At 38.6% G+C, this 122117-nt stretch overlaps 4 protein-coding genes across 5 annotated transcripts; 2 read left to right on the forward strand and 2 right to left on the reverse strand.

Moving 5' to 3' along the window:
* Nucleotides 1–547: 547 nt before the first annotated feature.
* Nucleotides 548–33112, reverse strand: tprn (taperin). The gene is given in 8 exon segments (XM_042509261.1): nt 548–4082; nt 5450–5574; nt 7929–8130; nt 31017–31467; nt 31469–31522; nt 31524–32976; nt 32979–33093; nt 33095–33112. Coding segments are annotated over 8 exon segments (2481 nt in total). The 3' UTR covers nt 548–4019.
* A 1570-nt stretch (nt 33113–34682) lies between these two features.
* On the reverse strand, nt 34683–38880 carry tmem203 (transmembrane protein 203). The gene is made up of 2 exons (XM_042509367.1): nt 38792–38880; nt 34683–37389 (listed from the first exon to the last, which is right to left on the reverse strand). Exon 2 carries the CDS (start codon nt 37140–37142, stop codon nt 36726–36728), a length of 417 nt encoding a protein of 138 aa, XP_042365301.1. The 5' UTR covers nt 37143–37389; nt 38792–38880; the 3' UTR covers nt 34683–36725.
* Nucleotides 38881–39160: 280 nt separating this feature from the next.
* On the forward strand, nt 39161–46611 carry alad (aminolevulinate dehydratase). Its single transcript, XM_042509223.1, has 12 exons — nt 39161–39231; nt 40748–40873; nt 41002–41052; nt 42353–42449; nt 42827–42962; nt 43074–43157; nt 43253–43341; nt 44637–44692; nt 44783–44870; nt 44955–45041; nt 45165–45294; nt 46025–46611. The coding sequence occupies exons 2-12, from the start codon at nt 40755–40757 to the stop codon at nt 46081–46083; spliced, it is 996 nt and encodes a 331-aa protein (XP_042365157.1). The 5' UTR covers nt 39161–39231; nt 40748–40754; the 3' UTR covers nt 46084–46611.
* A 2889-nt stretch (nt 46612–49500) lies between these two features.
* Nucleotides 49501–120798, forward strand: LOC121959522 (atrial natriuretic peptide receptor 2). 2 transcript variants are annotated; one of them, XM_042508868.1, is made up of 22 exons: nt 49501–50372; nt 65138–65319; nt 69286–69399; nt 69823–69958; nt 71831–71925; nt 75466–75601; nt 76955–77039; nt 86851–86971; nt 88523–88597; nt 90684–90761; nt 93860–93964; nt 96604–96675; nt 98367–98526; nt 98630–98794; nt 102418–102586; nt 109718–109864; nt 110817–110940; nt 113573–113641; nt 114039–114213; nt 117661–117759; nt 119137–119228; nt 120207–120798. In XM_042508868.1, the coding sequence occupies exons 1-22, from the start codon at nt 49676–49678 to the stop codon at nt 120267–120269; spliced, it is 3159 nt and encodes a 1052-aa protein (XP_042364802.1). In that variant the 5' UTR covers nt 49501–49675; the 3' UTR covers nt 120270–120798. The 2 variants fall into 2 exon arrangements, with proteins under 2 accessions (XP_042364802.1, XP_042364803.1); XM_042508869.1 differs by having other exon boundaries at nt 98639–98794.
* The last annotated feature ends 1319 nt before the right edge of the window (nt 120799–122117 follow it).

A 122117-nucleotide genomic window follows, 5' to 3' on the forward strand; every position in this document is an offset into this window, starting at 1 on the left:
TAATGAGGATTCCCGCAATTCACTCTGCCTTTTTGGTCCTTCAGTTCATAAAGACAGAGAGCTTCAGATTCCCACAAAGAGTGGACGTCCTTTTTGGGGGTTTTGGACGTTGAAGGCAGTGGTTACCACAGATGGATCCACAGGTGTGTCATGTGACTGTTAGCCACGGCTTTACAAAAGGTCCAAGTGAGGCTTCTGGAGGCCAAATTCAAGAGCCAAACTGTTTTTTTTGGGGGGGGACTTTTAGGTCCTTTTAGAAATTTTGTGCACTTTTTCTGACTGTTTTTCCTACAGTTTAAAAAAAATCATTGGCTTCTTTTCATTTCATCATGGTATGAAAATGCAGTTCAGGATGTTGCATTTTTTTTTTATATACCAATTTCAATGAATACTACACAAATTTGCAATTTTGTCGAGCCTGAACAAATCTGACCTACTTCTTTAATCACAGCAGTTCTCCTCACAGTGTCACCAAACTCACTTCCTTAAGTCCGGTTGTTATGACGCAAACGTGTCTGGCACAAACGCCTCAAAGCACAAAGTGCCAACAAAAGTTACCGATCAACACCAGGCAAGGCCATCCCCTAATGCTCTGCACGAAAGCAAACAAATCGTCTACAAACAATTTTATATCGCAAAACAGCCCCAGAGAACGGCTTAAATGCGTTGACAACAGACAAGACAAGTCATGACAGAAGCTGCTGAATCCAGATCTATTACGCGTGCATCATTAATGCAATCAAAAATTACAATCTTGGAACAACACAATTTCATTTTCACTGTAATGAGTTTCCTTAGTTTTTTTTTTTTAAATTTTCACACAAAAAGGCAACAATTTTTGCTTTTTTTTCCACTTGCTCTAATTTCATGCAGAAAAGCGCCTGCATTGCCATTTTCCTTTTAGAAAAGCTGCCATGTTATCAGGCATTTAAGGCCTCAACAATCCACCTCCAAAAAGAGCCACGAAATCCTGGAGGGACTCGTGAGTTGTGTAATCCGTCATAGTGAACAACAAGTCTGCACTGATTCTGGCCGGCTGCATTACCGTTACCCTACATCCTGATACTGTATGATGAAGCAGTTTAAGTGCAGATTCATTTTTTTAAAGTCTGCACTGCCAGTTATACAGCTGCATATAAAACAACAACACTGACTACAATGTGTCTAAAGCGCTGGGTACAGAGTCAGGAACTCCTCTTCAGATTCATGATCATGTTTATCTTCTTTTTTTTAAATGAGATGTTTTAAATTAAAATTTTGCCAATTCTTGACTGAGAAATTTCAATATCAAGATTTCGCCTTAAGTCACCCGCCTACAATGCAGTCCTGAGTTTTCTCCCCAAATGGATTCACACCCTGACCCATGCAACCCTAACGACCCACATGATGGCCACGTGGGTCAACGACTCACATGTGACCCTAATGATCCTAACGACCTTCACACACAGAGCCCACGTTTGACCTCAACGACTCAAGCAAGTCCAATCGCCCACGATACAGCACCGAGAATTACCACGACCCGGATGACTGAGTCCTCACCAACTTAACAATAATAGGACTTTACACAAATCAAACGTTTTAGTAAGCATCATTTCAGAGGACCAATCTGATCTCAAAATGACGGTGCACCACCTCAGAGCGTCACTGTTCATATCAGGACATTCAGATGAGGAAATTCAGAATAAAAGCCCATAAAATGTGACATATGAGCTGTGTTCCTTCTAAATTCAGATTAGATGCAGAGTTTCATACCATGTGAAACTGACTGGAAACCAGTCGACACCTGGAATGGTTGAAAAAACGAATAAAACCACAGTAGCACAGTTTGAAAAACAGCAATAAAACATGTGTGTGGCTCATCAGGTTAACTGGCCAATAAAAACAAACAAAAAAAGAGTTTTAGAGGTTTTTTGAGATGATTTCTGACCAAAGGTGAAGCCTTGGACCTGTGTGGAAAACTACACCTGGGTTCGTGGTCACAGCGACAAGGCCGACAATCGTAAGACTTTTGATGCAAGGCTGTGGCAAACCGAGTACAAAAAGCGGACATGGCATTCATCGGCAGTGCATTCATCATGTACACTTGAAGAGTTTTATTTCAAAAATGCTATTCAGTCATTTTGATTAAAAAAAATCAATTGTTGTGGTCTAAAAAGTGTTATTCAGCCAACCAAGGGCTAAAAAGTTCTTCCACGTCTCCTGTATCTGACATACAATCAATGTTTGGATAACAACAGATGTCAATATTGTTTCGAAACAAAACTCTTCAACTTCGTGTTCTTTTAAGAGCACATATCCTGTCGCCTCCTCTGTTCCTTCTCATGAGGTGCAAAACAAAGCTAAAAGCAAGACAGTGCAAAGACATTAAACATCCAAGACTCCAGACGAAACTCCTAAATTCATAAGACAAAGACGAAACGTCTCCTAACAGCAACCTGGACTGAACAAATCAGATCGGAGAACTTAAAGAAATGACAGTCAGAAAGAAACCTCATGAAAATATGGTGGAAACTGTACAACAATACTGGCCGAAGGGTCGTGTAAAGAATGAATGTGAGGCCGTTACAGCAACACTTTAATCACTTGGCATTATGAGTTTTAAAAAAAATCATCTGGTGCATTCTTGTTTATAAAACTTAATTAAAAAAATTACATATTCTTTCACACACACAATCTTGCATTCGCTCTCACAAACACGCCATATTATGAGTGATCATAACCGTCGTTGCCTTCATTACTCCGATGGACCGGCTTCTTTTTCTGTGGAATGTGAAAGTACATGAGGTCCGAGTGGAGAAAAAAGAAAAAGAAACGTCCGGCAGGGTGTTTGCACCCCACAGGAGCAAATTTGTCTTTACAAAAATGTGTTTTTTTTGTACATGAGCAGGTCTCAGACATGCAAACTTCAACTTTAAGCAGGAATAAATACACGAGAAGCCAGAAAAAAACAGCTTTTCATAAACGTGACACAGATTGATAGAGAATATACAGAAACATTCTACAGTATGATGGTTTTTGTTTGTCACCAGCAATACGGACGTACAGACATTATTGGCCAAGGTCACTTTTTTCAAGCGTGTGATCAGAAAATCTTGCTGCTGACTGACAGAAATCTCCCCTGGGGTGCATATTTTTTTCTCCCACAATGAAGGGAAGAGTGTTGAAGTTTGCTCTCTGTTAAGACTCTTCTAAACGCCCAGCAGCTTCGATACAGCATAGTTTGCCAGGAAACGTACAAAAACTAAAAGGCATACAGAAGCTTTACAGTAAAACAACCAACCGAGCTGTTGGCCGAAATCAAAACATGCAGGTACAAAAACAATCAAAATAAAAGACAAAAAACTACAATTGTGGCACCCTTTAACCATTTTTTTGTGTTTGAGTGTGCCAGCGATTTACACAAGCAGACGCGTCCTCCACGTCCTACGTTTCCATGCTATAACACTGAACTCTGTCACCGTGGCTTTACCTACACGTGGGCACTGGCGGCTTCCTGTTCTTTTTTTTTAAGGAGTTTGGTCACTCGCTTTCAGCTCCTTCTCCCCAAAAACCTGAAGCAAATGTTGTTGGAAGCAGAGGATCACAGGAGGGACGTAAAGCCAGAGGACTTCTCCCAGAGTGTGGGGAGAAAGGCAGACGCCTTGATAGATTTTGATTTGATTCGGTCTGATTTTTTTGTTTGTGGAGGCTGACAGATCAACTGTCCAGGATTATGGGAGAAAGACAGTCCAGCTGCTTTTGATTCAGGTCAAGAAGAAGGTAGGAATCGTACACCGGCCAACCTGGCAAACAAAGCTGATCTGATATGAACGTGGCGTGTGGTGGCTCCGTGGCAGGAAATCAGCCAAAAAACAAACAAAATACTATGTTTCCCGTGTGATTCGGGAAGATGTGCTTAGAGACGACTGGAGTGTAGAGCTGGAGGCAGTCGGGCCCGGGTGTGACGGACGTCGCTGGGCTCCGGCTGCAGGCTGGTCCCACAGGTGTGATGCTACTGTACAGCTGATTGGTCCGAGTGATCAGAAGTAGAGAGCGGGCTCGCTGCTGTAGTCGGACAGGGAGGAGCTGTCTGCCGGTGTGAGCTGAGGAGGAAAGACAAAGTTGTGCTTCAAAGTCCTGTTTTTGCATGGTAATTTTATTTCATTTCATATTTTTTGCAATATATTAAGGCTCTGTATCCTGTATTCTTGTGATTTAAAGGGTAACTTTGGTATTTTCCAACCTGGACCCTATTTTCCCATGCTTTTGTGTTGAATAGGAACAAAAATTTTTAAAAAATTGGTCCGGTATTAAGGAGACTGCTCCAGCGACAAAACGGGCGGCAATGTAACCACTCAGAGCATTTGTGCACTGTCACTTTACGAAACTGAAATTGCTTGTTTTTGCCACTGACAGGCTCAGATTGTTATTCTAAGTATCTGACAGTTTATAGAAGGGAAGCCTACAGAGAGAGACTCTTTTCTTAAAGAATAAGACTGTTTTTTGTTCAACCAGAAACAGCCCCAAAATCATCTTCATCAAACCCACCAGATTCAATTTAAAAAAACAGTAATTTTAGGGTGTACAGATCCAGCATATTTTTACATCTAATTGGGTGAATTAAGGGTTTATTCAAACCAAAGCAGAGCTGGTGATTGTTGGAGTAGTGGAAAGATGAACCAGGATGGTTTTTGTGAGTTTTATTTTGCTTCTGTAAACTTTGAATGAAGTGTGTTTTATGATAATAAAATTGCTGTTTATTTAAAGGAGTCTGGTGGGTTTGGTGATAGAAATTTCAGGGCTGTTTTTGCCTAAACAGAAATGATGTTACTCTTTAACAAAAAAATCCTCTCTAATGCTGTCAAACAATAACGGTCTGTAACTATGGAATAAAGGAGTGATAAGTAATGAGAAATATTTTGTATTCTGTGTTGTTCTATGATACCTATCAGTTCACTGCCTATTCATTTTATTTCTTATATTCATTTATAATATGTAGTTTCTAATATGAAAGCTTCCCATGTTTTAGGTGCTTAAAAAAACTTTAGTTAATGTGAGATAAGAAAAACTTGTGAAAGAGCTAAACTCTATAATGGATATCTGACGCATTGCAATTTCCTTTTACTTGTTTTGAGTTTGCAAAATCCTATGTGAACCCATTTGCATTAATACAGTAACTATGTACTACAAATGATCTTTTTCCAAAAATAAAAATGTAGATTATAAATAAATAATTAAATAAGAATAATAACAATCTGAGCCTGACAGTGGCAAAAACAAAAAGCTCCAGGTTTAAAAATACAGAAGTAACCCCTCAACTGTTTATCCCTTGACGTGTTTGACGAGTCTGTGTTTTGCATCTCCTGTATACTCTAAGCATGGGATGCTGTGTCTTGTTTCCACCTGAACGACACTGATTTGAAACTATATGAACGCAAAGCATTGGATGAATAGAGAAGTTGTATCTCACCATAACTTCCTCTGTCATCTGGTTCTGTTGGGAAGTGGTGTCCTCCTGGTAAATGCTGTCATCGTGTTTGTGCTCTTGCCAGGCGCTGAAGTCCACAGAGTGTTTGGGAATGTAGCTGGAAAGGTCTGCAGGCGATAAAAACACGTGTTACTAAAATCTTAATACTTTTGCAACCGCAGCTTTTGCCCTAGAAGGTTGAAATTTGGCATGGAGGTTGTGTGTGTGAGTGGATAAACATGTGGATGCCAGAGTGTATCAGACCCTTAATTTTTGTAAGATCTTTTTAAGATAATGTTTGATTTAATACCGTTTTTCAGACAAAGCAGCCTTTTTTATTCAAGCACTGTCGGTAAGTATAAAGGTACGTAGCATGTGCATAGTTTGTGCAGAGATATATGGTTATTACAGTGTGTTCGGTTGAGCTACATTTTACCATCAAGTAAATGTGATCATAAAGTAAAAAGACAGTACAGGGTTCACTAGTAGGTTTGAAGATTTGTAAAATCAGAAATGTGGACTTACACAAAGAGTTTGACTCATTTTGGCAAAAAGAAATTAAAAGATGGATAAATAAAACTAGATAAAATGTTTGTGGCAATGGAAACCTCACACATTCACAATTAAGACTATTTAAATTACTTCTAAGGTCTAATATTTATAAAATTGAGACATTTTAAGATTTTTAAAGACCTCGAGATACCCTGGATGCATGCGCAGTCACATGCTATAATGACTTTGCACTTGTTTCTTTATGTGTTGTTACACTATGAAACCTTCACTTTATTTTTATTTTGGTACACCAATGTGTTTGTACCTTATATGTGTTAATTAAAATCACTTATAAGATACTTCTTTTAAAAAATATTATTTTTAAGTGGCTTGGTGACGTCAAAATGGAAACAGAGACTGCAGAGTCCATCACATTTTGTTAAATGCGGTTCACAATTTGTCCAGTAGAGGTCTCTGTCATCATACTCAATGCTGTCTGTTACATTTGCACCATGCACGACGGCCGAAATGTTGATACACAGTAATAAAGAAGCAATGACCCGAAAAAATCTTGTTTAGCTTTAATCAATAATTTCTCTCCTTTAAATTCTTCCTGTCTCCATTTTAGATGCTTCATTTATTTTATGACATCTAATTCTCACACTATAAATTCTCTTCTAGGCTATTTTTTTGGTCACATTATGTTTTAAGTCCTTTTACATCTGATGCATAGCATTTAAAAAGACATAATACAGGCCTTTCATATTTATTCTAATGCCAATTTGCTGTATATCAGTTTTTAGTGGGGGAAATAGCAATTTTATTTGCATTTGTGATGGTTGTCCAACACAAAGCGGAAAAGAGGAACCATGGCTTAACTCTGAAGCTGAATTAAAGGGGTAAAACTGACTAGAAATATAATAATACAGTCAGACAGCTCTCCTCTGTTATGCCTGTTTCCTTCTGCCAAGAGTGCGTCCTCATATCTACTGTCAAACGCTTTAGGAGTGGTGTCATTTACACCGAAATTAAAACAGTTTCCACTGCCTCACTAATCTTTTTATTTTGGCTATCATCTTGGGAAGTGCTGCACCGCAGACCAAGATCTTCACTTAAAATACAGACCGACAAAACCACTGAAGGCAGTTCAATTCTTATTTCCATAAACTTTTTGTAAACACAGCATGTGCATCACTGTTCTTGTCAAAATTGATAAGGTTTTGCTGCAAATCTCTTCTTTAAACACACTTTTTCAACATGAAGTTATGGCTTTTGATGCTGCTCTCCATTAACATTTGGTTCTTGTATATTTATTCTCACAGCTGCATAATATTGACCTCTTTTTAGTGTGTTGTTTTTCTCACTTACTAATGCTTCTGATTTGATTCCTAATTATTTCTTTTTATCAAATGTGCCCCAGAAAGACCTCTTTTTAACTCTGCTTTTACATAAGTGCTACAGAAATACACTTAATTAAACAATTTGTTTTTATTTTAATCCCAAAAAGAAATCTTATGGGTATCCAAAATGGAAATGGTTCATCCTCTGAAGAGCATGAAAGCAATTCTGCCAGTAAATTTAGATTTTTCTGGTATTAAAAGTAAAAAAATTGACATAATGGCTGCCTCAGTTTAGAGAGTCACCAACCAAGAACATTAGTAAGGGATTAACCCTCTGAAGACCACGAACATCAAAAGTGCCATGAAAGAGACACTGGGACAATAGATTTCAAGATAACTTTTTGTGAACTCGAGTGTTGGACAAGTAGACATTTTGTTTTTGATTTTTGCCCCAGAGGAAAAGTCAAAGGTCAACATACTCATGAGGGATCACCCTTTGGAGACCATGAATATCTGCAGGAAATATCACAGCAACATGGAGAATTACCTGTTTTTCTCAACCAAAGTGTAGGTCATATACTAGATATTTTAATGCTGCTGTAGGAGTCAAAACTGAACATTTAACAAGCGTGTTCACCCGAGAAACTCACCATTGCTGTTGTTCGTGTGTGTCGGCGAGCTGCTGAAACTGGGTCGAGGGATGTGGATGCGTCCCACCATGCTTGGCTGTTCGTCCGCCACCTTCCCGTCTCGTTTCTCCTCCTCGTCCTCCTCCCCGCTGTCCCAGACGCTGCTCTCCGACGGATACTCATACGTACTGTGGAGACTCGTCTCGTTGAATGAGATCTTGAGCTGCAAAAGATACAGAAAAAATACAATGAGTGATTATTATCCAGGACATTTTGATTTATTGTTGTTTTGCTGTCCTGATATAGTGTTTTTCCTAATGAATTAATAAAATGATAACAGATAAAAACAACAACAAATGCAAGTAGTACCGATGGGTAAATGAATGATTCAATTTGTGTCATAGACACATAGTGACAGTGATTTCCCCTGCCTCCGTATTTTAATTTCCACATCACTGGCACCATGATAAAGAAAAGAAAACCAGTCGTCGGCCAAACTAAACTTGGGATGGAGCCTGTTCAGGATTTGGAGCCAGTACTTGATTTTTTTTATTTTAAATGTAGCTGGCAGGAAAATAAGAGAAACAGACAATGAGATACTGTTTTTCCTCACAGGAACTATTGTTTTTACAATATTCATTTCAACCCTAAAGGCCGCTGTTCTCACATCAGCCACTTAAGTCAGTCAACACAGGGCCGGCTCAAGCATTTTTGGGGCCCCTGTTCAAAATTTGAACCCCCCACACCCCACTTCACAAATATACAAGGTAAACTGAAAAATATGCCCTAAAATCCCCAAACTTGGTATAGTGACCAAGGATCACTGTGACAATATTAACAATATTCAGCATTTTTAAAATTATGGGAATCATACTTTTTAAATCCAATGGCCTGTAAAATAAAGTAATTGAAAAATGTACTACTGAGGCTCTAATGCCACCACTTGTCTCTGTTTGCACTCTCGACATTGTAGCTTCATATAATGTCCCTTCCACAGCACTATTTCATTCACGTGTCCTGAATCACAGCCTATCAACACCGCAGACTGGAGCTGCTCCGCGATCAGCGAGTGGAGCTTTGTGCTGAATTTAAGGCAGCAGATATTACTGAAGTTGTTCAAACATCACAATCCAATACGAGGATTTTTGCAAAAACAGACCACTGTTTCTGACAGCAATGTTTTGCCATTAGTCTAATATTACGTACTACTACTACTACTAATAATAATAATAATAATAACTTGAATTTCTATAGTGCCTTTCCTGAGACTTAAAGATGCTTTACATAGTAAACAAGTAACTAAAAGTTGCATGTTTGCCAAAGTGCATGAGGTTGAAGGCCATGGTGAACAGGTGGGGTTTCAGGAGTTTATTAAACATTTGATGTAGCGCTGAAAATGTCAGTAGAGAGAGCTTTCCACAGGGTGGGGACTGTGATACTTTAAGTTCTCACTAGATGTAACAGTTGTACGAGTATGAGACCTGCAAAGAGAGGAAGAGGGAGTGAAATGGTGCCTGGACACAGGCAACAGATGTGAGGAGTTTATCATAGTTTTTAAACTATAAACACAGTCGGTTACTGACAACAGACACATTTTATACACCAGATGTATATATCACAGACCTGCCAATACACATTCAACCGTGGTGGACTAGTTCATAAAAGCCAGCCATCACTGTCACTGTTCTGCAGTCTGCAGTGTAGTTCATACACTTCACCGGTAAACGAGATAATTATACAGTAACACAATGCTTCATGAAAGTTTTTGTATGGTGTCAAAACCTCAGTGCATACTCTCCCCCTCTGTGGACAGATATACTAAAGAAAAAATGCAGTATGTGAGTATTATACATACCAGCACCATAAAAGGCAGGATGCAATACATGCAAAAAAAAGTGGAAGAGCAATGTCTCTTTTTATAATATTACCTAGTTCTCTGTTGCACCATTTATTAAATATATGCTTAAAAGGCATTTTAAGAAATTTTGTGGTGGAGTTTGTGTTATTCCAGCTTTTCCCAAAGCTCTCCTAAAATACCAGTGGTCCCTCGCTACTCTAACACAGCTGATTCAAATGATCAACTCCTTATGAACTCCTGAAGCTGCAAGATAACAAGCGGATCATTTACTTCAGCTGTGTTACAGCTGAGAGACCTAAAATATGCAGGACTAGTGTTACTCAAGGAGACACTAAAATGTTCATCATCAAAATACTGGAATTTCTAACTTTGATGCAATACCTTGAAAAACACGATACTTGATGCTATTTTCAATACGATGGGGAAAATTGACATTTAGTGTATAAAATGTAATTATTTTTAAAGATTATTTTTGTTTGTTATTGCCTTTATGTACATGGACTGCGTGCTTTTCCAGGTGAATCCTAAAATCTGTCATTGTGCCCCTATAGTGCATCCCACAATTCCCCGTCATCTCCATGTTCGGGTGTTTTAGATCACTATGATAAAAAACACAGTATCCGTCTCTAAAAGTGTACTTGATATGTGTCATTCTTAATGACAAAAAAACAAACGTAAAGGTAGAGAAGCCAAACTTTACAGGAAAGCTTTAAAAGTATCAGATAGCATCACATTTCCAAGCACAGCTTATCACACACGAGACTGACATCACTCCGTCCTGTCCGCATTTTATGAGCTCAGTAAACATTTACAGGTGACTTCCTTATTGCTCTGTCATTAAACCATCTATACCGAACATCATCACGTGTCGCAGCCTTTTGCTCACAGTGCAGCCTCAACACCAGCGTCCTCATCACTTATTCAACATGGCTTTTAATGTGGATTCTTGGAGAGCCAGGTGCAGTTTGTTTAGGCGCGTCTTTACTGTACGTTATGTGTCCTCTAAGTGGGACAGGTGGCAGCCTCGCAGGAGCCTGGTTCCTGTGATTGATCGTCTCAGAGCGTCGCTGTAAGACATGTCTGTTTGGCAATGCTTCAGTGGTCTGCAAACATGGATCCGTGGGGTGAGACGGGGCCCTCGCACTTTGCTGCACCGTGTAATCCAACATGAATGGCAACTCTGCCACAGCAGACTTGAGTGGTTTTATCTGTCAGTGAGCACACCGACTGGCGTTTATTCTCAAAGGAGACATCTCGTCTCTTTAGAGGAGGAATGTGACAAGTTGTCTGAGAAGTTATTGATAATATTTTCAAGACGTCATTTAAGTTGTTACATTCGAAGTGAATGAAAACTTTTGAGCAATCAGCGTCTGTCAGTTTTTACAAACACGGATCCCTTTCTCCTGTTTCGTTTTTGTTTTTTAAAAACTTTTCTCATGCACCTTTGGAATTACTAAAAGATCATGAATGGTTTCTTTCTTTGTTTTTTTTTTATTAGTGAGTGCAAAAGGGCAGCACTAAAATAATACAAAAACAGGGTATTGATTGGCAACGCATAGAGGGGTAGATGGAGACAGAAATTTAGACAAGACGGGACGAGACAGAACAAAATAGGACAAACAAACAAACAAACAAATTTAAATAAAATTAAAATAAATGAAAAATAAACAGAGGAGACAGTGGACAGAGGAGACATCTGTCCACTGGCCACGGGGGTACTAGAGGTCAGGCAGATTGAAGAGAAGGCACCATAAATGGTTTCTAATAAGTTAGCATTAATGTATTTGGCCACACGTGCAAGTTGCAAACTCAGAAAAAGATGATGACAACTGAATCGCACACATATAACAGCATGTTTGTCCATGTCTTCCCCACGTGCGTCAGCTGACAGCTCTTTATGTATTGTACCTGGCTCCATCTACTCTGCGAGCTATGATCTAAATCTGCCCTAATCTCCATCACAAGGCCGCGAGCCAGCAACGTCACCTCCAACTCAAGACCAGTCAGGGTTCATACTCAACCTTTTAAAATGTCATGCTTGTTTCAAATTCTCCATGACTCTTTAATGGTCTATCTGTGAGTGTAGTGACGTCTGCGATGGTGGAGAAATCTGGTTTTTTGCAACATAATACGTGTGTTAGTGAGACTGCACGTCAAGAAGTTGCAAGTGCATGAGGATGTGCAATTTTTCTTTCCAAATATCCTGGACATTTAACACATTAACTCACTTTTACAGAGATCATAGAGTTCTTCTAAAGTCCTCAAAGTACAGATACTGTTTAAGCCTCATCAATGGTGTAGCTATTGACACAATAATTACCTATAAATAAAATAATTTTCTGGTATCTATGCGGAGTAGACAAACATGTAGGAAGCAGGTCTACAGACGAGAGGCATCTACAGATTTAGGATGAGAGAGTAGAAAAATAAAGACAACAGTCGTAGTTTCTGGAGGTGGATCACTAGATTCAAAATGAGAATTTATGGATTGATGTTAGCAGTTTTTTTGCGCAGTGGGAATGAGGCTCGAGTGTTCTTTAGTCTGTCCATAGACGACTGGATGAGGACCTAGACAATGAGGACAAAGACCCACAGATTCAGGACAGGGCTCTATGTGATGCCGCCTTTAATCAATCACTGATTTCTCTCTTTAAACTGGTTGGAACATTTGGGGATTCATGACAAGATAAGGTTTGAAATATTCAAAAATTTCCTCCTCGCTTATCTCCCCTGGACCTTCCTAATCAAGTTTTGATGATTTAATAGTTGCTGATATCTGATTAGGGACGATAAAAAAAATACAGAAAATTATTACATCAATTAAGATAATGTTATCAGAACTGTTTTGCTTTCACATCCATCTTCCGTCTTTTTTGTCATGTCAGGATTGTAAAAACTTGCCCATCACATCACCAGAACAGAGCGTCCATCCATGGAGGACCTTTACTCCCGGCGATGCAGGAAGAAGGCCAGCAGGATTATCAGAGACCCCCGGCCTCAAACTGTTCTGCCTGCTGCCGAGTGGCATCACGTCCTGCACCAGCGAGCTCAGGGACAGCTTCAAACCACAGAGCAGGACTGCTGAACTCATCGATTTATCACTGTCGCTTTACCGTTATATACGTTTACTTACTGATTTAACATCTGTGTACATCTTTGTATATTTCTTACTTCTCATGATGCATATATGTTTACTACACCTCTGTTTGCATTGCAGTTTATTCATTTTGCAATTACTGTCTAAGACAAATTTATTTTATGTTTTCACTACTACATGTTATTTTCTTTTCATACATATTGAATCAGTTTTTTTGAAGGGAGCCTAAAAATGGAGGTATGAGTACCCTTAGGGGAACTTTAAAGTACTGAAGGGAGTACATGAGATAAATGTTGATTTAAAAATATCAAATATGCATAATTTCTAGAATAATTATACTATTGTAAGTTTAATAGAATGTAAAAGTTTGATAAACCAATATTCAATATATTCAATATTCCTATTTTCAATTAAATCATTAACTGACGTAAACTGTTAACTGTCACGACAAACACAAACACATTTGATCAAAGTGACAGCAAAGCTAGTTTCCATGTTGAATGACAGATGAAGATCAAGAGAATGGATTTGTGGATGAAAAGTAGCAACAATACAGCGTAAATCACTGAGATAATGGTGAAAAGAAAGCCAAAAAATACTGCCAGTATCAGGAAGAATATGTTTTAATGGGACGAAAACTGGGATAAATAACTCATTTCATTGCACCCTGTTATATTGTCTTTTTTCTTTCTTTATACCAAAAACGTTATGTACTTGTCAGGGGTTAATTGGATGAAATAATATTCCACAAGGGGATATATTATTAAAAAAAAATTGATCTAAAAATGTAATTGCCAATGACTGTTTGTCTAATTGTTTTGCATATGACAATAAATAAGTTCAAACTTGGGGAGGCAGTGTGGAGCGGTACGAGGCTGCGAACCCTGTGAACTTAACTTTCAACCTTTCAACCAATTACTCACTAATATAACCTACTGATAAGTACTTTAAAGGGATAGTTGGCATCTTTTGGAGAAGTACCACCCTTCAACTTTCTATACTGACCAACTCTACAATACAACTAATAAAACACTTCTGCTTCACGCTGACATTCATGTAAGTCTTCTTCAAAACAGCACCATCCTTTCTCTTTTTTCCTCCTAACAGCCAGATGAGGTTTCCACATTAGTATTCAGCTACAGTAACAGCACAATCCACAGAGCAAATCAAACACTGTGTATAGATATTGACATGATGTTACCATCTCTAACAGGGCCCCTCACTCCCAAGCGTCGTCTATTTTTAGCCCCAAAACCTTTTTCTTTTTTTTTTTTTTTAGTTCCCGTGTTAAATCTTACACCATGAAAAGTGTTTCCTTCCTAAACTGGCGTCCTGTCTTAGAGGAAGTCTCTGGATGCCACAAGCGAGTCTATCAATAAATCAGGCTAGCCGCTGGGCTCGCTTCCTCTTTCACTGTCTTTCACTTTTCTTTTTGTCTGCTCTACCAGCACTCTTCTCACATGAGACTCCTGTTAGATGAGACTCCTCTGCAACGCCTCCGTCTGCGTCCTCTCTCTGACTTTAGCTGCAGCACTGATCCAACTTAGAGGAAAATAAAGAGGAATAGAAAATTGGGGGTAACCCAAGAGTGATTTTTTACATATCCCAGCCTGCTGCTGCTTGCGTCTGAGCTTCAGTCGTGCGCCTCTTTCATCTCTGCGATAAAAGCCTGCATCATGGAGGCAGAAGTGATTTGTCTTCTGTCCTCAGGCTGTGGGACGGGCCAATGGGGGCCCGACTCAGTCCTGCTGTCCTTCTCATTCACCACGGGGTGCTCAGACAGGACGCTGCGCCGCTGACAGAAGACCAACAACTGACTAATTATGTTGCTTTTGTTTTTTATTTATCAAAGTCTGACTGTGAAGCGCAGCGTGTGAAAGCATATGTTTGTAAGAAGCTGATGCTTCGTGTCAACTTGCACTCAGATGAAATGTTTGTTTGTATTTATCTAGGAAATGCAACTTGATTTGAAAACAGCACAGAGAAATCCCTGTCAGGAGTTGTCATCAAAGATATACTAAACAGGATTTTCCTAAAAAACAATGCATGGACCCTCTTAATCACCACTTATGACCCAACTAAGAGTGTGTGGCAGTGAATATATCTGCAGAGACTCTGCTCTCTGCTTGTATTTTCTTCCTAGTTTGCTATGTTTGGGACGTTTGGAGGCATGTAGCTTGGAGTCGACCGTGTTGCATTGATTTGGGTGTTCCATTGCCTAACCCTCAGTAAAGAAAATCTTGTGACCGTGATTAGATAAAGAAATTTATGAAGAAAATCTAAGAAATCTTGACTGTAAATACTCCCCTTAATCTAAGGTACTTTTCCTTAATTTACAGCCTCCAAATCTGAAGCTGAGAGCAAAAGAGTTCATTTAAGATCACATGCAAACTTAGTTAATGACCAGAATTTTAAAAAGATACAAGCATTGTATTGGTGCATGGGTTAAATTTACTTCTCCAATGTAATTTAATGTAATTTATATCTATAATAATTTCAATATTGTACATAAATCACATAAAACACAAGTTTAAAGTATAAGGAAGAATGCAGGAATGGGAGGGAAGATTTCAAAACAAAATGAGAGAAAAAGAAAAAAAATCTTGCGACAGTTAAACTGTTCAGGAAGCTACTAGAATCATTTCTGCTCTCTGGTAGATATTTTTGCTTGCTCTAAAAAAAAGAAGTTTTGAAGCTGAATACAAAATGAAAAGGACTTGTAAAATCTGTGTTTGTCTGCAGGAGCTGCAGCAGCAGCTTCAACCAGACTGAGAGAAAACACCGAGCTGAGTAAATAACATCTATCCCACAGGTTCCCTTTAACCAAAGTTTCATCAGCTCTGGTTTGTCTTGTTTGTATGTTGTGAATGAGGTGCAAAACGACATGGGGAGGACAGACAAAAGAAGAAGTGAGGGCGAGAGGAAGAAGAAGAGAGTCGGCAGATGAGATTATGGCTTCATGAATGTGCCTCTGCCAATAGGCGACATGGGAGCGGTGCCAGGAAATTTTTCCAGGCCACCCAGCATGGCGTGTCCTCGTTTGGTGAAAAGTGGTTCCTACTGAATGGACGCACACACGGATACACACACAGAGGGCGAACTCCCTGGCAGCGATGATGGGGTTGGACTCCAAAGCTGCTGAGTTACAGTGGAGCTGCGACACAATGGCTCTTGCTACCAGCTGAGGGAGCAGCGTTTAGTACATGATGTAAGTCTGACTGGGTGTGCATCTTTTCAAAATGTGTTGCTATATTTATCTCAGTGGGGTCAGGTGGAGTAGGGTGGGGTTAATCGTGTTGGTATTGGGCGTGCACCTGCTCATGTGCAGTATAAAGCATTAGATGGCTCTAGTGCATAAAAACCTACATTACATTAGAAGTTTCTGCTCAAACACAGCACCTAATAGGCAAGTTCAAGTCCACCAAAAGGACTAGCAGTGCGTACCTGTTTGGAGAAGACTGACCAGGTGATTAGAGCTAATCTCCAGCCAGGTAGATAATATTAGAACAGCACCACAATGAACCGGCTGAGGAGTTGAGCTGCTGCATTAGTGCCTGAAGAGAGGGATAATAAAGCCTACATGTTCTCAAACAAAGCCTGCCGTGTACCTCTCCACTGCGCTGGTAAATTGGGATTAACTAGTGTGAACCAGAGGACCTCATTTGTGGAGACAAAGTGGCGGGTGCATCATTAATGATCAGATGGAGAGAGAAATTCACGTCACATTTCAAAAGTCTGTTCTTTCTTTTATCCATTTATTATTTTGTCCTAAATTGCAGATATGAAGATGAACTGTTCTACAAAGCTACCGCTGAAATAACCGTAAAAGAGTATTTGGACTTGTTGAGTTATATGTGATTGCTGGCTTTCCTGCTAGAGAAAATCAGTGTCAGTTTCATCTTTGTATGTTCAAAGAGGCCCGAGATGTGTTTAGTTTAGCTTAGAATTAACACTGCATGCATGGGGAAACTGATAGAGTAGCTTTGTCAGCATCAAACATATAATAACACCAAATTATAATGAATTATTTCATCCTGAATAATAACAATGAGGGAGGTGATGGGGGAGACGTGAAGGCAGAAATCTAGAAACCTGGACATTCCTGAAACTATCTGCATGGATAGAAAACATTAGCGGTTCTTTACAAATATAAACCAGCAGGAGACAGGCTGCAGAGGAAAAAGTATTTGAGGAAAAGGTTTGCCTCTGTGACGCACCACAAAGTCCCAAAACACCATAATACATCACCACAAACAGTCCGTAAATGGTACATGATGTTTTAAGAAACTTTGAAGTTGCTGTCCATGTGTAATGATTGGGATACTTGTGCAAAGCAGCAACACCAACAGTAACTTAAATCAGCGTAAAATGTACTGTTTTGTCATTAACTAACATCACTTAAAAGTAAACCTATCGTGCTGTGAGTGTGAGGAATGACGCCTGACTGTAATGGAGCCCAATTTATTTTTAAATCACTAGCTTCTGTTGGTGTAACACAGCGATCACACCTATCAGCGCATTCTTTACTGTCATTATGAGTAATTTGCTGAGAGTTAACAGCACCCAGCTGCCAATAACACATATCTTAGCAGCCTTCAATGAGTTTACAACAGAGACAAAAAACAAAATAACTTCATGGATGGAAGGTTAAATCCTGTAACGTGCAGCTCCAACCTGAATATCAGACCTTCGGGCTATCAGCGACCCAAAATATTTTAGTGAAAGGTCAGGAGCTAAACCCACAGTACACCTACTGAACCCCCCCTGCAGCTGAAATCCATGCAGTGGATTCAGGTCACAAATGCACATGCTCTTGTGTAGGTGGAGCTTCTCATCTCATATGAGGTTAAATCACTTTTATGTGGAAAAGCATCAAGTGCTTCAACCATCACAACGCCGACATTACTGTGGAAACTGGAGTGTAGGTGGCTGCAGCGCGGTGTGGGCAGCGAGCAGAGCAAAATCTGTTTACACTGCCATGTCTCAAGACTGCGTGAGTCACTGCTGTAATAGTATGCCCTTTGTAGCCTTATGTGAGTACGAGTGTGTGTTTAAATCTCCCAGTGCTATCAGCGCTGGATTATCTGACTGATAAGAAATGGATGGAAGAGGAGACACACTCCCAAAACTTTTTTTGTATCAACAAGCCCCCAAACAGATTAAACTCATACCAGTGGAGCTCTTTTTACAACATTATGATCCATCTAAGATCATAGTTTGCTGAGAAGAATGAGCTGGCATGGACTGATATGACTGAATATGTAAAGTGATACCAGCAGGGTGGAGATCGAAACCTTTCAGCAACCCACACGCTGTCATTGTGGGAGTGTTTGATATAGAAAGCTCACTTCTGGACTATTGAATGGAAGTGTAGATAGTCGGGCGTGTCTGAAAAGCCACAATCAGGACAAAGGACAGTATAAATCCCACACTGGATCAGGATTAAAGATGTTCTCAGGGGTCTATGATCTACATTGGATCAGAGCCTCATTGTTAATTTAATGATTTTTCCATTAATTTCTTTTTTTCGTCTATTTCTTTTCCTTCTGGGTGTGAAAAGAGAATGGGTGTGCCTCACAATGCTCCTTAGTTAAACCGGTGGTGAATGGCTGTAGAGTCAGTTGGATTTCGAGCAGTGATAAGGCTATTGTTTCAGTGAACTTTGGGTCGGGGATGAGTCAATGATCAACAGTCTCATGGCATCACATGGTAAAGATGTCGCATACCAATTAAGGTGGATAGCATGAACATCTAGGAGAAAAACAGCATGCAGAAGCCCTCAAAATTTTGCAATATTAAAACATTTTTTAAGGGAGCTTTGCAGAATTTAGCCTGCAGACTACTTCTCTTTCTACATTAAATGCTGTAACATATACAAAAAAAATTACTTGGAGTTTGGTTTAAATAGTGTTGCAGTGTTATGTGAGGAATAAAGTGTACAGCCTGTTCAGTCATGCACCTTCAGAAAAACCAACTGACCCCTTAAAAAACACAGCTGTCGCTAATAACACTAATAAGGAGATTTGTCTGCCAACACCTGCTAATGACGATCCAGAACATTTCTAAATTACCGTTATGTGCTGACATTTGGGGAAATACTTGTTTGCTGCTGTAACAGGAAGATAAGAGTAAAAATGAAAGTCAATGTAAGTTCTTTAATGACCATATTTAAGGGATCCTCAAAAAGGTTTTTATTTTAGCCATGTTTATTTTGTGTTTAGTGCTAATTAGCAAATGTTAGCATACTAACACCCTACACTTAGAGGGTGAACATGGTAAACATTACCTGATAAATATCAGTATGTTAGCATTATCACTGTGAGCCTGCAGCATCAACATTTAGCCTTGGTAATCGATACATTTAAAGGCCCAGCGGCACCAAACTGACTTCAGATAAGTAGTGACAAAGGCCAACTGTTCCTTTGCCTCACGTTGCTCGTTTCTTGGCCAAAAGTTGCAATTGAACACACCGCAAATGCTGCCAACTTACATGTATCTGTGCCTGCGTGAGGAAATGACTCCACACCATCAGGCGGCAGTAGTCTGCATTTGTCACTCAAAAAGGAAAATCAGAAGACTGACAGAGCGGATTCAATATGCTAGTTAGCCAGTTAGCACATTAACCTGATGGTGACAGAACTGATGATATTTATTGTGCACTAGTGAACAACACACAAACAGTTACAAACTGTCTCTGCTCAGGAGCTTAATGGCAACTTTCTCTTCTTTTGTTCTGAGCTGGACAGCCAATCAGAGTGATTTCTTCCACCAACGCTATCCAGCATCACTCCCATTCAACAAAAACCCAACAAGGCTGGACTAGTGTCAAAGGTACGGGACACACCGCAGACACTCACTGATTGCCCAACACTGACCAAAAGTTTGATGTGTAAAGGTTTTAATATTATCAAAATGTGTCCAGTCAAAAATACCTGCATGTGATCCTTTCTGTACCCAGACGTAGAAAAAAAAAAATACTTTTATGGTTTTGCTGGCAGACAATAAATGCAAGCGTTCTTGCTCCATGCACACCTGGCAGCTACATCCCATACAGGCTGTGGTGTGTTGACGTCAAGCATGGTGTATTTAACAGAGTTCAAAGACGTCACCAAAACATTTGACAGTATGGCTATACTTTACCCCTGTGGTATCTGGTGCCATTTCATGCAACCAAATGCTTCCATCCACATTAAAAATGGTATTAAATTAAGTGGTATCAGTACCGCTTTAAGGGTACTGGACTGGTATTGGAACTGCTATCCTAATTTTTTCAACCACACCCAGCTCTAACGCTGTCTGTGCCAAAGAACGGCCTCAGATCAGCCTGGAAGAATCACTTGTCTGTTTGTAGACTCTTAGTTATTACGTGTTTATGTAAAAATTAAACAAATAAATAAATCATACAATTTCAAATGTTGATATTGGTATCAATCTCAGAAATCTCCATCAGGCTCTAAGAAAAACATCCTAGACAAAAAGATGGTACAAGTATGTGAAAGAATGAAAACAAAACACACTTTTGGAGACTTTTTAACCGATCTTGGCTTCACACGGGGCCTTATGAAAACACACGAGTCCTCCCTTAAACATCAGAGGGCTGCTTGGGTCTCCACCCACGGCAGGCCTTATTTAGGTCTGCTGATTACAGAACATGCTCACCAGGAAACCCATTCAAACATCTTTATTAGACGATTTTACGTGGGTCCACTAAAAATGCTCCTCATGACAGCACCGATTACAAAATCTACAACATCAGCACTGATGTCACAACGTGTGTGTGTGTGTGTGTGTGAGACAGAGAGTGTGTGTCCTTATCCTGGAATCCTAATGACAGGATAGAATGGCCGCGACTTGTGTTGCCCCAGCGACAGGCGCCATGGATATGTGACAAAGGGAAACGGGAGAGTAGAGGTGGAGGCAGGCAGTCAGAGAGAGGCAAACACGGCAGGAAGACAGACGGCTTTTGATCATATAAACAAGAAAACAAATTATTAAGTGCATCACTCAGTGACAGACACGAACAGAAATATTATTTAAATGCTGCACAGGCACGGACGAGGACTTGTTAACCACGAAAACAGTCAAGTACTGTAGATTACACACAGGCTCCATGGACAAAGCATTTGAATAAAATTTACATTACGCACAAAAAGCACCACATACGGCCCCAGATTCCAAACAGAGTTTTGCATTTGTGATTGAGGAGATAAGCTGCATGTATTCTTTAGTCATCAACGCAGCTGGGACAGTTTTACTAAAGATTTTATCTTTTGTTTATCAACAAAACACAACTAATTGATCCAGAAAAGGTGTATATCAGAGCAGATGGTGAAAAAAACCCACAACAGCTATTAAATGTCGTGGCTTCTACCTGCCTCCGTCACTCGCCCACTCTGTTTCCTTTTATAAACTTTCAAAAAGCCCCGTCTGTTAGCATCCTCCGCTTTTAGTCTCTTCATCTTCTTACTCATGCACTCTAAAGACACTCACACACTCTCACACACACACGCACTGAATTAAACATGACTATGATAGTGGGGCTTTGCTGGCTGAATTCTAATTACACTGACTTTGCAGGGTTTGCACATGTGCCCGAGGCCTGTGTGGGAAACCTGCAAGTGTGCATTTGTGTGGGGGTGTTTATGCAGAAATTAAGCACGGTCGTGCTTCGTGTGTGTGAGAGAGAGCGTCCACATCCTGCAGCCACAGAGCCCTCGGAAGAAATGACAAGCTTGTTACGGGGAAACCATATTTGCGCTGCCAGTGATATCAGTCTTAAAAGACAAGTGCACCTCTCTCCATATAATAACGAAAGCAAGTATAATTTTAAGTCACAAGAACATCCATGGCCCATATGAGAGGAAAGGTGGCCATGAAAAACATTTTAAGACTTCAAAAACAGAGTTTGACTGATATTTTTAAACACCAATAGATCAAATGACTGAGTGTCATGTGAAGGTGTTACTTTTACTAAACAAACTGGTCTCGCACGTTATGGTCTTTTAGCTCAGTGACTTGGTTTTTCAGCTGCAACTTTACTGATTTGGTTGTCTTTCAGCTCTCAACATTTGTTTTTAGTTGTAACATTCAGTTTACAACAACAACAACATCAACATAAAGCCCTGATACACCCACAATAAACACGCTGCCTTAAACACACACACTGCAACCCTAAACCTATCTAGACATTCGGGGTTGACCGATAGTGTTTTTTCAGGGTTGATAATTGTTTTGTTTAATTATTATCCTATTTTTCTGTGTTATCTTTTAAATGTTTGTCATTTGGTAAATGTTGAAAGTAATAAAGACTTACCTGAATGTTATGCTGGATGTGGTAGAGACAAATACAAACTTTATGGACTCTATCAAGAAGCCAGAAAAACGACTACAAATGAATGCTGGATGTGTAAATAGGCAGTTTGCTAACAGATTAGCCATAACAAGTTTATGATGTGACACTGCGTTAATGTTAAAGCCTATTCTGCTGCCCACAAGTTTGCCAGATCAAAATGTAAAATCAATGTAGCCTTAAGATGTCAAATTGTACATTAAACTGTATCCAAAACTGATTTCAGACACCATGATTGAACACAACTTTCAAACTCAGTAAATGGATCCTCTTTGCAAATTTCAGACTTCAGACTCTACGTTTTACCAGGAAGCTGATTTGTGTTTTATGCTTCTTAATTGGAGGGTGTTGTCCACATCAGATTAAACATGACGCTGCTTTGGACTTTGAGGATGTGATGTACAAGGAAACATCGCAGGTCTTGACTCAGATTTTGTTTTGATCTGCAGAGCAGCAAAAATAACTGATAATATACAGTATAATGAAGTGACAGATGAGGCTTAACTGCAGATGATCATACTCGTGGTTATTTTGTTGTCCAAAATTAGCAGAGTTTTGGTCTTCTTTCTTTAATACATTCAGTAAAGTCCTTAATATTCCTTTTAAACTGAGCCCCTTGATATCTATCTTTGGGGTACCCCCCGAACCGGTCAGTTTCTCTAAGAAACACTCAGGTGTTGTTGCATTGTTGCTTTTGCTTTCCTCATAGCCCATAGATGTGTTTTGTTACATTGGAAAAGCCCTAAACCTCCTTGCGCAACGTCCTGGATGTCTGATTTAATGTCCTTTTTATCATCAGAAAAGTTGAAATATTCCCTGCGAGGCTCATCTGCCAGTTTTTACAAAAGATGGCAGCTTAACATTTCCTATGAAAATACTCTTTTCTCTCGGGACCCCATCTGATCCTCATTGCATCTAATTTCTTAGAGTAAGCATCTTGACTATTATTTTTCCTATGGTGCTCTTCTTCCTGGTTATATTTTTAATAACCTTTTTTTGTTATTTTTGTTTTAATTACTTTCTGGGGTTTGAGGTGTGTGGGTGGGGTGTTAGGATAATGTGGTGTTTTGTTTTTCTGTTCTACCACACCACAAAGGAGGTGGGGAGGGGAAAAAAGACACTGGGATATGTATTTGTACTTTGTACTTGATATTTGTACAATTCTGATTCTTAATAAAAAATGTAAAAAATAAATAAGTAAATAAAGAGACTGTGCACATATTCAAAATAGAGGACTCTGTGTTAAGTAACCATCAGTTACTCTTAAAATAATGCCCTATCCCAGGGATATTCACCATGTTTTCTAAAAAAAAAATTAAAAAGTCAATATATTAGAGTTACAACTTAAAGACACACTACTAATCTGATGCATATCTACTGTTATTTCACCTCAGCCACAATAAAGAAAGACCAGCTCTTTGGATACTGAATGGCCAGTTAGTTTGGAAAAGGAAAAACTTTTTTTTTTTTAAAGCAAGGGGGCGGGGAGAGTCAGGAAGTGTAAGGGAGGAGAGATGGGGAATGTCTGCCGGGTGGTAAATAATTAAACACAATGGACTTTCACACCTGTAGCTCAGGCGCACAATGTAAATGAAGGAGTGTGCCCTTTCATTGGCCTTCCTGTGTTACAGAGAGCTTTTAACCAGTTAGGTTTGGGTATTTTTAACCTGCTGAATGCATGACATTTAAGCACAGGGAAAAATGTGAGAGATGAAGATGTAACCTTGACATGCATGCGCAGTGGAGGACTCAATGCCTCAAAGATATGACTTTGATTTGACTACAGTAGAGGGAGAGAGATCTGCAATTTCTCCATTAAACTTTTTTTTTAAATGCATGTCATTTGCAGCTTTTTTTTCACACGGCAGGTTTTATTCATGTCGGAGCTGCTAGCTTGTAACTTAATTGTTGCACCGATATGCATCAATAAACAGTGTCAGTATGTACTATAGTAAATACTGTTGATGCAGTGTACAGTATATTTTAAATATAGGTTGTTGTCACACTGACCAACAACCGACAAAAAAAGTGTTGTTACCAGGAAGTCATATGAATTGTCAGGTAAGTCAATGATTGGACAGGTTTGGTGACATCATCAGACACCATCAGTGCTACATGAGCCATATGAGGAAAGAAAAAAAAGCAAACAATCAAAAAAAAAAAAAAACATATGCATACATTAGGGAGGGGGGGTTGCCAAATATGTTTTTGTAATGTTCTAAAAATCTGTCTTTTTTCTTTTGTTCTTTTAAGATTTTTTATCGATTTATGTATTGGTATTATGATTATTTATTATTATTTATTTATTATAATCTTAGAAGAATGTCAATTAAAGTTGCTCTCATGTATATTTGTCTTCTTGTTTACCTGACATATTCTTGTACATGTTTGTTGAATAAAGCTATAAGAAAAATAAAATGAAATAAAATAAACCCAAAAAAGAGCTACAGGAGGAAAATTGCTGAATTCCTGTGGCTGACTTTATTGTGTGTCATAAAGAGCTCGCAAAGTAAGAAGGTGATTATGAGCCTTAATAGCTGAGACTGCAACTGGACTCACATTCTTCAGTGTCAGGGAACATGAGTGCACCCATGAGCTAAAGCATATAATGTGTTACCATGGTTACCACATTATTAGATCAGTGTTTTTACTGACCACTTAGGACAGTGGTGTTTAAATATTTTTGACTGAGGTCCTCCCGCAGACTGATCAAATGTCTGTAATTACACATTCAGTGCCAAGAGACTGTAAAAATATGTGATTAGACAGACTAGACACTAGAAGTGATGTCATAGCTTTCTCTCTTGCTAAAGCTATCCTGGATTTGTGTTTCATAAAATATCACATAAAAATATAATTAAAAAATCATAAAATGTGCGTAAAATAAAATATTTAGAAAAAGTGTGTTTCATGTGAAAATATGTGACGAGAAAAATTACACACCAAAAATCACATCAGTGGTGTAGTAACTTCCTCTTTCACTGAAGCTACAATGCCTATGTGTTTCATCACAGGATTTCACAAAAAAAACCCAAAAACGGGTCTTGCTCATTCTTTTGCTTCCCAGCTGACAAAAAGACCAGGAGTCAATGGATAAAAACACATCAAGTGAGATAACGTAATATGTGCAACTGGCTGCTTGTAGATCAGAGTAGATTTTGGTGAATATCCATGTAGGAATATGGATGTATTTTGTATAATTTTTTTACTTTACTTTTTGTTTCTTTATTTGTTTGTTTTTTAGAATTACTTGCTTGACTACTGTACTTTTTTATGGTCTCATTAGGGACACTGGAAGGGGTGAAACTTCATCTCTTTATTGTATTTAAGTGTGAGAGGACACTGGCTGTGATAGATCTTAAAGGAACAGAACTTGAGAGATTGATATATAACCAAATCCCAAATTCCATTAGACTAACAGCATCAGACTGAATATCATTTCCAGAAACAATTACACAATCCTCTTCACTAAAGCTAATTATTAACTCGACAGAATGGTCATAATTACACATAAATATGCTGCAGCAGTTTAAACAATTAGAGTGGTTCCTCTGTGTGAACACACAGAAGTTGGAAAAAGGCGGGTAAGCTCATAAAATCTCTTCCTCTCTCTCGCTCTCTCTGGATGTTGTGCTGACAAACACATGGGTCCGTCTCCCTTTTCCCATAATAACCAGTCAGAGGGAGCAGAAACTTCAAAAACAAACCACTCCACCCCCTCCGTGTCTTGTTGCCAGCTGTATCTCTCCTTGACAGAGAGTGGCGTCGTCTAGTACGAGGATTTTTTTTAAAAAAAGTCAAGAGAGACCAATCCAATCAGACTGCAGATGAAAAATCGAGTCAATTCTGGTCTGTGTACTTCACTAGAAAGCCCGAGTCGATTTTATGCAAATGTGGGAGTGATGCGGTACAAGAAGCTGCACTTGACCTACATAGCTCTTCCACAATTCCTTCCCCAATAGAGAGGAGGAGATCACAGGAAGCTGGAAGCAAGGGGACAGGCCTTATTAACCACCACTGCACAGGAATAAAGCAATGCACTGTGGGTAGAGGAAAAAAACAACAAAGCAGAGTGGTGCTTGTGGAGCGATAAGAGTACATGAGACTGAGCTGGATGTGGTCCAGCGTTCATACAAGTCTTCAGAGAGTTCAAAAATCCGAACGTGCAGCGAGACAGCGTGGATAGAGTAACATATTTTTGGAAAATCTAGAGGAAGACTTGATGATGTGCTTTGGTGAAGTTCTCAAGTACTGACGTGCATGTGGAACATTCTTCTTCAGCCAAGTTCCTCGTTAAAAATGGTTTGCTGGAAAAAGAGCGCTCAAAAAAGCCCAATCCCGACCAGAACGCTGAGCCGAGGCCATTCTCGGAGGCTGCTCTCACACAGAAGCGGCACTGAACAAAAAATTCCGCACAAATTATACAGGCCAGGCCAAGCCTCGATGCTTTTGTAATTGCCTGCGCAGCCCTGCCCAGAAAAGAAAAGAAGACAAAAAAACTGGGCCTTGATGATGACCAAGAAGAGCAGACAGACGACAAAAGGAGAAAGTGTTTGGTTTGTGAGCAACAAGGACAAAAGACAGGATGTGCTCATGGTCACAGTCTCTGGAAGCCTGCATGCACACGCAATAAAAACATATAGACCACAATCAGACTGCATGCTGCTCACACAAGTCAGCAGCCTGAATATCCGTCATTATAAAGTCATGATCTGCGGGCAAAACCCACAAAACTTTATTTTAACTTCTCGCCCTGATCCTTGAGTCTCAGTTCATACCAAAAATGCGATGCATAAGTTCAAGAAAATGTAGAGGAAATGTGGCACAAGACATCCATAAATTCTCATTTAAAGTTATGATAAATATGATGGCATTCTGGCTGGAGGTGTTACTGATTCCTGAGGTTGGGTATATTTTTAATTTTTCCATACTACTGCCACTCAAGCAGATTAAAATGTCAGTTTTAACATGGCCAAATTCAAAGGCCAAAACCAGAATGAGGTTTATATGAAACTTATTTGTAAAGTCCTTCCAACCTGCATCTCACCCTGCCCCGGTACAATACTGATTTGATTTGAATGATGTCCCCACTATATAGAAATGCAGGAATGACGTTAATTTTTAGGCCAACACAGAAGTTAACATCGTCCTGGTTCTCTTAACAAAAAGCCTATTGGATTTTTCCATTAGATTTTGGATTACTGTAGAAAATAAGCTCTGTGGTAAAGAAACGTTTGATGATTACATGTTTTGTTGAGCAAGATTATCTTCACAAATGAACACATTTATGATTTTTGAGGCCTAAATGCAATTACCAGAAGTAAAAAGCTAAGGTTACTCTGTAAAAAAACTACACCACGGTTGCATGACTTTTGTGTCACCACCACAACAAGGCTGTTAAGTCGTGTTCAGTGTGATGCGGCTCTGTGGTTTCACTTAGCCACTTGTTATAATCATCTTTTTTAGACACTTCTTCTATCTTCTGATATATTTACTATCGTAGAACGAAACATGAGTGTTGAAATGCTACTTTTAGGACTCATTGTATGCTGTCACATATGCCCTTTTTTACATGATATAGCACCGCATATCAGAGTGTGTTTACATGGACATGAATAACCTGTTTATGATTGGGGTTTTGGAGTATCCCATTTATGTGTCTGAGCATGTAAACACCATATTCTGTTTATGAGAGACACAAATATGCTCGCTGGAGAACTCTAAAAGAAACTACAACCTATACGCAGAATGTCAATAACCCTATTTCTTTGTACTCAACACCACATCCTGAATATGAATATAACCAGGTTAGCCTCATACACAGGTTATTGTGTATATGTTATCACAATAACTGTCAAAAAACTATTGCATCTTCGCACACAACTTCGTACCAGTCTCTTTTTGCCATGTGCACTAAACAGCCTTATGGCTTCATACCTGTTAAAAATAACTTCAGCCTGTCGACTGAAACAGAAATAATAGTAAACATAATTTCAACATAACCCATTACTATACATTATTCAACAAACAGAAACAGAATCTGCTGAATAAACTTAAATAATTTTAGATTGTATATAATATGTTACACCAGCGCAGACATATTTACCAAATATAAATATGTGCTTAAGTAGCTCTTGTATTTCTAACCCCCTAATGCTCAGGCAGGAGGAATGGTTGAGTTACAGACCAATAACAAAACTTTTCTCTCACTTTACTTTGAGAAATATAAACTTTTCTTTCATTTAACAAAAATCAAATGTTGTCTAAATACAAGAACTTTATCTAATGAAAAAAAACTACAAAAGTGCATAACTTCCAAGAATTATTGAAGTTCAATATCCAGTTAAGCACAGTACAAATGTGATATTCTCAATATTGCGACTGCAGACTCACTGCATTTGCTAGTCGCTGTTTCCACTTGATAAAATCTAAAGTAGCCTGAGTTTCGTGCCCCAGTTGTAAGAGGTAGTTGGATTTACTTGGAGAGCAGAGGATTACAGCAGACCAGGTCAAGGAAACAACACTGCGGGCCAACGTCTGAGAGGCTGAGACATCAGCCTAGATTGAAGAGCTGCCAAAAGTCTCAAAATATTCGGCATTAGAGGCGATGTGGAGCTTTGTAAATCACAAAGGGTTGGATTGTGATGTAACTGAATGCACAAAACATTTCCTCTTTGGCAAACGGAGTACAGTAGGCTTAAGAGGAAGGGTGAGGGATGACATACGCCTGCCTGGGCTGGACCCACATGCAGGATGCTGTGGTTATTACATGCTCCGCACCCTGAGCATCTAAACCACTATGATGCTCCTAATAATGTGTTATGGCAGGTAGAAATTCAAAACACAAGCTGAGATCTTTTGGCCGAAAATATGCTCGACACTCAGGCTGATCCGGAGCATAATCTGAAAGCAGCCTGCAGCAACTCTAAAAATTAATTAGAAACGTTCTCTGATATCTAATTAATCCCTAATACGGATGAAACAGGAGCAATTTGCAGAAAGACCTTCACCAAGCAAGTACCAGATATCTGATTAAGATAACGGTGATGCCCTAAACATAAACTTTGATATCATTTAATTATGATTCTGGCAAATTTTCAGCTTTAGGCAAAAACACAGATGAGTTCAGCTGTGAAAGAAGCAACAAATTTCTTTGTCAGAGTCTGGAACAGGTCAGAGCTGGCCCGAATTGCCGAGCCAAATCCTGAGAACTGAATACAGCCTTGATGAGATTGTTTAGTCAATAGGCTTGGAGGGCCACCTAACCCAATAATGCGCTCTGTGACAAATAACATGCCTTTGTGGGACGGCGATCCGCAGGAAAAAGGCTCCGCGTGCCGTTCCAAGTGGCTGTGTAAACACACGCTTTTAATCCACTTATGCACCGAGGCCTGAGAGCAGGTCAAGTGATGGGACGTGGAGATTTAGAGTGGCAGACACACTCATACTCGCCCACAACACATGAAAATAACTGGGGGGATTAAACCAGGAGGCGGAAATGCTGCTTGAAATTTTAAAAAGCACAGGTGACCGGAGTGCACTGGCTTGGTGAAAGAACAATAACGTGACAGATGCATGGAGATAGAAAGATAACACAAACAGAGCCTTTCCCGAGTGACATTTGGCTACTAAATTTAGATCAGAGGAAACTTTCATGATCCCCCTGGCAAGATTTGGCACATGTTATGCGTGAGATTGTAAGGACACAATAATATTCCCACTTACTGCATAGTGCAGTGTTTTAATTTTTGATGCATCCTTTTGGTGTGTTTTTGACTTATCTGTTTGGCTTTTAAATATCAGAAAATATTCAGGGCTCACACACATTTTAATAAAAAAAAAATTCAAGGAACCATAATAACTTTTTTTTCATCTAGTATACTGAGTGCTTAGTAAATTGGTTTGATTTCTTTCAAAAACATGGAAGAAAAGCAATGAGCAACTTTGCAAGCAATGTCCTGCAAATTGCACAAAATTAGTAAATGTAGAAAATGATTGAGAGGGGAAAAATGTCCAGAAAATTATATTTAAAATATTAAAACTTATATTTCAGCATAAGGCCTGCAATCAAAGTGTTGCCTTCAGGTTCAACCTGCCCCTCCCTTTTTTGCTCTTTTTATTATTAGTGTTACAATTAATATTAATTTAATTTTTATTTATTTGTTTATCTATTCATTTATCATTATTATTAGCAATATTATAGTAGTAGTAGTAGCATTTTATTATACTTTTAAGTACTTTTTTGGGTAATTTACTTTTTTTTTTAACCTTTTTTGGTCATTTTTAGGTGTTGTTTTTTTTTAATTAATTTCTTGCTCATTTGGGGGTATGTTCTTGGGTTGCTCATAGCTTTTTCTCCATTTTTAAAAGAAATCTGTTTGCTCAGGTTTCAAAGGGTTGACAAATTTTATGATTATTACTTATTCCATGACTCTTCCATGACTTTTCCAAGCCTAGAAAACATGATTGAGAAATTCCATAACTTTTCCAGGTTGTCCATGACCGTGGGAACCCTGAATATAACAAAATACCCATCACAAACTCTCACACACTAAGTGATATCTTTATACGGTGTATCATGTGCGCTACACAGTCTAAACTCCAAAGATAATCAGTTAATGAAGCAAATCCTCACATTTGAGAAGCTGAAACCAGCTTTAGAGTGCATTCTTTCTTGATAAATAAGTATTAGTTTTTAAAAAATGGTTTTGACTAATCAATTTACCAATCAAAGTCCCTGTGGATGCCCCAGTGGACACAACCTGTCAACAAAGCCACAAAGTTAGGGTCAGTTTTTGCTCTCACCTTTTTGCCCGTGGATCCCGTCTTGGAGAGGCAGGACTTTGCGAGGGACAGGTACCCACCGATGACCTCGATTTCCTCCACAGCTGGGTAGCGTTTCTTCAGCAGGGTACCCAGCTGAGCATATGGGGCCTGCGGGGGCGTTGACCCCGGTGGAGCCTCACTTGAGGTTTCCTGCTGCGGCTCAGGAGAGCCCGGCTGGCCCTCAGGCTCCGCCCTACGTTTAGGGACCACAGTGAAGGTGTTCCCCTTTCGCCTCTGCACCATGGGGCTGGGAACGGGGACACGCTGCTGAGGCTCAACCTCGATGTCATCTATGTTTGTGACTGGCAGCTGATCTGTGGGAGGTTGCTCTGGAGCTGGGGAGGGGGAAGAAGGAGCAGGAGAGTCTGAGGGAGCTGGAGAGAATGAGGGGGATGAAGGGGGTGAGGACAGAGCAGGCGGAGAGGAGGGGAGCAGGAGATGGAGACAAGGGTTCTGAGGTCGGAGGTGCAGGACTTAGGGGCAACAGGGGATGGTTCAGGCTTGGATAGCCTCACCACCTCCTTCTCCTTATTTAGTTTCTCCTCATTCCTCTTTGTTAAGGTGGGCGTAGGGGTGTGGGAGGTTGGCACTCCTGGCGTGGACACCTCTGCCACTCTGTGGGATGGGGAAGACTTGACAGGACTGGACGGGGCAGCTGGACTGCCTGTTGCAGGTGAGGCAGCACCATGTCGCTTGGGGATCACTGTGAAGGAGTTGCGGGACTGCAGGCGCAAGTTTGCCAGGGCTCGAGCTTGGGTGTCCCCATCAGGAATTCGGGTGAGGTCAGGCTTTGGGGAGGGGCGGATCTCAAAGTCCGATGAGGAGCGAGACACTTTGAATGAAATGGGGCTTGAGGGGGACTCGGCACGGACACGACGGGTCTCTGGAGAGCATGGCACCTTAGGTTTGGGTGGAACCTCTGAGAGCTCCCAGTCTCTCTCTCGGACAGGCTTGGTTTGACCCCTGTCTGGCTCGTCTCCTCCAGCAGCACCACGGCCTCCACTCTCCTCAAACCGCTGACGTAAGGCAGGCGGAGGGGTCCCGGCAGAATGCTGAGGGCTCCCCAGCTCAGAGACAGCAGGCTGTGGCTTTGGTTTGGAAGACAAGGAACCCTGGAAGACAGGCGATGATGGCTGGCTGCTGACCGACGGGCCCGGCTTGGCCTTTGGCACCAGATCTGGCTGTGGCTTGGACCAGAGTCGCGGCCTGCTGCTGGCACTACAATCCAGATCCAGCAGGTTCTCAGTACTGTGGGACTTCTTCTGCAGCTTCCCATAGTTGCTGTCAAACTTCTGCAGCATCCGGCTAACCCTGCCTTGCCCCTCACCTGTCTCATAGGATGGGGCCTCATGGTCAGGGCGGCCCAGGGTGCTCAAGTTCTCCTCACTCTTGCTTAACGTGGTGTCATAAATTACCACCTCCTTGGCTCTTATCTCAGTCACAGCACTCCCTCTCCGGTCCAGGAGGTCGTTCAGAGAGCTGTAACTACTCACACCGTTTTGCTGCCATTTGGACCCGGTTTTAACCCCTCCAGCTTCCGGGAAATAATCCGGATCCGACTCAATTATGATGATATTCTCAGCGCGGATAGTCCGTATGCCGGGTACACTGCCATACAGCTCCAGGATGTGCTGCACCGGCCGAGCGGCGTTTTCTCGGTCCTGTCGCCTCCTCCGCTCCTTCTCCAGTTTAATAAAAGGGTTCTCCTCCAAGGGGCCCAGGCTTTCTTGTAGCACCAGGCTCTCCTGTCCGTCGCCCTCCCTCGGTGTCGTCCTCTCCGCGTCCGTCGGCTCTTTGTTGTTCGCGAAGTGTTGACTGGCGGTGGTGATGGTGTAGCTCCGCCCGGACCCGCCGCTCGGTCCGCTGTCCCTCTTGGGTCCCCCGCTGCCGTTCACATTCCCCGTCAGCTCCCCGTTAACCCGCTGCGAGCCGCCGGGCTCGTCTCCGCGGCTCCTCCGGACCCGCCGCCCTTCGCCTTCCTCCTCTCCAAGATCTCGCGCTTCCAGGCCGGCATCCTCGGGCTCTCTTGCCCGGGCTCTTGGCGGAGCACTCGAACCCTCTCCTCCGCCCGACATCGCGGAGGGTTGCTGGGAGGGGATGAAGAGGGAGAGGCAGGCTCTGAGACGGTTTTGCCGCGGTCAGGTGCTGCTGTAAAACCTGAATCCGGCTCTGAGTGTACCTGCAGCACCGTTCACCGCACACACATCCCTCCCGTCTGTTTTTTCTCTCTCCTCTCCCTCTGCTCTCTGACTCCCTCTCTCTCCACACAGACCCTGAAAGCGGCCCCGCCCAACCGCAGCAGCACGAGCGACTTCGGCAGTCCCACACGCTTCGTGATTGGTCCTTAATGCGTATAGACACGCCCCTTCCCTGACCACTCCCGTTTCTATTGTTGACAGGGCAACGAAGGCCTGTCAATCAAAGTGTTGCGTTCAGGATCAACCCGCCCCTCCCTTTTTTTAATTACTATTGTTATTATTAGTAGACGTACTATATTTATTTAATCACTTAGCTTATTATTATTATTATTATTATTATTATTATTATTATTAGTAGTAGTAGTAGTAGTAGTAGTAGTAGTACTCTTTTTTATTTTTTACTGACTTACTTTTAGTTGCAAATTTTTCAGGTGATTTTCTTGTATTGCAAAAACGGGATACTCAGAAGGCAATACAACTACAGAGAGCCAATCAGTCTAACTGAACACAAGCCAGACAAAACTAGGGTAGAGTCAGGAAAATTAAAACGAGAGGACAAATAATGCAGGATGCACAGTGCAAAATGTCACAATAAAATGCTGCAAATAAAAAGACCAAAAACAACAAAAGCAATAAAACCACATATTATTATCATTGTTATTATCATCAATAAAAATAATTATACATTTTCTGTTACTATAAATGTGTTATTATGATTATAGTGATATTATTATTATTATTATTATTATTATTATTATTATTATTATTATAAGTAGTAGTAGTAGTAGTAGTAGTATTGCAGAAATCCTTTGAGAAACTTGATTATTAATTTATCTATGTAGCCTACTGAATAGTGACTTGTTAAATTATTCTTTTTTTTTTTTCTGGTCCCTTTGGTCCCTTTAACTAGTGTTGCAGTTTAACCCTACATTGTTTTTGTCCTTGTGTTAAGTAGGGGATATCCAGTGTGTCGAGTGGAGGCCCACTCCTGTTCATTCAGCAATAGCCGGTGATGCCACCTGTCGATAATCCGGTTGCAATAGTAGCCTGCTGCACATGAATCAGCACTAAGAGGGCTATTCTTGAGTACTACAAATGATTACTGTTCCTCATCAAACATTTATCACCAAACCATAATTAAGGCTGAGGTGCACAGGAGGAGAAATAATCAAAATTTACATTTGCATGATCGTCTAAGTTGATTTGATAGAAATTAAAGCACAGCTGGTGTACATAGAAAACACTGCTTCATTAATATTTCTGGGAATTTGAGTACTGACATAAAATAGGAGTTTTCCTTGTATTAAACATACACTTTTGTTTTTTGCTTTTTTGCTTTGAGGCTATTTTTTTATTATTTCATAATTTTTTCTTTTTTAAAATAATATATTTCCTTTGTTTTTTTTATTATATTATCAATTTCTTATATAATTTTTTCCGGTTTTAATCTGAAATATTGCATGGACAAGACATGAAATTCTACAGATTTACAATTTAATCAATCACTTAACATGTCTACATGCAAAAATAATGCTTATCCTGAGCAAAACCCACAGAAAAACATAGGATAGGCCTATGCACTGTGATGCATTTTATTGAAGTCTGCAAACTGATTTTCACCCTGTGCTGAATTTACTGTACAACACCAGAGTAAGCATTAACACATATTAAAATAAATAAATTAAAAAAAACAACAACAAAAAAAAACAAAAACGTGCAAACATAAATATCAGTATGGTCCTTTACATTATGGTGTACACACTATATAAAACGCCAGTAGTGCCATCTTGTGGTCCAGTAACAGACTTAGACCGACTACCACGTTTAAATATTCATTAGACACTGGATAAATGTTGATAATTTATTTACATGTATATACAGATGACAATAACAGTGCCATACAAGAACATAAATAAGATTTGGTGAATTTCTTTCCAAAAAAAAAAAAAAAAAAAAAATCAACATATACATATTACACAGAATTTCACATCCGGAATTACCTTAAAATGAGGCCTTAAATACATGCAGCACATACACAAGGTAAACTCAGATCAAATATGTTACATACTGTACAAATAAACAGCAATATTCAGGGAAGACATGTGCACACAACTGACTGCTCGCGGAAATCACATTCAGTTCTTCGGGGGGAAGGGGACTGTGTGAGCAACTCTCCCTGCAACAGGCAACAAAGTGAGACACATGACAATAAATCAAATTTTGATGGCGAGCAATGTCTTCTTTTGGAGGAGAAAGCAACAAAGCTGCAGCAACTTCTAGAACTCTGTTACCAGTGACATTTGCATGGGACATTACAGCCATTCAGTTTCACCTGTTTATAAAATTTTCATGTGTACAAGTACATTAAAACACAACTCCGGTATAGATTTTCCTCATGGCTCATTGTCTACCACTGATTGCACAATGTAAAGGCACAACATGTCCCAAATACACACATACTGCTCTGACTCTTTAACCCATAAGTATATATGTATATCATCAGTATATAAAACTTACAGCTATAATTGACCCGGCTGAAAAGGGGGTTCAAAACAACTGGGAAAAACAATGAATTCATTGATATTCATTGAATTTACTCCCATTCAGTCTTCAGAATGAACTTAAGGTTTACTACAGCAAAAGGTACCATTAAAGGGGAACTTCACACGTTTTAAAAATGTATACACATTATTTGTATGGTCCAAGACTGTCCAAAAATGTTAGTAAAAATGCAAAACTCTTCCAAATCCATAAACTACAGTTCTGAGACTCACATTTGTGATGTTATAGCGTATAAAGTCTGGAGCTGCTCCATCGACAATAAAAAGTAACAGAAGTTATGGACGCTGAAATCAGAAAGGGCAATGTTCTGAGTGTATGGGTACATTTTCTGTTTCTGAACTAATAAAACTATATTAGAATAAAGCTCATTTTGCATATAAAAAAAGAAAACAAACATTGTGGATCCAAAAAAATCAGGCTCCCATTCATTGTCAACGGAGTCGCTCCAGATTTTATACTTGGAGGACATCACAAGTTTGAGATTAACTTCAGGTTTCTGACTTTGAGGAAGAGAGGAATCATGTTCATACAAATTGACTGAACTTTCCATGGAAAACACATATTGGAATTCTTAATTTAGGTGGTGTCCCCTTTTAGGTATGTTCACGCTGCATGGCCAAAAGCATGTGATCACTATAAGAGCTTCCACTGTTCTGGGAAGAGAAATACTGCATTTATAACTTTAGCAAGTAATGACATTTTTTGATCTCTTTGAAGCTATTAGACACACAAATGTATACAAATTCTAGTGTGAATCTGGGAACATCTCTTTGAAAAAACTGTTTGGGTTTTTTAGTTGTTAAAAAAAGTAGCAAAGAGCCACAAGAAAAATGACACCATTGTTATGTTTTAAATCTCTTATGGCAGATGAAGATTGCTCTCTGTTCTTGTGTCGTCACTGAAGCACAACCTCTAACACTGCCTCTCCTCAGTTGACACGGCATGCTCGTATCATCAACAGCTGCAGCAGGATAAACAGCGGCGACACGATGAGGCCAAACCACAGGTCTCTGGCTTGCTCCTGCTCCGCCAGCTTCTGGCACAGCAGCACCTCGCACACCAGCTTCAGACTGAGCACCGTGAGCACCCAGAGGAGCCGCAGCACCGCCAGACGCTTCTCATTCTCCTGGTACAGACGGATGGACACGATGGCCGTGAAGTAGGTACTGAGGCCATCGGCAGCAAATAACGGGACGAACACCAGCCACCAGCTCAGCGTGGGGGTGAACATGTCAGCTCGCAGAGCAACCAGCATGCTGAAGATCAGCAAAGCTAGCAGGTGGAGGAAGAGTTCAAAGGTGGCGAAGCCCAGCCACTGGACCAGCTCCCTCAGGGAGAACAGCATGGCTGAGGACAGCAGGGGCTTTCACCAGGGACGGACTGACTGACGCACTAAGCAGCCCTGGTTAGGGGCCAAAGTGCTCCACAGTTAAGGTGGGAGAGGGTGGAGGTGAGAGGACACTGGTTATGCCAGGACAAGAACGGTGAGGTGCTGCAGAGATGATCCACTTGGCTACATTTTCAAATCCAGCCAGAGGAGGATGATCGGGGAGGAGACTGCAGGAAGTGCTCCCAGTCTCTGGAAACCCCTCCTGATGTTTGATAACGAAAGAAGAAAATCAGAAAAGAGGATACAGTTTGCTATGTCCAGTGGCGGACGAAGCATTCAGATACGGTGAAAATACTCTGTTCCAAGCAAAAGCATAAAAGAAATCATATAAATAAATATAAAATATATATTTTATCCTCTCCAGCTCAAGAGTACTGACAAGATCATAAAGCCAATTTTAACACTGGGGATGCCTCTGCGTTTCCATAACATTAGCATTTCTTTTTTCAAATGTCTCATACATATTAAAAATGTATTTCTACTCAGGCTCAATTCTTCAATCAAGTAAACCTATTTTATCTTTATCTTTAGTTTATCTTGTAAACCTTTAATCAATATTTTGAGAAAATAACAGTGTAATGACATCTGCAGATTTTTGCTTTTCCTTTAATTTAGTCCTGGATTTCTAGGTTGGGTGCTTCTTTACATTTTTCTTTTTTTCTGTGTTTTTCTCTCTTTTTTCTATTGTCTTTCTTTTATTTAAGAAAAAAACGTGTAGGACAGTGGTATCTGTGTTAGTTTACCAATACTCAATTCAATTAAATCCCTCATTCTAGACTCAGGGTCCACATATTTTTAAAAAAAGACAAAACATTACAAACAAGAGATACATACATAAACACAGTACACAATCATGGTATAAAAAAAGATATGATAATAATTAATAATGATTTATATCGTTGTATATATTTGCTCACGATTTGTGCAAATTAGCGTCACTTTCAATTAAATGTTTTACATAAAAGCTAGAATCACAGGACTGCTTAATATCTTTCTCCCATAGGCTGCTGAATAGCTGATGTATCTGACTTTATCTGCATGTTACCCCTTTCATTTGACACTTTTTATCTTCATACCTCTACTGGACACTTTTTAACTATTTTATTTTATATTGTTTTTAGGAACTGTGCTTGTTCCTTCTGTTTAATTTTGTATATGTTGCACCTAAGATTGCTGCTGAGAAACGCTCTTTCATTCTGCTCTGCATGTAAATGTATAGCGAGACAATAAAGCTGAATTGAAATGAAACACTAATGTAGAATAGACAGGGCCCAAATCTCACTTAACTACTTAACAGCTGACGTTAGTGAAGATTGGCAGCAATTCCAGCTATCCATACTTTCATCACATTGTCAGCTCAATTTTCAGACTACTCAACTTCAGTTACATGCAATGTGGTATTTATAAATTGAGTTAATAATGTCACGCAGTGTAATAAACGTTACATATCAAACCAAGCTACAATCACATCGATGATGCAGATTGTAGCCGATGACTACAAGCTAACCACAGTCACAGATGATACAGATAAAGCGGTTAAAACAAGCACAACGCACGTATAAGCTGTTACACAGTGAATTTTAATGTAAACACGTATTACTTACCCTTAATAACACGCAGGCGTTTTCTCCTCCATCCAACTAGATGCGAAACTGTCAGCACACAAGGCTAACAAGATGTTAGCATCATAGCTTCTTTTTTTCTCTCGTTGTCTCTGACAAATATCGCGAGAGTACACCCGGGGCGTACGGTGGCCTAAAGGACTAGCTTTTGCTAGCTTTTGTTTATAACAGTTTGCAGAGTTATAAGGTGCCGATATAATATTTGTTGGTGGTTTTATTACATATTTCGGTTTAAGTCTTTAAGCAAAATAAAGAAAAAAAGGATATACCTCGAGATATCAAAGGGTCAACGTGAACAAAACTCCCGTCAGTAGGTGGCGGTCGTGCGTCATCACGTAACGCGCGAAACGTCGGGCAAAACCGAAGAAGAAACACTGGTAGTTGACTGAAGTGTGGAGAAGTCGGACTCACACTACTCACAGGTAAGTACAGTGTCTTTAAATAGCATTTATGACGTTTGGATCCATATTTTTTGTTGTTAAATTCCACACTTAAGTCTTTAGTTGCTGTGTCTCGTGGCTATAACAGCCCACGTGCATTGCGTCGTTAGTATGACGGTATTTTCGCAGCCAAGGTTACAAATGACATGTTAAGAGCAACTTAGCCTGCCTTGGTTCAGTGGCACACGAGCAAACTGGCGGTGAAAATGCCCAAAAATTATACACACGCGCCTGTTTAAATGCAATTAAAGCGCTGTTTTGGCATTTTGTTTCAACACGCTATGTTTTTTTTTAATTAAAGCTGACTGCTCCGTGTCACAGAAATGTCTTGTCATCTTAAAGTTGCAGTTTTGAATTTACATCTGCCACTTTGCTTCATGTCCGGGCTCTCAAGTTTGATGATTAATGTTTTATGAACGCAGCAAGTAAGCACTGATATTACATGCTCCTATTATCACATCACAATTTTAATGATTTTAACATTTGAAAGAAAAGCTAATTTGCTTAATTTTTTTTAAAATATGGGGAAAATGCAATGAACAGCTGAAGAGGAAACGACCAAAAATTTAGAAAAAAAAAGCTCAAGGAAATGATCAGAAAACTTGAACAAAAGAAAAGGAAAGGAAAGAAAGAAAAAACAGTAAAACAAAAACAAACAAGGAAGTAATCTGGAAAAAAGGTGCTGAAATAATAATAATGAGTCTGTAAAATAACTTTAAATATATAATTGTAAAAACTCAGTTCACTTGTGTCCTTTGGTCAATTCAGATCTCTGATCACCAATAATTCTGTCACAGTCTGCAACTGTCTTAAATGACTTTTTTCTTTTCTTTTTTAAATCTCATTTTAAATTTAATTATTTTAGTTGTTGTACAGTTTTGCATGTAGTTTTATGTGATGTATTTTTCACGACATCATTGCAAATGAGAGCTTGCGCACAATGATCTATCGAGACTAAGTAAAGATTGAATGAAAATATATAGTTTTTTGGAGATTTTATTATTATATTATATTATATTATTATATTATTATTCTTGTGTTTTCAAATGAATGCAACCCAATTTGCTTAATATTTGTGACCGTGTATGAATGCTGCACAATCCTGGTTTTAAAGGGTTCACAAATTATTGCTCAGATTTATTATTAAGTATATTTATAATTGAAGAAATAATATTGTTCTGCTGTATAAATGTCATGGCTGCTAAAATAAAACATGTCTATGGAGGAAAACATGGTGAAAAAATGGCCAATAAAATAAAACGTTCCTGCCTAACAGAGTTTGATAACCTGCAGCCAGTTTACTCAGCAGTGAGGCAGAGCGAAGCTGCTGTTTGGAGAAGCAGCATCACGCATGCCTGATCATTTTTAAACGGTCGGTGACCGAGCTGAGATGAAGCTGAAGAGTGTGAGAGCGGTATTCACATTCAAGTCTAAACAGAACCTGACCTCTTTCCTGTGTTGCTCTCTGTGTTTTATCACAATGGTCTCTCTGTTTCAGAGCAAAGATGCAGACACCAGCGGAGTCCATCCTCCACAGCGGCTACTTCCACCCGACGCTCCGATCCTGGCAGACCTGTGCTGCTGATTTAAGACCTGACAATCTCATCTACCCCATCTTTATCACGTAAGTGAAACCTCTCCCTCAAATGTCTCCAAATTCTCCAAAGGTTTACTAAAATAAATGCACAGGAATCAGACTTCTTGAAGCTTAAATGATCTTAATCTTGTTTTTTTTGTCACTCTCTCCCACAGAGACAGTGCAGATGCAGTGGAGCCCATTGGCAGCCTGCCGGGACAGGCCAGGTAAGAGCCCATACTGTAACAACAAATCCGATCACAGCCATCCCATAACTGCAAATCATTATAAAAGCACCTGTTTTTTTTTGAGCAATTTACCAAACATGTTTCTACCTATTAGGGAAAACCCATTGCAAGAGCCACAATGTGTGAAAATTAGTTCATTCAAATATCATACAAAATTCACTGTCAGACAAGTACATGATATGTATAAAGCATTGTTAATGTACAAAAATGAACAAAGATAAAATGAATTTATGTTGATTTTCTTATATTACACTCTCTTTAATTTTGTTAACCCTTTCAGACCTAAGAAAATTGGATTAATATCTTTTAAAATCATAGGTGAAAGGCCATAAGCAACTTCATAAGAAATGACACAAAATCGAACAAATATTGTAGACAGTACATAAAAATTACATAAATTAGAAAATAAAACCAAAGAAAATTAAAGTAAAAGAGTAAAAGAACCCCCCCCCCCCAAAAAAATGGGCTAAAAAATGAAAATTCTGTAAAATAATTTTAAATTATTTTATTATTATGATTAGTATATAAATAAATTTTTATGATAGATTATACTTTTTAAAATGTTTCCCTTGCTATTTAAAAAAAAATTCTCCTCAAAATAATTTCGTGCAATTTGTTCTCACCAAGTTGCTCTTTGCTCTTTTTTTCTTATGTTTTCAGATAAAGCAAACCAATCAGCTCAGACTTTTTTTTTAAAACAATTGTTAAGGTGTTGAAGCACAAGAAAAGTGATGTTGATCCAGGTTTCAAAGGGTTAATTGACATCTTTTGCAGTGTAATTGAGCAGAGAGCTGCTTTAGGCACGGCATGTGACTAATGTCATTTAAACTTTCTTCAGTAAGCTTTTTATACTTGATAAAATTGTGACTACAGCTCATGAGTGGGGGGATTAAAGTGTTTATTTAAACAAAAATCACATGAGACTCACACATTGTCCCCCTGCAGCTGTGAAACCTTTGAGGGTGTTGTCTTCAGATAAAAGCAGTCAGGCAGGGCGGACCCAGAGCCAAACACTGGACCTGGACCAAGATAAGAGAAGAGTCCGTTAGACCTTTATTGCCTACAACTAAACCAAAATACAAAACCCCTCCTCGCATTTTGTGTCCTTCTGAGGGGCAACAAAAGTCCCACTTTGAAATGCGAAATTTTGTTGTCAGTGACGTACTTTTTCATCTTGAATAAAACTTGACGAGGTGGATCACTTTCATTGCGATTTCAGTAACTCCCTGAAAGGCCCTCGTGTGTCTTTATGTTACATTTATGTTTTTCCCGTCCGCAGGTACGGGGTGAACAAGCTAGAGGGAATGTTGTGGCCGCTTGTGGAGAACGGCTTGAAATGTGTGCTGATTTTTGGAGTCCCTGCAAAAATAGAAAAGGTGTGTAAAACTAAAAGAGGGGTAAAAAGACATGCTATAAGGGCAGTTCACCCCAAAATCAAAAAATGCTTTTTATCTCACATGCAGTGCTGTTTATTAATTTAGATTGCTTGGTGTGAGTTGTTAAATGTCGGAGATAGCCGCAGAGATGTCTGCCTTCTCTCCAATATAATGATAGGAGATAACACTTGGCTTTTTGAGCTCAAAAATGCTTATTTTTGATTGTTGGGTGAACTGTCCCTTTAAACACAGTAGACTGGAGGCTGTTATAGCACATAACAGATTTACGCCCGTGATTATGGAATGAGATGTTCAGAGTGGCAGCAAATCTGTTTCTTTACACTCGAATGCACTCTGATCTCGTCTTTTCCCGTCAGGACGACAGAGGTTCAGGTGCCGACACAGACGACACGCCGGCTGTTCTAGCAGTGAAAAAGATCAGATCTTTGTTCCCGGAGCTGCTGGTGGCGTGCGATGTCTGCCTGTGTCCCTACACGTCACATGGACACTGCGGTCAGTGTGATCCTGTTATTTCACCTTAAGGACGGCGTTAAAGGACAGAAATAATGTGCACTTATCTGGATTTTATTGCTAGTTAATTTTTTTAATTTTTTGTTCCTGCAGGTATCCTGAACGATGACGGTACTCTGAACAATGACGCCAGCTGTCTGCGTCTGGCAGAAGTGGCGCTGGCCTATGCCCGAGCTGGTAAAACTTGTTTCACGTTTTTCAACAAGTAATGACTGACAGTGTCTCGTCTTGCATCCCTATTCATGTTGTCTCTGTGATGTGTTGCTCCGCAGGCTGTCACATCATCGCTCCCTCTGATATGATGGATGGAAGAGTCCGAGCGATAAAACAAGCCCTGATATCCAATGGTCTGGGAAACAAGGTAAAGGACCGAATCTCCCTGCAGTCTGAAAAAAAGATATGTGTACTAACTAAAAAAATCAAGCATACCTCAAACAAAGTCTTACAAAAGCTCACTTTAGTCTCAATTTTTATTTTTTATAATAAACAACTCTATGTTAATTCATCTTTTTTTGTTTTTTTCTTCAAATGTATCTTTTAATTTATTCTTTTATTGTGTTTAATTCTATTATTAGCACTATTATTTTTGTGTTTACTACTAAAATTCTATCAGTTGTATTTACTGTTATTAGTATGGGTTACTATTTTTGTTTTGTAATTGTTCTTCTCTTGTTTATTTCTACTTTAATTATTTTTTCTGGCCTTAGTTTGGCATTATTGTTAGTCTCTTATTGTTATGTTACTTCTGCTAGAAACCCTTCTTCGTTCTTCTTTGCCTTGTTTGTCAAAGTACTTTGTAAACTGTTTTTGTTGTTTTTCTATATAAAGTTAAGTTAAACAAGTTAGTACTCAGGACTTTCAGACATTCCTATCTATTAAACAGTTGTATTATATATTATACACAAATAGTGTATGTAGCAACTTTGACTCAGATAGGACTATATTTGTCCTTTATTTAACCAGGTAAAAGTCCCACGGAGTTAAAAATATTTACAAAATTGTTGCAACAATAACCATAACAGACAAATACACTTATAATGTCACAAATGACTGAGCACAACATCCAGTTATACTGCAGTGCAAAAAAGACGTAATACTTTAACAGGTACAATTTTCTGAAACAGTTTCAGTGAATAATTTAGCAGGATTCATATTGACCAAGAGTGCTATTTTCATCATCTTTTAAATTTGACTTACATTCCCCCATAGTATCAGCTCCAACAAAAGTCGCCAAAATCTGATGTTTACTTAAAAGGAGTAAATAGTGCATTTGTTGGGGACTATTTCCAGCTGCACATTAATACACAGTTGGCGTGTATTGAGTGAGTATTTACAGCAGCAGGAGAGTGTCTGAGGGATTGACTCGAAATGGTAATCAAGGAAAATTTCACCCAGAGCAACAGCTTGACTCATTGATGTGTTTCTAATAGTTTTTCGACAAAAAATGGAGCTCTATGGCACAGATGAATAAGATATATCAGGCTCTGCATACACACTAAATACTTGCCAGTAGATAAATTCACTGTTGGTTTAGGTATTTTATTGGAGTTTGCAGACACTAAGAAAAGCATATTGCAATTTTATTATAAAGGATGTAATAAGATATTTTTAGAAATCAGTTTCTTAGCATTTTCATCTCTTTCTCTCCTTCTCCAGGCCTCAGTGCTGAGCTACAGTGCAAAGTTTGCCTCTTGTTATTATGGTCCTTTCAGGTAAGGAAGTGCTTCATGATCAGGTGTAAACGGTAAAAGAGCACTTTGAAGAGAGAATGGACAGAAGCTTTCTGCTTTGTTAATATACAGAGACGCTGCGCAGTCCAAACCTGCGTTTGGGGACAGACGCTGCTACCAGCTGCCTCCTGGAGCGAGAGGACTCGCCGTTCGGGCTGTGGTGAGTTGATTTGTGTGTTTACATTCGGGTAACAGATGTTATGCCGAAGCAAAGACACGATGTCTCTGTCGTTCTGTGCTGCAGGAGCGAGATGTGAGAGAGGGAGCAGATATGCTGATGGTGAAACCAGGTCTGCCGTATCTGGACATCGTGAGAGAAGTCAAGGACAAGGTGTGTAATTAAATCATTGAAGGCCAGACATATTTTGCAATATATTTTGAAATTTCACTGTGCCTTTTGGAGGAAGATTTCACTTTGAGGTAATCTTGTCTTTTTTCACGTGGGTCTCTTTAGTTCCCGACTCACCCCCTGGCGGTGTACAACGTGTCGGGGGAGTTTGCCATGATGTGGCACGGAGCGCAGGCCGGAGCGTTCGACCTGCGGGCTGCTGTGATGGAGGCCATGACCGCCTTCCGCAGAGCAGGTGAGAGGAGAGCAATTGACACCAAGATGACAAAATCAAAGACCACATCTACACTAAATTGGCTAAATTTGAAAATGTATATTTGCCCATCCTTCCACGCTGAGGTGCCGTTTTTCACACTCAAAAAGGGAAAATGGATAAATCTTGTTTTCTTTTAGATCTAGTCAGCTTAAGATCTCCATGTGTTTGAAACGAACTGGGTCATACAACACGTCGTCAGGCTGTGGCTTCAGACAAAAGAGTTTCCAGTTTTTCTTTATGGTCACACTTGAAGGTGGCGTGGAGAGCGTAATAGACAGCCTCTCCTCGAAGTCATTCATGGTGCTGCACAGTTTTTTATGTGCCAAAAGTGACCGAAGCCGTGAAGAATGAAAAAAAGCAAAGTAAAAATACCTATTTTGATACCTCCCCACACCTTACAAGTCACTGAGCGATTTGGTGGTATTTAAAGTTATATAAAAGTCCCATAGCTTGCTACACAATGTCACGGCTACATAAAATAATAAATTCAATTTAAAAATGCAGTAAACCATACAAGACATGATGAAATTAAATAATAATAAATGAGTAGTAATAAAAACAGTCCATCTTTTGTTTCTTTATTCATCTGGATTTTATGCAGTTTTTAATTGTGTGCAAACTAAACTATTTATTGAAGTGCATTAAAACATTTCAGTACAACTCTTAATTGTACCTGATAGTTATTATGTTTCCCCACTCTGTGATGCAGGTGCTGACATCATCATCACCTACTACACACCTCAGCTGCTCAGCTGGTTGAAGGAGTAAAGAGCCAAAATCTGAGGCCAAAGGACGAATGGACCTAGAGACGGACCAACAGACAGACAGACCCCTTTAAAAAGTACAAACCTGCTGTTGACTCAATCTAACACAAAGCGCTTTGGGAAACAAAATGTATTAAAGCAAGCAACCTGTTTATTCTTAGGCCTTTTTTTTTAGACTTTTTCTGTTATAAAAATTCAAATATCGGTATGCACATGTTTATCAGGTTGATTATTTTTAAAGAGTAAAGTTATTTTTTCTGTTTACACTTTTAAAGGGCTAATAGGGAACTGAAAACAGAATGTAAAAGCTGACAATCTTGTTAGTTTTTTGGCAGGAAGTGTCTCCTATGTGTCATTGGGATCAGCATTAAATGAAGTCTCTCTTTACTAATGTGATTATGGAATGTATATTTGTATGAATTTTGGCCATAAAAATGTCTCATATATATGTTACTGCTGCCTGAGCTCTTGCACTGTCATCCCTTAACAAGCTCTTATTGACCAGAGGGAATAAAATCATTCATTAGAGCTATAAGTATGTTTTCTTTTTCTTTTTTAAGTTGATGCATGTTAAATATTGTGCCAACTCTTCACTTTGTACAATGCAGACAGACTGAAATTGGCAATGCTCAAACTAAAAAAAAAAAAAAAGTAAAAATAGGTGTTTCCACAGCAGTAAATATAAACTTTGTTTTATTTATTTATTTATGTTGATGGGGTATTTTTTTCTTTATGCTGCAGATGGTTGAACTCCTTCACTCCTGGAATATTTCTGTGTCGATGACAACAAAAATGACTCATTGCCAGACTAAAGGAGTTAAAAGGTGGATGTTTTTGAAGTGTAAAGCCCTTGACTGCTGACATCCGAAAAGCTCTAATAGGATGAATCATTAACGTTGGGTAATTCAAAGTGCTGCTGTGTGGGCGAAGGCTATTACAGCTGGACAGGAAAAACAAAAACATGCTCAAGCAGCAATCAGCAGCATCCAGGCACAGAGTGCTGTTTTAATTTGGTAAAATAATGTGGGATATGTTCTTTCACAAGTATCCTTTCATATCTTTTGTTATCAAAATGACATTTCAATCATTAAGTTACAGTCAATTGAGGCTTTAAAAGGGCTGCAGGAAGAGATAAACTGACCTCTCTGAAGACATGCATGTGCACAGACTTGGTGTTGGCTGTACATTAGGGACAAAACTAGTTTTAGATGCCTGTGCACACTAATAATATTCTCTAGTAATATGTCTAAAACCATGGGAATTAAATTTTGAAATGTGTTATCTTACCTAAACTTTTTGGCTTATTACTCCAGAAAATGAGGCGATGTCTATTTACAAACCCTTGAATGATTTTAATTAGCAGTGTAGCTCTGGGAATGGCAAAGTCAGTAGGCTGGTCTAACACTTTGGAGTAGCTACCGGTTAAAAAATGTGTCATCTTTGGCAACGAATTATTATAAATAAATGAATACACTGCAAATTTGACATGTTTTCGTTGGAAAAAGTTTCAGTCTTGTGCATGCTGGCTCACTGTCACAGTGTCATGACATATAATAAAAAATAAATAAAAATAAATAATAATAAAAAATAAATAAATTAAAAACAATACCAACATAATTATTAGTATTATACTACATAATAACAATTCAGACAAAATTTATTTATTTCGCATCTTCCAGAGTGCTTCACAAAACCGAATAAAACAAGTTAAAAACATTTAAAAAAAAAAGAATACACCTGAGAGCATAAAGCATGCAACAATTAAGCAGATAAAATCATTGAAAGACAGTTGAATAGAACATGTATTAGTAACACCCGTTATTTTCCATTGCATATGATGTTTTTGTACCATGAGTGCGTGGCATCTAAGGTGAGCTAGCATTTGTGTAAAACTACGGTGGCGCGAAAACGCGTGCTTCCTTTGTACCTTCTTGGCTACTGTACAAACAACATGGCGAACTCAGGGAAGCAGATAAAGAGGACCCTCTATTAAAGACTCTTTCTAAGGTAACAACAACACAACAGTTCCTATTTTCATTTGGTTATAAGCTAATGAAGACATAGTTATAAGTACTATATACAATTTCAGTCAATAGATGCAAAAAGCTCGACTCTAAATCGCGACCTTTCATGTTTTGATAAGGATATGCTACACGAAGAAGCTAACGTTTAGCCTCCTGCCGAGATTTTGGCCAGAAAAACACACTAGCGTTTAAATCACACTTTTACTCGTTTTTAACTAACTGATAAACACTTTTGAGTCACAGCACCGAGTGAGGTGAATGTCTGACAGAGACGGATTGACGAATAATAGCAGCAACAGGAGCTAACAAAAGACCTGCTGCTAGCTTATTAGATTCACCTGTGCTTAATTAAAGCGACGGGTTTACACACTAAGAAAATGAGTTAAAAAATGTTGACTGGGGAATATGGAAATGAAAATAACTTAAAAACTAGAAACTTTATCCGAGACTTGAATGTGTAAACAGACTCCCAGTGTCAAAATCTAAAGAGTGAGGGTTTAAAACATCTTTTTGGGTGGAGGGAGCCATCATCCTCATTATTAAGGCGTAGCCAGCAGGAGGAGCAAGTCAGTCACTTTGATTGATCTGCTGCTATAAGTGTCAGTCAAATTAACCATCCAGTGTACAGCATCATCAACAAACGGCCATTTATTTACTACAGCAGCTGACATCTGCAGAGACGCACGAGATCTATTAAAAGCTGCACGTGCGTGGACCCCTAAAATAATCACTCAGCAGTGATTACGCACTGGAGACTGAAACAACTGTAGGTCTGACTAGTGAAATATCCGGCAGAGGGCGACTCAAGCCTGTTTGGAGAGTTTTATTTATACGCTGCAAAAAATAGACTTGTGAAATATTTTAACATGTAATTCAGTTTGTCGCAGTTTTCTTTATAGTCACAGTTTTCATTAATGACTCCATGGCTCCATGTACACACGTGCTCCTTATTATTACTAAAAATATTATTATTATTACGATTTGTAAGTTTATTTTTAGAAGTCAGTCATATAATGCAATGTGATAAAATAAAACAGATCTTTTATAATTTATACTCATATGATCAGATCTACACCGAAATTATTGTCTAATTTCAGCTGAAACACTATAAATAACATGTTTACTCTTAAAAAAATAATCATTTTAAAGGCAATGGTCAACTGATAAATGAGGTGGACGTTTCTTGCAGTGTGTGACGTGTGGGGGCCGAGCGGAGGGCTGCACTGATTTAAGTTGCAGTCATCTGGATGGATGTTATCACTCTCCGGGAGACTGTCAGTGTGAGGACCACGCTGCGCCGGAGGAGTCGCTTTGGGAAGTACATGAACTCCTTTTAACGTGGATTTACGCAGCGGAGACGCATGGCACCGCCGGGCTGGCGCCACAGGATGATACCTTTACCGACTTTTTTTGACATTTGAGAAAGAGAGAAGGAGCCAGAGCGCGTGGGAGACGGTTACTTATGGTGTGGTGTCAGGGTGCCACAGCCGGCCGTGTCTCCTCTCCAAGCACCGGTGCGCTCTCCGTGGCCGTACTTTCCTCTGCGGGACTTCCAAGCGGCTGGGACGCGAGATGGGCTGCGGAAGCGCGCTGGGATGCTGCCTGCTCGTTGCGCTCTCCTGTTGCCTCCTCCCCGGCTGCAGAGGTAACATAACCGTGGCGGTGATGCTCCCGGACAACCACCACAAGTACCCGTGGGCTCTGCCGCGCGTCCTCCCGGCAATCCTCATGGCGCACGAGGATCTCCATGGCAAACACGGGCTGCTCATCGGTCGCTTCATCAACATCTTGAACTACAGCACCGAGGACCCCATCGCGGGCTCGTGCGCTGAGAGCCGGGCGCAAGTTGTCGCCGTGGATGCCAAGCTTTACATCCGCCCGGACGCTTTCTTCGGACCCGGGTGCGTGTACCCGCTCGCCTCCGTGGGGCGTTTTGCATCCCACTGGAAACTCCCACTGATCACGGCAGGGGGACCCGCGTACGGCTTCGACAAACGAGAGGAATACCGGACCATCGTGCGCAGCGGGCCGTCCACCACCAAGCTGGGGGACTTCACCAACGTCCTGCACACGCACTTTAACTGGACGTCCCGGGCCGTGGTGATCTTCCATGACCTGCGGCACGACGACCGGCCGCACTACTTTCTCTCGGAGGGGATCTACCTGAACCTGAAGGAGGAGATGAACATCACGGTGGAGGCCCAGCCGTACGAGGACGACTACAAATACTACAAGGATCTTATCAGTTTCATGAAGGAGCGCGGGAGAAGTAAGTCCATGCACTTTAAACTCAGCTGATATTACTTTAATAAATGTTTAAAACCGATTGCCTTGATAAAGGTTAGTAAATATAACTAGTAGTTTTAATTTAAGTTTATTTCATACCAAATATTTAAGTTTGCTTGTATTTACTTAACTTTGTAAACTTAACTTAAAAATGAGTGCATTAACTTGTTCTCTCTAAGTGATAGCAACTTATGTTAACCAAGTTAGTCTGGCTAAACTTGATCATGACAATGACAGTTTTTCCAATGATGAACTTAGGAAATCTGTGAGTTCTGTTTTGTTAATATGTTTACGAACATACAAATATGACTGACTAGTTTGCAACCAGCAAAATACAGATAAATAGCACAGTAAACTTGGTTTACTGAAGTTGCTAAAACTTGGACAGACTGATTTGATTAAACTTGTCATTTTTAATTTGCAGTAGCTTCACAAAATTAAGTAAAATATAACTTAATGTGAAGTAAACTTCTCAATTAGATTTAAAGAAAACAGAAATTAAGACTAATCGTTATATTTACTTACTTTTCTACATTTAAATTTTTAACATTCTTTGATGGATTTCCTAACTGAGTTAGTTAACCAAGTAAGTTGGACTTAACTGAACAGTTGCATGTATTTTGCAAGTTGGCTGAAGCTTGATTGAGTATTTGAATTTGTGATAAAAAGGCATGACACATAGTACTATTGAATCTTTAGTAATGTCAAAGAAAAAGATTAAGTCTGAATATTCATTTTTTAAAATTTTTTTTTTTATAAGGCTTTTAAGTAGATATGTTTTCTGTAATTTTGTTTGTTTTGTACAAACACTGGGCTTGTCTTAAGATGCTCAGAATGGCATTTTCTTAAAATGAAAACAATCCTGCGAACTTACAATTCATTGTTGTGCTTACTTTATTTATCAAACGCAATCAGTTAGCTAAATACTACAGAGTAAAGACAACTGTGACGTTAATCTGACTAACTATGTTGACTTAACTTGCTATCACTTAAAACACTAGTTTATTTCACCTGTCATTTTTAGGTTGACCTCATTTTATAAAGTAAAAACAATGGCATTTTGAGTAACCCTAACAAAAAGATATAAAGTAAACATAATGTAAGAATAGTTATACTTACTTAATTTTTCAAGGCAATCGGTTTTCTAGATTTTTTAAAAGTAAGATCAATGTGTCACATTTTACAGTGTGCTGAAGTCAAAGGTTTGATTGAGGTATGAATGTTTAAAATCTTAGCACAGTTGTACAAATATTCAAACCTGTCGTGTTCAAAGGAACACAAAACCTGCCCAGATATCACCTCCAGAAACAACTTTTAGTGTTTCTAATCCAGATTTTACAGTTACATAGTTTCCTCTCTGCATCAGCTGGTTTTGCACCTTGTCTTTGAAGTGTGTGACTTTATCTGGAAATAGAGCAGATCACCAGCTGGTTACTATAAAGATAATGTCAGCGGATGGAGAAGGAAATTCCCTCTAACTGGAAAACTGTTTAGTAAAATTATCTCACCCCTGCAGGCAGATTTATATCTCTTCTTTGAGGAAAATGTGTTTTAAGCTGTGAGGGAAGATAAATAGCTCATAAATCTATGTCTCTTTAACTTGGAGCATCAATTTCAGGTGTTTTAGGCAAGAGATGAGCTGTGCCTTAAAGAACTGCCTTATGTTTGTCTTCCTTCTGGTGTTAAAGTCAGAAAAATGTCCCAATGTGGGAAAGATAGGCCAAAAAAGCGTTCATACTGAGGACTGGATTTTAAATATATTTATTTTACATGTTGCAGAGCTGTACAGACTATGGGTCGACCGATATTGGTTTTTCAGGGCCAATACTGATACTGATTACTATTAGTTAATGAGACCAATAACCGATATTTGGAACTGATTTGGATTTATGATAAAAATGAAAATCCTTCTCTCAATATTTAGAATTTAGAATATAACAAACTCCATCACAAAATTTAGTTTAAATGCTTTTAGCAAATGTTAAATAAAAACTGAAATGTTCAACATCATATACAGCAATCTCTCAGCAACTTTTTAAAAAATGAATTCCAGTAAATATTAAATAAATGAATAAATAAATAAATAAATAAAGCCCCCTGAGATTTTACAAAGTAAACGTTCCTCCCATGCTGACACTTTCATTGCGCTTTTTAGTTAATTAAATTTTATTGGCGATCATTAAATAAAACGCTGATATAGATAATCGGCAAAATGCCAGATATCAGCCCCAGTTCAGCCGGATTGATAATCTGTCAAACCCCTAGTACAGAGTGCAAAAAGTGCAAACATTTCAGTCCATGTTGGATTTTCCTCAGTGCAGAATTTTTGCATAATTGCACATTTTCACTGTCTGTACAGCCAGGCAACATGTAAAATAGAAGTATTTGAAATCCACACTTCAGTCTGAATCTTTTTTTTTATTATATTGTTTTAAGAAATGCTGTAATCAGAGCTCCTCTACAATGAGGTCACCCTCAAAGTGAAGTTTCACCCATGCAAACAGAGGTGGACGGGAATTGACGTAGGGAAAAGCCTTTTAATTCCAGAGTTATTACAGAGGAATGCTTAGACTGTGGGCTGTCTGCTGGTTTATTGCCTGCAGGATGACCACCACCTGCGCTCTGTAAAGACAGAGAGCGACGCAGAGCTTGTGACTGAAAGGGTGCCCTCTCAGCCTAAACATGTCTTGTGTGCGTTGCTTTGCATTCTTGCTGCTGCTGTTTATTCACTTATAACAAAAAGGAAAAGTTTATTCCAGTCTGCACAGGTTTACTCTCTAAATTCTAGTTGAGATGCCTTCCAAACATATCAGATATGTCAGGCTAAATGTGAGGGAATTGCTGAAGCAACACGATACAGAATATACGCTGTCAACAATGTAGCACGAGATGATTTTCAACCCTGAAAGCTAATTGAAGAGTAACAAAAGGAGGGGAACTAAATGGTTAATAGAATTAATTTTGAAATATTTGATCAAGTTGCAAAACAGTTATTTTGTTTTCAATGAACGGAGATCACAGCTGTGGTGTTGATGAGGCGTAAATCACACAGCAGAGTGGCTGTTAAATCACTCGTCACTGTTCTCGCTTTAAGTTTAATTAACTGGAAACATTGTGAGGCTGACTTCATCATTACTGCTGTTGTGAAAAGTTAATTGTGTGACTGAGAGGCTGGATTATGGCTCGTGCAGCTGAACATGTGTTTGAGCAGAGACAGAGATCAGCTAAGAATACCAGAGCTGATGAATTGACCAAGTGCATCATTAACTGCTGAAGCAAAGTGTAAAAAATGACAGATTCCTATTCCCAATGCCTCCCTATAGTTGTAACTATCTGCTTTAGTAATGGGTTCTTATGGTGGTTTTTCCCTCTCCAATATGGCGGCAATGTTGAAGTACAATCCAGCAGCCAGTATATCTATGGGGAAAACAGCTTTGTTCAAGGAAAAGAAAACAGCAATTGTTAATCTTGCTAATTAAAATATTGTTTTTTGTCCTTTTTTGAGCCATACAAGAACAGAAAAGTAGAAACATAGGTTTTTAGTTTGAGAGTAAGTTATGTGCTGGAAACGTTGCTGTTTTTCCAGGGGCTTTTTAACCTCCAAACATGGGTGTTTTTTGGCGTCCAATGGCTGTTTTCAGCCGTCCTGTTGTGCCCAAATGTGGGTTGTTTTTAGCTAACTGTCACTGTTGTTTCAGCAAGAATAGGAGGGTTGGGAACCAAAACTTGCTTCCAAATAAGAACCGAGTACTTAATACCAAGTAGCTGATATCTGTGATGAAAAATACATTTCAGTTCTGTTTATTGGTTCCTAAACGTGACAAAAAAAAAAAAATAATGCAAACAAAGGCTACATATATCTGCAAGGCCGTGACTTATTTGGCTACCTTCCAGGAACTTTTTTCATCTGTCAGGAGTCAGGACCTGTTAAGTCACATCAACAAAACAGCAAGCTGGAGAGCTCGAGTGCATGACGATCGCATCACAGCAGCAGTCACAGTGTGAAAGATGGCCCGTGGAAAACGCTTAAAAGTGAGGCTGTACTTTGCAAAAGAAAAGGGTGACGGCAAAGTGCAGTGCATGTGGGAAGTTCATCAGCAGCAAGTCAGGTTGCATGTGTAATCTAACAAAATTAATGCAGCATGGCATCAGTGTGAACGAACATGTTTGATGATTTGTGGTCTCTGAGCCCAAGTGTGTTTTTTAAACACTAATAAAGCCATTAGTTACCACTCAAACCTGTTTATAAAGAAAGCCTTTCTAAAAAATTGTATCTGTATTTCTAAATGCTGCTTTGAATTAGAAAATTGTTTGCAGCAATGGAACAGCTGCTTTAATCCAAAAAGTATTGCGTAAAATACATGCAAGTAAGTCTTTCCCTCAGATTTTACTAAAGTAAAGGTAAACCAGCAGTGGCGCCTACAAGAATGAAAATCCCCCAAAGAGAAGATAAGGATCAATAAAATAGTCAAATTCTGGGGATTTCCATGCTTTCAGAGCAGTCAGGGGTTATACCTGCCCCTCTTTTCTCAAGAAAACACTGTATTATCAGTTTTGTGCCTAATTTTAACTAAACGTTACCCACAGCAGTCACATCAGACACACTAATTTTAACATTTGTTTATGGTAATACGTGACAGTTTTGGAAGGAACTCACAAACAAAAGCTTCCTGCTGTCAGGAACGTCAAAACACTTGCCTGAGTTTTTTTTTTTGTTTGTTTTGTTTAGTGGGAAATTCCAAATGATGCATTTTGTCCTTAAGTTTGGAGAACATGTTGGCTCCTCTCCAGGTTCAGATAGTTCTCTGAAATACTTTACATAATATTTAAAGTTACTGTGTCTTCCAATTGTGTCATTACATGATTGATATATTTCCAAAGTTGATGTATTCCAACATGGAAAGCCAATAATTGCCACTATCAGATGAAAGTTATGTAAAAAAAAAAGTGCAATTTTGAGAAATTTGAGAAAATCTGCTCCCCTACTTTGCTTCTTTACACACAAATATGTTAATTTTGTTTTTTTCTCAAATTTGAATGCTTGTGCTCTCTAGAATTAATATTCAGAAATGCATTGCTGATCCTGATACAGGCCATTGGTGTGTTGCAAAATATGATCTTCCTAAACTCTGGGGAGCGTTTAAAGGGAATCAGGTTTGGCATCAGCTCAACATCTCAGAGCAAAGTTTGCTTCCAACCAGTAAATCTTTGAATATTGTGGTTTCTGGCACAGGGAAACAAACAAGAGTTTAAAACAATCTGTTGTTACAGTAACAACATCAACAAATAATGGAATAAACACAGTGTAAAGGTAATTAAAGGGCGGTGCGGCAATAAGGGAAAGAGGTGAAAGGTGCAAGCAGCCAAACACTCCCCTCTCCCTCCTCATTCCCGAATGAATTATGGAGCTACCGCAGTGAGCTGGAGGTCACGGAAGCTAATGGTTTTGTCAGGGCTTGTCCTGGCTCGGCATTCAGCTCACTTTTATCCCAGCAGATAACCTCCGGGCTATCAGCTCTGTAATGTCACCCGACTGCCGACTGGGTTCAAACGGCGAGCTGAGGTGGGAGAGGAAAAACCGGGGCTTTTAATGTGAACCCACACATCACTGGAGCTTTGACAGCTAACCAAGTAATTGCGTGCTATTGCAGCATTGAACACCCTTCCCACCACCTCATCTAATTCCCCAAATTCCTCATTTTAATACCTGGAAAATGCAGATGTGGAATGCACCCAAATTCACTCACTCAGATTTTCAGGAAACGTACTTGAGTGTTTTCCCATGTGTGAGACTTTCTAGTATACCTCCACTGCTTCTGACAGCTGGAAGTACTTTACATCTTAGATTCTGATTCTGCATTCAACATTAGATACGTTCATTACTAAACACCTAGACTCCTGGGGCTCCAAAAGTCTCTCCCTGCACTCTGCATGTCAATGTTTCATGGTAGTTTGATTAATTGCACATTTGTCAGGGAATGTGCACCAGTACAATATCAACTCAGGCAGGCTCTGCATTATTATGACTGTAATTTTGTGCCCTTGTCTTATTAAGGGTGCAGGCTTTTAAATCACTGCCAAAATGCTCTGGTGATGTGTTAATTTAATATGATTAAGAGTCTACAGCCATGTTAGCAGCTCTGTGAAGCTGTGCTATGGATGTATAAAGAGAAATGGATACAGAATGGGTAGCGAGGCTCCATTCATTGCGGTGAAAGTTGCTTAGTGGCGCATGAAGCCAAAAAAGTTTGGCTTTATACCGGGATCATTTGCATCGTTTGGACCATATACAGGCCATATGGTAACTTATTTTCCCCTCCAGGATTACTTGTGCTCCTATATGAAAAAATGGATCCTTCCAGGAATCCCACTTAGCCTTGCTTCCAATTGTTTCCAGTGGCCATTTGCCGTATTCCAAAAAAAATCCCCCTGCATCCCAAAAAGCATTTTCCCTTAGGCCACCATGATAAAAGGGATGTCTAAAAAAACTGTGACAGGACACCTTTAACTGCAGACATGATCAATAATGGCTCTTTATATTATAAATTTTGAAACACGACAGGTTTTATATGTAAAAGCTTCCTCAAGCCACGAAAAGTGATTCAGAAATCCGTGACGTCACCACAATGCAAAGTCTACAAGTCATGTAAACACGGAAGTTGGAAGTTTCATTTGCTTGAATAGGTGCCTTTTTGGGGTTTCAGTATCAAGATATTATACATCTATTGTGCAATAATGCTTAAAGTGATAATACTAACATGTTTACCATGTTCATCGTCTCAGTTTAAGGTGAAAGCAACATTTACGCAAAGCTTGCTTTGCTTTGTGTTTACTTAAAAACGGAGAAATTGTTGACTTTTCAGCGCAGCATCATCAGGTTTAAATGTATAAGGCATTACATGTTGTCTTCTATAAACTTTGGATATCTGCACCAAATTTCGCAACAAACCGTTAAAAACTTGTAAATGTTCTTCGTGCAAAAACAGAAATTTGGGTGGCGCTGGAGGTAAAGTTGAGGGATCAGTAGTGGATGGATTGATCCTCTGGGCACAATAAAATTTTATGGCAGTCCATCCAATGTAGAACAACAGACACTGCCACCCCTGGAACCAGGCCTCAAGAGGTCCTAAAAACAGTCAAGCCAGTAAAACCTTTGAAGGCAAGATTAAGATTGAGGACGTCTTGTTCCTAAGCCTGAAAAATGACAACAGAAAAATTGGCACAATAATGGGGATAATCATGAATGAGATTGACACAGCGAAGTCCACTTCCAGAAATAACTTTTGTATTTCTGGAATCATGGGATAGAAGGAGACACTGTTTGAGCACTCAAAACGAGGACAATTTTCTCGAAAATGACAGTAACTTTAGGTTTTACAGCGACCAGTAACTCTTTAAATTTACATATGAATAAGTGAGTGTTTTAATGAGATACACTTTAAACATGTGAATCTCTCCTTTTAAATGGATTTAATTTGGTAATGACATGGTATAAGACATAGTGCAGTGATACTCAACTTACAGCATGTGGGCCAAATCTGGCCCCTGATAAGGTGCCAGGTGGCCCCCCAAACATTTTCTAATCCACAATAAAAATAAAGTGATTGATGTTGGGAATTAAAAAGCATCAAAATAGAGCTTGTTTACTAAAAAAGTGCCAATAAAGGAGCCCCCCCCGACACACACACACACACACACACACACACACACACACACACACACACACACACACACAGAGGTCTGAGTTAAGTCCGCAATGCCCTAACTCATAGAATACCGCTGTTTTCAAAATCTCCAAAATTTCGACATTTCGGAAAGTCACTGTTGAGGTCGATACCACAATCCATTTTAGACTTGAAGTCTAAAGCGTTTTCTCATCGTGTAAGTGAGAATGCAACCTTTCGGCTGATCTGAAAATCCATCTCATTACTATCTCATTGTCTCCAGTTCTGTAAACTTTCATTTTCATAATGACACTCTGTCATCACACTCTCACAGTCTTCACTGAAACTGCTTTTACCAAAGACATAGTTCATATAAAAACTTTTCCAGGGTTTCCATGTATCCTTAAAAGTTTTGGAACCCATTCATCTAAAATTAGGGCCTTAATTGGTATTACTTTGACTTAAATTAAACTTTCGAAAGTCTTGAAAATGCTCGGATATGGGAAGTAATAGTCTTTTTTTCTGATGTTGCATTGTAAAACAAATAAATGGTAAAATTCTTTTTTTTGTTAAAAAAATTAATTTCTTTTCTTGAGCTCCAGACAGTGAAATCTCACATGCAGATTGAGAAACACAAAATTGCCCAGAAAATATGACATAAATGTCAGATATTTCCCACCTCTGTTAGTAAACCAAATAGATACTTTTATGATAATATAATATGGTCATAGTTTAAATGTGTTCCACTCTAAAAAGGGCTGTTTTTTTCACTGTACAAAGTCACGTTATACGTTATGATAAACATTTGGGCCAATTTAAAATTGCCATTCTTAGATTATAAAAATGGCATTTTAAAAACTTGGTGTCTTAAAAACTAAATAGCGTCTTAAAAACTTTTTAATCCATTTTGCCTTAATCTGCAGGAAACCTGATTTCAGAGTATATTCTGTGGATGGAGTATCATTTTGGGGTGGAGGCAGAAATCTTAGTTACAGATATCTAAAAACATGAACAGAAAAAAAATCTGTGTGGCTGCCCGACCCTTGAAGAAAAGGTTCGGAGACCCTCCTCTATCTCTGGCGCAGTGTGAGACAAAAGCAGTTTTCTGAACACTGTGAATATATTCCAGCTCCCATCACATTGCCCAGTGACACTCTGGCCTCGATGCTTTTCAGTCCACACAAGAGGGAAAATTTCGCTGTATGAGAGGAAGAATAGCTCCCAGTGAGTGATGAAAAGAGTGTCTCTTCACAATCACAATCACAATCATCCTGTTTCCTCTGAAAACACTCCCAGGATGCAACAATGGCAGACGGTTTGATTGGCTACGCGTTGTTTTCACAGATTTTGTTTTGCTAAATTTTCTCTGCAAACAAATGTTTCCAGAGGCAAAGCATTACGTCGTCTATTTCATAAGAGTTGCAAGAGCCCCACAGACAGATTAGAGCGTGAAGAAACAAAGAGCTGGAGGAAAAAGATTCGCAGAAGACAAACATGTCACAGAGTCACGTTAGAAAATCCAATCGAGGAGGCGATAAAAACACGTCGAGCGCAGTAATTGCTTTCTGTTTGTGCACTTGTATGTGATTATTTAGGGAGATCTTCTTTGTAAGTCTTTTGAGTCTAGAAGCAGTCCTTCTTCCAGCAGCTTCATTAGAGGTGTTGAATCAAGTTGGTCATCTGTGATCATTTTGTGATAGTTTGTGCGGCTGCTGTTGTGTTAAACATTAAAGAGCTTCTAAAGTTTTGTCCATGTAGAGTGTTGAAGAGGTTAAACATGGACATTATCACATTCATGAAGGAAGGACTTGTTGCAAGACTACAACGTGTTGCTGTACCAAATGACTGAGTGAAGTTTGCACACTGTGAAAACTTTATTTTGGCTGGGTTAGCACGGACGGTGCTAATTTTACATTCATTTTTCTGTGAGTGCTTCACAATTAAAGCTTGTCCTTGAAATGTTATGCACCTCTCCTCTCAAGATAACGTTCCAAGAAGCATGGTGATGGATGTTCAAAACATTAGCAATTATTTTTCTACTGCAGACATCGCACCAGCCGTCATTATTTCCAGTCGAAGGCCATGCGTGTTATGCGAGCTATAATGGAAAGGCGAGCCCCTTATACATGGAAGCGGTCATGTATGAGGGATTTCTGGGAGCTGATAGTCCACAATGTCACAGAGGAATTGTGGATTCAAAACTTCCGGATGATCCGCTCAACTTTTGAAGAGTTATGTGATGCATCTTGTAGTGTAAAGCCATAGCATTGTGTGGCTTATAAAAGCAAAAAAAAAGTGTTTAAATGGCAGTTTGTATGTATTTTATTTTAATATGGCTTTTACGAATTGCCTGAAATGAGCGTTAAAACGTTTTTGCGATAAATGGCATTTTTCTTTAAACTGACGTGTTTCCATTAGGCATATTTTATATTCGCAATTTAAATTTGCGCAATTTGAGGGTTAATGGAAACCTGCCTATAGTTTGACACGTAAGGCCACTGACCAAGCGAGTTAAGAGGAACAATGTGTTTAAAAAGTATCAAAAATGGGGAGGTAATATATATCCACAAGAATTATAACAGCGTTCAGAAACAAGTTTTAATAAGAAGAATTATTTTATCTGCACAATGTGTTTATCTTCAAAAAAAACAAGTATGGAAAGCTGAAAAACATCTCCCTTAACCACTTGTATTATCTGTTATTCAGCTCCCAGGAGTTATTTTTCTTGAGGTGAGATAATTCTATGTTTTATCACATTGTTCCTCTTGGCACAGTTTTGGACTGTCATTATCTTGAAACATGGCAGACTGCTTTGTTATCGAGGAGAAAGCACTTAGAGAGCTCACACATCTGTCATCTCTATCTGTTTTTTTGTGTTCTTTTATTTGTAGAAGATGTTTAAAACTTTTAATTTGTAGGTTCAGCATGAGAAAATCACAGCATGTACAGTATGTGCCAGTTTTTAAAAGTGCAGTAGTTCATGAGAAAATCGCAAATGTGCTATTTTGCAATGTTGAGAAATCGTTTTTAAAATCCTGGATCTTCATCAAAACCAAATGGCTTGTTCTTTGGCTCAACTGTAGAGTTCTGTCAGCAAGTTTTTGACATTTTTTACCAAATCAGACATAAAACAACCAGTACAGAAAACACTGAATCCATAGTGGTGGTAAAAATAGCACTTGATTATGTAAAATTCTTCAAACAAACAAGTGTTATGAAAATATGAATATGGGACTTAATAAGAAGCCAAATTATATAAGAAGGATATTTTCTGCGGCGTAAAGAGCCGAGCAGGAGCAGAGCTGATTACCATCCTGGAGTCTGTGAAGTGGAACAACTTGTACCAAACAATTTAATGTGCTTTTGTGTGAGGTGAAGCCTCGGCAGGTCTATATACTCTACAACTGCTACAACACAGGAGGACTTTTTCCCCCGGCAGTGTAGCGCATTTATTTTGGGAGCGATCCAGGAGACAGCAGGACTCCTTGGCATGGTGAACCATGTTGGAAGAGTTGAGAGTTGGGGTCTAAGCAGCAGCCGACTTTGGTCTAACACATGAGGAAATGTCTGCTAACTGGGAGGACTGCCTCGCAGCTGGCAGCAGCAGCCCTGACATACGCTGCGAATGGAAATAATGCTACGTTTTTTTTTATTATTCATGACTCAACAGCAGGAGGGTGTAGGTGGCAGGGTGAAGGCAGTGGGTAGACGCGCTGTCAGAGCCTGTAACAGAGGTCTTGAGTTTGATTCCTGCTGCAGCAAACTATGAAGTGTTGCAGTGTCTTTGAGCAAAAGCTGCTCATTGAGTTAAAAGTCAAAATGTCCAACTTTTTATTCAGTAGGCGTTTGGTGTTGAAACTGAATGCTTCTTTGATGCAGACTGAAAAGTGTTTGTATTACAGGGTTCCCACGGTCATGGGGAACCTGGAAAAGCAATAGAATTCTGTAGTCACATTTTCCAGGCCTGGAAAAGTCATGGAATCTGTAACGCTCTGAGCTCTTAACCATTTTTAGATTTATTTTCTAATAAAGCTTGTTTAACATCAAGCCTGAAATGCACAGTCAAGCTATAAACAGCATTGTTTTCAGGACAACCTGGACTATAAGAATACTTGTGCTGCAAGGATGTCACTTGAATTTAATAATAGTGATGGGGCATAAAGACAAAAGTAAAACAAAAGGAAAATTGAATCTCAGATTTTTACTGAAATAACACACACAGCAATACAGAGCTAATACAGAGCTCTGTAAAAAACAGTTTTCCTAAGTGTTGGGACTCAAAGTAGAAAAATAAACATCACAAGCTTTGCCGTTTACAAACTGTTTGCGTTTCATCTAAAAAAGTCCAAGTGCTTTTTTCCCTGCTTTCTGTGTCGGGTTGTGTATTGAAATAGTCACAGTATTAATCCATTGATTACGTTCCATGTAATGCAAACAAAAACACATAGTTATGAAAATACATTCAATTTCTGCCAATTTGTCCTACACTCTGGACCTTAAATGGAATAATTTGATGTTTTTGGGGCATTTGTTGAACGGGCTAACTGTGAGACATCCTCAGAACCACTGTTCACCCGCATCTTTGAATGATTTTTGTCTCCATTTTTGCTCCTTTTCCTGCCTGTGATGGATTTTTTTTTTCTTTTTTGCATATGTTGCAGAAGATCTACAAACCTTCACATCTGCGTTTGAATTAAACATTGGAAAAGTTGAACTCTATGTAGAGCAAAAGAGCAGAATTTCTCAGAAATGTCTAAAACTGATTTTTGTGATAGCAGCAAGCATATTGACCGGATCAAATATTTGGACCAAAATGTCTGGCTGGGTGTTGTATTTCTCTATCCAAGTGTTTCCCACTCCTTATTTTATGCTGTTGATTTCATGTGAAAATATGGCACTCGACTCTAGTTTTAACAGACACACAAAGAAGCAAGTATAGCCACAATATACGCTGTTAGGTCTAAATGTAAACAGCACCATGCACATAACACAAAATTAGGGTATTTTAACGAGAAGAAGTCACTGATCTCCCTTAACTTTCCTCCCAGCTCGCTGTGGATGTTTTTGGAACTCAACAGCTGAGGGTCAAAACATCAACACAGAGCAAGCTGAAGGGAAATTTGGGGATTTAGGTGAGCAGCAACAAAATCAAGGAGTGTATCTATGAGCAAAAAGGCTAGTAAAGCCCTGCCCACGTGCTACCTGCTCCTCCTACTGCTTCAGTGGGTTTCAAGCCCACCTCCTGCTCTCCAGCCTCAGTTAAATTCTGTCTTGTTTGTGCCTGTTGCAGATGGTGCACTGGCTCTGCACAGCCTTACATCTGGCATTTATTCATGAATGCTTACAGCTTGTTTTGAATGTAAATAATCAAATATGGCTGACTGTTGAAACTAAAAATAAACAGGTGGCCAAAAAAACTCAGATGTAGACAAAAATTCAGAGCAGTGTGTGAAGTCCTGTAGTGTAAATTTGGCCCTTGACTTTGCACTGAGAGCATGTGAAATTTAACACTTTAACTTAGCACACTGCAAAAAAAGATCCATCTTACCAAGCAGGGCCGGACCATTTGGCGAACAAAGTCTAATGAGAAATCAACACAAATAAACAACTTAGATTGTTAACATTAATTAATAAACAATATCACAGTATGTGCAAATTTGCACATTTTCAAACTTTTGCGCTCCTTTTTTTCATACTGCACCCTAGATGACTTTTGGCTTTTCATTTTCTCTTACTTTAATGATCTCTACATACACTCCACTCCACCATACCCATCAAGGCTTTAGCATGTTATGACTGTGATAAGTGTTGCAGATGGACAGACCCTTCTGCCTGTACTTGGTGTTCTTTACACCCGTATTTGTGTATGTTTTCTGTGAGCTTACGGACGAAACGGAGCAGTACCACCAGAGATCGTTGAGGCAGTGTAGTGTAGTTCAAGTGAGATATGACCATAGCAGACGTCGATGAATTTTAGATAATGGTGTACAACGCTGCATGAATGCTGTATGAACCTTTTGACTCTGTTTTCATAAAGAATGCATGGAAGACATGGAGTGACTTTTGCAATGTTTGAGATGAATGTATCTATTTTTGTATTTAAAAGGAGCATAATTTAGCCTCCAGGTGAACTGCATTGCAGAGACTAGAGGTGGTAATCCTGCAACAAACTAAACATGAGCATAAGATCCGTCCATTGATTTTCGTCCGCTTATCCAAGGCCGGGTTGCGGGGGCAACAGGCTAAGCAGAGCACTCCAGGCGTCCCTCTCCCCAGCAACGCCTTCTTGTAGGACGTGTCCCAGTGGGAGGCGCCCAAGAGGCATCCTGATCCGATGCCCAAACCACCCAAACCATATGATCGTTGGATCATATGGTTTGGGTGGTTTCATTAGGTCAGTTTCTTTTTATGTCAAAAATTGGGGGCACCCAGTAGCATACCTAGTAGAGTGGGCGCCCCATGTACAAAGGCAATGTCCTTGCTGCAGCGGCGACGGGTTCGATTTCTACTTTGGCCCTTTGCTGCTTGTCATCCTCTCTCTCTCCCCCTTTAACTCAAAATACTGTCCTGTCCAATAAAGCTAAAAAGACAGAAAAATAATCTTAAAAAAAAGAAAAAAGATGGCACTCTAGGCAGCCGCCTGTGTCATCTATAGTGAGTACCACCACTGTTTTTAAGCAATTTCTGTCGTTAAATAAGACCCAAATGTCCTTTTTCACCTGTTTCCAACACAAATAAACTTGTTAAAATGATTATCTCAAGTGTAAGAATCAGAGAGAAGAGAAAAAAATGCAGGTTACCCACTTAGATTTAGTTGATTATACACTAATGAAAACACATAATTATGAAAATATATTTAATTTAAAAATACGTTTAATATTTAACATCCTACACACTGGGCCTTTAACTGGAATACAATGATGTTTTTTGGCATTTGTTAAAAGGACTAATGCTTTTGTTTTTCTTGAATCCTTTTCCATCCTTTGGCTGTTTTCACTGTGAATGAAGAAAAATCCTCCTTGAACCCACAGACTCTCGACCATGTTTGATAAAATATGATGTTTTGATTGTTGTTGTGTTGCAGTCGTGTACATCTGCGGGCCCCTGGAGACTTTCCTGAACATCATGAAGCTGTTTCAGAGCGAGATACAGGACCCAGAGAACTACGCCATTTTCTATCTGGATGTGTTTGCGGAGAGCTTGGTGGATCGCAAACCATGGCAGAGCGCCGACTCTGACTGGAGCAATCTCATCAAGGTCTTCAAGGTACGACGAACACACAGCACACATATATACATACACATAAACGATGTGTAGCAACAGCCATGCATCTGATAAACTGAGACTGTGTTCAGATTCCTTGTAGATTTATTGAATTTCGACTGTCACAGTTGCACCCACTTTGTAATGGGAGGCAGGAAATAAGACAAGACCAAAACCACCATTTGGCATGAGAAACGGAGGTCTCTGACAACGCATATTTTATTCTCAGTCTCTGTTCATTTTCTCTCTAAATCCCATAATCTTTATCAGACCGTACTTATTGAGTAACACAGAATAAAGTCCTCAAATTCAGCAGAAAAGTGACAGTTCAGAATCAGATGAGTCCAAGTAGTTTCTTAAAACAAATCAAAGCTTTCCTGGTAATGACAGACACATATGTGCACTCCAACTGATGATGTTAGGAGGTGACGTCATTTCTGCCAATGGGTGGGCAAATCGAGTCTCCCGAAGGACAAGGACCCCTCAATTCTTTCAACCACATTAAGGCTTGAAATTCTTGCTTGACATTAATGAATTGGGGGGGGGGGGGGGCTTCACAGGAAGCCATTTAGCCCTTCAAATCAGTGCACTGAGACATAAGAGAGTGGGCACAGATGTGCCGCTCTTCTAATTTATCTCCTTAAATGTCACACTAGCTTCTCTTAATTCTCTTTAATTTAGTGTTCGCAAAGTTTGGATGAAGAGCAGCTCTTTGTATAAAAATCTTGCATAATATTAGATTGATTGTGGCAATTTCTGTCATAATGGACTTTGTTTAAAATGCAAATAAAGATGAAACATTAACTTAATAATTGCATGTAAATTTATGTCTTCCTTTTCTTTTCATTTGTAGGTTTTAAGGTGATTTAGTGTTAATGCATAATTCACACATCTCCACCTTTTATACCCTCTCTTAATATTTGTACTTTTGAAATATGTTATTAGCTAACTGCAAAAGCAATCCAATCAGCAGAATAAATGTTGGCATTCTGCATTTTCTGCAAACTGCGGATGTGCATAATCCGTGTGTTATTATGTAGTAGATATTTTGAAACTTTGATGGCCTACAGTTTTGAAGACAAAATTGTCTAAAAAATGTCCAATTAGACAGAAACCCCTTTTCTCTGACACACTGTTTGCCCAAAAAGCAAACGCCCATTGCTACAAAGTCCTGTTATTTGGAAAATACAAACTCCCTTCAGTTACTTTCAGTTTCCCAGCAGCATTTCAGCCATCCTGGTTGTTTCTACAAACCCTTGTGCCATTACAGTGGTATTTGAGACACAAATTACGGGTGTTTACCGACCCTTCGCAGCATTTCCCAGCAGCAATTGAGTCAATGATGCTTGGTCATTTCACCTACCTGTTTTACTGACCGTTCTCTGACATTTGAGGCGCTGATCCTGGGTGTTAACCAGCCCATCGCAGTGTTTCCGAGTAGTGTTTGAACCACTGAACTAGGGTGTTTTTACCAACTCTTCATTGCGTTTCCCAGTGGCATTAGAGCTACCAATCCTGGATGTTTACTGACAGTTGCAGGGTTTCCAAGTGGCATTTGAGCCACCCTTCCTGGGTGTGTTTTTCCAACGCTTTGTACCATGTCCAAGCATTGTTTGAGCCACCAATCCCTGCTGTTTGCCGACCCTTTGCAGCTTTTCTCAGCAGCATTTGAGCCACAGATGCTTTTCAGAAACTCATCCCTGTTTTTCCATCGACTTCTGTGCCACGAAATGCGGGTGTTGATCATGTTTGGGTTTAAAACACCTTTTTTTGGTCGCAAAATCACGACTGGAAATGCCAAAGATGTCTCGCTAAAAACGAGCGCTTCTGTTTCTTGTGGGTTCGAACTGTTACCTGCAGCTTTGCAGCCATCCATCATCCACTTTATCTCTTGTTGACAAAGTAAGCTCATAGACATGTTATCAGAAATATGTCACTTCAGAGGCATTGATATGATACTGAAATGTATAAATGTAACGTATATGTGGTTTGTAGAAACGTGCAATGCCAACATTTCTCCTGGCACCTTGGCTGAGCCTTAGTCAAATTTTAGTCAAACTACTATTAATCAAGTAATCTTAACCTGTGATAAAGGTTGGACAAATTCACTTATTTTATGTGCACTTAAATTTTTTTTATATTTTAACTGAAAAAATCTTCAAGAATTGACTTTAACCAGCCCACACACTTTCAAGATTTCAAGTTAAGTAATGTGAAACCAGGAACTGGTATTAAACAGTTTTAGCATCACACACAGTGAGTTCTGTTTGTCTGCACATTTCCTAACCTTGGCTGCAGGACAAAATTTTGGCTTCCGTTTTTTAAGATCACGCAAGGCATTAATTTGTCTACAAGTCATAACAGGGCTCATTATGGCAACATGCTTCCTTAATTGCAATAATTACTTGTGGAAATATGTGGTGGGGCTCAAATAGCTGTTGTAACATGAAAAACGATTAAGAGTTTTTCAGTTCAAAAGCTAGAGGATTTCCCAGAAATGTCGAAAACTTGTTTTTTGGGGATAGCAGCAATCGATCGACACAAACAAAGGTCACTTGAGGCAAACAGTTGGACTGAAATGTCTGGCTAAATAAGTTGTTTATTTACTCTCAGTCTGTCATTTTAGGACCACCGATCGTTTTGGTCACATCTAACAATGGCAGGTTTTTTAATCAAGCTCCCCTTTGTTCCCAGTTTTGCCTTAAATTTGAAAATGATGAGTGTTTCCACTTATTTGGAGGTCATTGAAATATCATGAAGAGAACAAGGTTTCCACTTTGTTCATAATTAAGAGGTCTCTGCTCATCTTTAGACTAGTTTTGACGAATAATCATCATCATCATCATCATCATCATAACAAGTATTTTCAAGTAATATTTGATGTGAAAATCATAAATCGAACATTAAAACGGTTGAAAAATGTGTTTGTCAATGTAGTATTTAATATATATCAACCTGTTGTAAATATTTTGTAGAATTAGACATAATCATAATCATAATCATAAACATAATCATCACTTATCGGATACATTTGCCTGTTGTATCACAGCAACAGTATTGTTGTTGACCACAGTATCGCTCTATTTTAAAATTAGGACAAGATTGTTTATTACAGCCTCGGTTAGACTGCATGCTGACGTAACCACAGTATTCTATATTATATTTTATCATGTATTATTAATGTATTTATCATGATGTTTATTTTATTTTTCATTTTCATTTACACTAATTTCAAGAAAACCCCAGTAAATCTTGTTGGAAAATTAAATTTGACAGAGAAATTTGAGTGGTTTTGAAACTGATGACTGCAGAAATATGACAAAGTAATTTTAGTAATTCACAAGTGTACTTCAAACCTGTGCAATTTCATTATAACAATGTGCAATTTGAGTATTATTTCCATGTGCAATATGTAAATTGGTGTTAATATATTTTTTAACTTTTGAGTTTTGTGTCATTTTTACATTATTTATATTGTTCTTCTGCTTTATTTATCTTGTACATACCTGCTTTGATATCCCTTTGCTGCTGTAACACTATTATATACTATAATAAACAATTATTTTACATTATTAAATTGCTAAAGCCAGTTAGCTGCTCGCTCATTTAGCAGCTTGTGACCCTCAACCACAAAAACAAATGTTTAACTGACCATGCCTAATGCAGTTTGGTTTTTGATATGCTAAAAATTAAAATGATCACAGCCTGAGCAAGAGACAGGGATTTTTAGCATTATTGACGACTAAAAGCGAAACAGAGCAGCATGTCAACCATTATATAGCCTACTTTTACAATCATTTTAATACTTAATATTTTAACAAGACTATATAAACTGCTACATAACTGTTTTATATTACAGTTTGGATAAAAAAACACTCATAAAAATGTGTTTTTGTGTTATTCAGTGTCTTGTTCAGTCTAACACATTGGATATTTGTTAATGTTTTTCCCTCTCTGTGTCTCCTCCAGTCTGTTTTCGTCATAACGTACCGGCCTCCTGATAATCCAGAGTACAAAGACTTCCAGAGGAAACTCCATGCCAGAGCTCACAGGGATTTCGGTGTGCATTTGGAACCCTCACTGGTGAGTTACAGCCTATAAAAAAACAGCATCACAACCTCGTTAATCTTTTATTATATTCTGTGCAGAAAAATCCCAACTGTGCTGAGTAATTGGTAGCAGTTAATGTTGAATGATGTTGACAGTGATCTTAGCAATTAATACTTTTCCTTTCATTACTGCTTTGATCCCAGGCAAGTACGGTGTCTCACAAAATCACATTAAACTGTATTTTTTTCCAAAAGAATGATCCTTTAGTGTGTTTGTTGATATTTGGCCAAAATCTTATCATTTAGAAGCAGGCTTTTACATGCTGACTGAAGAATAGGAATTTCCTTCTCTTAAATTTTTCTTTAATTCCATCATTTAGGTCTTTAATGGCAGCTGTGGTATTTCACAAAATGTCATTTTTGCTGGCTCTTTTAATTTATTTCTCCCTCCTTGCAGATGGACTACATCGCCGGCAGCTTCTATGACGGTTTCGTGCTGTACGCAATGGCCTTGGATGAGACGCTGGCAGATGGTGGAGCCCAAAACGACGGTATTAACATCACTATGAGGACGCAGAACCGTCGATTCTGGGGTGAGCAATTGTTATATGTTTTGCGAAAGTGCCAAAAACTGCAATTCCTTGAATGGCCACTTGAGGCTTGCTGCAATAGCGGGTCAGTCTGCATAGTCAATAGTAATGGAATTACGAACGTAAATGTGCGAGCTAAGCAGCCAATATTGACAGCTCTGTCCGTCCGTAATTGTGTCCATTGTGTTCAAAAATTAACATAAATATTTGTGTCTGAAAAGTTAGATTTTTCTCAAATTCCCGCACTGAAGCAGAGAAACGTCAACCTGCAACTAGACAGAAACACTATTAACTTATTTTACCAACTCTATTCAATCAGCAATGACAATATGCACCATAGTGCAGAGTCAGAGGCAATATCTCAGACAGCCTAAAAATATTGTTGTTATTGGGGACTTTTTTGAACTACCTGAGGCAAATCAAAAATATTGTTGTCATTGATTTTATTATATGTTTTGCTTTTATTTTTATTGAAAATATTTGTATTTTGTATGCCTCCTAATTTTTCTGAGTATCAGCATCAAGTTAGAAATTAAAACATAACTCCAGGTTCCCGTAGTAAAGACTTAGCCATAGCTGTAGCTATTCTAGTATGTTTTTAATTCATGAATTTTACATTTTCATTGCCCAAAAAAGTATTTTTCAGCATTTAGTTGAACTGAAAGACCCTCTAAGGACTCGGATGTTTAGTTTTTTAGTAAAAACATTTTGTTTTAATGGTTTTAAGCCTGGAAATAAGCATTAGCATTATCACAGTTAATCATAGCTGTAAATGCACTGTGCCAACTAATCTAGCTGCTAGTGTTAGCTCCCCTTTTGTCCAATTAAAGTCACTTCCGGCTCCAAAAGATCCAAGATAACTGTAGACAAAATGCCAAACTTGAGGCTTAAAAACAGGATCCAGAAAGTAAATGAGTGACATTGTGGTGGCTACATCCATTATTTTAAACTGTCTATGATTTTCAGAGACAAAAGTTTGCCTGTTTTATTTTTTTGCTGTTTTACGCACACCGTGTTTTGTTTTGTTTTTTTTCGATTTGTGTGCCACACCGATTCCACACAGATATGCATGAATGTGACCTCATGCCAAAATGTGAGCTTGATATTATTGTTAAATATAGTAAATTCAGGCGTCATTTTGCCATAAGGCTGTGGCTGCCTTTCAGATAAAAGAGACAAACAAAGCTCTCCAATAAACATGCAGTGACGCTCAGTGACCAACGCAGCGGACTGTTATTAGAAAGCTCTATTGAAGCCAAAATGTGATAAAATATATAATCTTCAACACAATAGTGTTATTGAACAGTTATCATTTAACACACCAGTATGTATTCCATCTGATGTTGGTGCTCACACACTTCCTTGTTTACTTTGCCCGCTGCCAAATCTGCGTTCACATCATATTGGAAGAAGCAGAACAATGGGATGTTGTTTCAGATTAAAAGGGCTGATGAGGGCTGTTTTGCTCAGCATGATGGGAAAAAAACAAGGGGAAAAGGGCCTGTGTTGAAAATAATGATGGAAACTTTCACTTTATTATTGTGGATGTTTTGACAATGTAACCTGACTTTACAGAAGCAACAGCTTTTTCAAATAATTTCTAATAGAGGTCACGTTACAACGATTTTTCAACCTTTTTTTTTTTTTTTTTTTTTTTACCATGATTAGTAGTTAGAGACGAGAAGAATGCACACTGTGTATACTATAAAGTGATAAAATGAAGTATGCATAGTAAACACACACACAAACACAAACACTTAAAAATGACGATGAACCTTACACATTTGAATGGGAACAGATGTATGAACACTTTTCATTTTGTTTAAGTACTGTATATGATGTTTACCCTTAATATGATATTATTTATGTTTATAGGAGTTACGGGACTCGTTACCACAGACCACAAAAATGCCAGGGATATAGACGTGAACCTGTGGGCGATGACCAACCAGGAGACCGGAGAGTATGGGGTAAGCAATGCTTTTTCCGTTACTGGCCATAATTCGCTGTGTGTATTATGTGTGCGGGGGGTAGCAAATGACTGAAGTGACATTTTGATACGTACTATTCCTTTAAGTCTTTTATGCAATGTAAATAGATAATAATTTTCTACCGTGGTGAGCAATGTTTTTGCATGAAAGACAAAGTTTTCACTGGATTTGATGTTTGGAGGGAATTGATATGGAAATAATAGAAGTCTAAGAGTCAAAAATAAACTCTGATATTTGATAGGCTAGAACTAAGGGGCCATTTTACATGGCAACGCTTGCATGAAATGTTTCGATTTGGCCTTGCATTCACACAACAATGGAGTTTTGGGAGCCTGAAAAAGCAAACTTTCAAAACTGGGTTCCAGAATGTAATTTTCTGAAAAATGGGCAATTTGTGGATCCTGTGAGAACGGTGATTTCAAGGTTGCACGTTGGGCGTGGTGTTTCTCTATGGTGTGTCATTACAAAGTTACACCGCCAACTACTGGCTTGGCGTGCATACTGCAGTATTTTGGGCTGATATTGGTTGTTTTTGTGGATCTGTATACAAGAAGATAGTTTTCACAATGTTTTTTTTCTTAAATGCAAAGGAATGAATTTTCTGTTTTTAGCAGGGCTGATCGCCTCTAAAAGTGGCCTAAGGTGAAGAACGGGGGGGTCAGCTGAATCAACGTGAGCTCATCCGTAGCCATCATATCTTCACACTTGGGCAGCCTTTAGCGTTGTATCTTGACACAGCGGTTTGGCTTTTTGGTTTATGCAACAAAAGGTTATGGTTAGGAAAAGATGTGGTTGACATTATTCATGTCAGCAGACTTATGTGACCTAACGACTGATAGGTTGAAGTAACTCAATACAGACTTTTAGTTTCACACGGGACACAAACACCTGTCTGCTGGGTAAATGTCCTGTGCTTGTTGGACCTGTCCATTCCCACTCCCAACTGTCTTAAGCAGACTTTCTTTCTCTTCATAATACATCTGTTGCTCTGTACGTCTAATAATGACACAGATAGGTCTATTTCAGAGTTGGTTGATGGTCCTGTGTGTCTCATACGGACACTTCAGAGTGCATTTTGTGTCCGTTCTGGGAGTGAGACCAGGCTGCCTGAATGAAACAAAATTTCTGCTGACGCTTTACTGGATTTTATTTTCATGAATGCTACATTGTGCATATTCTGGACCATTTTGCAGGAAAATGATGGAAAAATAGAAAATATGCAATTTACATGTGTCTTTTATGAAACCTGTGTTTGGACTGTAATGAGCGAGTGGAACAATGCACCCGGGGGTTTTTACACAGATTGTCGCAGGGAGCTTCAGCAGTTTAAAAGCTCGTTTGGCACAGAGACATGTTTGCTGGGCATGGACTGGGCTGATAAGCAAATGAGGAGGGACTTTTTCTTGCTTACCATGTTATTATTATTACTCAATTTTCACAGTGTGAGTGCTTATACCAGAGTTACCAGAGTTTTCACAACCAGACCCATTTTTGTGATACCGTTCTTTAGAAAATATGCATTTTTGTATTTTTTTTTTACTCATCATATAATCAAATACTGGGCTGCGCAGATAATAAATATCCATTTTAGCTGTTAGTTTGGCTTCAGCATGTAAACACCAGATAGTGTTAGAGGACATCCGATGTTAACAGTTGACCCGAAATCTTCAAGATTGATATCAAAGTTTCAGAAAAAGTGTGCTTATAAATGCAGCTGTAGAATCATAAAACATGTCATCTACAAAAAAAAACGTATTGATATAAACTGTAAAACCTATACATGAATCATTTTTAGTCCCAGCATGGAGAGGTTTTACACATGTGTCTCTTATCACTCTAATGAGCATTTTCTCTGAGTTCTTTTCAGTGCAATAGTTTAAAAACTCTTTGCTCGTGTTTGCTTGTGGACGCATTGAGAGCAAATGGATATTACTATCTGGGACATATTTCGGGGTCGTGACTTCTCTAATGATAAGATGCATAAAACCTCAAACTTCCCTCACAGTCCGATGAAAATATTTGTGTATGTTGCGCTCTGCAAACACTGTAGTGAACTGCTCAAGTGTTTTTTTTTTTTCCTCTAAGGGTAGGAGAAGTGGGTTAGCTCGATTTGACTTCAGTTAGAATTTCATAGCGGCCCTCAGAGGCTGTCAGCGTGACTTCCTGGTCTCATTTATCCCCGGCTTTTAATTGGTCCATTTGTATGGCCGATTGACCCGAGTAGCCGGCACCAGCCTGGTTGAAAACATCACAGGTCGGTTTCAGCTTTCAGGATCTCCATCTTCTGAATGTAATAAAATGTCAAAATGACTCAGGCAAATTAGTTTAATGGAGTCGTTGTTGTGTTGAGTTGTTTTTACATTTTCTGCATTGTTTGTTATCTTTGTTTTTTTTCCCTGAAAGTGAACTCCTATATCGCCACATATATTCCATTTTTTCCATATTTGCATATTTTATGTATTCCTCTATGCACTCTCAATGCCATTTTTTAGGGGCAGAGTTAATAAGCAAAACTGTCCATCTCAGCTTGCAGACTTGAAGGCATTAGCGGTTTCCAGAGTGAACACAAGATGAGCTTGTTTTTTTTTTGTTTTTTTTGGCAGTGTAGTAAACATAGCCCCTAGTGCAGCTATTTCAGACGCCGCTCCCCCCTCTGCCCCTTCACCCATCACATTCTGCATTGTTTTGATGACCCTCTGTAGGGGTGACGGCCTTTAAGGTTTTAGCAGAGACGACGCAACCTGCTGGGAGCATGGGTGGAAAACATAAAAACCCCTCCGGCTAGTTAGAAACACAGGAGTCGTGTTTCACAGCAGGACAACAGATGTACCGTCAAAATAAAGCTCACACACAAGCTGCTCACTGCGTTGGTATAAGAGGCATGAAAGAGACTGCAGATGTGCTTGTCGACTAAATGCTAATCAGTTTCCAAAAAATAAATCTTGATTAACTTGAATGTGTTAGTTGCTTTGATTTGATTTATTTAGCACATAGGTCATTGTTTTGACAAAGTTTAAATATTTTTGAGATACTAACCTAATATTATGAAAAAGGGTGTCATTATTTAACTCATTATTCTGAGATACTAAGTCAAGATTTTGGAAAGTTTCTATTTTTTTGAGATACAAAGTGTTTATTGTGAGGAAGTTTCCTGTTATTTTGAGATTCTAAAATTAGAATTAATATTATTTAATTAATAATTAAAACAATCATTGAATGATTATTCATCATCATTTTAAAGTCATTATTTTGAGACCCTTTTCCATTTGCTCGAGAAACTTTGTTGTTGATTTGAGAAAGTTTCTTATTATTTTGAGAAACTTTGTCATTATTGTGAGATCAGCAAGTCATTATTTTTCAGATTGCATTAGATTTATTGTCACATTGTTTCATTATATCAACATACAGGATCATTTTTTTTCATTGCACTGATGGAAACATGGTGAAGTGAGCTGACATCAGGCTGCAAGTATCTTTATTTTTATCCATTTAAATGTGTATTTCCTTCTGTGTTTGCAGATTGTTGCTTACTACAATGGAACCACCAAAGACATAATTTGGTCCCAGACAGAGAAAATCCACTGGCCCAACGGGGGTCCACCACTGGATAACCCCCCCTGTGTGTTTTCCACAGACGACCCCTCCTGCAATGACGGTATGACAACTCTGCCTCATTCATCGTAACAACACACTTAACACTCTTTTCACAGTTACGGCTGATAAACCTGTTTCTGAAGTATTTTCTAGAAACAAGCTACATAAGGTCAACTAATGAACATGAATTTCAGGAAAATTGCGTGAAAAGATTTATGACAATGAAGCTCATGCACGGCATTATCGCACATTTAATGGCAGAATATTTCTCTTGACTTAGAGCAAGATTGAATCGTTCATCAGATGGATATTACAGTGCACTAATGTTTTGTTTATATTATCACTCTCATCTCGCTCTGATATTTTCATCAACGCTTTGATGATAAATGTGTTGTTTTTCCTCAATTTTATCTCAAATCTCTCCCTCAATGAAGTGAAAGAGCAAATGTAGAAGTGTAATGTTTGCTTGAATAACAAGCAGTGTGAAAAGTGCTGGAAATGGCCTTTGCTGCATGAACAGAGTGACAGTTTCAGAGGGATATGTCACAGATGATAAACTGAGGAGGAAAACTGCTGCAATTATAAATGTATTTTGGTGTGAAGTCGGGATAATGAGTGGAGGAGTCATAAATCTGATTCTGTCACACAAATCTGAAGCCATCCGCAAATAATTTGCAGAGTTGAGAGCCTGGGTGGCGCCTTCTGCAGTGTCACTTTCAGCACCAAGGACAATGAATGTTCAGGGATTTGATTAAATATATTGACGATTTACAGTTAAACAACAAAGTGTCAGAGTCTCATCTACAGAGCAAAGACACAGAGAAGACCAGTGCACTGCAGTTGTACTTAGTTGTGTCCTGGCTGCGCAAATCCTGCAGTTGAAATCAACCTTCTCATCTCGTCATCATTTTAAGAGAAACACAAACACAAAAAAACAACCACCGCTCTGACTCTCCTGCTGCGTTGATTTGAGTCGTAATGTCTGTTCTACTCTCATTCTGTTTCTATGGAATCTGCTGAATATTATAGATTTAATTGCTGGTTACATATCATCCATTCACTGTTTCTTGAATGCAGTGAAATGAAACATGCTCTTCTGTTATTAGTGTCCGAAATTATCTTCCTCCTAATGATGAATATCATCTTATCCTGTGATTTACAGCAGGTGGTTCAATTAGTCTCCATTAGGGCGTAATATCAGGAATGTCAGAGCTGTGTAATTGTGTGAAATTGTTGCTGGTATTTTTGCGGTCGACAGATTGCTAAAGCAGTGCAGCTGAACGTCAGGAGGTCACAGCTGTGAAAAACACAGCACAGTGCTTTTCTTTTTCTCTTTTCAAACATATGAATGTGGACATCTGTTGAACACATGAGAGGCAACTAAGTGTGGGATCGTTTCTTCTCCTGTTTCCAGGTCATCTGCCAGTTCTGGGTATTGTTGCTGTGGGATCCGGCTTAGCACTCATCATTTTTGGGATCTCCAGTTTCCTCATTTACAGGTGAGTTTGATTGCACCGAGCCGACGCTTCCTGTCTGTGCTGCTTTTAGCCCAAACGGCAGAAATGCAGAGATTGAGAGATTGAGAGAGAGAGAGCGAGAGATAGATGTGTGTCTGAAACAGAATTTATGGGTCATGCTGCTATAGGTGCCACTGTGGTATTTACACAATTGTTGCCACGGCAACAGCTCAGCAGGTGACGGCATTAAAGCAGCGGTGAAGTGTGTTTAAGCTGCCAAGTGAGCTCATATACTGGCCTAGAACAACCCTCGCTGCTATTCACACTTAATGATCATTAGTGTGTTCATTAAGTTTGTTTTCTTTGCGCTGGATTAAAGCTAAATGCCACCTACTTTAATAATTCACACACCGCTGAGGTCAAGATGGAAATGATCAGCCAAGGTTATGTTTGTGCTTCTGTCAAAGGATTACACGTTTGTTTGTGCGTTGTTGTGAGTCTTTTGGTTTTCAAAATCCTATGAGAGGAGCGCAAGGATGTTTGGTTTCATCTTGAAAACAAGGCTGTGTTTCTTACACTGCAGAAATATAAATATTTTGTAAATCTGCCTCTGGGGTAAAGAAACTTTTTAATTTGCTTTTAATGCAGAGCAACTGTTTCAAATGTGATAGAATCGAGTGTTTATGTGATAGATACTGACAGTCGCATTTCTAGAAATTCTTGAAAGAAGAAGCACCTCATGTTTCTTACTCTTTTTCCAAGTTTAAGGATTTTTTGGAGTTTTACCATATTGAAACTGAGGATCGCAGGATAAAAGGTGTCATGTATTGCTAAGATGGCGAAGCTCCGGTGGTGGAGTGGCCTGGGTTTGAACCCGGCCTGCAGACGTTTGCTGCATGTCATTCCCTCTCACTCTGCCCCCTTCCCTGTTGTTTTGCATCTGCTCTATCATAAAGCCGATTAAAGTAAAAAAAATATTTAAAAAATTAGATTGTAAAGCTCTTTGGGCAAATTTTTGTGCTATAAAGAAAACATTGACTTAACTTGACTTGACAGGGCTCAATAATAACTTTTAAAAAGTGCTGGCATAAGATTCGGGTTGCCAAAACTGAAAATATGGTTGCCATTTTTAGTTTAATTCAAGTAATTAAGATACTATACAGTTAAAATCTGATAAAAATGTGACATTAAAGAATGTTTAAAAGCTTTATATAGTTTGTGTTGTATTTGATATTGTACTGATTTTGAATCCTAATGCCCAATGTATACATCTGCGGAAAAGTGTACGCAGAGCTCTGCAGAGATGGTTTACAGGGCTCGCAGAGAGCTGCAGTGATGTGCTGCAACCTACTGAAAATTGTGATTTTTGCAGCAGGCACCAGATGTTGTAACCATAAGATTGAAGGGGGGGGGGGGGGGGTTTCAGAAAGTTTTGGTCCCAACATGCTTGTGTGAAATTACATGGTACATGCAATCTGCTGTAGTACTATGTAGGACTTGGCATATGGAGAAAATCAATATTTTACAATATTTTTGATAAGTTTTTGAAGGTTTGAATACACTACTACATTCGTTCAATCTTTATTTAGCTCTCATTTATAATGACGTCGAGAAAAATACATCACACAAAAATACAAGTAAATGTGAACAACAAGAAGATTAATACAATTATTTAACCTATTTAAAGCATTTAAAACAATACAGTCAAAATAAATCAAAATAATTACAATTTAAGATGAGAGTAGACATTCTAGATATTACTATATCCAAAATCTAAGACAATTTTTAGTCTCATATAACAGTACGGATATAGTTTGAGACACTGTGCTTCAAAATATGGTCACATACATTGTTTTTCAAATAGAAATCATATACATTTTTACATAGACTGTAGACGTTATTACAGGAACCAAAGGGGGATTCAGGCGATGTGGTATAAGAGTTAGAAAGTCCACTCTGGGTGGGGGGGACGGGTCAAACCAAACTGGACTTTAATCTAGGAGGTCTGTGTTCAAAAAAAAAAAAAAACCTGCAAAATTTAGCATTCAGTTATTTTAACAACTAAATGTAGTATGTTGACATATGTTACACTATGAATGGATTTCACATGATGTATCTAAAGCAAAACTGCAATCTATTTCTTAACCTTAAAAACTTAAGAGTGTTAGTTTTGGTGCAACTGCGACCTTTTCACAACGTTAACCATATGTACAAAACTGTGACTGTTAATGGTCATATACGAGCTTTTCTGTCATCCACGTAGTAGTTACACTAATTTAGTTCCTGTAGGCCGTATTTAGAGGTATTAACCAACAACTTGTGGTCATTTGGGTAAGAGGTCTCAGTATCAATATATATTACACTGTCCTACGAAAAAGTATTTTGGGGTGTATATTTAGTGTTTGCTGTCCCTAATTTTTAAAGGCTTTGTTAAAAAGTATTTGCTGCAGAAGGCTGAGAATTGGTTGCCGATTTCTTGTTGCACATGACCACCTGACAGCCCGGTTTAATTGTCCCTATAGTCACTGAATACCTGATATCCTGCTTACATTGTACAACTACTTATCTACATCTTTCAGTGTGACTGTTTTTTGGGGCAAAAATACAATCATATCATCATGTGGTGAGATAAGTTAACCTTTATTAAACAGTTAAATGAATGAATATAATGTGGAAAAGAGATCTTTGGTGTCTAGTCAGACATTAGAGGAGGGTGGAGGAATTTGCACTCATGACCTCAGTATATCTAAAATCCAGCCAAGGCTCTGTATGGAAACAAATCGATTCACATTCAATCCAATTTTTCCACTTCTTTCCAGAAAACTGACTGAACAGAAATAGCTTACTGTGACTTGTTTTGCAGTCTTTTCACTCACTAGTTTAGGTTTACAACACAGGTGGCACCAACATCTTTAATAGAAATCCTGCAGACTATGACACTGTTTAGTTAGAAATAAATGGAGTACACGCTATGTAATCAGGTGTTTAAATAAGTGTTAGTGTTCACTGCCGCCCCCGAGCAGCTGTGTGTCTTGCAGATAAAATAATCGCCTGCCTCATTTCTAGTGGTTGTAGCTTTGTTCTCTGCATTCAGCTGTGAAAACAAATGAAATCGTTACAGTGTCCCGTGTGGCACGGTCTACATGTTTATGGAAGTCATTCTGTGATTGAGCCCCATTCAATTACACAAGAAGTTAATCATGCATGCCCTTAGCAATTAAGCCACTGGAAGGATTGCTAAATTCTGGGTAATGTCACGGGTGAAATCTGCATGTAATAAAAGAAAATTAATGTTTCTATTTTTCCCTTTTCCATCACTTCTACAAGGATGTATTTACATAGGCGGTTAATTATATCCACAGCGAATAAATGTAATGATTTTTATGTAAGGAGGAGCTGATTTATGTGCCACTACACAGCTCTAACTAACAAATCACACCAGTAATCTGATTACTTTTCTAATACTGACTATTAACACAAACAAGTGTTAATCACCAGCCAATCAGAGTGGATTTTGATCAGAGGAATGGTGGAAGAAAGACGGAGGAGCAGCTATCCGCCTGAGGTAAATCCACCAAACCTGAATCTGAGTGATAATGTTCAATATCAAATAAACTAGATGCAGAGTGTGCACCTAATTCTGAAAAAAATTGACATTTTCTTCTCTTTTTATTTCAGCTTCGAGTTCAGCAAGCACAGCATGGCTTCCTAACAAGATAGCTAGTTTTCCTGGACTCTTGGCCAGTAAGTTTCATGAAATATGCTCTTCTTTTTTAAAAAAAAATCGATGTGACTTATTGCAACAGATATCTATTTCTGTTATGGGAACCCAACAGGGAAAATCTGTGATGCATTTTTGGTCCTGACCCACAGTTTTTGCTCTCTGCTTGAGTCAAACTATATTTAGATTCCTCATTTACATAAATGACAGTTTAATATATGCAAAGCTATTTCTCACAGACCTGAACATGTTGTCTTTTATTGGATTTTGAGGGCATGAATCTGTAAATGTAAACCTCCCGTTCAAAGTAAAAAGCATAAAATAAACCATCACTTGAGGCTTTTCTGTGACAGCTCTGTTTGATAGCAAAGGCTAACAAATCACTTCCTGTTTTTGCAGACACCAGTGAGCTTTGCTGACGGACAGAGAGGCCGAGCTGTTTACAGCCGTCTGTAAGATCAACCAGCTGCTGAGAGGCCTCCATGTTCAGGGCTCGACCTTTAAAAACACCACTAAAATGTTTAAAAAAGTTTTTTTAAACAAAGAGTTTTGTCACTGTTAGTAGTTATTCTCAGATCAATCAACCTCGGGGTCGCTTGATATGCATACAGGGATGCAATTTATAAGAATGATATAGTAATATTTATTTTATATATTTTTAATAGGAAAAATTAAATAGAAAATATATTATCATTTCTGTCCAATTATATTTGTTACGGGTTTGTACTTTAATACAAAAAAATTTTATACTCAGATTAATTATATTTTTAATAGCTGGGGTAACGGGATTTATTAATGTAGTTCACAGGGAAGAGGAGATTAAAGGGACAGTTCACCCAAAAATCCAAAATACATATTTTTTTCTATAACCTGTGGTGCTTTTATCAATCTAAGTTGTTTTGGTTTAAATTGCAAAGTGTTGGAGGTATCAGCCGTTCGGATGTTTGCCTTCTCTCAAATTAGCAAACGTTACGGCTCAGCTGAGGAGGACGGCATTATTGTTTATACCTTGCGCTGTCTGGGTCTCTTGTTCATAGATGCATGGTCTGCCATGCATCTACCTGCTTTCCAGTGATTCAGTGAGCAGATATAGTTCATTAAAAGAAAATTTAAACAAAGAAAAACACACATGTAACTACTCACAACAAGGTCTGTGGATCATCTTGAGTAATCGGCTTCATATTTTTAACAAGATACAGTGCTGTTGATTTTTTTTTTTTTTTTACCCCCCATTTTACCCCTTTTTTTTCTTTTTAAATTGTTTTTATTTTCATTTTTATTTCATTTTTGACGCCTTGAGATCCATAAGACAAATGCGATCTAGTTGCATTATTTTGGGGTGACGGCAGTTCCTACTTGAAACTGCTTACAACAAGGTCTGTGGATCATCTTGAGTTACCAGGTCATCATTTTTTATTTCATTTAGGTTTTTTTCCATTTTGTTCTTTCTTTTTATTTATTTTTTATTTTTTCCTTTTTTTTCAATTTTGTTTTCTTTTTTTTTTGGTGCATTGAGCTCCATAAGTCAAGTGCCATGTAGTTACATTATATTTAAGAGAAGGCAGACATCTCTACAACCAATATCTTCAACACTCATCAACTCACACCAAAACAATCGAGACTGATAAATAGCAATGTGTTTTTTTTTCTTTTTTTAAATAATGGGTTGAACTGCCCTTTAAGAAACCCCAGATTACTCTGTAATAAACGAGGAAGCTCTTTACTGTGAAATTATTGATTTATTTTGTATCAGAAATGGGTGGCTGGTTTGGTAGTAGGTTGCGCTTGTAACATGATGCAGCTCGCAATTATTTCCTGTGTAAAATGTCCACAATAGTAAAATATTGTGAATTTAATAAAGAGCGACGTGTAATGAAATGTCAGTTTCTTTGTATTGCTTTGTGGTGAAACAAGCACTGCAACAAACCATTTGATGAGTCATTTAACCTCATATTCAGACTGACGTCTTTTCTTTTTAAGAAGAAGCAGAAGAGAAAAATGTTTACTGAAAAACTTCTTAAAAAGTTTAAAGAATGGCTCTTTCTGAAATTTCAGCACTGGGGGGCAAATATGACCAAACCTCCCACATGAAATGGGAGGATTGGGGTTCTCCACCTGGAAAGTTTGAGTGTCAAACACATAATTTCCTGCATTCTGTTGATTTTTTTGCATTGATTTAAAATGGAAATGTGTTTCATATTGTTAAAATATAAGAACTTTGCTACTTTTATGTTTGTACTGGGGGGGGCAAATGCACGATCTAAATATTGTGGGGGACGTCGTCCCAGCCAGGGTTTTCTGTGGATCCTTAAAACATCTTAAAAGTAATTTCATTCATTGATCAATAAAACAAGGTATTTATTGGTATTAAAATGTCTTCAATTGGGGCCCAGTAGCTTACCCAGCAGCGCGGGCGCCCCATGTACAGAGACTTTGTCCTTCTGCTGCAGCGGCCGTGGGGTTTGACTCCGACCTGTGGCCTCTGGCTGCGTGTCGTCACCTCTGTCTCCCCTGTTCAATCTTAATCGGTCCGTAATATGAAAGCAAAAAGCCAAAAAATAATCTTAAATCAATCCTTCAAAAGTCTTGAAAATGCTAAAATAAGGGAAGTTAGATTTTATCTTTTTTTCGATGTTGCATTGTAAAAAACTTGTGTGTGTGTTATATACATATATACAGTATATGTATGTGTGTGTGTGTGTGTGTGTGTGTGTGTGTGTGTGTGTGTGTGTGTGTTGTGTGTGTGTGTATATACATACATAATATGCCGAGTGCCTCTAATGGCACCAAGAAAGTCCTTTTCTGTTTTTCTTAAACTTTGATTACTCTAACATTGATCTTATATTTCATTCTGAGTTTCTTTTTAAAAAGCCTTTAAACGCCTTTAAAGGCCTTTAAAAAAGTTTTATTGTTATTTAAAAGTACAAATGAAAATCAGACAGTTGAACAATAGTTCAACAGGGAGATTAGTCTTACAGATCGGAAACTTGCTATAACTTACTAACTAACATTGATCATATATTTCATACCGAATGGCTTTAAAAAGTCCTTAAAAGCCTTAAAAGTGACTTTCATGAGCTGTAGAAACATGGCCACCCTGAGGTGACTGCGCTGGTGTATTATTGTTGAAACAAGCTGATTTCTATGAGAAACTCCAAGTTACTCAAGTCGTCCACACTCTAAAAAGCATGCATGCTCACTGATTTCTACTTTTCGTGGAGCATTAGTTTCATTTAATCTTGAGTCACTCGTAGGTTTAACCTGGTCGGCAGCTCTCAGTTGATCTTGGAGTCTGGTGTGCAGCAGCAGTGTGAGGGGATGTTGAGCAGAGCAGCGGCCGCTCTGTTGTTTTAATGGAGGGGTTGGTCCAGCAGAGGTATTCACATATGGGACTTATGAAACAATAGACCCAGTGTGGAGCCCCACACTTTGCCCCTCTGGCTGCCAGAGGTCTCTAAACGAGGCTCCTTAAATAGAGAAAAATACCTTTTTTTTCTGGTGGTGGTGGATGAGGCTGGAGGGCACCGGCGGTTTAATGGTGTTTCCTGCCCTCAAAATGGTTGCACATAGGCACAGTTTGGAGTATTTGTAGACACAAACAAGCATCCGAATCCCCTTTAAGTTTTTAGACTGCACAGTTTTTGCCTGGTTAAAAGGAGGTATAAATAAAAGAGCCACCTTTGGGGCCAACTGGGAAGGTTTTGGGGGAAACGCGGTGATATGCAAACGCTGCAATAATTTCCTGCAGCCATCTGGAAGTGTTTTACACCTTTAAGATTGTGTTGGAATGTATGGCCTCTGCTCGTTTTTCATGTCTAAGTGCTTCAAACTCAAGTGAATTTCCTCCTCCCACGCCCCCCCCAAAAAAGAAAACGCCCCTGTTTTCAAAACTGTGGACTAATAGTTTTATTTTTTGCTGTAAATCATTAAGTATCCAGAAACAGCAGCTCCTCTGAGATTTGTCCCAGATGTGTTGACTCGCTGCCTCTTCCCCTCTGTGGTGCTTCGTGTTTGCCACTCAGACTGATAATAAACAAACAAAAATAACACCCAAAACATGTCAAATATAACTGACGTGAAAATTACAAGATTAATTAATTTGGTTTAGGTTGTGTGGGCAGACATTTGAAGGCTGTTTGTCGTCGTCGAGCAGTTTAATTTATCCACCCATAATTCACTGTATGGAGGAGTGATCCGAGAAAAAAACGGGTGAACGATGGACCTCATAACTGTATTGTATCATTTGAGAAATGACACTGACTGGCCAAATTTATTAACATATTATGCAAAGCTCTTGTTGATTTTGAGCCCATAAATAGGATGATAGCCTTTTGTGTGGCATTTTAGGGTTTTCTATGTTTGCTTTTCGTCCACTGAAACTCTGTTGTTGTTAAAGTTGAGCTAAAACAATCATAAAATGCTATTAAAGACATTATTCTTACTGGTTTTAGTGCTCCAGTTACTTTGAATCTGTCAGGTTTAAGGGTCATTTTTACAGTGGTTGAGTTATTTTTGCACCAGTGTTAGCACTAACATGAGGTTAAAACATCTGAGTCCGCTCTCAGTCAGTTTGTTAAAAATAAAGAGCGTGGGAGTAAGAACTGAAGTGGATTTTAATCTTCATCATGGCTGTCATTGTTTTTCATTTCTCTAAGAAGAAAAGACCTGTGAGTCATCAGAACAAGTGCCTTTATTTTAAGAAAAAAGACGGATTTCTCACAATGACATTCAACTCATCATTTGGAGTCGTAGACTCTCAAAGAGGCATCAGAAATGGTTAATTTGACCTTCAAGCAACATTTCTATTCACCTAAAGCTACTGATATAAAACCTGTTGATTTCCCTAAACTCCAGTATAGGTCTTTACTGTGTAATGTTTTTGCATATTCAGCATGAGTTTGACAGAAAGAGCCCTTTGTCCAGGACTATAAAAAACACCTTAAAAACTTTTCCACTTCGTCAGAGTTCAATAAGTAGAGCATATGGACTGGTAAAGTTAAAATCTAATAAAATTGCAAACACACAAGCCGCATACATAAACACATGTACGTCACTACATGCAAATGCTGCATGTGAAGCGTTTTGCAATCAGAGCTGAGATCGCTCAGGAAATACCATCAAAGAGAGAGAGATCAAATGTAAAAGCACAAATGGAGTCTTTTTCTTTAAGATGACTCGCCAGATTGAATTTGTGTTGTTTTAAATGCCATATTCCTCAAAATAAAACTGTGAGTCAACAGACCACCCCTGCGTCTGAAGGATCTTTATTAATTTATTTTGTCTGTATAAAAAGTGAAATTAGAAGGACAGCACTGCGTGCAGAAAGATGAGGTTCAAAAGTTATGATTCTGTGTTAAAAACATCAGCTTACTCAGCAAAAATCACATCCACTTTATGTGCCACTGGGCCTCATGCAGCATCATTCTCTTAAATTCCTCTTTATTTTCTCATATTTTATCTTAAATTTCAGAGAAGCCAACTTCAGATGCACCAAATGTTATTAACCCTCCAAATCTGCACTAACCCAGGTGTGCTCAATGATGAATATTACTTAATAAAAGGTAACGCCCCCTTAAACACACAAGAACAGGTGCTGTGCCGTGTGCAAATATTCACACACAGAATATGCCTAAAAACTGGAAAGGTACCACAAAAAAAATCAGCACAACTTGCAGATATACATCAATCAATAACCACTGTATAATAATAATTATAATAATGAAAATTAATTAATTGATAATAAATATATGCATCATGTGGTACAGCCCTACTATGTTATGACAACGGCAGTAACAAACACAGATAGACATAAAAAAAAAAATCTGTTTAAAAAAAGGTATTAAATCAATATCTGTGATTTCTATAAATGTCATGTTAGCAGCAGCAATGGGTGAAGTATTCAGATCCTTTACCAAAGTAAAAGTACTAATACTAATACCCTTTAACTAGTAAAAGTTTGGTTTTCTAAATGTTAAGTAAAAGCAGATATCAGTTATCATTCTTGTTAACTCCAAACAAAAAATCAGGGGAAATTTGTTTGCATTGTGCTTCAAGCATGAGGCTCCATGACCCTCTGTTCTTTGTACTGCTGACCTTGTTGATTTCAACACCTGGCTTTCCCTTTTTTCTCAGGAAACTGAAGCTGGAGAAGGAGCTGGCTGGAATGCTGTGGAGGATTCGCTGGGAGGACCTCCAGTTCGAGAGCCCCAATAAATACCACAAACGAGCCGGCAGCCGCCTCACCCTCTCACAGGTAGATTATCGTCTCAGACACAGATTAACGCACCCGCGCTGTCAGACAAAATATAATAAAAATGTTCAGGTGAGGTGACAGAAAACAAAAAAGCGCTTTACGGCTTCTGGGAGTTAAAAACCAAACACACCCACATGATCTCATATTAAAGCTGGCAGCCCTGAACATAATTCTGAGATTTATATCGCCTTTTATTCCGTCAGTGTTGCTGGCACGACCTCCAATGGGTGATTAACAAGTTGTTGTTCTCCTGGCAGGTTGCGTTGCCTTTTCTGCCAGTGGGAAAGACTCAACACTGGGTCCACAGTACGGGTCAACTGATATTGGTTTTTCAGGGCCAAAACCGATACAGATCTTCTATGAAAATTATGAAAATTATATACATATATAATAATAATAGTAATAACAATAACAATAATAATAATAATAATAATAATAATGATAATAATAAATATATTATTATTATTTACATAATAACAGTTTAAGGTAAAAAATTAATTTAAAAATGCATACAAAATATCAATAGTAAAAATAAGTAATAAATAAATAATAATGATGATAAAAGAATGCACATACTTTTTGATTAATTAATTTTATTGGTGCTCGTTAAAATAAATCACAGGTGCAGATAATCTGCAAAATGCCAAATATCGGCCCTGATAATCGGCCGGGCGGATGATCTGTCGACCCCTAGTCCACAGCTTTCATTCATACAGTTATCAGTGTTGAGATGTTGCTGTTGTAAAATTAGACCCACCAGGAATTGAAGATGCCGACATGTTTGTTTACACACTTAATGTGCTGCGTATTCAAATGCAGTTAGTGGTTTTTCTTAAAAAAAAAGCAAACACTGCAGCCCGGAGAGAGTCCAAATCCTTTGTTAGTTCACACACATTCCTGAAAGCTTTCCCAGTGGTTTATTGAAGGTGGCTGGCTTTTGCGGTGGCATATTAAATGATTGTTAAAATAAGCCCCCCGTCTGGCCCTCTTCCCTAAATATATAATACCTCATCACGTTCCTCAAGTATCAGGTTCTGTTGTGCCGAGGGAGCTAAATGCATCTCCGTCCCACACGTGCAAGCGTTCATGAAAAGCACATGCACACACCTTTTTCATTACTGCTTTTCGGTCCAATTCTTGGGATAATGCGCGTGTGGAAAACGCAGTAATTTTCCAGACCGATGTATTTTCCAGCGTGCCATGTGTTGCCAGCATTTGCATTCTATACAAACGTGTAGTTGACTGTGCTGGCTGTCTGTGTGCTCTGCGCCCACTTGATTTTTTATTCACTCTGTGTGCACTGCAGACATTTGCCCAAGGACTCGAGTCGGTGTTATAAAAACTGAAAACACTTTATTTTCTCAAACATAAGTGAAAGGCAATTTCATGTTTCACTGAGAGAGGTATTTTGGATGTCATGGGATGAAACCCTTTCTGTGTTGCAGTGAAGTGGAAGCAGACTTAAATGACCGAAAATTTAATCCTCTTTGCTCTAATCTACACTCTTTTTTTTCTTCTTCTTCTTCTCACTACTCCTTTCCACCTTCTCAGAGAGGCTCCAGCTACGGCTCCTTGATAACTGCCCATGGAAAATATCAGCTATTTGCAAAAACGGGCTATTTTAAGGTAAGGCTTAGTGAGTTCTGACATTTTCAACTCCTGCGCACTCCTTTCCCACCCACACATGTGCACACTCGCAGAGAAAGCCGGAGAGCTGCTGGTGAGGAGAGAGAAAGAGAGAGTGTGGGCGAATTTAGGTAGTTGGTTTTAATGTGAGCTGCAGAATGCTTCAGTTTTTTTTCTCCCCTCTTTCTTTGTTTCTACACTCCCGCCTCACAGTCTGGACATGACCATCAACTTGTTACTGCTGTTAATTTATACGTTTAACCCTTTGAAACCTGGATTCTTGTCCTGCGATCAGACGCCTTTCACAAGCTATTTGACCCTATGAAACCTGAGCAAGTTAGTTCATTTAAAAAATAAAAAAAACATGGGGGAAAAGGCAATGAGCGACTTGACAAGAAAATGGCCCATAAATGTCAAGAAATTAGGGGGAAAACATGACTTCAAAATTTATTTAGAGAAAGGACGAGAAAATATTTAAAAATAATAATAATAAAATAAGAGAAAATTCCAAACCATGTTTATAATTATTATTATTATTTAGAAATATTCTTAACTATTTTTTTTTGGTTGTATTTTCCATTTATCTATTTTTTTTTATTGTTTTATTTTTTACTTTTTTTAAATTTTCAAACTTTGTTTTTGCAAAATTTCAGGCAATTTAATTGTAACTTGTAACTTACTTTGATGTTTTTGTAAGAAATTAAGCCAATTTGCTAAGGTTTCAAAGGGTTACGGTGGAGGAGGTGTGAGGAAATGTGAAAAAATGAGCCCTGGATAATGGCTCGCCTTGTGCATGCAGGTTTTATATAAATGCTGATGTCATGGCACAGCTTGAATGAGTTATTTGAGGTACACTTCTCAAATTTAATACAGGGTAGATGTAATCAAATCTGACACCAAATCTAAGACAGACAACCTGCAAATACTGGAAAATAACCTCTGAAATGTCACAAACCTATCAGTGTATGTATATTTCCTTTTAGATAAAAGTTAAAGCTCCCACACGGACTCACATAAGAAACTGGTTTCATGGTTGCTACAAGAGTTTTCCTGCTGTCTGTTGCTCTGAGATATTCACCTTTCGTACTTTGTTTACTGATCCTCACAACAAATCAAAGCAGCAGATACAATCCTTCTTCTGCAGCAAACTGAAAAAGGCCCCACATGTACCTGCAGGCTATACTGCAAGATGCTGCTCTCTCCTCTGAATGCTGCTTTAATGCTCCTCTCCCCTGTTTCATGCTCCTTGTTTGCACTTTTTATAGTATCAGCATGATGCTTTTGTTGTTTTTTCTTCCTGCCTTATTTACATGTAAAGCAGAGCATCCTTGTCATGATTTTAAAGGGACCGTTCCAGAGTGTTGCAGATATCGGCCGTGGAGATGTCTGCCTTCTCTTGAATTTAGAAGGTAGAAGGTAGATTTATTAGTCATTTTTTAAACAAAGTTTAAAAAGTGAAATTTCATTTGTCCTTGATCCTGCTACATCTTTGGATTTGAAGGACGAGTTGATTAAAATCAGCAGCTACTATGATAATTCCTTCTGGTTCTGTGGGCATGTTGCTACTGATTGTATTATTCAATTCCTACAGTGCATTTTTTGGATTTGCATCAGATTTTTGAGTCCTTATGGCTCCCAACAAGGTCCATCTCTCCAGTGCAACAGCTTGATCTGGGATGTTACGGGTTAACCACATCTCTGTGAAGATGTGTGGTAATCAGCAGTCTCTGATTTCCCATTGTTAAGTGAGTGTTAATCACATCTTATCCATTCTCCTGCGACCGGGCATTAGCCAGAAGAAGGCTTGGTAGAGGAGCAGTTCTCGGTCCAAGTCGGGTCAGCCTTGCCCTGATGCCAGCTCCCCTGCCTCTCTTTGTCTGGCGCTTTCAGTTTCGTTTCAGACATCTCTACCACCGATATCTCCAACACTCTGCATCTTACAGCAGCGCAATCTAGACTGATAAATAGCACTACAGCTAAAGTGTGTGTTTTGTGATTTTGGAGTGAACTGTATCTTCAAACGTCTTCATAAAAAGCCTTTCAGTTTTGTCCCTCACACTGGATTCATTGCTCTCTCTGTACACAGGGGAACCTGGTGGCCATCAAACATGTCAACAAGAAGAGGATAGAGCTGACCAGACAAGTTTTACTGGAACTCAAACATGTAAGTGTTCATTTAACATCTGTAATTATTATTATTTTTGGTCATTTTAATGGGTTGATTTGATTATTTTGCATTAATCAAGTCGACTTTTTTTTGTTTTTATAGCCAAAAATCACAGATGTTTCAAAGAGCATTACAATCGGTGCATCATGCAAGACTATTGTGCTTAAGGAATTCTCATGTTTTGTTTTTTGTTTTTTGTGGGGGATTTTTGTCTTATTTTTTTAGGTCCGAAATGCAGCTGCAAGGGTTTGAATCCGCCCTCTGTCCCTTTGCTGGTTTCCAGTTACATTACCTCAAGAATACAGTTAAAGTTCATCATAGGGAGTTACTCAACAGCAGTTTTTTACTCAAGATAATCCACAGACCTTGTTGTGAGCAGTAGGTTCATTTTCTCTCTACTGAACTACATCTGCCAACCATATCACTGTGCAGATGGAAGCGTGCATCAGCTGCTTGTAATGATAGCTACCTCAGTGGTGTTGGGTGAGCTAGCAGTAGATACAAGACTAGACTTTCTTCTTCCAACAAATCCAAAATTCTTGCATTTGGTTATGAAATCCATCTGAGAGACCGCTGGCTTGTGCTGTTGTCAGAGTGTTTTTCAGTGGCCTCTGTGTGACGAGAGCCAAGCGCAGAGACCTTGGAGGTGAATTCTAAAAAAAAAAGAAAAACCTTCCTCTCCATCTCAATGAGTTGTATTCAGCAAATCATTTATTCACTCACTAAAATAAAACAACCATGAATTGGCATCATTGTACTGAGCACTGCAGGGAAAAGACCTTCATGCAAGGTTCAATCACTCCACCTGCTTTACAAACCGAGTCCCTGAAATGTTTCACCACAACAGCACAGAATATTCTTTCTGACTCAGTAAGACAGTAAGAGCTTTATGTTTTATTGCTAAAGGAAGTTTGCAGGAAGGTGGAGTGAGCTCTTTGTTATCATGTTTGACCACAGCAGGATGTTGTTTGTCAAAGAGTCCTGAAACCATCTCAATACTCAACTTGTTCTGCTTGGGGGCCACTTTTGCAAAATGACAGGAGTCCAGAGGCAAATGGCAGCAGCCCTATGCATGTTTCTAGGATTTTAGGACATTTCCAGGATTTTAAGACATTTCTACGACTTTGGGATGTTTCCAGGATTTTAAGACGTTTCTAGGTTTTTAGAATGCTTCTAGGTTTGTAGGACATTTCTAGGACTTACAGATATTTGTGGATTTTAGAGCATTGCTAGGATTTAGCACATTTCTAAAATTGTAGGATGTTTCTAGGACTTCAGGACATTTCTAGGATTTTGGGATGTTTCTAGGATTGAAACAGATTTCTATTACTTTAGGATGGTTCTAGGACTTTAGGATGTGTCTCGGATTTTAGGATGTTTTTAGGATAATAACACGTTTCTTGGATTTTAGGACATTTCAAGGATTTTATGATGTTTCTAGAATTTTAAGACATTTTTAGGATTTTTAGATTTTTCAAGGATTTTACCACATTTCTTGGACACCTCAAGGATATCAGGATGTTAGAGGCATAGCTAGAATCTCTGTCGGAGGATCCTTGACCTTTTTTTTGATGCTGTTTTATGCACTCTGGCACCCTATTTATACTGAAAGTACGAAAACAATTTCCAATGTGAATCAGTTTATTTTCTTTGTGAATAAGAAAATCGTTACAGGGCCACCCGACACCCTTTCGGGGCCAGATTTGGCACGCGTAAGTTGAGTATCACGTAAACCGTTTCTTCAGCATCATCGAGCTGTAGATGTAAAAGGTCCCTTCAGCTTTCAGCTGGGGATTATTTACAAGGGAGCGATAAGGAAGCTGACGGAGAAAAATGCATGTGGTTTGGTGATGGAAACACAGTGTGGCACCAGGAAACCCGTAACTCAGAAATTACATGGGTGCTCATGAACAAGATGGATGCTCACAGGGAAGATTTTTGGCCATTTCTTCACTTTCTTTTCACTCGGCTCCGCTCTGTATTTTTGGTCCCTTTTCCGTGTGAGCTGCAGCCCGCCGGAGGAGAGCAGTTCGGGCTTCTTGGACGCCTCTGTGGCCTCTCGGTCAGTCAGCAGGCACACATGGGAGAGAGGCTGCTGTCTGAGCTGGCAGCTTCTCAAGACGCCCCGGGGGCCTGATCGGCTGTCAAACCTCAGCTCATGAAAAAGCCAACCAGATGGGGGAAGAGACGGGGCCTGCCAGTGGAAACTTAACCACTTGTCTTCCAGCACTCTCCTCCTCCCCCCCCCCTTGGTAGTGGCTCTCCTCCCCCCTCCTCACCAGTGTGCAGCAGGGGAAATTATATAGGCCAAAGGGTAGGCTAACATCTCCAGAGCCGTGAAACAGAAGCGACAAACTCCCTGGTTTTGGTGTGAGAGCGTCTGTCGCTCAGCGTGCTCAAAGAAGAAAAGCACACTGTTGAAACTGTGAACACGGTTTTTGAAGTTTCATGCTGGCTGCAGAAAGATTGCCTTTTTTCTGAAGCTGCTTCTGTCAGCGCTCACACAGGCTGGAATGAAAGAAAAAATGTTCATGTTTCTATAAAAGAAAATCACTGGGCTTTTTCACACTTTCTCATAAAACAAACCTGCCAGAAAATGTTCCCTCTTAATCACTTAACCTCAAACGTCTCCGTTTTCATACTCTCTGTATTAAAAGTGATTCATGTTTTGGAAGACACCTTGTATTGTAAAAACCAGTGTGTGATTGTGATCATTTTCCATGTGGTGCAGTTTTACACGCTCTGCTCTGATATTCCGGCTCCGTACATCCTCTCAACACCTTTTTTTTCATCATCCTTCGCACACAGGCTCATTCATAACCTCCGAGGGGGCAATTTATGCACATGCACATGTTTCAACAGGGTGCCCTGAGCAGGAATGCGCCTCAACACGTAGAAAAAGACGCCGTGCCAGCTAGCCGACTGCAAATAGACTATTTTGATGAACTCGCTGGCAGCGTTATTCGCAAAACTCTGTGTATAAATGAACCATCAGTCCTCTCCCCCCTCGTCCTCTGTTTCCATGGGGTTTGGGAATGTGATGTTTGGAAAGAGTTACACTCACAGTTGCAGTGTGTTTGTGTGGTTATTTTCAGATGAGAGACGTTCAGTTCAACCATCTAACCAGGTTCATCGGAGCCTGCATCGACCCTCCGAACATCTGCATCGTAACAGAGTACTGTCCCAGAGGCAGCCTGCAGGTAACGTCCCCTGCCACTCTACTTTTATGCATTACTTTTGTTACACATAGTTGTGACAAATGACTTTTTTACAGTTTCAAAGTATGACTGATGGGCTACTTAAAGTCAGATTCCACTCAAAAATACAGTATGTTTTGCTCCTTGTAACATGAATGTTTGAGAGAAACATGACTGATGTTTGTGCAACGTTTCACACTAAAAGATTGTTTTTACACTCATCTGCAATGAAACTTCTGAAATGAAATATACTTGCATATTCATAGATTTTGGAATTTTGCATAAGGGAGAAGTAGTAATTTTAAGAAATTTAACGAGGTAATTGTATCTTTTTTGTGGAAAAACCACACAAGACACAGATTATTATTCATACAAGGGTATTTTTACAAGTCTTGAAAAATGTCTGGAGGGGATCTATAACAGAAAAAAAACTTTTTAAAAACTCTTCCACAAGAAAAACTGAAAGCCTCCGCCTCTGCAGAGGCTGTCCAATCCTCTTTATCGATCATTTGACAAATTTAGAATTTCTTGAGAAAGTTTAACTTCTATCAGTAGTGCAACAGAAAATAAAAGGAGTAGTTCAACATTTTGGTGATCATCTGGCTCCAACCTCTCCTATGTGTGAATACGGTGATTTTTATCATATTTTAAATGGAATATCTTTGGGTTATGAGCTTTTGGTTAAATAAAAAAGCACTTCAAAGAAGTCACTTTAGCTTTAGAAAATTTTGATCAGCATTTTTCATAATTTTACAAACTAATATTAAGAAAATGTATGAATCTATAATGAAAATATCTGTTGGTTGCAGCCCTGTACTTATGCCATATTTTTTACATTTAAAGAAATCCCTTTCTTGGCACATGACCAAACTTTCCACCTAATTTTACCAGTTTTTGACTTTGTCTGAAATCAACCCAATTCCAAGAATGAATTTTGGCATTGTACGTTTCTGCAAAACGCAGATACATTACATTTAGAAGTAATGTAATTCATATAAAGCTGGATCGACATCAGTCTTTCTTGTGCTGCGTCCAGACGCCTTTCACAAGTATCTTTCCTTTGAAACTTGAGCAAATAGGTTTAATTCTCTCCAGAAACATAGCAAATGAGATGAGAAAATTGCAAGAAACTGATAAAAAAAAAAGTGACAAGAAAAATGCCTGTAAATTAATGTTAAAAATAGGAGCGAAAGAGAAAAAAGAATATATATAAATATCTAAAATTATTTTTTAAATGGGTTTTGCTATTTTTTTAGGTAATTATACTTTTTTTATTATATTTTTGGGTAACTTCTTCATATTTTTGGAAGTTGTCAAGCTGATTGTTCAGGTTTCAAAGTGTTAATACATGAAAGGTTTAATTAGATTCATCACTGAATGAGAGGTTTCTAACAGAAGCCAACTGCTGGACTTTTCTTGTTGCAGAACCACGAGAGTAAACAGTTTTAGCGTAGACAACCTCGTCAAACTGCTATTCCTGGCAGTGTTTGTACCGACCTCTGCCCACTGAGCTCCACAGCAACAAGTGAAATCTTCTTATTTAGTCTGCAGTGAGGTTACAGTACGTGCAGAGCTCACCTTTGAAGTGTGACATATTTTTGTTCTTGTCTCACATCCAATCTTTTGTATTTTTTTATATTCCAAAGAGAAGTACACATGATGCCTTAAGTGAACTTGCTCTTGGCCTGCGCTCTGTGTTTCTGACTCGCCAGCTGCTTCTTAAAATGGATGAGCTGGGAAACGATGGGAAACTCAGCCGTGATCCTCATCACTCACACTTAGAGAAAGACTTTGTGGGAGAGGCAGATAGCTGCAACTGATTTGTGCAGCAGATGTGGCTCGATGTCAAAGCTGCACCCAGATTCCAGTAACTGGCCGGCTGCAGGGCATTTGAGGGTAACGTCCTGCAGGGCTTAATGTGTGACCCTGAGGGTGAAAAAGAATATATCGTGTCTGGACTGAAGGTGTTTCTTTATTGAGTCCCAAAATAAACATTAGTCCTGTCCTGGCTGGCCAGAGGCTCTTGAAACTAGATTTCAGGGTTCCCTTCGGATCCTCAACAAGTATTAAAGACAATCTATTTATAAAAACCTTAGGCCTTAATTGGTATTAAAATGTATTAAATCAATCAGTTAAAAGCCTTAAAAAATGTTTAAAAAAATTTAATTTTTTTTTCAAAAATTCAGATTTTTTCTGATGTGTTGTAAAATCTCAAAATAATTATAAATGAATAATTAACCCAATGCCTCGGGCATTACTATCACACAGATAAGGATAGAGAAATGAACAACACAGGTACATTTACTCACAATGAAATCAAATGTTTTCCATGTGTTCCACCTTAAGAGTTTTCATTTTTTCAGCCTTTTAAGAAGATCATCAAACTTAACTTGACCAACAAAGTTGCATTTTATATATAAACATTTGGACAACATTGTTCCTGATATTAAATTACTGATGTGTGTTCATGTTTTCTTTTCTGTAATTTTCATTATTATAAAATTTGGACTAAAATTTCATTGCGAATGGTATCAAAAGTCTTAAAAAGTCTGAAATTCAATTTATCTTAAGCTGTAGGATCCCCGAATAAGTTTTTTTATGCTCCCTATCTGAAGAATTTTTTGTTTGTTTTTTTTTTTCAGGACATTTTGGAGAACGAGAGCATCAACCTGGACTGGATGTTTCGCTACTCGCTGATCAATGACATCGTGAAGGTACGTGGCGGTCAGACTGAAAGCTCTGATAACAACAAACAAACCAAGGCCAGGACAATCGATTAATGTGATGTTGTTATATAAAATGTTGGCAAAAGGTCACTTTTCAATCTTAAAGGGGCAATTCACCGTAAAATTAAAAATACCAATCTTTCCTATTATCTGTAGTGCTATTTATTAATCTAGATTGTTTTGGTGTGAGCTGCTGATTGTTGGCGATATCGGCTGTAGAGATGTCTTTCTTTTCTCAAATATAATGTAACTAGATGTCACTCAGCTTGTGGTGCTTTATAGCACCAAAAAATACATTTAAAAAACTCAACAGCAATGACCTTATTGTGAGCAGTTTTATGTAGGAACTATTTTTTTTTTCAAAATAAATACAACCGCCAAACAAGGTTCTCTGCTCTCCAGGCCTGGAAATGGTTTGGAATTAGCAGAATTTTTGGGAAAAGTTTTGAATATACAGTGTTTTGACTATTGTCTGAAAGTATGTTTCTAAAAATCATAAAACATGTCAAACGTTACGCAAAATATTACAAAAAATGATTATTAGAAAATATAAAAACGAAGAAAAAAATGTCCAGAAAAGTATATTAATATTATGTATTTCAAATAAGGTAACAAAATATATGTATGTATAATATTATAGGTATTTTTTAGCATGTTTTTCACATCATTTCCTTGTTCATTGTTTTTTTTTTTTTTTTTTGCTTTTCTTTTCTTGATAATTATTGGGTAATTTTCTTGTATCTTTTTTGTGTTAATTTTAAGTAATTTCTTGTTAAGTTTCTCAGTGCCTTTTTCCCATGTTTTTTAAAGAAATTGAGCCAATTCGCTGAGGTTCGAAGGGTTAAATCATAGACATACAAATTAGGTTAAATATTTTGGAAAAGTTTCGAAAACAAACCAAACCAATCTAGATATATAAATAGCACTACAAATAAGAGAAAATGTATGTTTTCTTAATTTTGGGTTTAACTGTTCCTTTAGTTTAGGCACTTTGTGCGTTTGAGTCACGCAATGAAAGTCTTGGTTGCCGTGGTTTCACACGGACAGTTTGTGAGACAAAGAAAGAGAGTAAGAAGGACCAGCATGCACTTAAAAAGTATTTCTGCACAGCACAGCACAGTGGATGAAACTACAGTAAATATTTCTCTTATATAGTGTAAAGTAGGGCAGAAACATAATCATAAACTCTGCTCAAAATTTCCTTCCAGCTTCATCAAAACTAATCACGGACTTAACTTCAGAAGATTATTTTTAATCTGGCCTAACAAAAGGCTTTTTGTCAGCGACCTCTTGGATGGATTGGATATTGAACTGCACGCATGACGAAGCGCTCAGGCTAAATTTCTCCACACAGATAGCAGCGCTCTGCGGAAAGAGGCGCTGCTGAGGCTCAGAGGGATGTTTGACTCACCGTTTCCTCAAAATATCGAACACGAGCACATTCAGTACCCGCCATCCCTCTCCCAGAGGAATTAACACTAATTTCACAGAAATTCCCCCGTGAATGTCGTCCTTGAAACACGGCCTCTTTTCAAAACCTTCAGCATACATCCACATGTCAAAGCATATTATTTCCATATGTCTGGATCTGTGTGTTTCATGTATGATTTGCTGTAAAGGAAAAAAAAAAAGGAGAGAAAACACCCCGTAATGCTTGACTTGACGCTCCTCTCCACCAGGGAATGAACTATCTCCACAACAGCTACATTGGCTGCCATGGAAATCTGAAGTCATCTAATTGCGTGGTGGACAGTCGATTTGTTTTGAAAATCACGGATTACGGCTTGGCCAGCTTCCGCTCGTCATGCGAAAACGATGACTCGCACGCACTCTATGCAAGTAAGTGGAGTTCATGTGCTCGGTCACCGAATCTTTTTTCATTAACAAAAAAACATCAGCTTCTGTTGTGTTGCAGACATTTTATGAGTGTTTGTGTTTCTTGGTTTCTCAGAGAAGCTTTGGACGGCTCCCGAGCTGCTCATATACGACCGCCATCCTCCTCAAGGGACCCAGAAGGGGGACGTGTACAGTTTTGGCATCATACTGCAGGAAATCGCCCTGAGGAATGGACCTTTCTATGTGGAGGGCATGGACCTCAGCCCCAAAGGTAAGCACAGATGTCCTTTATCTCCCTAAACTAACATTTCACATGAAGGGCCCTGACACATCAGGTGACGGTCGGTCATCAGTCAGTGTCGGACCACTGGTGAGTGCCCACTGCTCTCGTTTTTGCGTCCTGCACTGTTGGCGCTCATAGAGCTTTGCCAGCTTTGTCAACATTAATCCAACAAAAACCAACAAGTACACAGAACACAAACAAGGTGTAAAGGAAAAAATGAAATAAGTTGATAAATTGTACTTAACTTAGCGTAACAATATTTGGTGATTCAATCAAATATGGCATTGCTTATATCAAATAAGAAATATTCACCCACCGTGTTGGGTTACTCATCTGCTTGGACAGACTGAAGGCGATCGACCTTGAGAGATTGAATTCACTCAAAAACACTGACTTAAGACAATTCTTATTACTGCAAGAGCCAAGGGAATTTTGGATAAACTGTCCATCCATCTGAATTATTTTAAAACACCAGGATCTGGAAGTACACTTAATTCAAGTTCAGGCAAGGTCACAAAATAATTATCAGACATGTCTTTAAAAATGTGTGTTTAAGAAGAAATAAATGCATACAAACTTTCCAAAATGATGATCCAAACACATCACAAGCTGGAATAACATTTATAGGATCTTAAGCTTTACAGCCGTCTTGATGTATTGCGACGTATCGTATGTGCCGGACGTTTGACAAACTGTTATAAAATAAACAATAAAAATAAATAAATAAATAAATAAATATTTCTGAAAACTCAAACAAGGACAGAACAGACTGAAGTTCACATAATAGGAACTTCATTCACGGGCTTTTCACTGACAATTCAAAGGTCGGGTCAGACCGCTAAATTGCGGCCCCGCAGCTACGAACACAAACAAAGAACACATGTTGGCCAGATGTCAAAGTCGCACATCAGACACACAAAACATGTCAAAGGCACACACGAAATACATCTCATATCTGGGACACGAACGAAAATATGAGAAACAACCCAAACAAAAGACTGAAAAGTTGAATAAATAATAAGAATAAAATAAAATAAAAAGTCATCAGTATCAGACAGAAATGAGCCCACAGCATCAGCAGTCCACCTGAAGTCAGCGATGTGCAACAACAAGTTTCCTGTAAGGTAGATTGCAGAAGGATTGTGTAATGCTTGGAAAGGAAAGTGACATTTTTTAGGAGTAAATAAAGCAAAGAACACGAGGAGAGAAAGAAAGCTGATACCCTGGGGACAAGGAAAAGCAACGCTGTCACCAAAATGAACTTGGCAGATTTGTGGCAGAAAACAAACTTCGAAAAGAAACACTATTTGCACTTACCCAACCTTAAATGCATGCTGCTGATCCATTATGAGTAGAGTTGCATATAGTAAGCACATTCCTTGATTGATTATTGGTAAAATAATGATCTATTAATCAATTAACCATTGTTTTAAAAAACATGAACAACAGAAAATCTTTGCTTATTTCAAACAATAGCAAATATGTTTTTTCCTTAATTAAAGCTCACAGTAACATATTGCATATACTTTGATTACACTGCTAGCCTGGATTCATTGATAAAATTTCACATATTCTCTTAGATTCTTAACGGATTAATCGATCATCAATAATTATTATTATCCCTAATTATGAGTATAACTTATAAAGATTCTGGGCTGACACTTCATATATGCTGCTGATCCATTATGAATAGGGCTGCAAATTGAAAGAACTTTCCTTAATTGATTATTGGTAAAATTAACTAGTGATTAGTCAAACAACATGAAAACTTTGCTTATTTCAAACAATTTCAAATGTGTTTTTTCCTTAATCAGAGCTCAAACTAAAATATTGTAAATACTTTGACAGCACCGCACAGCCTATTGATTAATCTATTAAATTTCACATATTTGATTAAATTCCTAATGAGCAATTAATTTATCATTAATTAATTAGCATCCCTAATTATGAGTATGATTTTTAAAATATTCTGGGCTGAAAAACAAAAACTTAACAGCTGGAGAGGCAAATGGGTTTTTGCCCAAACTTAAAGGTCAGGTTCACATTTTCAAATGGAAACAAGGGGCTTGCTTTGAATGTTACTGTGAGAGGAGAAATCTCAGATTATTCAGTGGAAATGTAGTCATCTCGTAATAGTGTTTTATCACATTTTTGAAAGGTTTTGCACAAATCTATAACTGAAATCAGCTTAGTTACAACTCCCTAAAAAACAACCGGTTTTGGTCAAGTACTGCACCTTTTAGAATGGATGAAATGATATTTACAAATTTAACGTAAATGTACAATGCGAACATTTGAAGCCTCATCTTAGGTTAAGATGAACTTTGGAATGTGCTTTTACAGAGAAATAATGGATTTTGTTCCCCATCGCTTCCAAAACCAAATCTAATTACCTAAAAATATCTGTTTATGATCATTATGGACATGAGGAACAATTGGAGCGACCACTGATGCTTTCTGTTCCAACTTAAGAGCTTACATGTGTGACATAATGCTCTTGAAAATGATATCTTTGGACAGCAGCCTTCCTGACAAATCTTTTTGCTCTCAGTAGCTTTCTGTCACTGGAAACTCTAACGCATTACTGTTATCTTCTTAAGTTAACTAACGCTAAAAATCTGAGCTTTATCACTGCCGACACTTTGGCTGCTCGGCTTCCTGCACACATGTTGCAGTTTGACCAGTTTCTTCACCAGCGTCTACTTTTACCTCCACTGCTGTTTCTGCTTAGCGACAGCAGGAAAAAGTTTAACTTCCAAAGCAATTCAAGATCAGGAGTTCAACTTATACGCATCCGAAGTGTAAAACCCTCCCGAGGCGCTTCCTCCATGTGATGACTTTGATTGGCTTTTTATTCACAGTCACGCTCGTCGCTGATTGTACGAGAGCCTGATACTTATCCATTAACAGGCTGAAAGTCGGCACCTGTTCTTTAGTGTCTGAATGCGTTAAAAGTGTAGCTGTAATTATAATTCTGTGGTTTAAAAATGACTTTAATAATGATGCTATTAACAGAAAGGAGAGGATGTGGAAGATCAACTTTAGGAAAGATGTCTCTTAAAAACTTTTAATTGATATGTTTAATGCATCAAAGAGGAGAAATCTGCGAGAGTTGATCTGCGGTGCTGAATACATTAAAGCTCATCCAGCAGAAATAGCACATTAACTGAAATACAGAACCATAAAAAGAATATCAATATTCCTGAAAATGGTTAACCAGGTTTGAAATTTCAGTCTCTTCAGCCGTCAGAGTGCAGCATCTTCCTAAAGAGAAATTAATAACACTGCAAAAGCTTCTCATTTCACTCCCAGTAAGAAACCAAATAAGTGTCAATATAATGTCAAACTATTCAATTAAGAATTATTATCCCAATTATTAAAACTGTAGGATGCAGTTCACTGGAAACGGAAAAGATGGGATTCATGTTTACTTTTGACTAAGCATTTAGTGTTTATCTGAAAAATGAAAAAACACCAAATTTCATTGGACTGCAAAGCCACTAGAAAATTCAGCCTCTGTCTATATTACAATTATTTTTTCTTCACACTGCATGCATGATATGTGGAGTAAGTCTCACTGTAGACTGTCTCGATGTCCTCTTCCTCCACAGAGATCGTTCAGAAGGTGAGAAACGGTCAGAAGCCGTACTTTCGGCCGACGACAGACAACAGATGCCACTCGGAGGAGCTGACCATCCTGATGGAGGGCTGCTGGGCCGAGGACCCCGCAGAGAGGCCTGACTTCGGCCACATCAAGATCTACATGGCCAAACTCAACAAGTGAGTCCAAAAGTTCATCTGTTTTTATCACCCACCCGCACGGTGCTTTTCTTTAACCCCTTGAAACCTCAGCAAATTGGCTCAAACTCTTTCAAAAACATGGGAGGAAGGCAGTGAGCAACTCAAAAGAAATTACTCAAAATTAGCAAAGAATGAATGAAAAGTAGCAAAAAATTTCATGAAAATTAGAAAAAAACAACAAATGAAAACGTTTTTTAAAAAAACAAAAAAACAAGCAAGGAAATGGCTTGAAGTTCTAAAAATGTAAATGTAATTCACTTTAAATGTATAATTAAGTAATAATTTTCGCAAGGTTTAAATGTGAACGGCGCCCAAACGTAACACAAGAAACTGATGTCAATCCAGGTTTCAAAGGGTTAAAGACTCAGTTCACTAAAAAAAAGACAAACGTAAGACAAGTCTTAATATTGCAAGAGCTAAGGAAATTTTGGGTAAACTGTCCGTTTTTCTGAATTATTTCAAAACACCAGGATCTGGAAGTACTCTTAATTAAATAAACTTTCTTTTCACTTCCATCCTCTTTCTCAAAGCGGAGATAATTTGACAAATCGACATCGACAGTCCGGTCTTCCTCAAACTATCAGTATCTTCACTGCCAACACAACATATGAACGCAGTGATGAAAACCTGATGTACTTCTGACGGCCGTGCAAGTCGATACGTTTAAGAGATTAAAAAAAGACAAACAGCAAAAAGAATCATGTTCTGGAAATCGCAGAGGCAATTTTAGATAAAAGGCTGTTTGTAATTCCTGACAGGCGGCTCTCGACAGGAAGTGCTCTTTGCTGCCTTTCCATCTCCAAGTGTGTCTGTGTGTGTGTGTGTATGTGTAAGAAAGCGGAGTGTGTGAATCCATATTTCTGCCATTGTTTTCCATGATCCCATGAATCATTCATATGCATATTTTGGTTCCGAGCTTTGTGTCGATGAAGGAGAGGCGCGGATGTTTCCCCTCGAGTAGAGCAGCTCTGTCAGAGAGAGTTACTGTATGAAGCATCAAGCTGACACAAAGGGACACTCGTGCAAACACACACACACACACACACACACACACAGACACATTAAAATACACAGCTTATAGTACATTCTGTATTTAACTAGAGCCTGGTGAAGGCTAGTTAGGAAAGTATAAAATATTTATATTTATGTACAGATATAATAATAAAAAGTGGCACAAAAAGTGCTTAAAAATCTCGAAGAAACACCAAAATAAAAAAGCCCTGCACAAAAAAAAGTAATAAAGGTAAAACGTACATCTGTATCATGTAACAACAGTAACAAATTAGCATGTTCTCTGCATGAACCTGTAAAAGTTTGCTTCTAGTTCACATAAGCTGCTTCAGGTCAAACTTTTGCCTCTCTCCGTTGGGTGATTTAAATTTAATTTATTTCATTTACTTCACTTACAATTTACATGTAAGTTAAGTAGTTGCGTAGAGTGTAGAAGTAGCATCAAACTTTGAATATTCAGATTAATTTAAAAAAAGAAACACAACAACATAATAATCACAAGATCAGATCTTAGAATTAAGAAAAATATCTCAGAGAAAACCATCTCATCATTATGAAATTTTACCTCATAAGATCTTTTTTAGTAATTATGACATAAGAATTTATAAATATTAAAGGAATGCTTAACCCCACCCAAAAATGACCATTCGTATATCAATTATTCACCTCATGTTCTGTTGATTTTGTGGAGAAAATGTGTCTCATACGCCAGTGAATGCAGGAGTAATCAAGAAAAATACATTTTCAGGGCCTTTAAAATTATGGTCAAGATCCCAAAAGTTTCCAAAAACACCAAATATGTGTATACTGCGAAGAAATGTGTGTTAAATTGTGCATAAAGACAACTATAATATTTCAATTTAATGTAACAATGCAGCCAAAATAAGCCATTACTCAGCCAAAACATCATATAACCTCAAAAAAAAAGTTGGAACAAACTGATATACTACATGTGTGATACTGACATACAGATGAATCCACATATAACTGGGAAAAACAGGTGTTAAAGGCTGTATTTTTGGGTTAAATCAGGGTTTTAGGAGGGGAAGCAGCGTGCTGAGAGAACACAGTTCAGCTGCCAGAGGTTTTAATGTTCTGCCAGCTGCAGTCGACCTTCCTGTCCTGCGAGTTGTGACGTGGAGATCAAAACACCAGTCACGGTCCATTACACTGAATGACAACTTGGAGCTTTCTGCCTCTAACACGGTCGTGTTGTGTGGTTTTGAGCTTAGCTGAAAATAAGATTACAGTTGTGTAGTTGAGTGCTGATTTGTACCTGCATTTCAGACCCATGATCGAGCTGTGTTCTGCTTTCACTGTATGTACCTCACATTGTCTTATTGTTTTTGCAGTCTTCAGCTCGCTCTGTGATATTGAGCGATGACGCAAAGTTTTACCTCGTCTCACTGCTGAAGAGGACACTAGTGCCGTGCAATCAATAGCCGAAGCAATCATGTTGACATCCTTTCATTCACCATAATAGAGAGTGAGCAGTGGAGCAGGCTTTGCTTGATGTGTGTTATTGAATAGGAGAAAATCGCCTCCCAGATGTTTTCACTGGCATTGGAAACTTTCTCCAGAATAAATGTTGGCATTGCACATTTTATAACATTATTATGTAGCAGAACTGTTGAAGCTAGTTAATGTAGTTAATTTGTGGTTGTGGCACAAAAACTACTTGGTTAAGGTTAGGAAAAATCATGTTTTGGCTGAAAATACCCACACGATCGCCTCCGGAAGAGCCGTGTGGTGTCACTAAAAAAACACCCAGGTTCGGTGGCACTAAGACTGCTGGAAACACCTTGATGTTTTGCTAATGAATAACAAGTTTTGTTGAGGAGCGAGGGGTTAATCTGAATTATTAACTGTGGTGACACCTTGCAGACAGAAGTATTTCACTGATATAAAGAAGGACCTCACAGAAACGTAGGCCGTCTATGCAGTAGAGAGACGCAAATCCGTGCAAATATATATTTGTAATAAATACGTATAATAATACAACTTGGTGCTACATGACCAGAGAAAACAGAGAAAAAGATGCTTTTGCTCCAGGGGTAGAAAACCTGCAACTACCAAAATGCAAGAATGGCCCATGTAAAAGAATATGCTGTCTGAATCTCGTATTACAGTTAACCCTTTGAAACAATTGTTTGAAATTTGAAACAATTTTGGTTTGATTTCTTTAAAAAACACAGAGGGAAGGCAATAAGAAACTTAAAAACACCAGGCCCAAAAAAAACCCCAAAACAAAACAAACAGAAAAGAAGAGAAAATTACCTCAAAATAAGCAGAAAAAAAAGAAAACAGCTGATAAAAAATGTAGAATAAATACATTTTATGTATTTTTTTTTCCTGCATCATAACTTTAAATATACAGTTATTATAGTTATAAATATAGTTTTCTGGACAATTATCCCTATTATTTTCTAGTAATGTTTTCTTTTTAAAAGAAATTTATTTCATTTCTTGCCAAGTTGGTTAAGTTTTTGGCACTTTCAGCTTTTTGTCTTAATTTTTAAGCCCTGGGGGCTACTGTTTGATCAAAATACAGCTTATGTAAGAGAATAACTTCCTGTTGACTTGTACAATCAACACAGATAATTCTCAGTTCTGCTTAGCAAGAGCGTCGCAGCGAATCAGCTCGCAGAGATGTGAAGAGCGCTTGAAAACATCAATCACAGTGAAGATTTCACCGCCTGCATTGTTTTTGTTGCTGTCACCTCCTCATTGGTGAGTTCAAGGCCGCTCTGATGTGAGATTTGAGAGTTGTGTGCCAAACACAACATGAGCTACATTGTTGTGAAATCAAACCCATAAAACTACAGCTGCATCTCTTTGTGCAATACTGTATCGTGTAATGACTGCTGAGCCTTCAGCCTCAAGGACGAACGATGTGCACACAGAGATGTGATGAGCAGGATGATGTCAGCTGTCATATTTTGCATTAAAAGGTTCTCAGTTTACTCGTGGATGCCAGGTTGAGTTTTCAATTTTTGCACGCAAATGTAGACAGATGCAAAAGCTCTGATCCTGCAAAGACGGACTGATTTGAGTGTAAATCTAAAAGCAGGTGGTTTGGAAGGGTCTCTATAAACAGATCTGTGTGGTTGTTTTTCCTCCCTGCCTGACCTCTCCTCTGTTAGCTTTGCAAGTCAGCGCGGGATGAGCCCGGTGATGTATAGCTTTCCATTTGTCGTGGCTCAGAGTACAGTGTGATTGACGTCCTCAGAGGCACTCAAGGATGCTCCTGACAGCTGCGTGCAAAGTACCTCCCAGTGTGTACGAAGCCCTCGGCCACTGAGCCCTGTGCGTTAATGCTCTGTTTGCCGGTTATTTTCATTAGGTAAATGTATGTTGTTGACATGACGTGATGGATGGCCTGTTATTTTTGGTGTGTGTGTGTGTGTGTGTGTGTGTGTGTGTGTGTGTGTGTGTGAGCTTGGGTTTGAAGGGCGCGGTAACAAGAGGGGTGTTCAGCAGTAAACGGTTCGGTTTAACCCACACAGGGAGCTGACACTTTGCAGGCCATGAATAGCTGACCTCTCCTGGTGCACATCAAGTCTCTCACTGTCTGCCAGCACCGCTTATGTTTATTTCACTTTGTGTGCAGCACTGAAATGTTTCCTTTTTTCACCTAATAAAATACATTTTTTCTCAATTTTTTTCTGAAACACATCAGTCTTCAGATTTGAGGAAATCGTAACTTCCTGAATGTTTAGTCGCTTTGTAAACAAAAAAGCACTCAGAGAGCGCTTCCCTCCGCCAAGCCTACACAGTCCTCCACATTTGTTTTATAAATAGTAGAAAATGTTTTTAATTTTTAATCAGTGTCTGGATCCAGATCTGCATCAAAAATACACAGTGATAGACAAATATGCTGACTGGCTGGTGACAGCCATGATTCCCCAAAACTACGTCAAAAACTGGTTACAACTTTGTACAAATAGCTGATACTCACAAGATCTGAGCTATCTGGATTGATTTAAATTTCTCAAGTTGCTGCAGGGTCGTCTGCAAGTGATTCTGCAGGATCACTCAGAGTTCATGTGTGCATGTAGCATCTATGTCTGGTTGCAATTGCACATTGTGTTTGATAGTTAAAGCTGATTAATTCAGTCAGTAATATTCAAATAGCTGGACTTACAGTTCAGTTTAGCTATTATTCTGATTCTGACTAAAAGACTTCTAACAAATAACCAGGCTTATTAACTGAAAGTCTGCCCATCAAAAACCTCTCTATTTTTACTCAAATTAGTGCAAAATTACACCAACGTTTCCAGTAGTCTTCTTATGAATGTTCAGTTACGTAACAGTTCCTTATTTAGTAAAATCAACTCGTCAGCTGCAAATAAGCATGCGAGATGCAGCAGCAGCAGCTGCTCTCTCTCTCCTTGCCGCTGACCTCGGTGTCACGGCGAGGTCAACAACGGAGGCGGTGGTGGTAACTGCTCGTAGTCTGAAGGCACCTTTATGATTCAAAAGTCGGATTAAAAGTGCTTTATAAATAGACATATGACAACAACAAAAATGTATCAGCTGTTCATTGATCCATGGCCAAACTTTGTTTAAAATTTCAATGAAAGTGGTCAAGCTTTAATCATATCAACAGACAAACAAACAAACAAACGGAAACAAATGAGTAGTGATTCATCTGAGGGATGTTTTTCCACTTGCTGTAGGAGGATTAAAAGGCTTTAAATCACTTGCTGAAATGATTATTTTTCTGGCTTCTCATCTCTTCAGCATCACGCTCAGCATAGAGACATTTCTAGTTTGGATGAATGGTGGGAAAATATGGCTGTGTGTGATTTGCGGTGCAGTAAACAGTGCACGGCCTGTGTGATTGAGCTCGGTGCACCGATACTCATCACTGTCTCTCATGTCTCCCTCTGATGTTTTGTTCTTTTAACTTAAACAACACGTGGGTGTGTGTAGGATCGGTGACCCACAAGAAACAGGGCAGTTTGCCAGGCATTGATGCTTTTAGCCGCCACGGTGGTGTGGATGACTCACCTTCTTGCTCCGTCAGAGTAAATGCGTGTGTGTGTATGTGTGTGTGTGTGTGTGTGTGTGTGTGCGTGCGTGCATGCGTAAGCAAATGAATGTAGAAATGTCATTATGCAATACATGTATCATATAATTATGAAATATTTGAAATGCTAAGATTGCAGGTGTGCAGTCGTGAATAGATACCCGTCACATATATAGAGAGAACGTACTCAAAACAAAACTTGCTGGATGCATTAACAAAGTCAGAGAGACAGCTACAGCATTCAGAGAGCCTGTGAGGCCCTTAAACGGTTAGATTTTTACCTCAAACATCTACACTACCAATTTAATTCATTTTTTTCAATGCAATTTCATTTATAAAGCCCATTATTACAAATCACATTTTGCCTCAAAGGGCTTTCCAGCATATGATAGAACGACTACAGAAAAAATCCCCCCAAAAAACTCTTCGACAGGGAAAAAAATGGTAGAAACCTCAGGAAGAGCGACTGAGAAGGGATCCCTCCACCAGCATGGACAGATGTGCAGCAGATGATGAAAGAGGAGATTGCAAAAATTGAATTACATTTTGTGTATTGCGATACAGCTTTAAAATATCCTGATATTATATTTAAGCCATATCAGGGATTCATGAACTTGGACCGACCCGGTACAGAGTCATTCAAAAAGATTTGTTTGTTCATTTTAGGCCATCACCAGCCGCAAAAAAAAAACAGAAAAAAAAAAAACAGTAGTACATACTGCCACATACACTCTCTACTGATTGGTAACAATTGAAAAAATATGCTGTCACTCAGAATAAAAACACTATATGGGCACTCAGCCGTACCTGATAAACGTGTGTGCAGATAAACAAGATCTCCGAGGGGAATTCTAACTATTTTGCATGCCAAAATCTGTTTATAAGTGTCGAGGATCATCAAAAACATCAAAAAAAAAAAAAGAAAAAGTTGCCTTCTGTGGCTCCAGAGGGAACAGTGTGAAATCTGATACATTTTATTTTATTTATCAGTTTGACCTGAGCTCTTCACCGACCCGGGGTGTGTGTGTTTATTGCCCAACTCTACTCTGTGTGTGTGTTTTCCACAGGGAGGGCAGCACCAGTATTCTCAACAACCTGCTGTCCAGGATGGAGCAGTACGCCAACAACCTGGAGAACCTGGTGGAGGAGCGAACACAAGCCTACCTGGAGGAGAAGAGAAAAGCCGAAAACCTCCTCTATCAAATATTACCACAGTAAGCACAAACGACGCTCGCACTTTTGTCCTTCCAACCAAAAAGCTTAAAACTCCAATTAACTTGAATCCAGCAAATAGGGCGAGTGTACGCAGCATGGCTCAGTGACACTGTCAATTGTGTTAAATCCCTGTATTAATTAAAGACTGGAAATCCCTCCCAACACCGCATTTTATTAACAGACACACATTTCCCCGTGGTGCGATCACGCAGTAGATGAAAGGGTACAGAGAGCGCTGACAGGCAAACTGCTCATTAAGTGAGACAGAGGAGCACACACGATAGTGAGTTTGGCATTTGGATAACACCACAGTAGCAAATCTCATCTTTCTCGCCTATTCATCCCCTTTTCCTGCTGAAAAATCGTCCCTTCTTCAAAGCTGTACTGACACGCAGAGAATGGCCTGAGAGAAAGGACAGATATCATTTCTCACTGCATTTGTGAATTAGACGAGCTGACTTCTGCCGCAGTGTTTTTGCCCTTGGTGTGATTTGATTAAGAGAAAATTAACATGAGTAGAATAAGCAAAGCTGAACTGACATGCTGTTACAATTTAACCTGCCGGGCGTCTGTAGCTGTGTTTTTGAAAGACGAGTCTTCAAGGAAGTGGTGTCAACAAAACAACAATCACCATCTCATCACCTCGTAGAGCTGCTTGTTTGACCTTTTTTTGGCTGGGTTGCAAAATTTGAGTCTGTGAGTGACTGAGAATCAGAATCAGAAATACTTTATTGATTCTCGGAGGGAAATTGTAGTTTGTTAGTCACTCTGATGCAAGCTTAGAGAATTATCCCAAGTAGAAATAAGTACAAACACAAGAAAATAGATAAATTAAGTACATAATAACATTAATAAACAAATAAGAGAAAGCACAAGAAATATATGTCATAGCATGCACATATTGACCTCATCTCTCTCTTTCTCTCTCTCTCTCTCTCTCTCTGCATTCAGTTCAGTAGCAGAGCAGCTAAAACGAGGGGAGACGGTGCAGGCAGAAGCGTTTGACAGCGTCACGATTTACTTCAGCGACATCGTGGGCTTCACATCCATGTCTGCAGAGAGCACACCGCTGCAGGTACACAGCAATCAATGTCTCACTGCAACCCTGCACTCTGCAGCTCGCTCTCTCATGTATCTGTGCAACTTTTCTGTCTTTCCTCAACATCTGCAGAGCTCATCTATAAGCTTGTAAAAATCGCTGTTGGTGATCATGCTGAATTCTCCGTCTCTCTATTCATACATAAAAGTGCTCACCAGTATCAGGTCTCTACCTACAGTGTGTCTCATAGTTCCCACAGTGTGTGTGTTCCCACACACGGGCTGCAACTCAAAATAGTACAGTAGTTAGATGGAAGAGTGTGTTGACGCAGAGTTGAGTCACATTGTGCCACCACATATCTCCCTCTCACTTGAATACCAAAGGGAGGTTTTTAGAGCAAATACATTATCGTGATGGCACATGCAGGCAGAGGCTCTGAAGTGTTGATGGACAAGCTGACACCATCAAGAAGAGTGGAATTACCCCAACAACGGACATTTACTCTTCTCATCTTCATCTCTTCTTCTCAAATATGACTCTTAACAATGCTAGATATTTATATAGGTCAGCAAAAGAAGGCAGATTTATTAGTCAAAGTTTAAAACATAAAATTAAATTTACCATTGATCCTGCTATATCTTTAGAGCCTCGCCCTGATGCCAGCTCTCCTCCCCTTCTTCATCTGGTGCTTTCGGGTTTGTTTCTCCCCTCTGGTCTGACTGGCTGGTCGGCGTATGCCATTGGTGGGGATCCTTTCGCGGTCTGCTGCATTCAGTTCAAGCCCCACACAACTTTTCCCGATGTTGATAAGTGCTTCTCTAATGTAGAAAAGTCATGCGTCAGCAAAAGGGGCCATGATGTTGAAAAAATAGAAAAATACAGCAAAATGTAGCAAGGATATGAGGAGCTACTGGCTGCTGCATCTACATGCACTACAATCCTACTTACCTTAAAACGTAGGAACCCTGTAATAATGATAATAACACGAGTTTGAAAAAAAAGACTACATAAAAGCTTGAAATAATTATATTTGAAAATAGACACATTTTCAGCTTCTCTCCCGGCCGTGAGCAGCATTGCCAAATATTTTTATTCTGTTTTGTGAAGCGGCTAAAAGAGAAGAACCGGATGATCTATGGGGCCTTCCTGGTTCATAAACTGAAAGCATTTCTGAGATTTACTCCGGTGCACGGCCATGTAGTGCTTCATAAACTAATAAAAGAATTATAAAATCAATACAAAAACTAACTGGTAACCAGTGTAATGACTTAAAAATAGGCGTAATGTGTACTCTCCTTTTTCATGCAGCAGAATTTTGAATAATTGTAGCTGATTAATTGTATTTTTCCGTAGACCAGGAGGGAGAGCGGTACCATCTTCGAGCCTGCTATTTATAAAAGCATGCATCAGTGTCTCGTGTTGCCCAGAGAGAGAAATGGTCTCACTTTGGAGATGATCTTTAAATATGGGTGGTTATATTTTATTTAATAATAATGGCAACCCAACAAATATTAGAAATTTATAAAAATTGCTGTTTTACTAATGCATTTTTCTTCTTTTGTTGTATAAGACCACTATCCCTCACTGCCTTTGCAAGATAGATTATAAGTCACAGTAAAGATTACATGTCGTGTATTTTCAAAACAAAAACATACACAGGAGGTTTTTCAGCCCACATTAGCGTCTGCAGCTGTTTCAGGAGAGATTTGAGCTTTTGGCATCCAGTCGGTCAATCAAGCGCTTCACCGTGTGTTGACCTCTAATATTATTGGCCCTCCTTGTACCTTAACGGCCATTTTGAAAATGTTGTAGTGCATTAGTGAGATGTTGTTTGTGAACATATGAAGGATGCGATTGCACAGAGTCAGTAAGTGTAGGTCAGCGCTTTATTAACCTTGGAAGATGCAGCTGTGTTTGTCATCGTAAATGAAAGGAAGATGTTAATATGAGACAATGAATGCACAGGCACAAAGTACTTATTAGTTATATTTTCCTCTGACAATATCTCCGACACTCGAGAGCTCACAGCAAAACAATCTACACGTAAGAGGATTTTGGGGTTAACTGTCCCTTTAGGAGTTCAGTATGGACAAAATAATGTCAAGTGTCTCACAGTTTAAATGTTTTCGTCCACTTAGCGCTGCTCACTCTTAAAGTACAGCACAAAATGTCCTGACTAGATAAAGAGCCATCTGGGTTTTTTTATGTTCAGACACAATTATTAAAAAAAAAAAAAAGAAATGACATTAAAGCTGAAGACTAAATAATAGACTTGCCTTTGAACAAACAGCCAACCTCTGACATTACTGCCACATTACAACTATTACGCCACACAATTTGGTAAATTTGACACAGATTGTGTTTTGTAATATTCCATCTGTGGATTTGATTCATGATCCTGTAAATGTGTCTCTCAGTGAGCCTCGGCGGGCGACCGTCCAGCAACAGACAGATTATGTGGAAGATTTTGCAGACTCACTGGTCTCGCAATCTGTCAGCCGTTTAACAAGAGAAAACAGTGTCAAATGCCGGATTTAACGTCTGTCTATTTTACGTCTTATTTAAGCCAAAATTCTGTCAGCTGGTACACAGACTTGTTGTTCAGCACTTAACTCCTTCTTGTTGCTTTACTGAGTCACACTGTTAAAACTCCTCTGTCTCTCTGCAGGTTGTCACATTGCTCAACGATCTGTACACCTGTTTTGATGCCATCATCGATAACTTTGATGTATACAAGGTAAGTCAGATTCATCAGTCTGAATAACGATAATTAGCCTTATTTGTCTCAGTTATTAGCCTGAGTTTTATCTCTTTCCTTATGTTCACTCTTTGAAACCTGAGTAACTTGGCTTGATTTCTTTTAAAAACATGTCAAGAAATGAGCATCAGACGAAGAAATGACCCTTAAAATTAGCGAGAAATGAGTAAAACATGCAAGAAAATTACCTGAAAATTTGTGTAAAAAAAAAAAAAAAAGGTTTAAAAAACAAAAAAATAACATGACATTACCTGGAAAAAAAAATTAAATCCAAAAAAAATTAATTAATTTTAGTTTAATTAATGTTTAGATGTTTGCACATAAAACTAAAGCAAATTTCTTGTGATTCTGATTCTTATCGTGATTCGGCCCTCAGGTGGAGACCATCGGCGACGCCTACATGGTGGTGTCAGGGCTGCCGGTGCGGAACGGAAAACTGCACGCCAGAGAGATCGCGGGGATGTCGCTGGCGTTGTTAGAGCAGGTCAAAACATTCAAGATCCGGCACAGACCTAATGACCAGCTGAGACTCAGGATAGGTATTCACACAGGTGAGTCTGAACCCGCAGCCTCATCTCACAAATCTGTATCGCAATTATTTCAAACAGTAGATAGATCATGAGTACTTATCAGGACTATTGATTTATTTTAAAGATAAAATATTTTTTATTGTTGGGAAAATTGGAATAGCACCAGTTTTCTTGTGCTACACTTGGAAGCGTTTCACCTGCATTTTAACATTTGAAACCTGAGCAAATCGGTTTGATTTCTTTTGAAAATATGATTATAAAGGCACTGAGCAACTTGGAAAGATATTAAGGAGAAATTGCAGGAAATTAAGAAAATCCAACAAAAACATTACTGGAGAAATAGTTTTAAAAGACGGAGGAAGAAATTATTACAAGTTAATTATAATTTTAAAAATAGGGAAAAATGTCCATTATTATTATTAATAATTTTATTATTAACAGCTATTTTATTTGTACATTTTTTCTTTTTTTTTGTTTTTGTTTTCTTACCTTTTTTCTGTCTTTTTAAATGTTCATTTCCAGGTTATTTTTTGTACCTCGAACGTGTAACTTCTTCCTGTGTTTTTCAAAAAAAATAAGCCAATTTGCTCAGGCTGCAAAGGGTTAAATAAATAAAGCATTTCTTTAACTTGCTGTTGTATGACATTCCTGCTAATGCACAAATATTTGCATCAAAATAAGACATAAAAATATGGTTCCTCTTCACCTGAATCTCCTAACAATATAAAGAAATATTTTTTAAAAAGCGTGTGTCACACACGTCTTTTGGAGGTGAGTGATACATTGTGCAGCATTGCTATTCTGGACAAGGACGAGGATATAGTGAAGCAGCATTTGCCACGTAGTTCTTCTTGGCCTTCACGCATTCATCATCTGCAGTTTGTTGTGTTTTTTTTAGTTGTGTTGCTTTGCAGATCTCATGCACTTGTTGTGTAAGATTTGTTCTTACTAACATCACTTGCCCTAAATCCAAAATTCCTCCATAATCCATTTTGAGGGAGCTGTTCAACTTCTGCTTCAGACATTTCATTTTTGTTTTGCACATCTGTTCTCTGTCGTATCATTTGATCATGTTTATTTATTTGTGGGAAGCCAACATCATGATCGAGATTATGATTTTTTTAATTGTTGAGCCTTTTTGTATTTTTCACTGGTACACCTATTTTTTCTGGCTCGCACAGTCACAGGAAGATGATCATCCCATTCTTAATTCTGCCTTGTGTCTATCAAAAATTGATTGTCTCCCAGCGGGAAGACAGCCGGTAATGTGCACAACACCAGACCCTTTTTGAATTGTTGAACAAATTGAAGATGCAGGCAGTGATTCAGAGGTCTGAAACAGGCTTCTTCAATATTGTAATTATGAGAACTTATTCAGTTCACGCTTCCGTTTCCAGGAAATACAGCCAGCTGCCCAAGAAATGTGTATTTTGTTGTCAAGTTGATCGAAGCAGCATCAGGACTTCCTGTGCATGACTCCAATCTTTCCCCTGTTATTTCACCTCGTCAGTCTGTGTGTGTGTGTGTCTCTATATCAAACTGTGATCAAGGTGACACCTGTTGTTGCAAGAACAACCACAGAGGCAGTTTTGAGTGTTTTGCCAAGTGTTAATATGTCTGTCTGTTAGATTTTGTCAATGCAGTAATGTTGCGACCATGCAAGACAGGTTTGTGTAGCTGGTGTGCGAGCCAGAATGTGTATTTGGCCTGTGTTGTTGGTATTTGTTTAGGCTGCACACGTTCTTTCGGTCACTTTCACTTCTGGTAGTCCTTATTGGCACAGGGGTGTGGTTTCACATTATCTTACTGTTCATTCACTAGTATGGCAACACTTAGACAAAGAGGGCGAGTTTGGCTCCAACATTTTCTGTTGACCGTATCGTATTGTCTCTTCTCGTATCGTATCGTATCGTATCGTATCGTATCGTATCGTATCGTATCGTATCGTATCGCATCGTATCATATCGCATCGTGTCATCTTTTAATATCAAGTAACATAACATCGTCTTACTTCATTTTGTTTTGCCTTGGTCTTTTAGTTTAATAAACTACTATAAAACATCCCTTGGCTTCATTAATTTCCTTGAACGAGTTGCAGTTACAAACCTAATTAGCCTCTCAGTGGCTCAAAGATGGGTGTTATCTGTGCAAGGGGGCAAAAGTAGGGGGATAGGAATTAGGGAAGAAGCCCCCGAGCCACTTTACACCCCTGGCCCATATTTGTTTCGCGTTGTGGATTGCTGTAACACAACTGGTGTGATCCCATTGCAAAATGGTCTCCAGTCTAAAATTGGTTGCAAGAAATTCTGTAAAAAAATAGCCATTATGAGCAACACAATTTTCTGTCTCCAATATTTTATTTCTTATCTTTAATGTTCTACAATAGAGAGTTAAGTTTTGTACAAATTATTCATGATTTCTTGCTTGTGTTGATCTGTGTGTTTGATTTGATGTAAAATTGTTGACGTCCTGGGAGGCAAGACAAAATTCACAATTTCTTCTGACAATAAAGCAAAATCAAAGACCTATTTTTATCAATTGCATAGTCCTTTATATTTCCAAGCTACATAACTTTGCATTCCTCAGGTATTGCATGTCCCAGACGTCCTTCAATTGTAAGGTTAGAAATTTCCCAAACTGGTGTAATTTATGACAATCCCAAAATGTGTGTGTGTGCTTTGGCTTTCTATCCTCACGTGTCTGCCAACATGATTGTTGTGAACCAGTTTGTTGACGCTTTGTTTGGGGTGCTCTCCATCTCCACTTGCATGTTATCAAAGGTTTGCACAGCTGTCAAAACTATTGTGAGTCCAGGAGGCATTTTTGGCAAAGTATTACAGCGTGTTAATGTGACAACTAACGTGTTCTACAACGACATGAACAGAGTGCTTATGAAAATGTAAACTAAACGGATTTATCTGCTTTTCATCCATATTTTGTCACTGTATACTTTATGAAAGTAGGATTAATTAGAGACCGCTGTATTATTCTGTATCCCTTTTTAGAAGATATATCTCATTATTTGGCAACTGAGTGTACATCGGGTGTCGCGGGGTGATTTATAACTTCCCAGCTCTGGATACCAGCACATGGACTGGACATAAACACTCTGGATGTTTTATCTTGACCTGTCTGCTGCATTCAGTCTGACATAATTTACAAGAGGCTTCTGACACAGTATTTAGACTGTGTCCGCTCATGGCGGCACGGTTTGTATTCTTAATCAGACACTTGACATGCAGCAGAAATGGACCAGCGTGCGTAGGCTGGTACTTAACATTGTCAGAGTAATTTAAAGCATTCTGAGCACAGTTTCAATTCACTTACACCTCTGGCGTTTCATTTAAAAACATTTACACTGCGCCGGTTGTGTGATAATGACAGCAGTTTCCAGCATGCCAGATTCTTTTTTTTTGTTTTTTTTTTTTTGTTCAAAAATGTGACTATGTTTTATTTTGGGTTTTATAGGTCCAGTCTGTGCCGGAGTGGTCGGTTTGAAAATGCCCAGATACTGTTTGTTTGGAGATACTGTCAACACGGCATCTCGAATGGAGTCCAACGGAGAAGGTGAGTGTCACGTTTTTTATTTGATTTCAGATGTCCCCAAACACATCTGGATTTAGAGCATGAGTTTATATGACATTGTCCTCATTATCTGATGTTTTTTTAATGTTTACAAGAAGTTCCAACTTTTCTCTTTGAGATTTTTGTCGCTGTCCTGCGTTTTCTGTAAATATTTGTCTTTCATTTTAGCCACGTTTTATTGTACTACTGTCTCCTGGTAGAAATATTCCTCCTAAATTGCCTTTTTTGATTTTTTATCCTAGAGAAGAGGAGAAAATGTTGGCATTGTATGTTTCCACTAGTGCCCAACCGAACTGGGATTTATGAAACTGATACTGATTTTAGGGGGAAAACTTCACTGATATTGGGGTTGATTTATTGAAATTTTGAGCTGGAATGAAAATACCTTTTTCTCTCCGAGTTGTGCTCTGATTTTTATCAGATTTTTTTTAGCTTCTTGACTTATGCAACATTTTAGCTCAGGTTGTACAGATTTTAGGGATGTAAAGCATTTGAATATACTCTAAGAAATGACACCACAATAAGCAAAAATAGGGTTAAAAGTATTTAACAGAATTTGCAAACCATTGACGTGTTACATTTGTATGTTTTTAATACAAAGTTGTTTTCCTGAGAATGAGAAATAGTATCTGTAAGATAAACTGGACTTAGTGTGAGTTTAAATATGTGTTGATTATATTGTATTTCATTGAAGGAGTGGTTGAATGGTTGTTGCCAGTTTAACACATAACGGGGACCCTCATAAACAGTCAATGAGCACTTATTTTAACAGTTTGTTAGATCTTACACTCAAAACAAACTATGATTGAGATTCTGTCTTTATTGTACTTTTTTTTAACTTTAATATATCTGTTTAAAATGTGATTTAAAAGCTGAATATAAGACGTATTGACCTGCTGAGTCTAATATTCTCTACTCTGACATTTCTGCTCTTAACTGGCAGTGACAGGAACTGGTGTTATGAAACTGTGGCTGGATATCCTGCAAGCGAATCATCAGATGTATTGATTAACTACTGAGTCGCTTCCTGTATTGTGCCTCCACTGGTAAATAATTGATAGCACTTACAGCGAAGGGCCCTTAGCCAGCGATAAACTGTGCAGCCCGGAGCTTCACGGGCAGGAACCTCGTCTCACGTCTCTGCACTGTGTGCATTAATTGAACAAAACAATACGGATTTTCATCACCGTTAGCTTTTCATCCGCTGACGGGACTGAGTGCATCGTCTCGTCTTCCCGGTTTCCTCGTCTGCTGCATGTCCCGAGGCCCGAGATAAAAGCAGTGTGGTGATGATGCAAATATTATCAGAGCTGTCGTTTGTCATTCACGGTGTGAAAATCCTCTCGATGTGTTTTGCAGCCTTAAAGATCCACGTGTCCTCGGCCACCAAAGAAGTGCTGGATGAGTTCGGCTACTTTGATCTCCAGCTACGAGGAGATGTAGAAATGAAGGTAAGAGCCAATTCTTTACTTTTTAAAAATGGACCAAATGAAACACCAGAAAAAGAACAAATATTGCACCAAGACAGACTTTCCCACTTGTGTGCTCACTCTGCAAAAATCATCTGTCTGTGCAACTATAAGGCCTCAGATTCAGACCTGAAGGGTGAAATAATGACTTGTTGCTGGTGCTGTTTACCTTTATATTTTTCAAAAATGTGCTAAAAATAGTATGAAAACACGATAAAAAGGTGATGCAATTGAAACAAGTTAATGTGCACTAAAAATAGAGAACTTATTGTAAGACTTAATACTAGACGTCAGAACTGTTAAAATAGAGCTCTCTGAATTTTATTTATAGAGCAATTTTCAAGGAACTCAGATACACTAAAATCCAAAACATAAAAAAAGCACACCGCATTAAAGTTCATGTGACATTAATTACACATTAAAAAAGCAGTTTTGAACAGGTGGTGGTATTGATAAGTGTTTTGAACTTGGACAAGTTGTTGCAGTTTTTTTGTCATGTTTTTAACCATTTTCTAACATTTTATAGACCAAAATAATAGATTAATCAACAAGGAAAAAGTTATTATTAGTTGCAGCCCTAGATTAAAGTTACGCAAAATATATTTAATATTTAATTTAGTGACTAGTTAGCATTTTTTAGGGTTGTTGTACGAGGAAAATCTGGACCTTGTTCAAAATTACAGAAAAAAGGAGGAAAAAAAAAGATATTCACTTTAAATCCTCACATTTGATAAGCTGGAGCCAGCAAATGTTGGTGTAATTAATTTTTGGATGATCAGTTCAGAGGACTATTTCAGTGCTTTTAGCGTTTCAAAAATGACAAGTGTAACAGTGTGGTTCATTTTTTCTTATGTCTTTTATTCGGGGGGGGGGGGTGTAAGGCGAGTCGCAGCAACCATCAGGGTCACCCTTAAAACGAAGGGCAATTTGATGAATCTATTGATCTGTGTGTTTTTCCAGGGCAAAGGCAAAATGAGAACGTATTGGCTTCTTGGAGAGAAGACTGATGTGTATGTTATCTGAGAGGCCTGCTGAAAATGTGGCAGCAGCAGTGGAGACGACAGCAGAAGCTCCGGTGGCCGAGCCGCCGCTACTTTATTTGTTCTAGAATAAGTCTTTATTGGTGATTTCCGTGCAGAGGAAAACAGAACAACACCGTATGACAAAAAAAAACAAAAAACAGAGGGAATTCCAGGTATATTTATTACCTGCATACTGTAACTGCAAAAAAAAGAAAGAAAAAAAATATTGTAAAAGTTGTTTTTTGTATGAAGAAGCTTTCTGTCCTGAGAGTGAGTACTTTTCACTGATAAATTCTTATTTTTTGTGCTTTCTATATTAAGATTTGTATGATGTGTTTGGAAGTCAATGATGTATTAATATTTCCTTGAAACATCCATTGAAGTTTGGAGGCACAGCGTTACAATTGATGTCACTGCAGGGGTTCACAAACCGTGTTACACAGTACAAGATAATATGTATATATGTATATCCAAGATACTGTAAGATATTTTGTTCAATAAACTGAGTAAAACACTCTTTTTCCATTAAAGGATCAGGCAGTATTTTTTATGCTTTTGCTTTTCAGAGTGCGGTTAGTTATTGATATTTGCAGCCATAAAGGGTGTAACATGAGAAAGCCCCGATGAGTCTGTTATTTTTATGCATTAATGTTAAAGGAATACTTCACTTACCTCATGTTATGTTGAATAACTGAAGACAATGTTGAGGTCCATTTTTAACAACAGCTAAACAATACCAAAACATCTGTTTAAAATTCTCACACAGTCTGCGTAGTATAATCCAAGTCTCGTTAATTGGTTTAATTTCTTTAAAAAAAATATGACGATATGGTAAAGAGCTCTTTAACAAGACATGGACCAAAAATTTGCAAAAAAAAAAAAGTAACAAGAAAATTACCATTAAAAAAATAGTCCAATAATAAAATAATCTATTTATTTTTTATATATTACATAATATTTTTTCTCTAATATAATTTTAATTATAATTGTAATTATAAATACAGTTTTATGGACTTTTTGGATATTTTTTTAAATAATCTCAATAACGATCCTAATTTTTTGCAATTTGTAGGACATTTCTGGCAAAGATGGTCATTGCCTTTTTTCCTGCATGTTTTAGAAAGAAACCAATCTGCTCAGGTTTTAAAGGGTTAAACAGCTTGTGAAAGGCATCAAATGGTTAAATTTACCATCATGCTGTTCGTGAGAACGCTCTGTATGTATCTGGGTCATAACCTCCTGGCAATACAAGTGTTTTCATCCAAGTTTAACCCAGAAAGAATTTATAAATGACCTCCTGCTGCCTCTGAAATATTGGACGTCCTGCTTGAATTTCACATTTAAAAAGCCGGAAGTGCTCAGAGAGCAAAAGAGAAGCCAGTTCAGCAGAGGGTCAGTCTACCCAGTGTAACCTTTTGGGAACTACTGAGTAACCCTTTAAATCCTGAGCAAATTTACTTGATTTTTTTTTTAAACTTGGAAAGAAGGTAATGAGCAACAAAAGAAGAAATGACCCCAAAATTGGCAAGAAATTAGGAGAAAAAAATATTGGAAAGAAATTTGAAAATGAAAAAAAAATCATAATTCTGAAAACATATTTTTGAATATGTGATTATGATAATTATAAACATAGTTTTGCCCTAGCTTTTCTCTTTTTTCCATTGCCATTTTTACCTTTTTTTCATTCTAAATCTACCAATTTCTTGCAGTTTGTGAAACATTTAGTACCAAGATGCTCTTTGTATTTTTCCCTTTTGTAAAAAAAAAAAAAAGTTGCACCAGTTTGCTCAGGGTTCAAAGGTTTAAAATACTTGTGAAAGGCATCTGAAAGCACCCAAGCGATGTCTTT

Source organism: Plectropomus leopardus, chromosome 20 (genome assembly GCF_008729295.1).
Source record: "Plectropomus leopardus isolate mb chromosome 20, YSFRI_Pleo_2.0, whole genome shotgun sequence".
Taxonomy (NCBI): Eukaryota; Metazoa; Chordata; class Actinopteri; order Perciformes; family Serranidae; genus Plectropomus; species Plectropomus leopardus.

Excerpts from the sequence above, each read along its gene's own strand:
- tmem203 (XM_042509367.1), bottom strand. The coding sequence starts at position 37,142 with ATGCTGTTCTCCCTGAGGGAGCTGGTCCAGTGGCTGGGCTTCGCCACC.
- alad (XM_042509223.1), top strand. The coding sequence starts at position 40,755 with ATGCAGACACCAGCGGAGTCCATCCTCCACAGCGGCTACTTCCACCCG. Across the intron at positions 40,874-41,001 it reads ATCTACCCCATCTTTATCAC|AGACAGTGCAGATGCAGTGG; the intron begins GTAAGTGAAACC and ends TCTCTCCCACAG. Across the intron at positions 45,295-46,024 it reads GACCGCCTTCCGCAGAGCAG|GTGCTGACATCATCATCACC; the intron begins GTGAGAGGAGAG and ends TCTGTGATGCAG.
- LOC121959522 (XM_042508868.1), top strand. The coding sequence starts at position 49,676 with ATGGGCTGCGGAAGCGCGCTGGGATGCTGCCTGCTCGTTGCGCTCTCC. Across the intron at positions 69,959-71,830 it reads GCAGAACCGTCGATTCTGGG|GAGTTACGGGACTCGTTACC; the intron begins GTGAGCAATTGT and ends TTATGTTTATAG. Across the intron at positions 119,229-120,206 it reads GAGGAGATGTAGAAATGAAG|GGCAAAGGCAAAATGAGAAC; the intron begins GTAAGAGCCAAT and ends GTGTTTTTCCAG.